At 37.5% G+C, this 117,010-nt stretch overlaps 3 protein-coding genes across 3 annotated transcripts in view; 2 read left to right on the forward strand and 1 right to left on the reverse strand.

The window, feature by feature from the left end:
• Positions 1–12,771, forward strand: part of LOC140232766 (cytosolic beta-glucosidase-like) — a 14,565-nt gene extending 1,794 nt beyond the window's left edge. Inside the window, exons 2-4 of the mRNA XM_072312884.1 lie at positions 10,506–10,980; positions 11,400–11,964; positions 12,356–12,771. Coding sequence (XP_072168985.1) covers positions 10,506–10,980; positions 11,400–11,964; positions 12,356–12,771 — 1,456 coding nt within the window. The remainder of the gene's footprint in view (positions 1–10,505; positions 10,981–11,399; positions 11,965–12,355) is intronic.
• Positions 12,772–33,627: 20,856 nt separating this feature from the next.
• On the forward strand, positions 33,628–69,521 carry LOC140233133 (glycogen phosphorylase, brain form-like). The gene is made up of 20 exons (XM_072313251.1): positions 33,628–33,916; positions 45,959–46,060; positions 51,391–51,469; positions 52,624–52,727; positions 56,017–56,148; positions 56,852–56,963; positions 57,466–57,548; positions 58,110–58,253; positions 58,861–58,953; positions 60,343–60,489; positions 60,934–61,097; positions 61,633–61,747; positions 62,247–62,348; positions 63,390–63,537; positions 63,981–64,181; positions 64,884–64,963; positions 65,431–65,555; positions 66,720–66,854; positions 67,217–67,283; positions 67,693–69,521. The coding sequence occupies exons 1-20, from the start codon at positions 33,680–33,682 to the stop codon at positions 67,852–67,854; spliced, it is 2,532 nt and encodes an 843-aa protein (XP_072169352.1). The 5' UTR covers positions 33,628–33,679; the 3' UTR covers positions 67,855–69,521.
• Positions 69,522–71,594: 2,073 nt separating this feature from the next.
• LOC140233143 (hypoxia-inducible factor 1-alpha-like) lies at positions 71,595–109,366 on the reverse strand. Its single transcript, XM_072313262.1, has 15 exons — positions 109,161–109,366; positions 104,879–105,066; positions 103,354–103,517; positions 100,913–101,119; positions 98,856–99,052; positions 98,246–98,352; positions 97,657–97,804; positions 84,111–84,259; positions 83,778–83,846; positions 82,520–82,680; positions 81,866–81,973; positions 81,198–81,352; positions 79,833–80,431; positions 79,231–79,370; positions 71,595–78,631 (listed from the first exon to the last, which is right to left on the reverse strand). The coding sequence occupies exons 1-15, from the start codon at positions 109,187–109,189 to the stop codon at positions 78,362–78,364; spliced, it is 2,691 nt and encodes an 896-aa protein (XP_072169363.1). The 5' UTR covers positions 109,190–109,366; the 3' UTR covers positions 71,595–78,361.
• Between the last annotated feature and the right edge of the window lie 7,644 nt (positions 109,367–117,010).

Below are 117,010 nucleotides of genomic sequence, written 5' to 3' on the forward strand. Positions count from 1 at the left end.
ATATTATCTAGACATAAAATCTCACCCTCTCCCATTCACTGAAAAGGGAGAACTTTATGGGTCCTCGCTGACAGTAATCCCTATACCCCTCTCTATTCCTTGAAAGGTACAGGGTACGGACTTCAGGTTTGTTCCTTTCATATACATGTACATGAAAAAGACATATTTCGGAGGGTCAGCGTAGCTATACTGGCTATAATATTCCTTTAGGTAAATATCTCATTCTTATAATAGCCGTATCTATAATGCCACAAGCTAATTTGGTTGCATACAAGTCATGTGTAAAACACTTTACTTTCTTGGGACTTGTTGGGAACGCTCTAAAAAAAAAATCTAGTTATTTTGGGTATCACATCACAAGTGGAAAATAACGTGAAAACAATAAACACCTGTCTTGACGATACTAGATTACAGAGTTCCAAAGTCTATGAGAACAAGCCAGACTGATGGACACTTTGAATTTGTATTACCGACAAACACTCAAAGTGGTACGTAAAATGGATAAGATTAAGCAATTGGGCATTTGGACGTAAGATAAGAAAGTTTTTAAAATGTGAATTTTCAAAATGTTTCTACACAACAATGAGATGATTACATTTCCATAACTGATTATGCAAATGGGATAAGGAGATACCAGCTACAACCCTTTCACTTTATTCATAGGACAAATAACTTTCATGACTTTGTTGTTTGCTTGTTGTTGTTGTTGGGTTGTTTGGTTGGTTTTTTTTTTTTTGGCTTGAATTTAGCACCTTTAATTTTCCCTTGAAAACATTCACCGTAGCAAAAAATTAACCCTAGCTCTTTACTGCAATGATGATTAACATTCTTGAAATGGAAATTTGTTAAGATTGTGGAAAAAATGACGGGGATTCGTAAGGCGGAGTATGACTTTATGTCGAAGATGTAATAATAAAGATTGTTGATAGCTTAAATAGCAAAAAAAAAGTTCGGGATATGATGGAATCACAATTTTTTGGTAAAAAATGTGATTCATGAAATAATTTCGCCTCTTTTATTTTCAATCAATCTTTATCTACTGGTAAAGTTCCTCATAAAATGAAAGTAGCCAGAGTTGTTCCCATTTTCAAAAAAGGACGAAAAGACCTTGTTAATAATCATCGCCCCATTTCTCTTTTAACTTCCTTTTCAAAGATACTCGAAAGACTTGTGTTTAAACGTACCCTAAATTTTCTTCTTCAGGCAAAAATATTTACTGAATCTCACTTTGGATTTCGGAAAAAACATAGTACAACTCACGCATTACTTAAGTTTATTGATAAGATAGCTCATGCTATAGATGATGTTTCTCATACTGTCGGTGTTTCCTTATTGACTTCTCCAAGGCGTTTGATACAATAGATCATAACATTTTACTTTACAAGTTAAACCATTACGGAATTCGGGGAAGGGCGCTAGAATGGTTCACTGATTATTTAACAAATAGAAAACAATTTGTAAGTATCCACGGTCACGACTCCCAACCAAAACTGATTTCTTGTGGTGTTCCACAGGGTTCCTTGTTAGGCCCACTTCTCTTTATTTTATATATTAACGGTATCCAGAACTCCTCTAAGATTCTTTCCTTCGTTTGTTTTGCAGATGACACAAATTTGTTCTTTTCTCATCAAAATCCTGATGCGCTTATAAACATAATAAATAAAGAACTTGGTTCTGTTCAATCTTGGATTTTTGCAAACAAATTATCCTTAAACACTGATAAAACTCAGTATACGTTATTTAGTAATTCGCCACCTGTGTTCCCTCTCTCTGTCAAAATATACAACATTGATTTGTCACAGGTCAACAGCACAAATTTTTTGGGTCTTTATATCGATAGTGATTTATCTTGGAGAACCCATGTTAATTATGTAAGTAGAATTACTGCTAGAAATACCGGGGTTCTTAACAAACTTAGCTATTATTTTCCATGTAATATTCTACAGAGCATATATTCAACTTTGATATCTCCCTATCTCAATTATGGGATTCTGGCGTGGGGAAATGCTTCTAAAAACCTTATCGATTCGCTATTTCTTGTACAAAAACGCGCTGTTAGAATTGATAACCACACTGGATATCTATCCCACACGAATTGACTTTTTGTTAGTAACAACATTTTGAAAATTCCCGAGTTATTTTATTACAACGTTGGCCTGTTTATGTTTCAATTTTCAACTGGCCAATTACCAGATGTATTTTCCCAATTGTTTACAATAAATTATATAGTTCATGATTATCCAAATCGTCAACGTTAATATCACCTTCCACAAACCCGAACAATTTTCGCAAAAAAACTACTATGTTTACTGGACCCAAGTATTGGAACGAACTCCCTACGGAACTTATAAGTTGTCAGTGGCGTATCTAGGGGGGGGGGGGGGGGGGGGGTCAAGTGTCAAGTGTTTTTTGTGCTATGGAAAAGTGAAAAAAATTCTGAACGTTCTCTATATTTTCTTCATAGTCGCTGTCCATGCATGACGCCATAAAAAATGTTGAAGCTTGGCCTTCTCATCCAGCGATGGCCAGCCGAAACTTTAAAAAACACGGAACTTTTGAACAGATTGTCTAATTTCCCTAAAACTTCGCCAGTGTGTTCTACAAATATTGCTGCATTCCCTCAGTCCACATAATGGATAGTCGGCCTTATGCCAAAAGGGCCTTAAAGAACTTCCCCTGTTATGCCAAAAGGGCGCTAATAGTGTACAAAGTCTTTAGTGTTCAGGTCCTTTTGGCATAACAGTGGAAGAGGTTTAAGGCCCTTTTGGCAGACCGACTACTACTTGCCTATAACGGCCAGTACGCAGGTGACGAAAATTCTTTGTTCCTTTATGTTACCTAGCACTCTTCTATGTTTCCATCCACGGCTGCACTATCAATAATACAGTTCACATAATTTTCCGCTGCAGGACCCTGTTTCGTAAAAAAATGTTATATTAGCAACTCTAGCCGGAAGAGCAACTTCCCGTGGCGACAGCCACTCAGGGAGCTGGATTCTTGTCGTTACCATGACAATTACCATTCCAGCAACTTTCACCAACTCCGCAACTCCGCATTTCAGCAACTTCAACTTTTTAATGAAATGGGGCCCATGCAGATCTATATCATGCCTTATGGAATATTATTTAGACATAAAATCTCACCCTCTCCCATTCACTGAAAAGGGAGAACTTTATGGGTCCTCGCTGACAGTAATCCTTATACCCCTCTCTATTCCTTGAAAGGCATCTAAGGCTACGGACTTCAGGTTTGTTACCTTCAGTACATGTACATGAAAAAGACATGTTTCGGAGGGTCAGCGTAGCTATACTGGCTATAATAGTCCTTTAGGTAAATATCTCATTCTTATAGCCGTATCTATAATGCCACAAGCTAATTTGGTTGCATGGTCATGTGTAAAACACTTTACTTTCTTGGAACTTGTTGGGAACGCTCTAAAAAAAAATCTAGTTATTTTGGGTATCACATCACAAGTGGAAAATAACGTGAGAACAATAAACACCTTTCTTGACAATACTACATTTCAGAGTTCCAAAGTCTATGGCCCGAATTCACGAAGGTGGTACAAATGAAACCATGGTTTAAACCATGGACAAAAACCATGGAGCGCCAAGTCTCGCACGGAATATTTCGTTACAAAATATTCGTCGACAAAGTGACCGTTTTGTTAAACAAAATAATCATTTCGTGGACGAAATGTTCATTTAGTTACAAAATGTTGTCATTTTGTTACAAAATAATCATTTCATCGACGAAATTACGAAATATTCCATGCGACACTTGGCACTCCATGGTTTTTGTCCATGGTTTAAACCATGGTTTCATTTGTACCATACCTTCGTGAATTCGGGCCTATGAGAACAAGCCAGACTGATGGACACTTTGAATTTGTATTACCGACAAACACTCAAAGTAGTACGTAAAATGAATAAGATTTAGCAATTGGGCATTTGGAGTAAGATAAGAAAGTTTTTAAAATGTGAATTTTCAAAAGTTTCTACACAACAATGAGATGATTACATTTCCATAATTGATTAAGCAAATGGGATAAGGAGATACCAGCTACAACCCTTTCACTTTATTCATAGGACACTTTCATGACTTTGTTGTTTGCTTGTTGTTGTTGTTGTTGTTGATTTTTTTGGCTTGAATTTAGCACCTTTAATTTTCCCTTGAAATCATTCACCGTAGCAAAAAATTAACCCTAGCTCTTTACTGCAATGATGATTAACATTCTTGAAATGGAAATTTGTTAAGATTTGTGAAAAAAAATGACGGGGATTCGTAAGACGGAGTATGACTTTATGTAAAAAAAGGGTGAGCGTTTATTCCATAATTCTCTCTCTCTCTCTCTCCGTGTGAAGCTTTTATGAAGCTGCCTCTGATTTAGCAGTTTAAAATGTAAAGTCAACAAAGAATCGGATCCCCTGCATACTCAGTTAGATTTGATACCAAGAGAGTTTGGTTAACATATTGTTTTATCTAAAAACTATTGTGCTCATTATTTATGGGGGTAAGAGTTGGCAGTATCGTGTTGAGTTAACAGTCAAGTGCCTTAAAAAAAAAAAAGAAAGTTTGTCACTGTGACGTGGTGTGATGGAATAACATTCATGTAACCGTTTAGCGAACAGCGTTATATTGCAGTCAGTAGGGCACCGAAACAACGGGATGTCAATGAACTGAATCATGTCTTGTCGTATAGGTCTATAGATAAAAGGCGGAAAGGGTCCTCATAGGACAGTATAATAAGAAATTTATGATCCAATCTATACGATTATTACGTTTATCAATCAGTAAACATTAGGTCTAATTACTTTATGGATGTGGGCTATTTATAGCTTCAACAAGCAAATGACATGAAGAAAGTGGATATTCCAGGATAAGCAGGAAAATATAATAACTTTATGTGAATGCAAAATAACAATCGATGTCTTTGTTCATTGTCTTGGTTGATTAAAGATGAATATTTTGACAGTAAACGCGGGGATGAATATCATTTAAAAATGTTTAGAACGATAGTTACATTAGAGAAAGATGAAACATCAGATTGAGACTGTAACTTGTGGATGAATGAAGACTATAGTTGACAGGATAAGTCCAGTTGCTCGCAGCTTATAGAAAGATAATACATAGTGGAAAACCCAATAAACATACAAATATAATAAATAATCCCTATCAGTCTTTAATTCATGTCGTCTATCATAGTCAGTCATGACGTTGATATAAATGTGTTGACGTGAACGGTTCCTCTTCTTCGCTGGCATGCTATAACCCTCACCATTGAAGCTTGTATATGGGCCACTATTATCCTCGTTTATATCAATGACATTCACATATCCTCAAACATATTGCACTTTATAATATTCGCTGATGATTCCAATATATTTCACCCCCATTTCAACCCTTCTGAACTTTTTACAAATAAACAATAAACTTACTCATGTAAGTGATTGGATGAAAGATAACAACTTATCCTCAGTTTGAGAGACTAATTACATGTTTTAGTAATACCTTGATTGTCCTTCCCAGTCCAATATTATTAGATGATATTCCAATAACGAAAGTTACTTCAACTATATTCCTCGGCGTCTCTGTAGACAATAAACTTTCTTGAAATGTTCGTATTGATAAAATTTGTAAAACGGTTTCCGTAATAGCCTATACATGAAATATAGCTAAACTCAAATATGTTTTACCAAGAGTAAAGTTCTTAATGCTTTATTGTACGTCAATCTATCGATATCTAAATCATGGTATTTCAACATTACTCAACAATCTCTCATCACTTCAGAAAAAGATTCTTGGAATACTAAACCATACTACCCATGAGCGTCACCAGGGGAGGGGGGGGGGGGTGCGTTGGGTGCGAACGCACCCCCCTGCAGACCAAAAAAAAAAAAAAAAAAAATCAGTCTCCGAGCGACCTCAACGCCGAACGCTAAATAATTTTCTTTTTTATTATATTTTTTATTATTTTATTTTCATTTTACACCAGGGACAAGAAATTCGCACCCCGGGCTCTGGCAGCACTGATTTTATATATATCTATTTTGCAGTGTTCACTATTATTTTATCGACCGTACAGTATACGGTACGGAGCACGTACACGTTTGCATGTATGTGTACGTGTGCTGCAAGGATGTAGGGTCTACGGATAGAACTTTATTTCTGACCAATCAAAATTTAAAATGCGAGCCCAAGTGCGAGCCTTAGCCTTTTTAAAATTTTGGAGGGGCAAGCATATTATGATTTTGCCCCCTCCCATAATTCCCGAGATGAGAAGATTTTCTTGCTCTTTGACAGAAAAAAGTTCCCCCATAAAATATTGCAAGGGTAAGCATATCATTTGCCCCTCCCCCCCCCCCACACACATATTCATAATTCCCGAGATGAGAAGATTTTCTTGCTTTTTGATAGATATCTGTCCAAATATTTCACCCAAAGTGTGCACCAGGTTGCTGAATTTCAATTCTAAAAATGAAAAGTCTCTCTCGTGTGGGAGGGGGATACCCCTTCCCACACCCTCTCCTGTTTGGTCTATTTCCATGGACTTAATGCACCTTTAGATTGATAGATTTACAAATGTTTTATCGCAAGTGTGCAGAAGACCTGTCACTTCACTTAAAAAAAAAAAATGCAAAAGTTCCGTCGTATGGAAGGGGATAATCATCTCCTTTCAATATTAACCCTTTGCCCGCTTGGTTTCCCTTCATATTATTATTAGTGCACTGAAAGTCTTGGGGGATTGAGAGCTTCCTAAATTCCGAATGTACTCTTTATGAGCTATTTTCATTTGAATTCTAAAAATGCAACAGCTTTCTCGTATGCAGTGCATCAATCCCGGAGGAGTAGGGGCAAACGTCACCGTATAATTCTCGAAATTATGAAAACTTTCTTCCTTTTTTAATAGAAAACTGTCCAAATTTTCATTCATTCTGCAACGGATTGTTTGAATTTCAATTCTGAAAATGCAAAATCTCCGTCGCGTTGGAGGGGCTACCCCTCCCACACCCTCTGCCGTTAGGTCTCCAACCATACACTTCGAAAACTTGGGGGGATTGACAATACGTTCAGAATAGCTCATCAAAAAGCATGTTTGATATATCTGTCACTTGAATTCAAATATCATTTTCAAAAGTTCCCTCATCCTCTTTGATTTATGTTTCCCCCGCTCGGTTCCTACCCACAGATTAAGATTCGATACACTTGGGGACTGACAATTTTCGGAGTATTTCATAGAAGTGTGCATCAGGGGACAAAACGAGTTTTTGCCCCCCCCCCCCCCCCCCGTGCCCCCTGTAACAAATAATTGATCAATTATTGAAAGACCAAAATGAGCAATAAAGGCACTTTTCTCGTCTAAAATTTGTCAATTTCATAACTAAAAATGCAAAATTTTTCGTCAATAACTGAAATGAATAGTTTTCAGAAGTTATGATCATAATCCTTCGCAGTGTTTGTTTGTTTGGGTTTTTTTTTTTGTTTTTTTTTTCTGTTTATTACCCTAGAAATTTGCTTTTAAAATGCTCTACAAATGCGACTTTTGTACTCTGCTTTTACAAAAAGCCCCTACCGTGGGAGCCGCGGGTATCCCCTTCCCACACCCTCCCCCGCTCGACCGCTTCGCTCCCTCCCTCGCCGAGGATCTCACACCGTCACATAATGTACCCCCGTATGTTATAATCATAGTCCTTTACAGAGAATTTTCCACTATTTTTAATTTTAAAAAAAAGTTGCTTTTAGATGTCTACAAACGCGACTTTTGTACTCTGCTTTTACAAAAAGTCCCTACCGTGGGAGGGGGTGTCCCCCTCCCACGCCCTCGCCGAGCATCTCACACTGTCACATAATGTACCCCCGTAAGTTATAATCATAGTCCTTCACAGTGATTTTTTACGATGTTTAATTCCCTAGAAATTTGATTTAAAATGCCCTATAAACGCGACTTTTATACTCTGTTTTTACAAAAAGTCCCTATCGTGGGAGGGGATATCCCCCTCCCACCCCCCCCCCGGTCACTTCGCTCCCTCGCCGAGGATCTCACACCGTCACCCCCCCCCCGTATGTTATAATCATAATCCTTTACAGTATTTTCCCACTATGTTTAACTTATGCTTATTAATACGTACCACTAACAATGTATGTATATACATGTATAATGTACAGTGTATTATGTAAATGTACATGATGATACAGGCACCAATAAATCCAATAAAACAAAAGAATCTCGCAGGTTACATTTAGTGTCAAAACGCACCCCCCTTGAAAAAAGCTGGTGACGCCCCTGCTACCACTCATTCTCACACTAATGATTTGTTAATTGATTACTGATAAGCCCTATATACCAGATGCAACTCTGTCAATTCATGTACAACCCCCATGACAATAATCTTCAGCATTCAACTCAGTAAAAAAGACACAAGACAGTCCAGTTGCATCCACCTATCCTTGTAGCGAACACATTCTTTTTTTGTGTGTGCCAAAAACACTTTCGTTTACCGTGGACCCAAACTGTAGAACTCCCTTTTGGCCGAAATAAAATGTTCAGTAAGTCTTGGCACATATAGATTCCAGTTGATATAAGTGCACTATTAAAACATTGAATACAACGGACTTCCTTGAATTCGAGACCAACGACTTCCTACATTCGTCTTTTGTGAATTCATTTTTGATAGATAAAGATATTGTACTTAAATGTTGAATTCCATGTCGGTTGTCTCGTCACATAACCCATTTCATTTTTGTCTTGCGATGTTGGCTTTATTTCCTCGGGTTTGTAAGAATGATTCTGTATATTTGTGTTCGTGTATACTCTGTGTGTGTGTGTGTGTGTGTGTGTGCGTGTTGGATGTGTCATTTCGTCCCATTGCTTTATTTGGATCTCTTTTCACTCCTGAATCTGAGTGTCCATTCGTTTACTTAGATAAGTATGGACATGCTTCTTATTTCATAGATTATCAGTACACACATTTATATACACTCAGCAAAAAAAGAAAGTAAACACTTTTTCGAGGTCATATTTTTCATAGAAAATTTTTATGACAATCAATGTATTATATACCATATTGAAGGGAATCTAATTGGCTATTAAGCTAATAGGTTAATTAAAAAGAAAACTTTACGCATGAGTGAGCACATTCGTTTTTGTCCTCCAAGGCACAAAATTAAAAATTGCAAAAATTGACATGTTCTCTTTCATTTGCAAATGCCCTTCACGATAACATTGATAACAAAAGACCAATTTAACACAATAAGAGACATAAATGAAAAAGCAAAAATAAGTTTTTGTTCTCTTTATCTCTTTATAACCTCTAAGAAAAGCAAAGTGGGAAATTAAAGGGGAAAAATAAGAATTTTCTGTCAAGTCAAACCCCTAATGACATACAGAACAATAAGCATAAAGATGATTAAATGAGCAGAATTTTTTTATTAAATATTTTTTCTTTCTTTTAATCTAGTGATTTAAGAATCTATGTGACAATTTCAAGAACCAAACATTATTTACAATTTCCTAATTTGAAAAAAAAGCTCAAATTTGTACCATTTTTTGTTAATTATTACTTCCTTTCTTATTTCATTTGAATTTTGATTTGACATAAGATGCTTTATTTTGTTCCATTATTTTTAGCCTTCATTGATCTTTTGGGCTTTAAAGATATCACAGAGATGAAAGGTTTAGTTTTCAGCTTAATTCATGTTTCTTTTTGTGTGAAATTTGTTGTTTGTTCTTATTGTTCTATGGAAGAGCACATACGCATGAATGACAATTTGTTAAGTTTTGCAATTTTTACTTTTGTGTCCTGGAAGAAAAAAACAATGGTGTTCACTCATGCGTAAACTTTCCCTTTATGTTGACCTACCAGGTTGATAGCCAATTAAATTACCTTCATGATATATAATACATTAGCTTTCAGTCAAATGTTCTTTGAGAAATCTAAACTTGAAAAAGCGTTTACTTTCTTTTTTTGCTGAGTGTATATACGTTTATGCATATTTCTCTTTTTGCCAAGGGAACTTTCTAATTCTACAAGTTTTGCTTTCCTTTTTTTTCTACCAGTTTCCTCCATTCCTTAAGATTTAGTAATGTTTCAATTCGCATTAATTTCTCGAAGATCAAAATAGTTGAAGGTCTATATATTATATGTATTTATTGCATGGATGTGCGGAGGTGTATTGTACGTACATCATTAATTCATAATGCTTGTTTGACATTCAATTCATGTACATATTTGTATTCAGTTATCGTACTATCTCAATATGACTTTTTGCCTGCTTGTACAAATGATTTTTGTTACTTTGTAATAATCTGTATCATTTAGAAATGGAATATGAATGAATCTTATGAAATGAATTAAACTCATATTCAACTGACGGTTAAAACGCACCATTTATAAATCACATAAGACGAAGAAAGTTGATGCTGGAAATGAAAGATTCATGTAAGCCTGCCAGTCACATGGTCGGAGTAAGCACTTCAGTACTTTATCACACACGTTGCATTACAGGTATGCAGAGGACGTAGCTGCTATGACAGCGATGGGACTCAAATACTATCGATTCTCGATCTCCTGGGCGAGAATCTTGCCCGATGGAACCATCGACAACATCAACGAAATAGGCATCACGTATTACAACAACGTCATCAACGAACTCGACCTACACGGGATCACACCAATGGTGACGCTCTACCACTGGGATCTCCCTCAGGCCCTGCAAGACCACGGAGGATGGGACAATGAGACTATCATTGACCACTTCAACGATTACGCCAACCTGTGCTTCGAGAGGTTCGGTGACCGAGTGAAATTCTGGATCACCTTCAACGAGCCGTGGATCGTCTCGCTGCTGGGTTACGGCGAGGGTACGAACGCCCCTGGAATCAAAGACATGGCTTCCACCGTCTACAGGGTGTCTCATAATCTCATCAAGTCTCATGCTAAAGCCTATCACACCTACAACGACACATATAGGAGCTCGCAGGTTAGATTTCAATTCTGCTTTGATCAGTCACTGATCCATCCTGCATCAGAAAATAACAAGTTATATCACAACCAGTGGTATAGAATAACAAGTTGACAAATAAAGTCTTCAGGTGCGAGTTTCTTCACTTTTGTCTCAACGAATTAAATTTGATCTTAACATATTTAATTTGTAGAAGGAGACAAAGTGAAGAAACTCGCACCTTCACCTTCACCCCTCTGAATAATATATTTCTTTCAAATAAAGTCTAATTCGTTTGTTTGTTTGTTTCTTAAATCGGGCCACAATACTGACTGCAATAATTACCAGCCATATCAAGCCTGTGACATTCCTCAAAAAGCTTGATATCCACTTTGTGCATGTATAATAACCACGTATATTACGTTTCTTAGAGCTAATTATCTATTTTCTTTTTACAGAATGGTTCAATAGGCATTACCCTGAATTCCAACCATGCCGAGCCGTTCAATAAAAGCAACCCGTCCGATGTCGAGGCCGCTGATCGCAACCTCCAGTTCAACCTCGGCTGGTATGCTCATCCGATATTCATCAACGGGGATTACCCCGAGGTGATGAAGGACAAGATTGGTCGAAAGAGTACCGCCCAGGGCTACAACCAGTCCCGCTTACCTGAATTCACCGAAGATGAGAAGGCCCAAATCAAGGGTACTAGCGACTTCTTTGGTCTCAATCACTACACATCTAATTATGCCGTGGACAACGGAGAAAACCTCAATAGCAATCCGAGCTATTGGGAGGACTCGGACGTCGGGACGTGGCAAGATGATGCTTGGCCCTCGTCGGGTTCGTCATGGCTTGCGGTGTGTCCCTGGGGAATTCGCAACCTGCTGAAATGGATCCACGACGAATACCATATGCCCATCTACGTCACCGAGAATGGCGTGTCGACCGCCGACGTCTACGAGCTGGACGACGTGAGCAGACAGAAGTTCTTCCGTGCCTACATCAACGAGGTCTTGAAAGGTTTGTTCAATGATAACAAAGTCAATGTTAGTAAATACATTTACATAAATGTATTTCTGAATTCGAATGTTTTATGATGTATTACATAATAAGATCTGTAGTCTTGCACAGCCATGATAACTGGCCGGGCCAATAATTCGAAGGAGTGAAGTGATCTACCAGTTTTCCTCCAAATACGGACATAGCTCGCTTGACCGCGCATCAAAATTCCATAGAATGGCTTTCGCTGTCACAGTCACAGAAAAACGACAAATCAAAGCAAAGCGAAAAAACAACCAACAAAGACAGACGTAGCCACATCAAGGCCATTAGGAAAAATGCATATGATATAAGGTATTGTGAAACAAAGTTATTTTCTAAACCCTCCCTTGATATCATAATTATCTTTTAGCCATCAATATTGATGGAGCTGACGTCAGGGGGTACACTGCCTGGTCACTTCTGGATAACTTTGAGTGGGCAGCGGGTTACAGCGAACGTTTCGGAATGCACTACATCAATTTCTCCGATCCGGACCTCACCAGGCAAGCCAAACAGTCGGCAATCATGTACAGTGAGATCGTCGCTCAGAACGGATTCGTTCCCGAAAACCAGGGCTCGACTCCGTCCATGGAGACTGTTATCATGACTTCATCAGGGGGCGGGACTCCGCCCACGGAGCCTCCCGTCACTACCGTGGTCACGACTACACCAGGGGACGCGACTTCACCCATGGAAACCACTGATGTCATGACTACATCAGGGGCCGTGACCGTCAGGGCGTCACTTTTCTGTAGTGTACTATTACTACTTCTTGCGCTCTTTTGAGTCGCATTCAAACTACTGATAAGAGGGACTGTTGATAGTAGATGCTGTAGTAGCACTGTAGAGATATTACCCCTTTTAATAGATGTTTTGTAAAAGCATGGATCCAGTATATCCACGGTCAAAGAATGACAGGTGTACAGGCTTTGGCAACGGTTATATACAGTCATTAAAATCGGCAATTAAAATCTGACCAGTGATCGTGACTTAAATCATGACTTGAATTTGGATGTACATGAGCAAGTTGTTTAGACTCGTCTGGTGCGAAATAAATAAATATCTATAGATTTACTGTGTGTTAAACACAAACTAAGGCAAGGAAATTCAAGGACACTTTTGAGGTACCAAAACTTTTTATTATCTTTAAGCAATAACAAATAGAAAATAATCTATAATAATAATAATACATACATACATACATACATACAATTTCTATAGCGCCGTTCTCCACTTTGATTAGATGCTCAAGGCGCTTTACATCAAGCAAACAGACTGAATATACAAATACACCACCGTAATAGAAGAAGATGAAGAAGAAGAAGAAGAAGAAGAAGAAGAAGAAGAAGAAGAAAAAAAAAATGAATTGCCTGAAAAAAAAAAATGATGAGTTAGTCGTGAGTTCATGGGTATATGAATAAAATAGACAGTAGACATTCATCATTAGTATATAAACATGTATAATAATAGCATAATGTAGGTCTTTAATACACGTGTATATTTTATTGAAATGATTGACAATAAAAGCAGAGCGATATAACTTTGAATAATGTCAGGTGAAAAGAAACTACAACTCTTTCGACAAAAAACTAACTATGGGAAAAGATCCCTAAGGTATAGAGGAGCTAAACTATGGAATGATTTAAATTATCAGGATATAAATTCTATCCTATCCTTCAAACGATTCCTCCTGACATGTAATAACAATACATCTTGCGGTGAGTGGCAGTTAATAACTATTTTTGGGTTTTGGATTTATCAGGGCACAAAGTCAAGGACACAGGACTTAAATCATAATAATAGTAAATTAATAAATTCATTATTATAATAACTCAAATAGAATTATGTCTTCTCTGAAGCTGAACTGATCTGGATTAAGGGTCAAGGGGTAAAAGGTCATGGAACTCATTACATATAAAAACAGAAAAAATGCCTAGCGATGGATGCATCCTTTCTTCTGTGTGAATAATGTTTTGTTTTTTTATAATGTAATGCATATTATATTGTAATGTATTGTGTGTATTTCTAAGCATATTGCATATATTGTACATATATTTTTTTCTATCTCTTTCTTATTCCTTTTACGTGTGTTTCAATGTTTGTACATTTTAATGATTGTATGTTTGTTTGTTTGTTTGTTTGTTTGTTTTTTGTAATATATGGTCGGACCCCTCCAGGGCTATCCGTCCCATGAGTGGAGAATAAATAAATAAAAAATAAGAAATAATACCAGGCAGACGAATTTAAGTTATAGATGTGAGACAACAGAATGTCATGTTTTTATTTCTGTGTCATACAGAACTATATTGATTTTGTGCTTTTCCATTCATGACCATGCAAATTAGGAGTTATTGCAAGATAAAGGCAAAACCTACATAATAGTTAATAATATAGTCCCAGAATCTGGACTAAAGCTAATAATGAAATAAAGAAGAGAATCGGAGCGGAGGAATCATGGATACTTTCAGATGTGACTATAAATTTGGATCAGTAATTGCTTTTGCACACTTGTTATTGAAAATGTCACATCAATACCAACTTTCGCTTCTTGGCCGATTCTTTTTATCGATTTCACTCAAGTCAATTTCCTATCTACAGTAATTCCTTCCTGAGAATGGCAGCAGATAATACAAAAGAAATAAATGTATCAGACAACGCAGAGGTGCGCGGATAACAGCTGCGAACCATGTTTTGCGTGATTTCCTTTTCTCTTTTCGTTGAAGATATGCGATTATTGTATGGTAAAGACGAACCCTACATAATTCTCACTTCTGTAAATAAATGAAACCAAAGGCCAAATATAAAAATGTGGATTGAGTAAAAGAATCAATATCTTAGAACACATCAATTAGAATTTGAGGACAATTGGACGAAAGTTTAGGAATAATTGTTGAAGTTTCGGTGCCATCATCGAATAGATACTGGAAGTATAGGCCTTGTTCATTTCATGACGTCATTCAAACAAGATTAAAGAAAACATAAGGTGAAAAGCGATGACGGCACCGAATAAACTTGAAAACATCATAACTTTTAAATGAATTGCTTTTACTCAGATCACATATATATATATATATTTTTTTGCTTTGGTTTGTTATTAGATCCGCAAACTGTATGATATGAAAGCATTACGCGCAATGTCTTGTTCGTTATCCTGATGTATGTATGTGTGTATGCGTGTGTGTGTGTGTGTGTGTGTGTGTGTGTGTGTGTGAACAGCTCAGCGCAATTCAGTTTTGTGAGGATGAATGCAATAGTCAAATAGAGTGAGTGTGTGTGTTTTTTTTTTTTTTTTTTTTTTTTTTTTTTAGGGGGGTTGAGAGGATGGAGGGCTAACACATATCACTATTATAGTGGCAAAAAAAAAAATAAATAAATAAATAAATAAATAAGAGCAATTACTGGTACTGCAGGAACAAGACCGGAGTATCACATGAACAAGTCCGGATATTTTCGCATGACTATCAAGTTGTGATAAGATCCTAGAAATGTCTTAAACCACGCGTGTTTTCCCGTATGCCTTGCACCTATCGAAGAGACCTCTACATTTTCATCATAGGGGCCTAACCACGAGCTTGTAACAAACCAGAAGCATCCACATCGTCGTCAACCAAACGAACCGACGAATCAGGTGATATAAGGCTAAAATTATCGAAATTGGGATTTTTGTTGCACATTGCATTGGACTGCTGGACTCCGAAACCCCTGACAAATTTTCAGACCCAAATTCGATCTCAATTCCGAGAAAATCGGGTTTTTTCTTTGGCAAAAGTAAACAAACAAAAACCAACAACAAAACACCGATACGTCCAATATTATTCATCGATCGAACGAACCAGTGACCAAGCGCCTTTCCCCGCCCCTGCCCGCGTCCTGCCGACCGAACTGATGAATAGTATCAGTGTCGTCAGTACGAACTGTGTACGAAGTCTGGAAGGTAAAATCATATGCATGCGTCTTTCTATATCATTTTGATTTCATGTTGGGCCTACGGTAGTTATAGTCTGGGTGCCAAAGCCACTTTTTGGGCCTAACCTTGTTTTACCGTCCACCCATTGTTTTTTGATGGTTCTACCCTATTTCGGGGGTGATGATTCCGAATCTGGATGATGCAACTCTTGCATCCTTGAGGGTTTTGAGATATTCAAGATGGCCGCCAAAATGGCCGCCCAAACCGGAAATTCCCATGTATTTCCTTCTAGATGGTGAGAAATTGAAAACAATTGATGGTTTTATCCTATTTCGAGGGTGCCGAATCCGAATCTGGATGATGCAACTGTTGCATCCTTGAAGATTTTGAGATATTCAAGATGGCCGCCAAAATGGCTGCCAAAACCGGAAATTCCTATATATTTCCTTCTAAATGGTGAGAAATTGAAAACAATTAATGGTTTTACCCTAGCTCGGTGGTGCTGAATCCGAATCAGGATGATGTAACTCCTGCATCCTTGAGGGTTGTGAGATATTCAAGATGGCCGCCAAAATGACCGTCAAAACCGGAATTCCCATGTATTTCCTTCTAAATGGTGAGAAATTGAAAACAATTGATGGTTCTACCCTATTTCAAGGGTGCTGAATCCGAATCTGGATGATGCAACCCTTGCATCCTTGAGAGTATTAAGATATTCAAGATGGCCGCCAAAATGGCAGCCAAAATGGCCGCCAATTAAAAACGGAAATTTCTATGAATTAGCTTTTAAATGATGAGAAATCGAAAACAATTGATGGTTTTACCCTGTTTCGAGGATGATGAATCTGAATCTGGATGATTCACCTTGAGATATTCAAGATGGCTGCCAAAATGGCCGCCAAAACGGAAATTCTTATGTATTTCCTTCTTATAAATGGTGAGAAATTGATAACAATTGATGGTTTTACCCTATCTTAGTTTTGACTGAAAGATTTCAGGTTTTCGTCAATGGAACAGTTTGAAATTGCTGTATAATACAGTGAAACCAGCTCTACCGGATATCTTTGAATTGGTACGATACAAGTGTGCAAGCGGTTCATCTAAATCATATTGTGATAGTGATGTAGAGAAGTTTACTGAAATTACCCAACATTACCTGTCTTAATCCATGAGCAGTTCAAATCTCTTCATCCATGAACACTCAAATTGGTTGATTGGTTTATATTGGTGGTCTTGATGACATTATTGGAGACACGAGTTGGACATTTTTATAGTTATGCTTCATTATTTTTTTCGGCAATATGATGTTACATTATATATATATATATATATATATATATATATATATATATATATATGTGTGTGTGTGTGTGTGTATACACATATATGTATGTATATATATATATATATATATATATATATATATATATATATACATATAATACAAACACACAAGAGGGGATGGACAAATCACAGGTAACGCATTGTTTAAAGAACTGAATAAAAAACCAAACAACAACATGTAAGGTAATAGTTGATAATCCAGGTTATACTTACGAATATCATAATCGCGCAGAGTGCTTTTGAAATTACCCTTTTTGATATCTACTATAGTGGTCATGGATGCAACCATTTCCAATGACGTAATCAAAATATGAGACAAGTTTCATAAAAATACGAGGCGAGACTCGTCAGAATACAAGACAAGTTTCAATACCAAATACCAGCATGCTATTCAATTTTATATTGATAGCCGAAAAGGATTAATTTCACATCTGTTAAGCCATATTGGCGACCACAAGCATTATTTTACAACAATTATGCATAAAGGAATTTTCAGTCGTATCTTTGTGTTTGTACGTTTCAGTATGATGTCAATATCACTTTTTTTTTCCAGTACGTGTTAAAGTTCCGTTTGAGACATATCGGAATATCTCAGTATATCACAATATCATTGTGACAGTCATTTTGGATGCCAAAAACTTTTGGCTGATTTGACAAATCCGCTCAACTGAGTTGAATGTAAGAATACGATTTTTTTTTTGTTTTTCACCCCTGGGTTTAATCCCCCGCTTCGCGTTAGAGCACAAGACTTCACCATTTAATTATAAGAAAATGTTAAGGAGTTTCCGCTTATACAGGACATTTATAGATGTCTCAAAACCTACAAAGACCTTCAGCACCCTCGAAATAGGGTAAAACCATCAATTTATTTTAAAATTTTAACCATTAAGAAAAAATATATTAACATTGGAATTTCTGCCACTTATTTTGGCTGTCATCTTGGACGTCTAAAAACCGTAAAGAATGGAAAAATTTAAACAACCAAGTTTCGAGGGTCACGGTGCGGAATAGGGTCTAAAATTTTCCAATTTTTGACAGTTATTTTGGTGGTCATCTTGGACATCTCAAAACCCTAAAAAAGAACACAAAGTTGCATCAACCAGGTTCGGATTCAGCACCTTCAAAATAGAGTAAAACCGTCAATTGTTTTCAATTTTACACCATTTAGAAGGTAATATAGGGCTTACATGGAAAATTTCGTTTTTTGACGGCCATTTGGGGGGGGGGGGCATTCTGGCGGCCACCTTTATTATCTCGAAACCCTCAAGGAAGCAAGAGCTGTATCCTGGAGCTTCAAATTCAGCAAACTCAAAATAGGGTAAAACCACCAACTATTTTATATTTTACACCATTTAGAAAGACATAGGGGGTCTACCTATGAATTTCCGTTTTTGGCGGTCATTTTTGGCGACCATCTTTACCATCTCTAAACCGTTAAGGATGCAAAAGTTGTATTATGCAGCTTCGGATTCAGCACACTCAAAATAAGATAAAAACCACCAATTGCTTTCAAATTGTCACCATTTAGAAGGAAATACATGGGAACTTCCGTTTTGGGCGACCATTTTAACGGCCATCTTGAATATCTCAAAATCTTCAACAATGCAGGAGTTGCATCGTCCAGATTCGGATTCAGCACCCTCGAACCATTAGGGTTGAACCATTAATTGTTTTCAATTTCTCACCATTTAGAAGGAAATACATGTGAATTTCCGGTTTTAATTGGTGGCCATTTTGGCGGCCATCTTGAATATCTCAAAATCTTCAACATTGCAGGAGTTGCATCATGCAGATTCGGATTCAGCACCCTCGAAATAGGGTGGAACCATAAATTGTTTCCAATTTCTCCCCATTTGGAAGGAAATACATGGGAATTTCCGGTTTTAATTGGCGGCCATTTTGGCGGCCATCTTGAATATCTCAAAAACTTCATGGATGCAAGATTTGCATCATCCAGATTCGGATTCAGCACCCTGGAAATAGGGTAGAACCGTAAATTGTTTCCAATTTCTCACCATTTAGAAGGAAATAGATGGGAATTTCCGGTTTTAATTTGCGGCCATTTTGGCGGCCATCTTGAATATCTCAAAAACTTCATGGATGCAAGAGTTGCATCATCCATATTCGGATTCAGCACCCTCGAAATAGGGTAGAATCATCATTCATTTTCAATTTCACACCATTTAGAAGAAAATACGTGGGAATTTTCGGTTTTGGCGGCCATTTTGGGGGCCATCTTGAATATCTCAAAATCATCAAGGATGCAAGAGTTGCATCATCCAGATTCGGATTCAGCACCCTTGAAATAGGATAAAACCATCAATTGTTTTCAATTTCTCACCATTTAGAAGGAAATACGTGGGAATTTCCGGTTTGGGCGGCCATATTGGCGGCCATCTTGAATATCTTAAAACCCTCAAGGATGCAAGAGTTGCATCATCCAGATTCGGATTCAGCACCCCCAAAATAGGTTAAAACCATCAAAAAACATTGGGTGGACGGTAAAACAAGGTTCAGCCTCTGGCACCCAGACTATTAGAAGTAACTGTTTTCAAGGAATGATATGTAATATTCTGTAACGATTTAGCTTTAGGAATATAAATTGCTAATACACGTGTATAGTAGGATATGTTGAGCAGCTCATTTGGACTTTATTTTGTCACATTTCATGTCTCATTTCATTTGCAAAATCTATAGCTCATAAACTAATCACACTGACACAAAGATTTTCTGCATTTATCAATTAAGTCCATCACCACATATTTCGTTTTGTTTTCGACAGGGGTGTAATCAGCACGGTAATCATGTTACCAAAACTTTGACCTTTAAACAATACTATTCGATACCGTTATCTCACTCATTCCAAAATTTGCAGTGGCGGATCCAGAGGGGGGCGCAACCGACGCACGCCCCCCCCCCTTATTTTTTGTTAAAAACAACTTAGAAATAAAAAGAAAAAAAATGAAATGAAACCCGGAAGTGGCACCAAAAATATTAGTTGCGCCCCACCCCCCCCCCCCCCTTTACACACTCTAAAAAATCCCGGGTCAGAGCTGACCCGGAACTGGGTCCGTTGGGGTCACACACCGTTCCTGGTCAAAATTGAATTGGAATCTGGTCATGAAGACCCGGAATGGGGTCACCCTGACCCAATACATGACTCTGGATGAAGTCATATCTGACCCCATTCCTTGTCATTTCTGACCTGGAAACGGTGTGTAACCCCAATGGACCCATAGTTCCGGGTCAGTTCTGACCCGGGATTTTTTAAAGTGCAGAATTCCTGGATCCTCCTCTGAATTTGTGTTTGTTAATGTTATTGATTGATACAAGATACTTCCCCTTAGCATAAGGGCAAGAATGGACGTTCACGTTACCTTAGAAAACAAAGAAATCTGCTATTTCTTCGAGTCTCTTACGTAGATGTTAAAAGATTACGTTTGATGTGTTTTTACCAGTCGTTACTGGGAATGTTTTGTCAATTAAACACTATTATTTCGTTTGAATATTGTACATGTCCATGTATATTGATGTTTACTTAAAAGAATATAATTCACCTTAAAAAAAAAGTATAGGTGTTTTGTTTTGAAAAAAGGTGCGACTTGAAATGTCCTTTATCTTAGATTGTATAGGCATTAGAAGCCGCCAACAATGAGAGAGAGAGAGGAAGAGAGAGAGAGAAAGAGGGAGAGAGAAAAGGGGGGGGGGGGATGACATAACAAACCTTGTAAATAAAGCCACCAAAGTTTGGATTAAAACGAACCATGTTTCAGTTTAGTGAAAGAACATCTTACTATAGGTATAGGAAATTGCTATGAGAGTAGGAATAATAATACAATACAGTACAATATAATACATTACAATACAATACAATACAATACAATACAAAATGCTTAAACAGTCTTCACACGAGGTTCAAAGCGCTTACAGAATTGCACATTACAATGTGTAATACGGAACATTTTACAGAATTCGGAATAATAAATTAAACAGAAGTGTGACCAACCCTGAATCCATTAAGGACGCCACACAGTAAGGGCTCACACCTGTAAATAAAATGGACTGTCCCAGACCCCTTCACAAATTCGTACCAAAGATACCAAAATAAATGAAGAAAAAAAAATTATTTTAAAATCAATGATGTAGTTTGGCAAAAAAGTGAATAGCTGTAGATATTGAGTATGAATTCCTCTACAAACTGCATTTTGGTTGGAAGATGAAAGCTTTTCTGATGGAATTTGAGGGGACTATATTTCATTGGGTACGTGTACAGAAAAAAGATGATTTTTTGAGTGCCAAGAACTCGTAGTCTGGCTTTGCGGACCCCTGGACAGAATTAGAGCAGAACAACCCACCCTGGCAATCTGATGGATGAAAGGTAATATCTCACTTATTCAGGTTAGTGAAGATGAAACACCTCATTTCTCCCAGCTATTTTACAGAATTTTTTGAAATTTGAATTTTAACACACGTCTCTATGGGGAATTATTTACCCGTGTGAGCCCTAAAGGGCTCACACCTGTAAATAAAATGGACTGTCCCATACCCCTTCACAAATTCGTACCAAAGATACCAAAATAAATGAAGAAAAAAATTATTTAAAAATCAATGATGTAGTTTGGCAAAAAAGTGAATAGCTGTAGATATTGAGTATGAATTCCTCTACAAACTGCATTTTGGTTGGAAGATGAAAGCTTTTCTGATGGAATTTGAGGGGACTATATTTCATTGGGTACGTGTACAGAAAAAAGATGATTTTTTGAGTGCCAAGAACTCGTAGTCTGGCTTTGCGGACCCCTGGACAGAATTAGAGCAGAACAACCCACCCTGGCAATCTGATGGATGAAAGGTAATATCTCACTTATTCAGGTTAGTGAAGATGAAACACCTCATTTCTCCCAGCTATTTTACAGAATTTTTTGAAATTTGAATTTTAACACACGTCTCTATGGGGAATTATTTACCCGTGTGAGCCCCTAATAGGGTGGGATTTCACGGAGCACGCGAACGATTTGCGAATGACGCGAATTGCAAAATCCAGCATTCGCATTTTAGTCTGCAAAAGATCGCCAAACAAACGTGAGGGTTCGGAAGCGTCGTCAATTGTTCGCGAATGTCGTTTTTACTTCGGCGAGAATTTCAAAAAAGTTTGAAATTTTTCGCGAACCTTTTCCGCACACTTAGTCGGGATTTGCTCGTGAATTGTTCTCGAAAGTGTCTTTAAAGCTTCGTCATATGCGCAAGACCTTCGCAAGACACGCGCGATGTTCGCAAAATGTTCGTGAAACCCCAAACAGACTCCGAAACTTCTGAGAATGTCTCGCGTATGTTTCGCGAAATCTGCGAAGTTTTTCCGATCATTTTACGACGTAATCGCAAACTGTTCGCGTACCTTTTGAGACATTCTCGCGAACGTTTAGCGCACGTTTGGGGGATGTATGCCCTGTACGTTTTCTGCAAATAGAAATCGTAGCATACATCTAAACATCAAACAATTATTAACAACTATAGTAACAAAAGAAATTATAGACTAGCAAAGAGAAAGAATATTTGATATACAAAAAATATCGCAGAATATACTTAAAATCAATCTGAAGTATGTAAATTTCATTTGAACTATAGAGATTATGTGTTGGAGGAACTGCAAAAAAAAAAAAAAGATCAAATGCTTTACTAGTGGAGATACGTCCTAGGGGAAAAAAAATGTAGGCAAACACACGATAGAGAAATGAGAGAAAACGAAAAGAGAAATAGAGGAAAGAAAAAAAAAATCAACTCAAGAAAGCTGATTTGAGTTGATTTTTTTTTTTATTGCTTCCACCTCTCCTTGCTACATTTTCTCCCATGGTTATTGAAAATTTTTCGTTGTTCGCATTTCCGTCGCGTGTTCTTCGTGTACGTAACATGCTGTACTTTAGCAATGATACACACGACAATCGCACATACGTCGTGGGAACTTCGCACAAATTGCGCAAGAATGGTTTCCGGCTTCATTGTCGGAAAACATTCGGAGAAAAACTTTTCCGAATGTTGGATTTTGTCATTCGCGTCCTTCGCAAATCGTTCGCGTGCTCCGTGAAATCCCAACCTAACTGTCAATGATAATCAAGTTCTAAATGGCCAAAAGTAGATGGCGCTGTTACTGTAAGTGAACCAGTAGAAGAATGGATTTCCGCTTTATAGAAACTTAAGGGAGAGCTCTGCACGTTAGAGCTGTCATTCAAAGGCATTGACCTTGTTTATTTGTTTATGTTTGTTTGTTTGGATTCTGAATTTACCTAACGTCATTAGAATGACATTTAATATTCAATGACAGAAGTTCTGAGGTGCATTTCCACAAAGACAATAATGTCCAAGTTGATTATAGTCAAACGAACAGATAGAAGTTCCAACGAAGTGTATGAAATGAGAATTATACATAATTTCAAGTTTCACGTTGACATCATTAGTCGTAAACATTTTTAATCTTATATACAATGTACCAACAATATAGAGATAATGATGTCATAGCGTCATAGACTCCCACTGACATGCCGACAAATCTTTAATGTTTCCTTTCTGAAAGCGAAATCAACAAGAAAAGCCTTTTGTATTTTTGGCATGAAATCACTTAATACGTTGTACGATAACATCCTGTCATGGTGACTTATGGGGGGGGGGGGGGGAGATCAGGGACCGATCCAGGAATTCCGTAAAAAGGGGGGGGGGGACGGAAGCTTATAAGTGCCAACCACATGACGCGATAAGAAGACGAGAAGACAAGATGAATACCGAGAAGCCGAGTTATTGGAACTCGGCAAGTCGACTTGCTTGGGTCATGAAGACAAGAAGCCGAGTTGTTGAGTCGATTTGTTTGGGACGAGAAGACAAGATGATGAGTTGTCGAAACTCAGCAAGTCGACTTGCTTGGGACAAGAAGACAATATTACTATAGTTGTCGAAACTCAGCAAGTCGATTTGTTGGGGACAATATAATATGACGGGTTGTTGGGTCTCGGAAAGTCGACTAGTTTTCGACATGGTTAAGACAAGATGACGAGTTTTTAGAACTCGACTAGTCTACTTGTTTGGGACAAGAAGACAAGATGATGAGTTGCCGAAACTTGGCAAGTCAATTTATTTTGGACAAGAAGACAAGACGACGAGTTGTTGAAACTCGGCTAGTCTACATGTTTTGGACAAGAAGACAAGAAAATGAGTTGTAGGAACGCAGCAAGTCGACTTTTTTGAGATAAGATGTAAAAAAAAAAGTTCCTTAAACGTTCGTTAACTTTCATTGTACTTTCGCGGTGAATTAAAAAAAAATGCTCCGTTCTGGTGATTCTTTAATGCTTAATCTGTGTGTGATTCTAAGCTTTTCTTGTAATCATTGCCGCCTTCTTTTTTTTTTCTTTTCTTTTTTTTGGCAAGGAAGGAATGATGGAATTATTATGGGTGCGGAGCAAAATGATATGTTTGTCGGTTATTGATGTTTTGGCCTTTTCCGTGCAAAGCCCTTGTCGAAATTATCCTGTTTTAGTTGTGTTTTAATGCTAGATTAGTTTTAATCTTTTTGTATTCTAAGCATTGCTTTGTAAATATTGCTATGATAATCATTTTGTAGGTAATTACTGGGGGCCGGGGGACAATATTTTCCCTAATTTTTCATTGCCAACTGCCCCGATCCCTCCCCCCACCCTTCACGATTCATGACTGAGCGACTCTGATTTCCATATCGGAAGAGGAGGGAGGTTAGGAGAGGATGAATTTTGTGACATGACAACAATCGTGAAGAAAACCTCTGCTTTTGAAGATACTGTCAGTTTCATTTATTAACGTATTAGCATAATGATGTTTTTTTTCAAGAACCAGAATAGATATAGAACCAGAAATGTGTGTGTGTGTGTGGGGGGGGGGGGGGATGAACCACAAGTGAGTCACGAAGGACAGCATAAAGAGTAAACACTGCACGATCGAACGTTTTGAATATTAAATAGGCTAAGCACAACTTGTGTATATCATTCTGTTACTTTTATGCATTTTCCAGTCGATTGCAATTATTCGCTTTGTATTAATGCGAGGTAGCAACGCCACCGAGCGCCCAAAAATTTTGGCATTTTTGCCTATCTATAAACGTCATTTCCACCGTAAATTAAATTAACATTAATGCACACTGAAATTCACATTAAATTCTTAACAAATTGAAAATAGTTTTAACTATTAAAATCAGGCGATTTATCATGATCACCTGCGGGGGATGATTGTACATACCACACCCCCCCCCCCCCTGCTTTATCTACGCCCCTGCTTGGTGGGGAGGGGTGCTCTGGGAGATGGGAACAATAATTGCGAAATATGATATTGCTGTAGAAAGTAAAGGAACGACCATAATATACATGATATAAGTGACAGGTTTATGAACTGGGCTGCCTTCTCCCCTCCACCTCCGTAAATCGATCTATAAGCTTTCGGCAACTCTTAAACAAATGCCGATGGTAACGTCATGGTCCATATGTTGTCCTCCTTTAAAATATGGATGAATTTAATCCATGTTTACATAAAAATGTCCAGTGTCGATATTATTTGCCTGACGAGTTCAATTCAGAATGTATCAATAATGAGCGTTCTGTCAGTTTATTACATGTCAATGCCCGCAGTCTGTTAAGAAATTATGAAAATATGCAATTATTATTGTCTACGATAAATATGAAATTTTCCACTATTGGCGTCACGGAAACATGGCTTAACGACAAATCTCCCCCTTTATATAACATTGATGGGTATTCTGTTGTCCGTTCTGATAGAAAATGCGGACGAGGAGGCGGAGTCGCCCTGTTCCTATCACACATTATCATATAAAGATAGGCCTGATTTGATATACAATGGAAATGAGTTTGATTGCACATGTGTTGAAATTAATATGTATAATAGAAAAAATATAATACTTTGTGTAATTTACAGGCCCCCTCATACAGATAGTAATTCATTTTTGGATAATTTTGATGTTTTATTAGAGCTGATTAATCAAGAAAACAAAGATGTATACATTATGGGTGATTTTAACATTGATCTCTTGAAAGAAGAGCACATTCTTAGAAATAAATTTCGTAATATTTTGCAAGCAAATTTTTGTAATATTACAATTGATAAGCCTTCGAGAATTACTGTCAATTCATCAACGTTTTTGGAGACCCTTAATTCTGTTTAAGTTCCATAAGCATGTATGTTTGTATTGTCTTGTATAATTGTACTAAAAACTATGTGTCGATATACTGTTTGTCATAAATGACATGTACATGATCCTATCTGATGTAACGGAATTAAGCAGAAATAAATTAAATCAAATCAAAATCAAATCAAGAAGAAGCGGAAATTCACACTAGAAAATATATCATTACTCAACGATGATTTAATCACGGAAACGTGGGATGATGTATTGATTTCTGCAGACCCAAATATTGCTTATGACACCTTCTGGAATATATTCCTTTCTTATTTTAACAAACATATCCCCACAATTGAAAAGAAAAATAATAAGAAAATCAAAAATCCGTGGATAACAAAGGGAATTTTTCGTTCCATTAAGAAAAGAAATGTTTTATATAAAAATAGTTTACGGCATCATGATAATGATAATGTTAATCGATATAAATTATATAGAAATAAACTTACACAGATTATCAGGCTTTCCCGCAGAATGTATTATACGGAAGCTTTTTAAAATGCTACTGGAAATATGTCAGCCACTTGGAAGGTTATTAATGACGTCATTGGTAAGCAAAAGAAGGTGTCAACATCTCAAATTACGAATAATGGACAAACGTTTTGTGATCCTAAAGATGTAGCATGTTGTTTTAATGAGTACTTTGTTAATGTAGGTCCTAGTCAAGCTTCTAGGATTGATCATACACAGACAGATTTCTCGCAGTACTTGGGCACGTCAAACGATAATTCATTATTTTTCAAACCAACAGATTTTAATGAGATCCTTGATATTGTGCATTCTATAAAATCTAGTCATACATGTGGTCATGATGAAATGAGCACGTCTTTTTTAAAACAGATTATTGGGAGTATATTGACACCTTTAGTACATATTTGTAATTTGTCGTTGTCAACTGGTGTATTTCCGAACGCATGTAAAATTGCAAAAGTTATTCCAATATACAAAAAAGATGACTCTTCTTTTGTTTCGAATTACCGACCTATCTCTATTCTTCCTAGTCTTTCTAAAGTCATAGAAAGACTTGTTTATAACAGACTGATTTTTTGTTACAAAATGATATACTGAACCAAGACCAATATGGTTTCAGGAAATTTCACTCTACTGATATGGCACTAGCCCAGTTGTATGACAGAGTGTCGACTGCCTTAGCAGAACAAAAACATGTCATTGGTGTGTTTATGGACCTAAGCAAGGCATTCGACACTCTTGACCACACTATCCTTTTACGCAAATTACATTGTTATGGAGTTCGTGGAATTCCACTGGAATGGTTTGAAGATTATTTATCAAATAGACAGCAATACGTATCCTATGAATCGGTAAACTCTGAAGTTTTACCTATAAATTGTGGCGTCCCACAAGGATCCATATTGGGACCACTACTATTTCTAGTGTATAATGATATTACAAATTCCTCCAAGTTACTGCAATATATTCTGTTGCCGATGACACCAATGTATTTTGTTCCAATTCTGATTCTCAGTCGCTTTTAAGAACTCTTAATACTGAATTGCCGAAATTATCTACATGGCTTAAGAGCAATAGATTGTCACTCAACCTAAAAAAGACAAATTTTATTTATTTTCATAATAAGAAGCATAAAAATGAAATGCGCCATTTGAATATAATGGTGGATGGTATATTATTGGAGCAAAAAGAAAGTGTCAAATTTCTTGGAATATATATCAGTGAAAATATGAAATGGAATGCTCATGTGCAATACATCTCAGATAAAGTGTCTCGTAACGTTGGTATACTCTGTAAGCTTAAGTATTATGTCCCAAAGAATATTTTATTTATGCTTTATAATTCGTTGATATTGCCGAATATCTCATATTGTAACATTGTTTGGGCAACTGCGAAAAGTCACATTGACAGTATATTGCTTCTACAAAAGAAAGCTATACGTATATGTACCAATTCAGGTCATCGAGACCATTCAGATCCTTTGTTCGTAGAATTGAAAACACCAAAGGTAAATGATATCAATTTTTTGCAAAATTCACTTTTCATGTTTCGTTTGTATAACGGTCAGTTGCCATCTTCTTTCTTCTCATTATTTCAGTTAAACAAGGATATACATTCGTATCCCACAAGGCAATCTGATAAATTTCATCTACAAAATCCTAAAACGGTGATGGCTCTGAAATCTATCAGACACACTGGACCTGATATTTGGAACTCTCTTCCTTCAGAAATTCGAATTTTAAAGTCTATGTATTCTTTCAAGAAAGCTGTAAAGACAATGCTACTCTCTGGATATCAGTGATCTTATAATGTCATTGCAATTGTATTGTATATGAAATTCCCTCGTAGAATTATCGCTGTTCAGAATTTATTGCGTAATGTTATGTAACCGATCATGACCTGTAACTGTTCACCTGTACCTCGGTGAGAAAATACTTTGCCACGCTTAACTATTCAGTGATCCAGGTGATCTAACTTTGTGTATTAGCGAAAGCAGACAGACCTTTCCTCTCTCCTTTCTCCTATCCTATCTCTATGCAAGTCATCCCTCCCCTTATTTTCTTATAATAATGTTATGTATTATGTACGAGGGCTGCATGCAAATCAAGCAATGCTTAAGCTGTAGCCCTTCTGCGTTTCTCATTGCATCACTGATTATGTTCTGTTGTACATTGTAAAGGCAATGACGAAACTGTATTGCTGTACATTCTAAAGGTAATGAAGAAACTTACCTTGTTAGCAATTAATGTTTATGTATATCCATTTATATGTATGGTACCATCAATGTATATGATATATATGTATGTATCTGCATGAGCAATGATATAATGCAGGAACCAATAAATTCAAATCAAATTCAAATTCAAACTCTGTTATCTTTTCTTTTTCTTGCAGCTTGTCAAAAAGTTAGTGCTAGTGGCCACAGATAGATATGCCCTCTCCGAAGTCCGCCCTTAAATCCATACATGCTATGTGTTAATATCATGCACATTTTGTTGAGAAATGCTTATGATATTACTTTTGTCATTGTTGTTTGTAGGTTGAATAACGCACAGACGCTTATTTAATGATTCTATTTCAAATTTCCAAAGTAAATGGCTAAATAGTGCAAGTCTTTGATTTGGTTTTATTCCCAATTAGTTACCTAATTTATTTTCAGTTTTTTTCCCAAAATTACAAAATCTCAAATGAACAGGCTTAAAGAGAAAGGCATATAGGTACGTATTATTTACTGTTACAATTTATTCATAGTTTAATATAATTTCAGATAGTTTCAGATGCTTTAAAGAGCAAGTTGCTGCCTTCCCTCTGGCAAATACGTATTCAAGCACTATTCTTTTCCATGATAACAATTTGTGGAATATGGCAAATAGCTTAAAAATCAGGAAGGATATCAATTTTCACATAGATTGCTGTTGTGTGGAAGAGAAACTCAGAATGCAAATCCACGACGCAATGAGGTTGCAAATGTCGCAAAGAAATCTGCATATTGAGTTGCCGAGTTTCAACAACACGGCTTCTTGTCCCTTGTCCAAACAACTTGTCATCTTGATTTCTTGTCCTAAGCATGTTGACTTGGACAGTTCCAACAGGTCATCATCTTGTCTTCTTATCCCCCAAAAGTCAATTTCCGAGTTTCAACAACTCGTTATCTTGTCTTTATGTACCAAACAAGTCGACTTGCCGATATTCAACTCGGCCTCTTGTCCCAAACAACTTGTCATCTTGAATTCTTGTCCCTAACAAGTCTACTTGCTGAGTTCTATAACAGCTCGTCATCTTGACCCAAACAAGTCGACTTGCCGAGTTTCAATAACTCGTCATCTTGTCTTTTTGTCCCAGACAAGTCGACTTGCCGAGTTCCAACAACTCGACTTCTTGTCTTCTTGACCAAAACAAGTCGACTTGCCAAGTTCCAACAACCCGTCATCTTGTATTATTGTCCAAAGCAACTCGACTTGCTGAGTTTCGACAGTTCATCATCTTGTCTTCTCGTCCCAAACAAATCGACTCAACAACTCGGCTTCTTGTCTTCTTGACCCAAACAAGTCGACTTGCCGAGTTCCAAGAACTCGTCTTCTCGGTATTAAACTTGCCTTCTCGTCTTCTTATCGCGAGCTTTGGTGCAACCGTCGCAACACCTCAGTGAAAACAATAAAACTTCACCATACTTTTATGTCCGAGTTACGTTAATTCTTTCAAAAAGGGCAGAAGTATTGGATGAGGTAATTTTAGGTGACTTAAACCAACTTTTACGTTGGTCTGAAGAAGGTAAAAGTATATAGGAAAAAGGGGAGGCAATTTGGAGTCAGAGATGACATGAATTTTCATACTGATTTTCATTACTTTCTTAGTTTTCTCTGGGCATTTGATTTGATAAAGCATGCATCTGACTGGGTTTCACACCATTTTCTGTCGGAAATTCGTTTTTTTTTTTTTTTTTTTTATTTGGTCCTTTATCAATCATGTCAATAATTATTATCATTTTAAGTCGTGTCTCAATGACCAGAATAGAAATGTAGAAAAGGGAGCCCGACAAGGAGACTCGCTTTCTTCATATATATTATGCTTAAGTTGAATAGAAGCACGGTCATGAAGGATAACTTCATAAAAGGGATTTGTTTCGACTACAAGGAGGTAAAAGAAGTATTACATGCGGATGGCATGACTATTCTTGTTCTTTAGAAGTGTTCTAATACAGAGGTCATTTAGGGGAGTTTAAAGTAATTCTGGTTTAAGGGTTGAATAAAAGAAAAACTATAAAATATCATGTTTAGGATCATGTCAATGTTGGCGTGACATTACTTTTTGTTTTGACCATGTTTATATAGTTTAATTTGTTTTACAGACATTAATGATTTTTATTTTCAATAGATGAAGTTATAAAAGAAACATGTATATACTGCAAAGAAAGCTTAAGAGATAATAATGAAAAAAAAGAAGAAGATTAGAGTGGTGGAAACAAAAAAGATATAAGACATTAAAGGGGAATCCCAGACCAATTAAACGTGAGTCTGAAAAGAAAGAGTGAAATATTTATCACAATCACAACTGTGAAAATTTGGTTTGCTTTTATGCTGTTGACACAATAATTTGGGCAGAAAGCCCGGCTGAATGCCCCTACGAATTTCCAGTTTGATATAGCTCTGAATGCAGTCAACGCAAGTGATAAAGATGAACATTTAAATGGACTTTACCTCCTCTTAATTCATACGAAAGATGAACATTCGAAGATATCAAGCTGGTCTATCTAATGTTTGGCTATTATGACAAGACATAATGAAAACACTTGGAGTGGGCTTAATCTCTGCTAAAATTAGGACTGAATTTTATTTCTTGTCAGGGATGAAGAGTTGCAGGACTATATTAATGGTCAAATTGTGTTTGTGCAAATTTAATAGAATATCTGAAGGCAACCATGAATTTGAAAACTACTCAATCACCCTAAATAAATCTGATGCATTTACTTTAAGCAAGCTGCGGCGTAAATCACATAAATTACCTGTAAACAAAATTCCGAAAATGTCGATTAAACGCGAACACATTACACTGAGATATGCAGTGCACACGCTGCTTGTCTTTTATAGGTGATATATTTTTGTTTGCCTTTATTTTCAAAGGAAGAGGCATGTGTATTTTCATAAAGAGCCTGTGTTAAATAAAGTTTCCAAGTATACTTTACACAATTATGACAAAACTTTTTGATACTATATAGAAGCACTCCTCAGTTGAAGAACTGAACAAGATTTACTCGCCTTATAATGTTGCAATTTTTCTCAAAATTCTGAGAAAGAAAATTGTAAAAGCGCTATAGATGGCATAGAGTTGGACATATTATTATAATTATACACGTATATAAGCCTACTCGTTATAGCGGTAGGATAGTGGGACAGCCCGCTTTGTTGACCTTGTAAAAGACTATAAACATCATGCCATGTAGATTTTCTATTATGTCCTATGTATATATAGGTTCTAGTTGTTTACAACTTGGAGTTTGTTCCGTGTATAGGCGTCAATTTTTTAAAACTTTTTGTTTGATTATTTTTCTCTTTTCTTAGTGCATTTACTCTCATTTACTATTATCTTTCATATCTTTGTGTCATATGTAATGTATGAGTTACTAGAACTGTATTCACAAGTCTATTATAGGCCTACATGTACTGTAATTTATAGCCTATTCCATGTTTGTACTCTCATACTCGAGAGGGGGTCGAAAGAAACGATAAAATTCTACTCGTAGAATTTACTTTTACGTTTCTCATATCGTAGGCCCAATATACATTATCATAATGATATAGGCCCTATTTTTTTTTTTGGAGGGGGGGGGGGGGAGACGGGGGGAGGGGAGAAGCAATTTGGATTTGGGAGTAGAAAGTGGATGTGAAGTGAGTTATGTTTATACCTTGTAAAATAAGAGATAAATAAATCTCCTAATATTTTGTATTTTACTGAAATATTATAAGAATTTAGATATCAAAAAATACTAATACACACTGTATAAAAAGTAGGATAGGCCCACATCTCACCTCATGAAACACTTTGGACATAGGGACCTAGTTCTTGTTATACTAAATGTCAAAATGTTACCATTCACTGTGGGGGGAAATGTACCATCGGCTGGTCTCTCTGATCCTCCGTGTAACTTTAAAACAACTATGTTCCCTTGCTATATATGAAACTTTATAAAACAAACAGTACTGTCCTTCCTGTATAACTGATTGATAAATTGCCCATCTACGCAAATATGTAATTTCCGTCGTTAAAAAAAGGGGAAACTCCATAAGGTCAATAGATATCAAATAGTCTGTTGCCCCTATATCTCGATTCCATGAAATGAAAACCCTTGGACAAAGTGACTGAATTTCAATAGCAAGTTTATGTGCTTTTTGCGAGCGTGTTTGAAGTGGCCCTCCATAGGACCTCGTATTTATTCTACAGCTGTATGTAATGCAAATTATCGGTCCGAGCAGCGTGATTTCCAGGGACCTACGACGTGCTCAATGCATGTGTGATAATAGCAGCGCCATAGCCTAGTGCTGAACTATGGTGGTGTGGGTGTGTGAATACGGCCTGTACGCATTGCCCGTGATGATCCGTTTGCCTTTCCTTGCTTTCTACGCTATACGACGTACGACGTGCGTAGCGTTTTAGCGCTAGACGATTATAATTTTGTTCTCTGCATGCGGGTAGTGTGAGGAAGTCGGGGGTTGAAGTACCGGTAAATAAATGTATTGATTTCTTCGCTAGTTGTACAGCTGCAGTGTTCCAAAATGGCTCAGACTGACCAGGAAAAGCGAAAGCAGATCAGCGTTCGCGGTATTGCTGGAATCGAAGACGTTTCCAACTTCAAGAAGAGCTTTAATCGCCATCTTCATTACACCCTTGTGAAGGACCGGAATGTGGCAACGCAACGCGACTACTACATTGCCCTGGCCCACTCCGTGCGTGATCACTTGGTCGGGCGCTGGATTCGCACTCAGCAGTATTACTATGAAACGGATCCCAAGGTATTTTAGTAGCTTACAGACCTTTTATATCATGAGAATCTTGAAAAAGAAAACCTTTTTAGTGGTAGAATAGTACATGTTTTACGAAGGAAGGCTTTCGAGTGAAATTGGCACAGCCACTCACTCCAGGGTCAACTGAACTGGTCAAGGAGGTTAGGCCTACAAGTTGCAGTGTCGTTTGCGAGTCACATAACTGAGTCGTGGTGAGCAGTGGTGTAACGTTAGAATAGTAAATTAAAGTCATTAAATTTCTCCAAATATGCAAAATTGAATCAGATCTAGTTCTGCAAATGCATGATCAGGTCATATGACTGTGTGCTACTATTGAGTATTGTTTAACTTGAACTTGATCATGTTGATGTCAGTTCGGGAAACCCACTCACAAGGGGGGCCCCTCCTTATAAGTAACCCGTCCCCCTTATAAGTAACCCCGTCCCCCTTATAAGTAACCCCCGGGGCACCCCTTATAAGGAGTCTCCACGCTTTTTTGCAATGCAACGCGAAAATGAAAGGACTGCGGCAATTCGCTTGATTATGTCCATAAAGCTTCACAAGTTTCCTAGTTACTCACGAAATTTGAGCAAAATCGGTTTGAGGCATCATATCTAAAATCATGGATTTAAATGCGATGTCAAACGACCCATGCGAATGCTGAAATGCGAGCGATTACTGGCGTGAGTGTCGCCAGGCGCGGCGGCGCGGCAATGCTTGAGTGCAGACGTGGCGACTGAGTACGGAGGTCAATCGACAAACATTGCCGCGCCGCCGCGCCTGGCGACACTCACGCCAGTAATCGCTCGCATTTCAGCATTCGCATGGGTCGTTTGACATCGCATTTAAATCCATGATTTTAGATATGATGCCTCAAACCGATTTTGCTCAAATTTCGTGAGTAACTAGGAAACTTGTGAAGCTTTATGGACATAATCAAGCGAATTGCCGCAGTCCTTTCATTTTCGCGTTGCATTGCAAAAAAGCGTGGAGACTCCTTATAAGGGGTGCCCCGGGGGTTACTTATAAGGGGGACGGGGTTACTTATAAGGGGGACGGGTTACTTATAAGGAGGGGCCCCCCTTGTGAGTGGGTTTCCCGAACTGATGTAGTGCCAACAGTAATAACAGCCTCTGACTCTGAAGCCAAGTTCTGATTAACTGTAACGTCAATTACCGTATGGTCGCCACTTGTGTGTAATTCTTGTGCACGTCGGGCTGGCGAACTAATATCGGCACTGAATTAGTTCGTCGCCCCTAGCCGGGCCGGCCACATATTATTAGCGTGTGTGTTATACATACGCTTCAATGAAGGAGGCATTGTCGGTCACAGCGTTTGAAAATCTCCCCTGCCACCTGAAATCCATTCTAAATCAAAAACATCCTCGCATTAAAAATGGTTTTATCACCTGTTACATATGGTGAAATATATTTTGATTAAAATTATTTGTGTTTTTACGGAGGAAAAAGGTGAATTACGAATGTATTTTGAGAGTGATGAAAATCCGTCGCCCAACCTGATCTCCGATCGCGGCGCGCGTTACATGCGATGTGAATGTCTGGCGACCTTACCGCAGTGGCGACCATACCGTAATTGACGTTAGAATTCTACACAGCCCAGTCGCTGTATAAATTTGACTATTAGTATAAATAGCGACAGGGCTGTACCGAAACGGCCCACAACACAAAGAGAGCTCAGCGATCGCTTTACGATCACTTTGAGTTTTGATACTTGACATCATTTTTTGACACCTCAAACTCATTAAATGTAATCTTCATTTATGACACTACATGTCATAGCTATGTTATCGATATTGACATACATTTCACAACTTACCGAAAATGAAGATTATATGCAGCATGTGCGAACGGTACATCTGATGATCGGGAGTTCATGCGATCGGACCGTGCTTGCTGCTACCAAAGAGCGCACGCACACAGTAGATCGCTGCTCTTCCAGCCACGCACACGCACGCATAATTTGCATTTGCTGAGTGGTCAACGCGCCATTTTGAATTCTGTACCGTCCACTTAACGATGAACCCCGACGGTTGGGGATTGCGCTAGAAAGTGCCATTTTTTTGTTTAATGAACTTATTGTGAGGGCTTAGGCCGACTTATGTAACTTCTGTAATGTAAGCATGCACTTTATGTGAGTAACGTACAACGAAAATGTCTATGAGTAATGTATAAATTGTTATTAGTTGTGTTGTGGTTCCCCACTTTGATGGTGAGGCACCGTCTGTCTGACGGTCGGGCTAAATATTGATGGGCATGTTTGATGGACAATCATGTACAGAGGCCCACAGTAGGTTAGTTATATTAGCGGTAGCTAAATTCGCGTATGCCAAAGTGGTATCCCATGAACCACCACACAGTGAGTACATGTAGCTGGCGAGCTTGTATTGATGTGTTCCACTCTGTGATGATTCTAACTTCTTGGTATACATGGGTGTATGCAAGGGCGGGGGGGGGGGGGGGGGGTCTTGAGGGTCGTACGACCCCCTTCCCCCCCCCCCCCAAAAAAAAAAAAATAAATAAATAAATAAAAATAAAATAAAAAAAAAAAAATCAGAAGGTCCGCATTTTTGCAAAATACAATTTTTTTTTCTTAGGGCCTGTCCACAATGACCTAAATGAAAAAAAAAAAAATTCAGAAGGTCCGCATTTTTGCAAAATACAATTTTTTTTTCTTAGGGCCTGTCCACAATGACCTAAATGAAAAAAAAAAAAAAAAACCAACATTGACCAGGTACCAGCAAAGAGTCCAAACACCTTTGCCAATTGTGTGACATAATTCTAACCAAATTCCAGTCATTTTGACACTTGAGTCTGCCATCCGCTTCAAGCTGCGCTGCAATAGATTTTTGTGTCTCCCAGCAACTTATCGCAACTGGCTGAAAGTTACTCGCGCTTTAACCTGTGCCGGTTGTTTGCTGGAGCAACAGTTGAACACATGATTATTGTTTGCGCGCGCCGCCTTTACATAGGCTAGGCCTACTTTGTGATGAACAGCAACACAAACCTAGACGTGTCACTTCAGCAGGTGAACTGCACGCCAGTCACCAGGTCAGTGCCTAAGTTCTGTTTGAACTTACATAGGCTACCTTACAGCTTGGTTACTGTCAGTGAGCCCTAGCACTATGCACCTCCGTAGACTACAAAGGCACACACGTGGAAAAAGACGCGACGGATTCCATGTTTTAGCCATTCAGATTGTCCGTCAGTATTCATCTTCTTACCTTTTTTTATTTAAATGTTTCTCAAAATTCCACCAAAAGTGTGCACCAGACCGTTGAATTACAATTGTAAATTTTTATTTATTTTTTTTTTTTTCTGAGGACCTTTCCACAATGACCTAAATGAAAAAAAAAAACATTGACCAGGTACCAGCAAAGAGTCCAAAAACCTTCGCCAATTGTGTTACATAATTCTAACCAAATTCCAGTCATTCTGACATCGAGTGTGCCATCTGCTTCAAGCCACGCTGCAATAGATTTTAGTGTCTCCCAGCAACTTATCGCAACTGGCTGAAAGTTACTCAAGCTTCGCCCTGTGTCAGTTGTTTGCCGGAGCAACAGTTGAACACATGATTATTGTTTGCGCGTGTTACCTTTATACAGGCTAGGCCTACTTTGTGATGAACAGCAACACAAACCTAGACATGTCACTTAAGCAGTTGAACTGCACGCCAGTCAGGTCAGCTGTTTGAACTTACAAAGGCTACCTTGCAGCTTCGTTACTGTCAGTGAGCTCTAGTGCTATGCACCTCCATAGAATACAAAGACACACACGTGGAAAAAGATGTGACAGATTCCATGTTTTAGCCATTCAGATTGTCCCTCAATATTCATCTTCTTACCTTTTTTTATTAAAATGTTTCTCAAAATTCCACCAGACCATTGTAAAAATGCAGAAGATCCAATTTAAAAGATTAAATTGTAAAAATGCAGATTCAGAAGATTACAATTCAGAAGTATTCAGAAGATTACAAAGATACAAAATTCAGAAGATTACAATTGTAAAAATGCAGAAGATCCCTCGTGAGAGGGGGACCCCTCCCATCTCCTCCCTGCTCTTTCCACCTCTGTATACAATGACAGCTAGTGACTGGAAAAAACAACAACACACAATTCAGGCACTCTCATTGTGCTGAATATTTGTTTTTCACCTTTTTTATCGAAAAATAACAATATTCTTAATATTCCCCCAGAAAGTGTGCAGCAGATAGTTGAATTCAAGTCTAAATAATATATGTAAAAGCTCCCTCATGTGGAAGGGGGTGGGGGAATAACACCATCCCCCCGGTCTGTCCATCTCCACAGACTTGGTACACAGTGAAGACGCAGACACAGAAAAAGAGGTGAAAGATACCATATATTGTAGATTAGTCTTGAACATTCCATAAAGTTTCTACCTTATTGATTGACAATTATACAAAGATTCCACCAAAGTGTGCACCAGATCATTCAATTTCAGTCCTAAATATATGAAAGAGCCCTCATGTGGGAGGGAATTACCCCTTTCCACCCCCCATTTGGTCTATCTCCACTGAAAAAGTGCAGACACACATGCAGAAAACGAGGTGACATAGACATCATTCACATTGTTCTTGAACATTCAGTTTTCTAACTTTTTGATTGATAATTAATTTTCACAAAACATATTCCACCACAAGTGTACACTGGATCGTTCAATTTTAGTTAACAAATTGCAAAAATTTTCTCATGTGGGAGGGAGATTTCCCCTCTCACACCCTCCCTCTTCGGTCCATCTCCATAGACTTTGATAGTACACAGTGAAAGGACGCAGACGCGGTGTAAAGGAAATTGTGTCAGACACCACAATTTAGCCCTTCACATTGTTCTTGTAAATATTAATTTTTCTTACTGTTTGATTGAATGTTAACCCCAAAAGTATGCCCCAGATCGTTGAACTCCAGTTCTAAAAATGCAAAGCTCCCTGTGTGGGAGGGGGACACTCCCTCCCACACCCTCCTCTTCTGTCTATCTCCCCTGACTTATTAGCACACAGTGAAGATGCACGCAGATTGGAAAAAATGGTGACAGACCCCTCAATTTATCCATTCTGATTATCTTTGAACATCTATATTTCTTGCTTTTTGATTAACAATTTTCCAAATATTTTCCCCCAAAAAGTGAACCAGTTTGTTGAATTTCAGTTCTAAAAATGAAAAATATCCTTTGTGTGGGCCCACACTTTCATCCTGCCCCCCCCCCCCCCCCCCCCCCGGAAAATATTCCTGTGTACGGCATAGCTAGTATGATGGGGGACATTCGAATGCGCGCGCATGCGCCTTACCGTATTTTATTTTCTTCACATACTATCTTTCATTGCAAAAAGGTAAAAAAAATCCAGGATACACCCCTGGTATAAATGAATACTTGAAGCAGTTTTCATGCCTCTGCCACGAAGTGACGCCGGAGGCATTATGTTTTCGGGTTGTCCGTCCGTTCGTAATCAGTTTTGTGGACAGCATAACTAAAAATCTGTTTGAGGTATCCTAATGAAACTTGGCAGGTATATGTATGAGGGGGTGAAGTTGTGCCTATCAACTTATGGGCAAACATGCTGAAGGTCAAAGGTCAAGGTCAAATGCACAAAATTTCACTATTTCCTCTATATCTATGGAATGCCTGAAGGTATTTTCTTGAAACTTAATGTATACATGTAGTGACATGTATTACCCAATCACAATTCTCAAGTGAGAGTTTTGGGTCATGAGGTCAAAGTTCAAAGGTCAAGTGAAAATGTAAAAATTTAATTTTTTTTTCCATATCTTGGAAAGCATTCCAGGTATCTTCATGGGACATTGACTGGCAGGGATTATCTAGGGAATTTTTGGGTCATGAGATCAAGATCAGGGGGTACTATGTCCCATGAAGATACCTGGAATGCTTTCCAAGATATGGAGAAAAAGGTCAACTCATTATTAAAATTTCACTTTTTCCATCATATTCATGCAATATGTGCAAGATTTTTCTTGAAACTCGGTATATACATGTAATACCCAGTAGAGATTCTCTGGGAAGTTTTTGGCCAAGGAGGTCAAAGGAGATAGTGAGATAGTGCACTACTAGCCCAACCAGATGCCATACAAAGCACGGTGTCCCAGTGCGCCGGCTGTGTATAGTTAGTGCACTACGAAATGGAAGCATACGGACTGCAGTGTGACTGGGACCGAGCAAATTTTTTCTATGATTGAGGAATGTTCCTCCAACGAAAAAAAGAATCAATATTGATATGAAAAATCACCAAATACAGGCCATTTTGTGACGCGAACTTTGTGATCTTTCACCAAATTTTCACAAATTCAGAAGGACTAGTCCCTCAAATAAACATAAATTTTGGAATTCTTACGAACATTTGAGCAGCAAAGTCTGTTTTTGTATGGTAGCCTAGCGGAAAATTGCAAAGTAGAAGAAATAGGAAAATGTTTGAAGTGGTCACCCATCATACTATACTGTGGGGTCAAAACTACAAGGTCACACAGAATTTGCAGGGGTCAACCGATTATCACCAAATTCTAATTGATTCTTTCCTGTCACTATCCAAAGATTCCCTGAACATGTGGTGCAAATTCATTCACCTGTTCTCTTGTTATCTTGTACACACAAACCCCCCCCCCCCAAAAAAAAAACAAACAAAAACAAACAAACAAACAAACATATATATGGAACCCTTTACATAACCCCCTGCCGATTTTCAACGGCGTGGGTAATTATATATCATAAAATACATATTCAAATATACACATGAATAATGCATCTCACACCCCCCCCCCCATTACTAAAAAAAAAAAAGAAAAAAAAAGCTAAGGATTATGACAAGCATCTAGTCTTGATTAATTTTTGTGTCAAATAGTAAGACCACAAGTATTTAAAAAGATTTCCTAATTTGGCACTGTTTTGACGCATTATGTAGAAAGGAAATGAAGACAGACGTACCGATGTGATCATGCCGTGACATCTTGTCAGTGTTAAGGATATCTTTCGTCTTGTAATGATAAAAGAATTAGATTATCGAGTTTTATTTTCATTTTCGATCTTAACAGAAATGTTACTTTGATGTTATCTGTAGAAAAGTCATGCTGTCCTAATCAGCTTTGTACAATAATCATCTTTTGAAATATATATTTTTTTATGTTTGAAATATTTAGAAATAGTGTAAAAGTGGATATTTTTGTGCGACTGATTTTTCGCGCTTGGCCGGGTGAGAAGAGTTTCACATGTTTTTAATTCCGCGGAATCAAGACATACAATAACTACTGGAACATATTGCATGCAAAAATATTCACATGCTTTTATTGTCACGCTAGCTTACCGCGAAAATTTCAACACTGTGAAAATGTCCACTTTTACAATACTATAAAAAAAAGGTATACTTGTCATTGACTATAGAGCATTGTGAAGGATTTCAAAACAACATGTCGGCAGAATACGTGTGAGCTGTTATTTCCATGCACAGGTATACAATTGTACATTGTATTTTTAGCTCACCTGAGCCGAAGGCTCAAGTGAGCTATTGCGATCGCTCTTCGTCCGTCGTCCGTCGTGCGTAAACTTTTACATTTTCATCTTCTTCTTGAGAACCCCTGGACCGATTTTCACCAAACTTGGCAGGTAGCATCCCTAGGGGGATAGGATCTCACTTTGTTCAAGTGGGCACCATACTCCACCTGGGGGGCCCCCAGAGGGGCCCAACCCCCCCCCCCCCAAAAAAAAAAAAAAAAAAAAAATTAAGGAATCTTAAAAAATCTTCTTCTCTAGAGCCAGAAGTGATAAAGCTTAGTTAATACTATGAATTAGTACATTGATGACTGTAGTTTCAGATTTGTTCATGGCGGAATCAGGGGTGCCCCCCTTGGGACCCAGGGGAGGGGGGTGGGGAGGGGTCCTAATGGGGCCCAAATTGTACATTTTCATCTTTTTCTTGAAAATGCCATTATGAATTTTCACCAAAGTTGGCAGGTAGCATCCCTAGGGGGAAAAAATTTCATTCCCATCAAATGGGCACCATGCTCCACCGGGTGGCCCCAGGGGGGCCTAAACTTGGTCCGAAATTGAAAATTTTCATATTTTTCTTGAAAACCCTATATTACCAGTTTTCACCAAACTAGGCAGGTAGCATCCCTAGGGGGATAGAATCTCAATTCCATCAAATGGGCACCATGCCCCACCTGGGGGCCCCAGGGTCCTACCCCCCCCCCCCCCCTCCTGTAAGGAATCTTTACAGATTTTCTCTAGAACTTGAAGTGATTGAGCTAAGTTAATACAATGAGTCAGTATATTGATGACTGTTGTTTCAAGTTTCTTCATGGGAGAATCAGGGGTGCCCTCCCCCCCCCCCCCCCCACCCCATTGGGACCCAAGGAAGTGGGATGGGATGGGGGGGGGGATGTCCAAATGCAGGCCTAAATTTTCATCTTCTTGCTGAAAACAACGTAATGGATTTTCACCAAATTTGTCAAGTAGCATTCGCATAGGGATAAGATCTCATAGTGTTTGAATGGACACCATGCTTTCCTTGGGGGCCCCAGGGGTCCAAACCTCCTAAATCAATGAATATTAAATAATATTTTTCTCTAGTTCTAATAAAAAATGATAGGGCTTTAAGTCTTTTTTCCCAAGCTGCATAATCCAATATTCTATAAAGTACAGTGTACTTGGCAGGTCTTTTTACCAGTGTGATGGAATATGTAATGCCCCCATTCTCAAAGCTACCCCCACCACAAGTTTCCAATGTTCTCAGGTAAGAGTCTGCAAGAATGCATGGAAGGTGAACTTGCGATACTCAGGTGAGCGCGTGACCTCCGGGTCTCTTGTTGGGAATAAGGAAGCCACAGACATCTTTACATAATCATCTTTTTTGGCATCGACCTAATGCCTATAAATCCATTTGTGATATTTTCACATGTTGTTAAATTGGCAGCTCAACAGTGATTCGCAAAAATTCTTGAAAATTAAGCCCTCGCGATAATAACAGCTTTTACAGTGTACCATTTATTATCATGCTTGATTTCATATTTGCAGCAGCTGCAGGATGCATACATGTAAAGCGAATCACACTAGGCATTAAAAAGATAGTTCTCATACTTGTCTGCAATGGAGTATTTGGGTGAGGGCCCTTCACTTCACTGGCCAATTGCTCATTCACTTCAATTTAACTCATCAGTCAATGTCAGTTGCCTTTTGAAAACAGGGAAGTTGGTTTGTAACAATAATACAATGAATGGCAATGACAAGAAAAAAACAAAACACCACATGTCCTGTTATTCATGGTTTTATTACTCATTGTATTGCTGTAGAGTAGAATCCAATATACCACTGCAGTATCAGATGCCTTCTTTAGACCAGAGTATTGTATGTGATCACCTTTGAATTAATTCATTCTGTAATTTTCACAGCTGTCTGCAGAATTAGAGTGACCACTTCATGTCTTCCTAGGCTGCTAATGACACTCTTGAATTTTCTGAAAAGTTAATCAAATGGGGAGTTTACATGTATACCTATAAGATATGCCATAAGTAGTGATGTAGTGGCAATCCAATCATGATGAAGTAGCAAACCCTACATAGCCTGTATTGTGACCCTTCGTGCCAAACTCATTACAATTACACCGTGCTCGGGTTACGTGTGGACGGTGGAGCACCAAATGGCAGCCGCCATCTGACGTCTCGTCGCTGCTTTCATTAATACCCTATTCAGGGGATGTATGGGAGCCATCACAGTGTATGATCCCAACACACATGCAACAGTGTGCATGAGATTGACTGAAGTGTGATATTTATGGGTTGATTGAAGCTGTCAGATGAAATTGATACCCAGGATGAAAATAAGGATGTACCCTATGGTGGTACTTATGTATTGTCAGTTTACCATTTTTGCATATCATTTTAAATACAAATTGCTTTTTCTATTTTCCAGGATACTGTATAAGCTGTTATTTTCGCAAGGGTTTAATTTTCACGAATTTCGAGAATCACAGTTGGATCGCGAATTTAACAACACGCGAAAATGTCTCCATGCGCCCTGTTAATAGTGCATTAACGTATTAATTAAAGCGTCGGCGTCAATTCGTGAAAACAACATCTCGCGAAAATATCTATGGCCTCGTCATTCGCGAAAATATCTGTACGCGAAAATAACAGTACTCTAAATATACAGTACTCTAAATTTTGTACCATTTACCAAATATCTGTACGCGAAAATAACAGTACTCTAAATATACAATACTCTAAATTTTGTACCATTTGCAAAAAAATTTTGTGCAAGAATAATGCCAAAAGGTGTCACCAAAGCAGCCATTATATTTCTTTGGAATAGATCTGTTTCAAATTCTGAGCAGGGCAAAGGTTTAACATGACGTGTTTCTTAACCCATTTTAACTTTTACAACGAAGTCAACAAAATTATGAAGCAAAGACATAGAGTCAGAAAGCTATCTTGTCTAGATCCAAATGACGTACAGGAGTAACGTAAATGCTCCTGGCTACAGTGTATCTGAGCATCAAGCAGCATGCAGTCATCAATATGATCAAGTGTTGATCAATGACTCACTGCTCTGTGTCTTTTTCATTGGGGGGTGGGGGATCAACTCTGAATGTTTTCTATGAAACGTCATTAGTATGCCTTTAAATCACATTGCTGAGAATTTTGTGTTGTGCTAGAAATGCCAGTATTACAAGTATGATGTTGAGGAAGTCTACACAATGTTGATACAGTAACATACAAATATGTAAGCCTTTTCAGTCCATTTAAAACCGTGATGTATGTGATCTAAGCTTTTCATTGGTTCAAGTCTTGTGTTGATACAAGCTTGTAATGTTAGACACCGTTTACAGGGCGAGGCGAGGCCGCGGCCGAGCCCACCTTCATTTAAGTGTAAACGCGCAAAAGGCCAAATGCGAGGCCAAAATTGGCCTCGCATTTGGCCACGCTCTGGAGGTGGTCTCGGCCGCGGCCGAGCCCGGCCTTTTCTCAGTGTAAACGCAAACTGGGCCAAATGCGCGGCCAATTTTAGTCTGGCTTCCAAACCCTCTGCCTGTACTATTTCGCTATTCAGGATATTAACCCCCTCAACGTCAAAAACTAGTATAGTTTAAGGTGGTTTTGTCCTGCAAATGATTTTTTCCTTCGGCAAAGGCCTTTGCCCGGATGGCGACTTCGTCGCCACGGAATCCAGTTGGCAAAGAGTCTGAAAACCGGACTATACCAAATTGCGTTTGTTTACAAGCAGAGTGCCACTACGACAAGATATTGAAAGGTTTGAATCAAAAGCGCAGCCGAGCCCGGCTGTGTAAACGGACAAAATTGCAGGGCTCGACCCCGCAATTGAGGCTGGGCTCGGCCGCGGCTAGGCCCAGCCCCGCACTGTAAACGGGGTCCTAGAAAATTTACCATCTCTTTAGTGAACTTTTCTGAAGATATTGAGCTATCAGTTGTCTAGAAATATGTATCCTTCATGTGTTATAAGTGCCCCCCCTTTTTTGTATGAGTGTAGTGGCTTAGATTTCTGTGAACAGATATTTTTGTGAATTGCTCCTTGTCAGTTTTGGCAAGCATTTTCACTTAGGTTGTTATGTATGTTTACATTTTATAATATTGAATATCCCAGGATAGTCCACAAGGGGTGTTAGCATGTTGCTGCTACATTGAATTCTTGTGCAGCATGCTCAAAAGCCAGCAACATGCTGTGCAGCAGGATTGGTGACATGTTCAAAATAAAATGTAATCAAACATGCATAAAAACACGCGCAAAACTTGAGAAACATCAAACTACAGTCTACTTGGATAAATTGTGCGCAAAACATGAGACAGAACATTGAATGTAGTATCTCTCGGCAGCTCAACAGGAAATAAATTACAGAATATTACAACATAATGATACATGTACATGTACTAGTTGCCAGGTGTTATCCATAGGTGCCGTGTTACAAACCTGAGGATTAATGAGTTGTGTAAATGAAGCAGGGAGTTCTATGACAAACACTACCAGGAGAATAACATTCATATTGTTTGTCTTTGTTTCAGCGTGTTTACTACCTCTCGCTGGAGTACTACATTGGCCGTACCTTGACCAACACCATGGTCAACCTGGACATTCAGAGTCAGTGTGACGAAGCCCTTTATCAGGTGTGTAATCTGTGGTCAAAATTCGTGCACATTTTTCATTTGAATGAAGATAGTCTTTGTGTGTTTGTGTTACATGCTTTGTTTATTTCTCATGGCATTATGGATGACAATCGTAGTGCAAACTCCTAATCACCTGCAGGGAGAAACCAAAAATTCAATACACACTAGGTTAGACTGGCATTTGATTTTGTAGATCTGTGCAAATTAATATAGTATAGGGCCTGATGTGTGTGCACTGCATGCATTGGATTAATGTGTATGCCAGATTTAAATATATTCGCATATAGCGGAGTTTAGACTTGCTACAAGGCATTTGATGATAAATAGCCGTGATTTTAAAGGCCCACCAATAGATTTTGCGTTGAAATTTTGAGGCAAACAGCAGAATTCAATTTGTTCTCTTTGGAAAGCTCAACCTGGTCTTTATTGTGTTGACCATCAAACTTAAAAGAGCTCAAAGACTGTGTTCAGTAAAAGATGCCATTTGGGATTAGTGTTGGAGACCAGAAGATTTCTGTTCATGCACCAATATAGTGTAGTGATTTTAGCATCAATACTGAGTCCTTTCAGAAACTTTTTTCGCAAAATGTGAACAGTATCATATTCTCTTTATCATTCAGAGGATTTATGTTACATTTTTCAAGAAGCATTAAAATTGTTTTCTAAACTTTAGTGTCTGGGCTTTAATAATGACAGATGTTGTAAAGTACCATCTTCACTCCACCAACTGTCCTAGATGATCATGTCTCCTTTGACCTTTCTCCAGATGTCAGCTACATTAATAATGATGCATGTTAACAGAGCTTGTCATCCACCACATACAATGTACCTCACTTCATGAACCCTGTGTCTCATTCTGACATTTTCAAACAAGAGCCGTAGCATTGTTAGAGAAGCTGTCTTACATGCAAGCAAGTGTCCATTTACCATTTTATAGGTTTTAAAAGTCCTTAAAGATAATAAAAAGTTTTGGTACCTCAAAAGTTTCCCTGAATTTCCCTGTCTTGGTTTGTGTTTCACGTTAAAGTACGTTGTCTGTGAGAATTACTCGCCCCAAAGTGCTCTCATGTCTTAGTAATCATGCAATAATGGTTTCGTACCAGAGCCGTCGCCGTACAGCGTCGATAAATATTGTACGAAACCACTGACTGCGACCAGCAGCGTGCAGCCCATTGTACGCATAGCTAACTGCGACCAGCAGCCCCATACGCATAGCGTAATGGGGCTTCGCATTGTAACATTCAGGATCATGGCAGAATTAGTATCGCGGGTAAATGTCAATTTAAAATCCCAAAATTTCTTCGAATTTGAAGACTTACCAATTAAGTTGAAGTATTGAAAACAGGCTTCGAACAACGTTTGGTTCTGCCAATAGTCCCTTTCTTTTCGAATTGATGACTGAATGTGACTCGGTCGAGAGGACCTTGGGAGAGCTACATACACCATGGACCGATGCATACACTGACTACTACGGCCAGCGCATGCGCACACAAACATCTTATCCGTTGATATAGGATTTGAAATTTGTGCGCATGTGATGTGTTTGCATGCACTGGCTGTAGTATTCAGTGTACATGGTGTATGTAGCTCTCCCAAGGTCCTCTCGGCCGAGTCACATTCAGTCATCAATTCGAACAGAAAGGGACTGTAGGCAGAACCAAACGTTGCCCGAAGCCTGTTTTCAATACTTCACCTTAATTGGTAAGTCTTCAAATTGAAGAATTTTTGGGATTTTAAGTTATTATTTACTCCGCGATACTAAATCTGTCATGATCCTGAATGCTACAATGCGAAGCCCGATTACGCTATGCGTATGGGGCTGCTGGTCGCAGTTAATTGCATGATTACTAAGACATGAGAGCACTTTGGGGCGAGTAAGTCTCACAGTGTTAGTTATATGAAAGGTACTTTAATCTGAAACACAAACTAAGACAAGGAAATTTTTGAGGTACCAAAACTTTTTATTATCTTTAATCTGCAAGGTTGGTTTGGTGGGTTATTATTATTATTATTATTATTTATTTTTTTTAAATAGGCAATGCATAAATGCAATGTTGGTCTGATTGTCCAACAAATATTTGCCAAAGACTGAAATGCACCTACCTGGTATTTCATTTTGGAACATGTCAAATCATCATGAGTTTTCAAAGTTTTCCAAGGAACAACGTGAATCACAGTCGACAGCGATATGACTGACAAGTTTTGATGGTATTGAACATTAATGACTTGCACACTGTTTCATACAGCATGATATCATGCCATATCTTAATTTTATGGTTGTTATGCTGAAAACCTGTAGACAAAGTTTGAAAATTAGTAGTACATGTATTTGAGCAGTGTGAAGAAGTCAGAAAAACAGGATGACAGCAGTTCTTCAAGTCGCATTTGAAATAAGAAAGTTATTGAATTTTAACATGCTAATATTTTTATTAAATAGTCATATTAGTAACAGCCGTACAAGCACAGTAGAACAGGGGATTGTATCATCAACTCACAATGCTCCCATTGGTTTGTAAACCTTTCCCAAATTAGAAAAATGTTGCTTTGGGTCAATAATTTAGCAGTTGTGACCTCTCTCTTCTATAGGCGTGTATTGTTGTCAAGTTAGACTACATTGGGATCTAATGTGATACAAAGGACACAACTGATTTGTTTTTATTTCAGTAAAGAAGATAGGATTGAGTGAAACACCAACAGGTACACCTGAGAGATGTGTGAACAATCATCACATTTTGTAATGTTTGTGTGTGGTTGCTACAATGTACTAATGTCAGTGTTAAGTGAATGCCTGGTATATATTTTGTAAAAACATGCGAAACTTTCTTCCATGTAATTCCATATCTTTTGTATAGGTCTGATTATGATAATTGACCTTGACCATTTTCTTTTTGTTTGATTTTACTCTAGATGTTATAGCCAATTAAGATATAATGTAGAATTTGCCCTGTAAATCTAGGTACATTTTACCTAGAAGTGATTAATGATGTTTGAATGCAACTGAATTTGAGATGGTTCATTAAGTTCTGAAAATATGTACAGTTGTAGCTTATTTAGGTGATGTGCAAATACATTGTACTTTGGCTGGTACATGTATATAGCCTTTTTGTAATACAACCTATACAGTAAATAGCTTTGTGCTGGCTGGGGTGTTAATTTTATGCTGAAAATATTAGAATTGTTTGGCCATGAAATTCTAGAAGTTTCAAGAAAAAAAAAATTGTGTGTTGCCATTACCTCATGCACTGACTTCAAATCGTCAAAAACTGATTGAATCTGGGCCAATAATTGTTTAGATGTAAACAGATAGTAACCTACTGTGTGAAAGTAAATCCCTAAATGAAAAACAAACAAACAAAGAAAGCTTCAGTTGTTTTTGACAAAAAGGTACAATTGTAAATCAAAGGGCTTAAAATTATTGTAGTTCGTAGCATTAAGCAACTGTGATCATGGTATTAACTGTACAGTATTATCTGCTTTCAGCAGCTGGGAAATGTATGGAGGTGTGCTGTGGCGTTTGATACAATCACTAAGGCCAGCTCAGCTTCCCTGGATAGGGAATTTAGGGTCGGGTGTTGCTGTTTGCTCTGCCAATATGTATGGGGCAGGCCTTCTCTCAAGTTATTTCCTTGTGGGCACACACACATACACACAGATTGCAAGGAGGCATTGATCTAGTTTTTGTGTGTAGGCAAGAGGATGTAGTGCATATCACTTTCAAATTGAGGTTTGAGATCCTTGTAGAAGCAGGTCAACGTCTGTCCTTTGCTTTGCTGCTGAATGAAGGCATTCCTCCCAATTAACATCCAGCTGTCATCATAATGTCTTATAGATACATTGTACATGAACATACATGTAAATGCAACGTTTCTACAGCAGTAACATTTCTTCATTGTATGGCTGTGTTAGAATATAAGTCAGTAGAGATCTGCTTTTTACCAGGAGAATTTATGACTTTGTTTACTGTATACACAGAATATTTCACAAGGGTTTTATTTTTGCAAATTTTGCAAGTCAGCACTGTGCTATTTGCAAATTTTAAGGACACGCAAAAATATTCACTCTGATCTAGATGTGAATATGACTCGCACGCATGCATTCTTTCACTCAGTACTGTACTCCATGATTACAAATTTAACCACTCACAATGTTATCAGAAGTCCCCGATTCCCAAAAAAATTAGACTTGCTAATATTTATGGCATATGTAGTATTCCAGTATGGAGGTTAGAAATGGCAAAAAAAAAAGCGCAGTTGATTCAAATCTCTTCACAGAGCATCTCCTAATGTAGCCATGAAATACACTTTACAGCCAACACAGCCAAAAGTATGTATACAGCAGTTCTACAGCATGTATCGTCAGGGTGGATTGTCATTTACATGTTCTTGGGCAAATGCTGTATAATGTGTGTGCAGATGATGGCTGATATACTTTTAAGGGGAAGACGTGGAAGTTACAGTAGGAAACAAGTTATGACCAAGGAAGTGTTGTATGTAAAGCCAAACAAATGATTTGAAAGTAACCTGACATTGCATTCCCTTATTTTTTTTTTTTTCATTCTCACTCCTGCAGCAATTTTGTTTAGCCATTCATTTCCAGAATGTTTTACTCAATCAAGAAACTTTTTCAAATTACTAGTAGTAAGGCTGGCTACTACAGTATACAATTATACATTGTCATTACCGGCAGAGTGATTGCAAACAAATATTAACTAATATCATTTTCCATTATTTTTAAAATGATACATCAAATATAATTTGATATATTATTTTGAGATGTACACTCTCTCGATGTTGTAGGTTAGAGTGAATGTTTGGATTCTGGAATCATTAGGCTTTTACTGGTGACGTGTTCTTGCTGCATAGGCGTAGGGTTCGAACGTGAATTTTTTGTGATGATTAGGCTTACATCCTTGTATATTCATAGGTTGATGTGAATATACTAGATACTGAAAAACGAATGTTTGTGTGCATTTTAATTTCGCGAATTTCAGGAGAGCCAAGATTCACGAAATGAAAATGCATACAAAAGTTCTTGTCTACACTATATAATGCATTGAATGTTAGAGGCAACTCGCGAAAATTTCATGCTGCGAAAAAGGCATTCGGCTGCAATTCGCAAATATGTGTAAAATTTCTGTGATGATCAATCCTATAGTCTGATTTGTTATTTTCTTGTGTTTGTCAACTGGTCTAAAGTGATTCTTGTTTTGATATGGCATTGATTTTTATTTATGTGTGCATGTACAGCCTGTAGGTTGGTGTGAATATACAATGTAAACATTTTCCTGTTTTATAGTAATGCTCATATTTGAATATGTTTATCGTCTTTAGGTTGGTCTGAACATTGAGGAGCTGGAAGAGATAGAGGAGGATGCTGGCCTGGGAAACGGTGGTCTGGGCAGATTGGCAGGTAACCAGGCAGTCCTTGCCCCTAACAGCATCCTGAGAACAGATCAAATCAAATCTGTGTATCATGAAACCCTTTGAGACTGCACACTCTGCCCATCATACTCTTGTGAGGCACATGAGTGGGAAGGGGTGAAATAACAGTGAGCTGTAGTTCATAGATTTTCTGTCTGTCACATAGATATTTCATTCCAATGTAGCAGGTTGATTCATTTGTAGAGTCTTGTCTTGATTTTCTCTCTGAAAGCCATGCTCTCAATAATGCGGTGGTGGAATTCTGCAGTGTTTTCTGTATTGGTTGGCGCATTCGCATTGACAATGAAATACCCTGGTATTTCACATTATAGTAATGTCATTGCAAATAAACCACAAAAATGATAATGGTATTTAGAATGGTAATTCCAACTTCATGCAAAATTCGGATGTGAGATTTGAGTATGAGTTGTTTCATGATATATATACCAGTGACTGCACAGCAGTGTATTTCGATGTGATGTGACACACTGCTTGTCCATTTAATACCTATAGTTGATAAGCACATTTGCTGTGCTTACCAGAAGTACTGTGTACCATAGTGTTACATGAATGAGAAAGGTACCACTTGAATTACTGCAATATCTATTATGGTCATATTTCGCCAATGGTACCAACAAATTACTGTGGTATTTGATATCATGTTACTTTTTCATAGTGTGAGTGCACCTGCTGTTGATGTCAATTTTTTAATGGGAATATTTGGCTGAAAAAAAAAAAAACCAACAAAAACTATAATGGCTAGAACTTCATTTTTCTGCCTCATCTTGGCTATTCTGTTATTGTTTTCCATGGCCATGTCATGGTACGTACATTTTGTTAATGAGAAAGCAATGATATCCATGATGACTAGGTGCAAATAACTTGAGATAATTTTTTGAAACTTGGAGGCTAATTGTCTCACACTCAGTCATGCTTAAACTTTTGCAGCAGAGTGGAAGTCTGCATAGTTACTCTCTGGTATTTTCTGCTGATGTGTTGTCTAAATATCTACATGCAGCACATGAAAGGTGAATCCCAGTGTTTGTCCCTGGCTTTATTTTGTTTTCAGAAATATCATTGATTATAATTTAAAGATAATGTACAGATTTTGTGATGTTTATCGGCTGATTTTTTTCTCTGCAGCTTGTTTCCTGGACTCCATGGCGACGCTTGGCCTGGCAGCCTATGGATATGGTATACGCTATGACTATGGTATCTTTACCCAGAAAATCCAAGACGGAAAACAGGTAGGCTGGCAGTTTCATGATTGCCATGTTGGGATGGGATGAATCTTTGCTTCTTCTGCAACCTGTGGTGAAATATTCTAACAGTGAATTCTTATTTAGATGATAAATAGATCCATTTCAATGTTTTTGCTCTGTTAAGATTATAAGTTATGATATGTCAATTCTAGTAAGCAATGTGATTGTTACACAGTAAGTTCCTGTTTGTTATCAATTTAGGTAGACACACTAAGCACAAATATCCACCAGAGTTCTAAAGTGTACATAAAGTATAGTAAAATATTTGAAAGTAATTATTTGCAGTCATTAACCTGCATAGCGAAGTGATGATATTTTTTTTTAAAACTTTTTATTGGATGTAAACCAACAGGTAAACAACATATTTACAATATTTACAAAAGGTACACATAAAGTCAATATCAGCAAAGGTCAACAAATCACATGCTAAGTATACAGAATATTAATTATACCGAAGTTTAAGCTGTCAATATCTTGTGGGAATTGGTGTTATTTGTAAAATTATCAAATATTACCAAATATCATCACATAAAACGGGCATACAATTAAAAAAAAACAAAACAACAACATTATAGAGGGTTAAGTTGGATTGTCCATTTATTCAAATGGTTCGGTAATTTGTCTTTCTTTTCGGCAATCTTCTTTTCAATATTTTGTTTCATTTTTGCAAAAACCAGAAATGCCTCAAAAATTGGATGGCGATCTTGAAATTTGCACACATATATGAAATACTTCAAACATAAAAACAAAAAATTGATACATGTTTTATGTTTTGTTTCCTCATCAATACCAAACATTAGATGAAATGGTGAAAAATCCTCATTCCTTCCGGTTTCTTTTGAAATCAAAGAAATCAAATTATGCCAAAGCGGTTTAACTTTATGGCAATTAACAAACAAATGATCCAAAGTTTCAGGATGTTCATTGCAAAAAGAGCAATTTGGTGAATTCTTCTTTTTAATCTTAAAAAGAAAACTATTGATCCCTATGGCATTATGAAACATTTTAAAGTAAAATGCTCGTAGCTGAGTCTCGATTGTACATCTGAAATTGTTGGTATGATAAATAGTCCAATCTACCTCCTTTAAGTCCTCTCCTTCCTCTTGAAATACATCATTCCATTTATTTTCTGCCTTGCATGAATTCATAAAGCATCCCAACACACTATATGAATGACGTGGAACTTTTTTTACCCTCAGTAATTGTGAGACAATTGTATCATACAAATTTCCATTATCCTCATTCTGTTGGGGGAAGTCAAACCACTGTAAAAAGATTCCATTCATGAGGGAGTCATATTTCCTTCGATCTCTGATTGGAATATCATATTCGATGACTAATTCTTCAAAGAGCTTGACCCTAGATCCAGTGTATAACCGAGAAAGTTCAACTAAACCCTTTTCTAGCCAAATCGGATAATAAAAATATGATTTGATGATACTGAAGTAATTTCTCGAAATGACATACATGTAGTATACACTGTGTATGTATGATGTGCTTGTATACAGTGACTCAGCAAAGCTGTATTGAGTGGATTCTAAACAGAGTCGTGAAAATGCAAGATTACTGTTTCTTTTCAATTTATTGAATAATGCTCCATTGAAATACAAGGTGTAGACCAATGACTCTGCAGTTAACATTCATACATGTACCTATTGGACTATCCCAAGTGAAAACAGTCCTTATTGATCCCTGTCATGTGTGTCTGTCATGTGTGTGAAGCATGTATGGAGTGGAGTATATTCATATACGTATGTAATGTACAAGAGAAAAGAGAATGATTTTTGTCGTCGTTTATGATGATAAAGACAGAATCAACACAGAGCAATATTAAATGAATGTGAAATGATATTTGTCTGTGACATCAGTATGTCAACAGATAATGGTGTTCAAAAAGAACATCTAGGCTGAGACACAGTGTCCACAAGTCAGCACACAGAGTTAAAAGTCCATGTACACATTTTTTGCTGTTTGGTTTTCTGAATGAAACTTATGGTTAAAGGGATAGTATAGTATCGATGGAGATGAGAATTTGGGTTTTAACTTCTTGTGAGATACCAAGAAACCACTTATGAAATAGTACAGACCATACCATTCTTAAAGGAATTCAAGGTTTATTTGATGAGAATCGGTTATGGAATGACTGAGACATCCAAAACAAAGTAAAACAAAGCGATTGTAATAAAAGGTGGGTCCCACCTATCATTAGGATTGCTCTTTTTTGGATATCTCAGCCATATCAAAACCAATTTTCATCAAATAAATGTTGAATGCCTCTTGGAATTATATGTTCTTTCATAATTTCATAAAAGATTTCTCATTATCTCACCAAAAATGTTAGAAACCTCAAGTTAGATCTCAACCAAAACTATACAATCCCTTTAAAGAGAGTATTCACAGTAAACAAGTGGATGCTTCTTGAGATTGTTTGTGGCGTGTGCAGATTACTGATATGATTCATGAGTTAGGTTTAAACAGTGATGATATATTTGATCTGTAAATCGGTCAACAAAGCTTTTCAAAAAGTGGAAGAGAGATACATGTATGATGTATGGGCTCTAACTTCCATATATCTAGCAATGGCAATCTAGAAAAGAAGGAACGACTACCGAAAGCCTTTTAATCATGTTCTAATGTGTTTTTTGTTCTGATATTGTCATGAACATTGCATTTCAGTATTGATGTTATGTTAATGATGAAATTTGAGGGGTTTTTTTTTATTATCAGTAGTAATGATAATATTTTTTTTCACTGTTATTATTGTTACTACAGGTATTATTAATGTAGTTATTATTGTCATTACTATTATAATTATTATTATTATTATTATTATTATTATTATTATTATTATTATTATTATTATGCTGCTACTACTACTGTGATTATGATTATTATTATCGTTTTCATTATAATAATGATAATAATAAGTAGAAGTAGTAGTAGTAGTACTACTAGTAGTTGCATTGTTATAGTTGCATTGTTAATATTGTTGTCATTACTATATGTTATCATCATTATCTTTATATTACTGTTTTTGTTATAATCATTACTATCATCACAGTCGCAAGTATTGTTTGTGTGGTGTTTTATTGTGTTTTCATCACTATCACTGTGTGAAACTTTATGTGATATTGCATATCAATTAGTTTATTTTGATACATGATATACCCAAGTGTGTGTGTCTACAGAAGGTATTTAATGCTTGCCCCATGCATACCTCCAATCTAGATGCCAGTCTCTCAAATCTTGCCTCACTTCCTGCATCTTTGTGTAGGTTGAGGAACCAGATGACTGGCTGAGGTTTGGAAACCCATGGGAGAAAGCTCGCCCTGAGTACACCATCCCGGTCAACTTCTACGGACACACTGAAAACAAGGATGGAAAGGTCAAGTGGGTTGATACGAAGGTCAGTAGCATATAGATTGACCACAAGCAGTGCCCCCCCCCCCCCCCCCTTACTCAGGAATTGACCAAAGAACTTTCCTTCCCTGCCAACCAGCAGCATGCACCTGGAATCACCACAATCTTTCATGTAATATGATTTTCTGTTTGTATTCTATGTCCGCTTGTATTGTATGTTGAATCACCGAATAAATGATAGTAAAAATGATAGTCCGAAAGGGCTACAGTTGTAATTGAAAGAAAGGAAAAGGAAGTTCGGAATAAGATTTCTCAGAGACTCATTGTTATGTCATCAGCTGAATTCACTTTGTATTATGCTAGTTGGCTTCTATGAACCATTCTCAAGTGAAGTGTGTTGGAAATTATGAGTATTTGCAAGTCTGTGCCCCTACCACATGGCATATAGGGAGAAAAACCTTGTGCTGTTTGTAGAATATGAAGAGGAAAATAGATATAGGGAAGCATTCTCACTATTTGATCTTTCCAGTCCAACTTTCTTTAACATAGCGAAGCTGAGACATTATGTGAAAGAAACATGTGTACCTTTATTTAGGTATGAAATTGCAAATAAGCAAACCATTGTTCTAAGTCAAACATAGAAGTTTAATTATTTGCAGGAGTATTTGTGAAAAGCTTATATATGTACAAATGTGAAAAGTATAGTATATTTGATGAATATTGTTTCCCTGTGTACAATATTTGTTTAGGTTGTCTTTGCCATGCCGTATGACAGCCCCATCCCAGGCTACAAGAACAACACGGTGAACACCATGAGACTGTGGTCGGCCAAGTCCAAGAATAGCTTTGATCTCACTTTCTGTGAGTTGATTCATCCTTTAACCAGTCAGCTCTTTCATGCCATGCTTTCATAGCTATTGACCTCAATAAACACCCTACCATTTTGGTGATATGGAAATATAAACAATGACAAACTTGTTTTAGAGCAAAAGGCCTTCTAGTTATCACTATTAACACAGACAAATTTGTGAAATATTTAGATCCTGAGTGAAAACCACAACTACTAGACTTACATTACCTGCAGATTGTGCCCAAAGTAAATGAGGTTTGCATTGCTTTGAAGTAGCAAGAAATGTGTGAATAGCATATGTATATCATTCCTTAAGCAAATATTAACCCGTTGAGGATGGCTGATTTTGCTACAACATGAATTTCCCATAGACCCCTGCCCGAGTATACTCGGGACTTGTCCTCAACGGGTTAAGATAATGACATGATATTGAATTGTACGGACTGAAGCATCAGAATTGTATCATTTCCCCAAATTTTATGCCTAAACATTAATATGACTTTAATTTTACAGTCAATGATGGAGACTATGTACAAGCTGTGTTGGATAGGAACAGTGCTGAGAACATCACAAGGGTCCTGTACCCCAACGACAATGTAAGCGTTCATGAATTCTCTCTTTTATCTACACCAGAACCAGTAGACAAGAGAGTTTACAGAGTGATTAATCCTTGTAGTAAAAAAGAAAAAAAAGGAAGAAACCACTCCAGCTTTCTATCAATACTCTTCATAATTGTGAGTCTTATCATTGTAAATGATGTATTTCTAACTGCATTCTAGGACCAGAAGGAATAAAAAGCTGCATTGAATTAATAATGTATTTTTATCTCTGCATTACCTTGAGATAAATGAAATACTTTCACCCTGTAACTGTACATTTTATCAGTTTGAACATAGATGCTTGTAGTGAAAAAGAAAATACCAGGTACTTTCTATTAACATTTTACATTCTTACCACCAGGTAAAGTAACTTCTTGCATTGTAAATGATTTTTGATACACTTGTAGTCAGTATTTTTGATAAGTTGTTGTAGTGTAACATAAGTATGACTCTAGAGACACTTCTCTGTCAAAGGTACGTCCTCAAAACAGATGGATTCATGCAAAGCAAGAGTGAAAGATAGTGGTTGACATATTTTGCTCACTGTTTGTGCCCAAGGTTGTTGAGGGTAAGGAGCTTCGTCTGAAGCAGGAGTACTTCATGGTGACAGCGTCTCTCCAAGACATCATCCGACGCTTCAAATCCTCCAAGTTTGGCTGCAGAGACCCAGTCCGAACCTCCTTTGACAGCTTCCCAGAGAAGGTGTGTTTAGACAGTTCAACCCCTTCCAATGACCATAGATAGGTTTCTTTGATAAAGTGGTCAGCATTTATATTGAGGATTCCATTATCTCTCCATTGGTGTATTTTAATCTGTCGTCTGATTAAACTCCCCATAACAAATAGTTTAAGCTTGTTCTATAGTTCCATACTGCCTATAATATGTATGTTTGTACTAATGTATGTGTGTATGTATGTACAATGTATGTATGTGTATGTGTATGGCAGTGAATTGTTTTAACAAGGAGCCATGTTCTGCTGCGTGCTAAGAGATAAGGTTAGCTTGATTCGTCATGAGTTGAGTGTGATATCTGGAGCACAAACCACAATTGTTGGCCTGGTCTATGATTTGTACCTTGCCATCTCCACATATAGGCAGTTTCTAAGGAAGTTGGGCTCTGTCCTGTGGTATGTGATGCTCTCAGCTCTCAGCTAACTTGTTATAAAAATGTAGTTTTGCAATTACTGTAATGTGCCTAATTATACCGCCTAGAGTCACATAGTGTATAACACACCTTGTTGAAGTCTGGTTAACTGTCAGTATTATATCCAGCCATCTGATGTACCTGTGTCCACTGTGTCCATAACAGGTGGCCATCCAGCTGAATGATACCCACCCCGGCCTGGCCATCCCAGAACTGATGAGGATTCTACTCGACATTGAGGGACTTCCATGGGAGAAGGTAAGAAATCACAGGTTGAATCATTTAGTACACTCAGTTACAGGTCAGAGAACAGAAGTAGTTCCGTCATAGGGAAGACAAGTCTGTCACAGATGTAATTCCCTGGATGATATTCGTAAATTCATGAAATGTGTGCATCATGAATTGATATAAAATCTTTGCCATAAAAAAAAAAAAAAAGATTTAACCCTAACTTACCTGGGGGGGGGGGGGCCATAATGGCCCCCCCCCTCGACAAATTCCGCGACCATTCCGCCGCGCAAAATTTTTTGACCACGCCGCTCACTGACTTTTTACTTTCAAGTCTCGCGCAACTTTTGAGACCAAATTTGTCGCGACCGGGCATACCGTTCCGAAGCCACGCCCCTTCAAAAAATGTTCGTCCACCCCAAAATTGCTCAAAAACGTGATTTTGTGTACAAAGTCAATACAAATTGTGTTTTTTCAATTAATTCATATAAAGATTCATATTTTTAATTTTAATGGCTGAAATAAATGTATTTTAGTATAGCTATGCTTCTAAAGATGTGTATGACAAATTCTGCTGAAAAAAACAACAAAAACAAAAGTTCGAAAAAACAAAGAAATACATTAAAAAATGATAAAACAATAGAAAACATAGGAAATTAATTTTGATACTGATTTTCTTTTTACGTACAAATGTTCGGAATGTCACTAGGAAAATTTAAAACAAAAATCAGCATTCCATAAGCTTTTATAAGCCAATTATAGACGAAAATGAGTTTTTTTGCATATATTTGCATAATTAATTAATTTAAAATAAAAACTGCAAATTTTTTGAAAATTGAACTTAACAGTCTTGTAGATTACATCCGGCTTTATGTTCATGCAAAATTTTGCGGCGATCGCGCGATCAACGGCCGAGATCTGAAGGGGGGGCCATAATGGCCCCCCCCCAGGAATTCAAGCTTGCTAAATAGCCCAGGTAAGTTAGGGTTAAGAATGTAAGAGAAAGTGTTGGACTTGATCCGCACTATTTTGTCTTTGATTTTATAAGCAGATGATTTCATATGAGAAATGATACTGTGGGATAATTGCAATAGTGGATATTGATATATTGATATTCATTTTTACCATCAATATCTTTTCCCACTTTTCATTTAGTGCAGTGTAAGATTTACTGTTGTAGTTGTCAGTTTAATTTTTAATTCCTTTAAGAATAAAATCAGTCAGTCACTGATCTACAAAGTTTCACTTTTTTGTGACATCCGGGTATATTCAGATATGATTCTTGATAACAAATCTCCTTCAATAATAAGTCTTTGAATAATATGTGGGGCACTTTGTACCAGATTCCTTTTGTGATGAATGTTGATGGTAGAAGGGGCCTACTCATTTTATACTAGTATTTCACCTTCTCATCCCCAGGCCTGGCCCGTAGTGGTGAATACCTTTGCCTACACCAACCACACCATCCTGCCAGAGGCCCTAGAGAGATGGCCGGTGGGTCTACTGGAGTACGTCCTTCCTCGCCATCTACAGATCATCTATGAGATCAACATGCACCATCTGGAGGTCAGTCCCACACAAAGATATCGATGTGTGTCTTTCTTTGGGATCGTAATGGTCAACTGACTTTTCACTTGCTGTCTAAAGAGATTGTATCCTGAAATTAGAGGAAAACTGGACTGAAATTCAGTCTGTAGACTGTAAACTCAGTTGCTTTTGATATTCAGGCATATAACAAAACTTTTGTATACTAAAAAGACATGTAAACTAGTTACATTACATTTTTTGGAGAGAAGTTGTCGCAATCGTCAAAATATTTAGCTCTTAAATACGCAAATCATTGATGACAAATATGAAAATGCACATAATGATAGTTATGTTAATTACCAGGCAAGGTAAAAATTCTTGGAATTCGTTGTTTCTCATCATTAAGATATTAAGCTCAATGAACCTTGGGTGATAATGTTTGAAAGTGTCCACATTAATAGTTGATAAATATGTCTCTTGCAGGAAGTTCGACGGCTTTACCCGGATGACCCGGATCGTATGCGCCGCATGTCTATCGTTGAGGAGGGTGACCACAAGCGTATCAACATGGCCCACCTTTCTATCGTGGGTTCTCATGCTGTCAATGGTGTGGCTGCCATCCACTCCAACCTTCTCACAACCAGCGTGTAAGATGAACTTCCTTTTGCTGTCAGCTCAAAGTACACCTTCTAAGATCTGTAGTGTAAGACTGGGAAGTTTTGATATTGTACTTCATATATGTAGCAGTAAAACTACATTTCCAGATAAAGTTTCAGTTTGTGAAAGTTTTCATTCTAAATTTCTTGTCTGTAGTTGCAATGAAACTTTTTGTAAATGTGTTACTCATTACAGGCAGATTGAAATGTTTCTAATGTTCTTGGATAGTCTGCTATTTTAATGTAAGTTTAAATTCAGTAGTGAGGGAAGTATGGGAATTTGATACCATTTATAGTTAGTGGTCATGTGCTAGGCTACTATGCTGATGACAAGCATGGCTTTTCATGATGTGCCAATTTCCTCCATTGATGGCAATTTTACATTGTCTTAAAATGATTTTGATGATGATGATGATGAAGATGATGGTTGTGATTTTGGTGATGATGATGATGATGATGGTGATAAATGATGAGGATGATGATGATGATGATGATGACAGTCAATTTGATTTGTTTTGGTATGAAGCTTCAAGGACTTCTATGAGATGATGCCAGACAAGTTTCAGAACAAGACAAATGGCATCACCCCACGTCGCTGGCTGCTGCTGTGCAATCCTGGCCTGTCTGATGCCATCGCTGACGTGAGTCGACAAAAACGTCTCTTTTCACTAACTACCATCTCATGTCACATTGCTGTTATCAGCTATGGGAGGATCACTACTAGAAGTACTTTTGACATTCTATGTAGGATATTTGCTGTTGGTAGAAAAATCCCCTTTTCTTCCAAGATTTTATTTCATACTTCAGTTATTTAATCAGCAGTAAGGTGCAAATCTGATCCTGTTGATGTTCATATTGGTTGCATATTTATTGAGTTTGTAACCGACAAGTTATCAAGAGCATCATTTCAGTTATAAAGATTTTGGTAAACAGTCTACTCTGATTTAAATTGGATCATATTGATTACTCTGTGTTAAAAGACAGGCCTGCCTTGGTCATGAATTATTGTACCTGTTAATTATAAATGATGTTAAGACACAACTCTTTAAAGCTGAAAATAAGCATGTTATCATTATGGAGCTGGTGTGTGGAGTCATTGATGATGAGACGATGATACTCGGCTTCCTGTCTCTACTGCAGAAAATTGGTGAGAAGTGGACGACGGACTTGTTCCAGCTGAGAAAGCTGGAGCAGTACGTAGCAGACAGAGCTTTCCTCATGTCTGTGCAGCAAGTCAAGCAGGTGAGTGTCATCACTCAGTCACAAAGTGTTTCACAAAGAATTTAAGTCCATCTTGAATTATAAGATCATCTTAAAAACATAGTAGTCTGTGTGTGACTTCAATTGATATATTCTAACTTTCTTATAGAATGAAAATTTGGGGAGGCTTTTTTTTTTTTTTTACATACAGGCATTAATGAACAAAATACAGTAAGGGACATTTTTTTTCTTCTGTAAATTTTGATAACAATTTGAAGTGGATTCTGAAAACATTAGACAAATTGAAACGAGAAACTAATGGCCTACCATAATTCTAAGTTGATCTTGACTTTCAAGTTTGACTTAAATTCTTTGTGAAAATTTCTGAAATTTTTGAAAGCATTTCAGTCAGCATACTCATTGAGCTTATGCAATATTATGTTGCTTTTGGGTTTTAGTACACAAACCCACAACAGCTAGACAGGTCTTGTGGAACTACACCTCAGATAGTATGATGTTCATTGCTTTGTGGGAAAAAAAAAAGAAATCTTCCAGGGTAGAGAGTATGGTAGGAAAAGATGTGGAATCGCATTGTATAAAACCGTCTTGCTATTATGAGCAGATATACCTGTTGATATCAAGGTGCATACCATTAGATATTGTTATGCTTCTCTCAGCCAACTGTCTCATTATTGATGACATCACAAAAGACAGATAATTGAGGGATGGGCCTTTAGTTGGTGCAGACAAAAATAAAACCTTAAATGATTAAGAACATTATATATGTATTTCAGTAAAACAATTCCTGAATTTGTGATATGAAGACCTGTTCACATCGGCAGAAGACGTCGCACACAAAGGACTGAAATTTGATATCAAGAGACCTTGACAAAATTCATATGTTTAGTCGATTAAGAAAGAGTGCTGTGCAAATATTTCTCAGTATTTTATTTTCATGAAGCACAATGATGGGATGTTGTGGACTTCTTGTTTGTTCGTTTGTTTGTTTTTTGTTGTCTTTTAAAAATGATACAAAGGGGGAAACCAGAGTTTCATTGCTCAATTTTCTTGTCCTTCTAACAGGAGAACAAGATGAAGCTTGCCCAATATTTGGAGAAGCAGAATGGAATCCGGATCAACGTCAACTCCATGTTCGATGTGCAGGTGAAGCGTATCCATGAGTACAAACGTCAGCTGCTCAATGCTCTGCACATGATCACATTGTACAACAGTAAGTCAGCAGAACCTTCTTCCCTCAAACATGCCGATTGTATTCATACAGATTGCTGGTTACAACAGTCTTCATATCATACCCAATTCCGTGACAATTAAATGCAGTTGATTTATGCTTTACTAAGACTTTTGCTAAAAGATGATACTATCCAGACAAGTTTTTAATTTCTAAATGATTAACTTTAGCTGCTTATTAGATAATCTCTGGTTTTATGAAGCTCTGCATGGATGTAGGTTGCAGAGTGACTCATTTGAAATCAATCTTGTAAGTGCTGCAAGCTGTTAAACAGTGCTAATTCACCACCGAGAACCAGCATGGTATGCAAAGCAGTGCAGTGTATATGAAAATGCTCTGTTTTATTTACTAAATTTTGAATAAGAATTAAGGTATTGTGATGATTAGTGGTGACCTCTATGGCTGTCTTCCATTGTACACTCCAGGGATCAAGAAGGACCCCAGTGCCGATTTTGTCCCTCGGACCATCATGATTGGAGGCAAGGCAGCCCCAGGATACTACATGGCCAAACTCATCATCCACCTCATCACCAGCATTGGCCGCGTCATCAACAGCGATCCCATCGTGGGAGACAAACTCAAGGTGGTCTTCCTGGAGAACTACCGCGTGTCACTGGCAGAGAAGGGTGAGTGGGATGGATGAAGAATTAGAAGGGTTTCGTTGGGGAGACCCAAAAGTCATTGTCAGTCATAGTTTTCAGGGAAATTGGCTCTGATTGATGGCTACTGATGTTTCACTTGGGTCAGAAATGTATTGAGATAATGAGATATTAGAGTGAACATACCTTTATCTGTGACTTCCCAGTTAGGCGTTGCCAGTGCAATAACTGAAATACAGACAAGTAGCAACTTCAAGCAATACATTGTTGGAAGGATTGTATTTTTTTGTGGTATTTGTTTATATGTTTCATATTGACTTGTGTAGTAAGCAGACATGATGCATGAGTTTTACAAAGCTTAAGTGAATGTGTTGAAAAATGTACGTAGAATGAAAGATAGGGGTATTCCTTTTACTGTTCATTCTTTTATCTTCTTATCCATGTATGCCACTTTCCTTCCATCCGTCCCCATTTTCTCCATCCTTCACTTTTCCTTCTCATCTATCCTCTCTTACCTTCTATCAATCAATACATACTTCATGTACCCTTCTCCTCCTATCTCTCCATTCTCCTCCTTTCTCCCACTTCCCTCCATCTTATCTTCTCCATCCATTCTTCTCTGGTATCCATCCTTCCCTCCGTCCCCCTTCTCCCACCTGTCGTCTCTTCCTTCTCCCCTCCCTCCCTCCCTCCTCCTCCCTCCTCTGTCTTCCCCTGTTCTCCCTGCAGTGATCCCTGCCTGTGACCTGTCTGAGCAGATCTCTCTGGCAGGCACTGAGGCTTCGGGCACTGGCAATATGAAGTTCATGGTAAGATTCACAAAGTTTCACATTTCTGCTTCATCTAATGATCAATGCAAACAGCAAAAGAAGATAATTTCAAATTGTCACATGTTAGAAAGTACATGTGGCTCTTATTCTCTGGCTTTGAAGTTTGTGGTGTGAATAAATGTAATATCTATTTTCTGCCTGTTTACTGCGAATCACTGTGTTTTGATGTTTTCCCGTGGAAGAAGCATTTTACTTATTGACATTCAAGTGCAAGCAACATCCTTGTGGTAGCATGGATGTGGAAATTTGATTTCATATCAACGTTGGCTAAGCATTAAAGCTGAAGGTGAGGTCAGCATTGCTCATGAGAGATACATCAAAATCATAGAATTGTGTTGTGTGTTGTAAGTGATGTTGGCAGGAAAAATATCACAACTTGTGTCCATTTTCGGTCAGAAAAAGTTGTTAATGGATAGTACTGTCTCTTTGAAACCTTAATTATGCAGTTGAACGGAGCTCTGACGATTGGTACCCTGGATGGAGCTAACGTGGAGATGAAGGAGGAGATGGGAGATGATAACATTTTCATCTTTGGGATGACGGTGGAGGAGGTGACTCAGAGGAGACCAGGGTGAGAATGGTTTGAAGCTTTTATCACCAGTCAGTGAAGAACATGGGAGCAAGATAATACAAGTCATCAAGTGTTAGATGCAACATCTAATGGTCCTGGGGGATGGTTGCCTCTTCCACTTTTTTGAAATGTATTCACAGCATTTGAAGGTAAAACATAGTTTTGGTACGCCAGTGAGAACTGTCAAATTTTGCTCCAAAATGTACATGTATGCCTAAGAAATGTATGGACCAACGCTGTAATAACAAGATATTTGTTGGGTAATGACGAAAATGTGAAATATTAACCAAAAGGTTCACTGGAGTGACAATCTCAGAACTTACCCAATCAGGGTCAGGCTAACTCAGACTCAGGGACAACTTGGCTTCGCTTTGAAATGTCCCTCTGGAATGTACAGTGTTGTACTATGGAAGAGCTTCATGTTCTGGCTTGTTGCACTTTTGGTTCGAGTTGATAAAACAGCGCGCATCAAAGAACCTCTTTGGCGCGCATCCAAATGAACTTGCGCCTGTGTATAAAATATGGCATTCACAAACTGCATATAAATTGTCTGAAATAGGGCTGAGATGTACCCGAGACCAAGTTAGTCTGTACCCTTCCTGAATAAAAGATGGTATACAGACTTTTGTTTTGATCTCAAAATACTCCAAAACAAGTCATCATCCGGACCAATTGTGTCAGCCAGGTAAGTTTCTTGCTCGACTCTTTTGATATACTGCAAGCAAATATGAAATGGTGCAAGACAATGTTTTCACTTTAATGGGCTGTAGAAGTGCAGGTGTGCTGCTGCACGAAGCCTTTTAAACAAAGCCCCATTTTACCGCTTGGTACACATAGTTGTAACATAAATGAAACTTTAATATTTGTCATTAGGATGGGACGCCATTAGACCTGTCAAGAACTGGATCAGAAGTGAGGTCATATTATTGGAGTGACCTCACAAGCTTTGGTCAAGAGGCCAAAAGTGAAGTGTATATGATAGGCACAATATATTTCAAATGATATCTATTAGGTATGATGGGTAATGACCCCCCCCCCCCCCCAAAAAAAAAAAAAAAGAAAAAAGAAAAAGATATACACAAGTCAACAGCTTACCAAACTTAACTCGAAGGATACTAATTATTAATCAATTGATTTGTCTGTTGCAATTCTTTCTGGTTGTAGGTACAACCCACGTGAGTATTATGAGAAGAATGCTGAGCTGAAGCAGGCCATTGACCAGATCCAGGGCAACTTCTTCTCGCCCAACAACCCCGGCACCTTCCAAGACATTGTTAACTCCCTGCTTCACCACGACACGTAAGTCAGATGAACCGTCTTGCTGTCATTGTGGAAAATTGCAAGAAGCGTGATGATGCTGCTGCTCAGATAACTGATTTCTGTCAGGGAAATTTGTCTTTGAATATATTGATATTATGAGAGTAATGGACTCACTCACTATGGAGCATGATTTAAAAGTGAATAGTCCTTTTCCAAGCAGTAGATCATGTTCTTTATCTGTTGAAAATTTATGAGATGATAATATGAAATTTTACATGTTGCATTTGATTTGGAAAACTCATCCCCCTCCCCACCCACACACAAAACATTACATGAATAGCTTCCAATGATGTAGCCCTCCTAACTGATCTCTGTGAATATATGAATTGTCTGTATTCCAGGTACATGCTCCTGGCCGACTATGAGTCTTACATCGCTGCTCAGGAGAGGGTCAGTGAACTGTTCTTGGTGAGTGTACAATGCCTTCATGTCAGTCTTTATAATGCAAACATTGTTTTAGCAGAGCAGATCTTCCTTCTCACTACAAGAATCACTTCACCCCCTGCCATCTTTAGTTTTCTCTCAATCTAAACAAATAAAGTAGTATCTGTATTGATGGCAGTGAAAGTGATGTCTGATGAAACGAAAACCTGAATGTTGTTACACAAACAAGTTGTAGATGATGCAACCAGACAGTAAAAGCAGTGGGTTCTAGTTGTTTTTTCCCCAACAAAATTATTGTCCCTTTATAACATTGCTTTACTAAATGTACTGGAAAGGTACATTTTGAAACTCGGGCTGTTCCACAACAGTCCTTTTTATGTGAATTATTGTGTGTCCTTAATTCTGACCTTTCTTCCTTTTGTTTTGTCATCAGAAACCCAAGGAGTGGGCAATCAAGTGTGTGCGTAACATCGCCGCCTCGGGCAAGTTTTCCAGCGACCGTACCATCGGTGAGTATGCACGAGAAATCTGGGGGGTGGAGCCCAACTCCATCAAGCTCCCGGACCCACATGAGCCCCCTGTGGGACGCGAGTAGCTTGGTGAATCCAGAGACGGCTTCCACTCACGGCAATCTCCACAACTCACTTGATTTGACATCCACAGGAGTCATCAGACTCAACATCACATCGACTTGAATCTGTTTTGTTTTATTTTATCTCCCGTTCAGGAAGTTATATCTTATATTCAGTGTGATTCAGTAATCATGTTAGTGATATAAATGGTATTTATTTCAGAGAATCCATACCACCTCACATTGTCTGTGTACATCTTAAAGCATTATGACTAACTAAAGAATAAGCTATATACCTTGGTATACAAGAGTAGGTACAAATCAGTAGGTTCTGCTAACTGATAGAAAAACTCTGTGAGTTCATAAGTAATGGCACTGTGGCTTGTAACTGTGATCCCTTGTACTTGTATAACCAATATCTCTGAAAACGGCAATGCTCAGGCAGAACTGTGTAATCAACCATGATATAATGGCACATATGTACGGCTTACTACACTCAGTGGAGCTCTAGTCATTTGATAGTGAATATACTTGCATGCAGGTTGTCTGCTCACTGGTATAATATCAGTGGGAAACATTGTAGTAGGTTTTTCTTGATATAATGAAGCGTTGTGGGGCATCCTTAAAATTTGAATTCAGTCAGTGGACATGATGAAGCTTTGTAACCCCATGTGACTAGAGCAGGTACTCCTTAATGTGAAGTCATTTACACTGCCACTGTCAAACTCTGCACATTTTGACACATAAAAGCAGAAAAGGCTGACGCACTGACATATATCATTAGAAATTAATGTGTGTAGATGATACAAGTTGACCTTTGACCTGATTGATAGAAGAGAGCATGTTTTGTACAAAGAAGAGCATATCTGAAGGAAAATTATTTTGTAGGAACCTGGAAGACAGAGGGACAGATGAAAGAAATTATAGTGTCATTGGACGAGTGAGGACCACTTGAATATCAACATGTCATCTGACATGATGCTCGGTAGAGCCAGTTTTGAGGTGCATAGATAATGTTAAAACATGTCAGAACAAATCTAAGCTGCTGTACCTTTATGGAGACTTTCACTGATCTCTTGTTGTGGTTATCCACACTTTGCTTTTAAGCACTTTTCTGTTAAAAATAACTTTCCTTGATTCTGATTGTGCCTGAAATAGTACATGTAGTATCCTGCTTTAAATAGATGAATGATTTTGTGTAATGTCCTTTGATAGAAATTTACAACAGAATTAAATGTTGCTAACTTCCAAAGTTCTCAGCCATGCTAGGTATTATTGATTTGTTTTTCTTCCTTTGATAGGACCTCTGTGTGCCAAGCAATGTTTTTATGCTGTGTCTGTTAATTCAGAATTTCTTCACACCTTAGTGAGTCGTTCTGATGTTGTTTGTGGTTTAGTCTGAGTGAATCTGCCTCTCAGTGAATAGTCTTAGGAGAAATGAAATATTTTGTGAGAGTAGTCAGTATTTTCAATGCCAGTTGATATACATTTGTAAAAGAATGATAGTAAGACGACTGTGTGCTTTATTTGTGTTAAATGCATAGATCTTATATGGAGTTGCCAAAGCTGCTGCAAGTTGGTGAGGATAATTGTGATTGTGTGAAACACAACGTGTCAGACAGCATAGTTGATTTTTGTTACCATGGCAATGAAAAAAAAAGAGAAATATACTACTATTTTGTCTAAATGAACAGTAAGCCAACAATGTCCCAGTATGTGGTCTCTATGAATCTCAACTAATTCTGCATGTGCTTCCAAGACATTTTCTACTGTAGGTGTAAGTCGATGACAGCACAGTTATGAGATATACCAGCATTGAACTGCTGCTGGTTGTTGTCTCTTTTTTTTTTGGGGGGGGGGTGATTCATAAGTTTAGATGTAATCATGGCTAGCAGTGGAGCTCATAAATTCACCAAATGGAAAGAGATAGAAAGTTGGCCAGCCAAAATACCACTAATGCCAAAGAGCTGCGCAAATTTAGCATCATCTCTAACATTCAGAAGTCTAGCTGTATTGAGTTGATGTAAAGCAGGCTACTGTGCAGCGTCACTCCAGCAGCCAGTTTTTCGTGGTCACCATTTGTCAAAGTAAATCTACAATACCCCTTTCTCTGCTAGGGACTTTGGACAGTGTGTATAACGCTGTGGGGTTTTCTGTGCCAAACAACACTCAAAGCACACAATGGGTTAAATGTAGCTAGAAAACTTATGTGTAGTTGATATCTGTTTTGGACTAGCTCACATGTATACTAATGAAGGCTGATGTAATTAAATGTATTCCCCTCCTTTTGAATGAGGGCTTAATCACCAACGATATGTGATCAGTGGTGCTGTGGGGTAGATGGGTTAATGAAAGCAATGTCTACAAAGGAATGTTACAATTTGTTTTTAGTAGAGACTGCATTTGATGTTTGTATTTTCATGATTTTTAAAATACATGGAGTTTTGGTGGATATTTGCTTTCAGAATAGAAATAATTATGAACAATTTTCTTTAGATGCATTGTTGACAGCGCATGTTTTTTATGACAGAAGCTTCAAATGTCGAAATCATGCATTTGATGTTGAATTTTATTTTATTGATATGCATGGAAAATCATGTCTATTTCATTATCCAGTACTTGACTGTGTCCCAACATGCAGAACAATTATATTAAAGGAATTCAGACTAATTTGCCCTGTTGGCTAGTTGTGAAGTGTGTATGAAGAGAGAATAATTAAAGCACATCCTAACTAGACAGGAAAGAGTTTTAGAGTCATTTCTTGGAGGGGATTCAAAGATAACACTGGTTTTTAAATAGGAAAAGTTCCCTAGTGCAAGCATTTTCTCATCATTTTTGTTTGTTTTGTCGTTTTCTGTGAGGATTCATAGACACAGTGTGAATTTCTATAATCCTTCATCTTACTAGGTTAAAAAAAAACACGTTTTCCCTCTTACTTTATGCACTCTGATACCCAACATCAGTAGATTATGCAGGAAATGCAGAACTAAGAAACCAGCGTGGAGTTTTTGTGAACAAATTGTCTTGCAAAATGACTTTAGGCAGGAGTTTCACCTACTACATTTACAAACAAGATATCAAATCTCATTCAAATGCTTTCTAAACGAAATCCTATCATGTGCATTATACATCACAGTCTGTTGGAAACACACAGCTTCCCTTACAAATCAAACACAATCAACAACTAGAAAAGCACTCTGAGAGCGCAGACCTCCGCCAAGCATGCAGCTCATTTCCACCACTGATCTTGTTCTTCCATAGAGATATCAGTGATTTCCACCCATAGACACTTATAGTATTGTGTGCTGAAAGTCGCCCAATTTCCCAATATAGAAGCCTTTGTTACATCATAAACCCTCAGCTGCACGGAGCACCTCGCCCTACCATGCAAACCTCAATACGCACAGCCTGAACTCCCAAGTTCATTGACCCTACCTGCCAAAATGTCAAGAATCCTTCATAAATTCCCCCAAAATTCTTGGATCACTACCAAAAGTTAATCATTTGTTACTTGTGTCATTCTCAACCTTTCCTGCGAGTTTCATCCAAATCCGTTAACTACTTTTTGAGTTATTTTGCACACGGACAAACTAACTAACTAACTAACTAACAAACCAACGGTGATGAAAACGTAACCTCCTCCCTTGGCGGAGGTAATAACAACAATAAGTCACATCAATGAACAGTTTTCCAAAGTAGTCTATTCAAGTGGATACAACAACATACAGATCACAAATGGCAACATTTTTTTTTTTTTTTTTTTTTGCATTTATTTCATGGGATCAACATTAAAGCACCAGCACATATAACTGTGTATGGGTTAAAAGGGCTGAAGCAGCATTAACGCTTAATCAATATGCAATCAATCAATATGCATTATTTTTTTTTTACCATTGTGTAGGGTGGAAATCAATTATAACCAATTCTACAGGAGTCCAACTACATTCCCAGTTCATGAGTTGTTACATCTGCTCCTCTCATGACCAAAAAAAAAAAAAAAATAATAATAATAATATTAATAATAAATGAAAAAAAGATAAAAAAAAAAGAATAACTTCCTCCTCAATGTTCTTTCTCAGCATTGATGAAAAATCCAACAGTCTTGAACTATCAAACTATTTGACCATTCATAGTGAGCATCACTCCCTTCAGTGATAAAGGCAAACAAACTTGAAAGAAAAAAAAAAACAAATCCAACTGTACAACAATAAAACAACAGAAAATGCTATCTTGACACTCAAAACAGTCATGAAAATGAGCAGCTAGTTTGTGAAGATCTATAATATGTCCATGATATTCTTAAAGGGCTGGTATAGTATTGGTTGAGGTGAGGATTCGGCTTTTTAACTTTTTGAGAGATAGAGTACTTAGAAACCATGGGTGCGTTCGAGCGCTCTAAAGCGAACCAAAGCGAAGCGAACCAAAGCGAACTGAACTAAAGCGTACCGTACCGTACCGTACCATGCCAATTTTGGTGCGTTCGAGCGCTCTGTGGAGAAAGCGTACCTCACGAGTTATTTTTAGAAAAGGTCACGCTTGTTTACAGCAAGAATGTCATTCACCTCTCGCTTGAACTACTTACAGCTGTCCCGAACAAAGAGAATGATGTTTTTGCATTGTGACGTATGCGCTTGATACGCGCATGCTTTACAACAAACTTTTGGTACGCTTTGGTACGCTTTTGGAGCACATCGGGAAGTGGTCCACTTTTGGCTCGGTACAGTACGGTACAGTACACTTTAGGAGCGTTCGAACGCTCCTCTGGCGTGGGTACGGTACGGTACAGTTCGCTTTAGGAGAGCGCTCGAACGCACCCCATGTGATGGAATACTAAGGAGCATGTGATTCTAAGAGGAACTCAGTAAGTTTATTTGATGAAAATTGGTTTTTTGAAATGGTTGAGATATCCAAAAACAAAGTAAAACAAAGCAATCCTAATAAAAGGAGGGTCCCACCATTTATTAGGATCACTTTGTTTTGGATATCTCAGCCATTTTAAAGCTAATTTTCACAAAATAAACTTTGGATCCCTCAGAATTATATGCTCTTTCTTATTTCATAAAAGATTTCTCATTAACTCACCACAAAAAGAGTTAAAAAACTGTAGTCCCATCTCAACCAAACCTATACCATCCCTTTAGGAGTTGGTCTAAAGAAAATTAAAGTTAAACTGGTGACTAACTTTATTATGGATTAGTGGCATGATTAATTCACTACTTCATTATCTTGCGGGAAGCTGACTGCTACATGATGTTTGCAGTATTTGATGCAATGGCCCATCAGCATTTGACATACAAGTCAGAAGAAGCCACGGAAGGGAACTCTATTTAACTCCATTTCAAACTTTCACTACCAGCACATCATGCTGATATCCATTTCGATACAAAAATAGACAAGTGTATTTATACCAGAATAAGGCCATGCAAATAATGATAAAAAATATAGTAACTGGTATCGTGATAGTTGTATCACCAGAATTTAACATTCTTGTATTTATGCTTGTGGCATCGCTCCTATATTTCAAAAGTTGTCACATACCATTGGTAACATTCAGTAATCATAGGATTTTTTTCTCTTTCTTATCTTTTATTCTTAAAGGGCAACATTTTCATTACTAATCAAATTCACATGACACAAATAAATGACATACATGTACGTCTGAAATAAACACTTCTCCTAGAGGAGCATACGCTTGTTAATTCCATGGCACATATTAAAACCTAGACTACTACAGATACAGTCATACATCTTGTACATTACATACCAGAGTAAGAGTGTAAGCCTTACGCTTTAGTGTCTATTTTTTGTTTTAATTCAAAACTGGAAACAAAAGGAATTTGTGTGTAATTTCACTGTATCAAAACCAGTCTTTGTTAAAATAATGGATTATACTGATGTCATTTAATCAGTTCATCTCAAAAAGTTGCACTCCAGAAGTAGGAGTTTCTAAATTTCTGTACCTTCTCTCTCTCTCAGTACAATAAAAAGGAATCAAGAGTACATGTAAAAAATAATGCCTCCGGCACCCTTCGGTGCGGAGGCATAAAAAAAGAAGAAGTAATGTAGTAATGTAGAGCTTTCTAGAATGCCCACAGACCACAACATTTTTTTCTAACCCTGTACTAAAATGCGATATTCAATCAATGCAACATTACATCAAAATGTTGAATTTTCTCCTACAATCTGTCAAAAAGAGGCTCTATTTTCATGATTTCTACAATAATGATAATAATAATAATAATAATAATCTAAAAAAAAAAAGACTGATAGAAACCAATGCAACCCCCTCACCTAAAGATGATAATAACTTCCACCAAATTCAAAGAATTTGTTACCAGAACTTGCTCTTTGTCTACAAGAACATCACACAAAATATTGAGAGTATGCAGCTGAACTGGAGAATACCTGGTATATTTCGGCTACATCCCGTACACACGATGTTTTACAGGTGTTTCCAAGACAATTATGATAACCTAACTTGGGACTGGTAAACCAGGATATAGGCAATGGAGCTTGTGCTTACCAGGTACTCATCTTTCAGAAGGATGTGCATTTAATATTTACACTGTCATTCTAACACTCAAACATTAGACAAAGACACAGCTTAATCTATGCAATTTTCCACATTCTACAGCTGAAGGTTTGCAATGTTTGCAAACTGGAGAAACAACACCTAGAAAAAAGATATGAAGGTAACAAAACATGGGTTTTTTTTTTTTCATGATCGACAAGAAGTCAAATGTACACACACGCTACTCCAAAACTAACAACACAGCAACAACTCGGGTTACTTTCTCATAAACATCTGTGCTTAAAATGCAAATCTTTCCTAGTATATGTATAGTCCCATAAGCATGATACAGAAAGCTGTTTACAGCACATTGATTTCATACAGCAGATAAAATATTTTTTTTCCTTTGCATTGATTCCCACCACAACCATTTTATTTCAGATACGAAAGCACTAAAAATACATCCTAATCACTTGAGATACCTATGCTACCACACACACTACTTTTACAGTGATATAGATTACATCCAATCTGATACACATCTGCAAGATAGCTACAGACAGCTACTTTATGTGATTTTTAAACATGACAAAATCATTGCTGGAATAGAGCATAAACTGTATGTCAGAGAATTAAACATTTTTGTCCCCTTTCTCTGTGTTGGCACTCATTTGTGGCGGGGGACTTGGGCAGATTTCAGAAATCAAGGCATAAAAACACATTCACAGTGTAAGTACTTGGCAAGATATTTTATATTTAACTGACATCACATTGCAGACTTGGGACAAGAGAGCTGTGTGACTTGACAGCATAAAAATTGAGTTGGACAAGAAGATCAAAAAGGATTTGGCACTGGTTTGTGGCACACTGCTGGGAATACCTCAATAGCAATTACAGTATTGATGACATGTTCGATGTACGCACTGGACTTATGACTATTAACTACAGCTGTCGTTTGCCAGTGAAATGTTGGTGCTATGGTTTATTACGGAGGATGAGGCAAACAACGATAATTCTTCCTCCTAAAATTTGACTCTTCCTGCAATACTATCCAAAGTTTAATATCAGAGAGGAGTCCAATATCTTTGAGGCGGTGCAGAGTACTATTCAGTCTTAACGCACTATCAAAGCAGAGATATACCAAACAGCATAAGGGGCAAAAATGTGTTGTCGGTTAGCTTAGGAACTGTGCAAGTGTACACATCAACATGAATTCATGAGATTGAAGCTATTGTATAAGCAAAAGAAAAAAGAAGAGTAACCTGCACAATATTGGCAAAATTTTGTGATTCTGCAGCAGATTAATGAAAGCATAGTTTTACAATTACGCATATGCATACAAGATTGTGAGAATGCCCTTCTCGGCAAAGAGGTTGATTTAGTGCCATGGATGAGCTGGGGGAAAGAGGAAGTTAAGTTTTTGTGACCTGCAACTTGAATTCCTAGTTTCAGACATGTCAATGAGTTTGAAAATCTTGCTGCAAATCTCAACAGTCATGTGGAACGCAAGCAATACTGCTTATGGCATATTACACTGAAAGTACAGCTCAAGGGGGGAGGGGCAGCATAATAGGCATTCTACAAAGTACCCAACATCTTGTCAATTTCAAGACTTCTAAATACAATGATATAGTGAGTACCATGCTACTATACCCACTATAGTACTATAGAGGGTATTCAAGTGTTCAGTAATTTCACATTAACACCTACAATGATCAAACACAGGGCAAAGTGCCAGTTCTCTGGTCATCACAGCAATTTGCATTGGATATGACACCTCAAAACCTTTCTGTACACATGAAGGATTATATCTCGCGCTGTTGTTGTTCTTTCCAGGTACAATGCAATTTTATGCTCTGATTATACATTTAGTACACATACAGTGATTAAAGTGCATAAATAGCCAGACAGAAAAGCTGTAGATAATGTCCCACATGCAGATGAGGAAATACTTGCAAATTGTACATCCATTTAATCAGTTTCGAGCATCGACGGGGGTAGTAAAGCGTTCCTAGAATTACTACTTCAAGTCTCTTCCTCCACAAAGATACACAAATAGGGATGCAGCTCTAAGAAGCTTCCATATGCAATTGAAACAAAATATACCGCAGCAATATCTCCACCCACACAACAAGATTCACTATCAGTAAGGATACTACATTCTCTGTATGCAACATGGTGTACATGTACAACGGAACTGTTCACAAAGAGACTTGATTCAGCACAGAAACTCCTCCACATCTCAACTCAAGTCTCCTTGCTGTGATCCACTTTTTCTTCAGACCTTGGCGAAGCACATTATTAAATGGATCTTCCATCTGTTTCCTCTCTACACAACCCAACCCTGTACATTATAACAGTACAGTAGACACTACACTGGAGTCACTCTATAAGAGCCATGTCTTTTCCTCCCAGTTTCATCTCTCAAAATCTCACAGAGCAATGCCCCCATCTTTCTAAATAAATCTGCACATTGTACTCTTTCATGTCTTACAGGAGTTGACAGAACTCCTTGGCCATTATATCAGCAAACATTAATGTTTCCTAAGATCAATACTAGTAATTGATACAATTGCCTACAAAGCATTTACTGTACATTAGACTGCTTCTGAATGCTATCACATTGAGTGATTCTAAGATTAAAAGTACACCAAAGAAAAGAATATATACAGAACAAAACAAATACAATCATCACAGAGTATTAAGAGAAAAGCAAACCTAAAAAGTAAGTCATTATAAAAGATGAAAACAAAATATGCATTGTAACAGCTAGAAGCATCTGCCTCCAATACATCGGGTGCAGCATCATGTACAAGTTTATGGCTTTCTGCAAGTAAAGTTTGAGAGAAGTCCCCCTTTTCGGTAGGGTTCAAGGCACCCAAGACAAAAGTGATTTAACCTTGCACCCTACTATCTTCACAGTCTGGATTTCTTCATTTCTTTCATGTTTGCTCTGGAATCCACAGACACTTCCTTGACTACTGCTAAAAACTTAGCTAACTTAGTATACATCTTTGACATCATCAAAAATCCATCTCAAATAAATTTATATTCAAGAATAAAGCTTTATATATTCATTTGTCACTTTTCTCTTTCAGGGACACACACAACATATCTTACATCATATTAAATATATTTCATCATATCAAATGCTTTGCTTTGTCTTTTTTTTCCTCAAGAAAATACTTACTTTAATTGACTATATACAGCACATAAAGGATTGAATCCCCAAAATAAAAGTATTCATTCATTATTTGTGATCACAGCCTAGGAAAACTGAAAAACTAAGTTTTTCTAAAATATAAATACAATTACTTACAGATGAATGATCACTGACATGTGGGAGGTATGAAACATATTTTGTGCTTCATTCCAAATTTGTCAAGAGAAAAGTTTGTATCAATCCATGCAACTGTCCAAAGCCTAATTCACATTGTATCTCTACAGTACAAACATGTATTGGAATACTTGGAAGGTCTTACCCTAACAGTGGTAGGTCAAATTTATCTACTGCTAGCATGCGACTAAACTCACCTATACTTTCACGATGAATTTCTTTTGGTCATGCAATTGACATGATTGAGCATTATCAGACAGCATTATCCGCTATGCTATCAGAACTACATTGTAATTACCTGTGTCCAGTAACACTATATTGATTGGGAGGCAAAAACCTTTGCTCTTGATGATATATTTACATGATTATAATTATCCTACACGACAGTACACAATCACATTTGTACACACCAACACACCCACCCACACACACACACACACACACACACAGGTAAGAATCAATACCCTTGTAAAAATACTATTTTACATACAGTACAGACTTAAAGTGCACTGCCAACCCTTCAGTCAATACTTTTTCAAGGAATTATAAACACTTCTGCATCTTTGTACGGTAACTTTGCAGTGACAACAATAAACTTGAGCTTAGGAGAGGCCAGAGTTGGCTACATACCACCACTGCTCTTTTCTTCTACTCTCTATCACCGTTGATGTGGTCACCACTGGTCAGTAGGTGGCTGTAGTTGGGTCCAGTGCCTGTAGGAGAGCCTCGCCTTGCAGCAGACCATAGGTGTTTTGCAGCGGGGCATTGACCTCTGCATCCATGTTGTTGATGAGTGGCAGCGCAGCATCCAGGGACAAGCCATCCCTGCCCAGGAGTTGGGTGATGCTACGTTTGCGCTGCATTCCACTTTGCTGGTCACTTCCCTCAGCAGTGGCTGACTGCTGTGAAGTCTGGAAGCTGGTATTGCCGCTGTTGGTGTTGGTAGCAATAACCTGACAGGATTCACAACACAAAGGAAGAGGTTCAGCTTATAACACACAGACAGAAAATGTACTTTTCGGCTTTGACCTTTAACTGTTCCCTTCGTCATGAACTGCCTTTTTGAATTGTGAACATGAACAAAGCCTGTTATACTGAATTATTATCACTGAATGCAGTGAAAGTTTAAATACTGATCATCACTGGGACATGTATTCCCCCCCCCCCCCCCAACACACACACTCTCTCATCACACTCCTTCAATGCACCATCATACCCTCATGAAGTTTTGTTCAAAATCAGACACACATTTGCTTACATTTTTGCCAAGACATCACAGGGCATTCTACAATGGATGGCTAAAACATGCCTACAACAATAACTCCACTTCTCTTGGTGTTGATGCACTATGGCTAAGACAACAGCTACACACCAATTATGGTCATAAATCTCACTTCCTTTTGCTAGAACATAAAACATATGAAAGAACTTTGTCAAGCCACAAAACAAAACAAACAACAACAAATATCCATCCGCAATCACCAAACATGCATGACATTTTTTCAAGGGTTGACACACGATGTTTCCTGCAGGACTGAAAAGTCTGACTCACCTTCTGTGCCATTTGCTGGAGGTACTGAGAATGGATGAACGGGTTCACATCTTCCTTGTCCATCCTCTGTAACAGAGCTGTCAAGAGATCCATACTGCTCCCACCACCCTGTGTGCGTGTGTCTCGGTAAGCATCATTCACTGTCACAGGAATCATAACAAAATGTCCATAGTAGATGTGCTTTGACAGAAAGATATTATTCAGACGGGTGAAGGTTCAGGTGTAAATTTCTTCAATTTGTCTCCCTCCACAAATTAAATTTGTTAAGATCACAACTGCTGATCTGTAAGTTAACAAACATGTCGGAAAAAAGGAACCAGTGGGACTCGAACCTGTCATCTACTGATTTCCGGGCAGCGACACTACCACCAGGCTGTCCCTGGTTGCCAGCAGTGACACGATTATCATGGAACAACTGCCCAAGCTCCGAAATTCCGACATTGTTATGTTAAGGGCATATTAAATGAAAGAAAGATGTGATTTATTTTTACCACAGATCTACCAATGTAAGACATCAGAAAAACTAGACAGACTATCTACTTCCTTTCCATAAATCATATGATTGTCATGGCATTAGTGATATCTCAGATTTAAGCATGTACCTGCGAAGTATTTGTTCTTCTCCTGCTCTGGTTCTCTCTTGACAGCTATCACCCGCTCTGCCTCTATACCAGTCTTCATCTTGGGTATCAGCATCACACCATCCCGACAGGCCAGCTTACGTCTTGGCACATAGTCCCCACAGTCTGGAGGTTCCTGCTTTCTCTTCAGGGGTGGGGAGAGCAGTGCTGGCTGGCACCCTAGGAGTGGAGGGGACATCATTGGGGGATTCATCGGCATGTTTTGGTGCGGGATGACCAGTCCCAAGGCCTGTGTGGGAGGGGCTGGAGATGGGTTGGGTGAGGCAAAGAGCTGTTGTTCCGAGGAGTGACTACAGGGTGACATGAGGCTAGGGTTGTGGGGTGACATGAGGGGGGACTGAAGGAGGGGCGGCTGGGGTGTGGGCGGGGCTGAGTTAGGGAAGCAGAGGCTGGGCATGCTGCCACTCAGACTGCTGCATCTGGTCATTGGAGTGGGTGGAGAACTGCCCTCCATGCCAGGGGTGAGAGAAGGGCTGAAGGGAGAAGTCCCACAGCTGCTGGCCTGGCTTGGAGACAAGTAGTCCACCGCGGAGCTGGCAGGTGAGGTCATGCTTTTATCACTGCCAAAAAATAACAGAACATAAGAAAAATGTCATCAGAAAAGCAATGCTTTTATCGTAATTGTAAGTATCAGGGACAACACTATTCCACTATCTAGGAGATTGAATGAGACATGCTATGCCATACTTCTCCACTGTCCTACCCAGTGTGATGCTGACCATCATTCACCTCACTTGTCTCACAAAGGATGAAAAATGTCTGATAAAAACCCATTTCTAGTTCCTCAAATAGTTATGTCAATATCAAAAAGAAAAATCCAATCAAATGTCTGTCTCTAAAACTAGTTCAACAAGAAAACATGTATACCATAATCAGGGTTCAACATCAGTGGTGGCCAGGAGCAACTAAAAACTGATATAGGGCCACCTGATTTCCAAAATGGCTTTCTTTTGGTAGCCCAATTGGGCAGCTAAAATTAAAATGAATTTTTTAAACTCCTTTTATTTTGGGCCACAACATTCCTTTTCCTGGCCACCAGAGAAAAACGTTGGTGTCGAGCCCTGCAATAATGATCAACATAAAAAATTAGCATACCTCTGTCTATACTGCCAGTGAAATGCATATGATGGTGAAATGTCTGAATGATATTTAGCAAGGTAAACAGTATACATTCTGATCAGAGATGGACTTTTACACCTGCTTCCATAACTTTATTTGTGGAGGTGTTTTACACTAAGACATGATGACGAACATGTCCTGAGCCTGAACGAACACTGCTACTTCACCCTACCAGATGCTGCTCATTTCACTCTTATCAAGACTTACATGGCAGTGCCAAAAGGGTCCACAGGCATCCAAGTGTCGCTGGTCAAGTCATCCATCTCACCCAGCAGGGAGTCACATGACAGGTCAAAGTCCTCTCCCATCGGAATGTATGGCGCCCTCATTGCCAGCTCATCTGGGGTCATCTGCTGTGTGACCTGTAACATTCAGATTAAAGAAACCAACCAAACAAAATAGCCCATATTAATCAAAAGATATTTACATTTATACATGATGCTGTCAAGCCCTTTTGATGAGAGTAACATTTAATAATATGAAAAATTACACAGGGATATTCAGTACAGTTTGTTATTCAAAATTGCCATTTCTATATAATGACTTGGTAACAGATGTTTTTTGGGTTTACTGAAGTCTGATTATTGGTACCTACCTGGTAATGGCTACTGTTTCCTAATTACAACGTCTGATGCACATATCATGTGCTTCACTAGTCACAAAGAGACTGCATAAATGAACACTACAGGCTTGCATAGCGCATCAGACTGCAAATTCATATTTCTAGTCTTGACTCTCAGTAATGCAATACTATCTTAAAGCCACCTAACAATTCTAAGACGTGACACTTTTTATCAAATCATTTTGCCATGCATGTGCAAAGTACGAGAGTAGTGAGCATGTTAATCTAATGCTGGGAAGGTATAACTTCTCACCAGCTCAGCGTTCTTGTCCTTCTCCCTTGCCATGGTGCCTCTGTTCCCGTCCATCATGAGTGGATCATTGTTCGTGCACATGAAGCTGTTTTTCATCACACTCGGGTCCTACGACAGTCACATGAAAGGACACCAACAAAGGCATCAATGTCAAGTTCAACCCAATCACTTTACTTCCAGATGGTAAATCTACTCTAATTACAATCAGGTGGTGGTCCCTGGATGTGTTCTTTGAGGTGCATGACGGACAAAGTTGTTCTATGCTCTCAGGTACACCATGGATGTGGGTAAATGACTTAGGTTGACTCATCTCAAATCATTCAATATTCACCTCTCTTTCAAGAATTTGCATTATATCCAAGTCTATTTCACTTGAGAAGTAAATGTTTGATATTTCACAACTGACTAACTACAGCCAATTCTATCCATATCTGAATGTACTTCAATATAAGCTTTACAATCTATATGGAGGTTTTGCACCTTTTCAATGCAAGCAATCCTTGAAATCAACTGACCTAAAAGGAAGTTCCCAAACTATATATGACAATTATTTACCTTCTTCTCAATTACAACTTTTTCAGAACAAATTAGTCAGTTAGGACTCTATCTATCTTTCTTCAGACTTGAGAAATGAACCTACTGCTGGGTCATTACCTGTGCAGGAATGGCAGGTTCCACCTGGACATTATTCTGCTGGTAGGTTTTCTCCTCTTCCTGATCAGGCAGGGGGGCAAAGGGGTCAAAGGGCACGAAGGAGTCCGAGTCGCCAATCCCCTTGAAGTCACACAGGTCCATCCTCTGAGAGTCATTGGGATCTAGCACGGAACCAGACACAATGTGGAGTTTACAGTTTCTATTTACAATAAGGAACCCAGATGCTTTCACGAGGTTGCATACAATAAGCTAATTAAGTGTCATTTACTGATAATACATACATGGTACACTCGAATTTGTTTTTAATCTGTCAACACAAAACTGCACGCAGCATGTTCACCGAAAAGGGAAATCTACTTTGAAGTGTAGTTTCACTTTCTATGAATCAGTGCCATACACTCTTAGCGCTGACTGACACAGTGTTGAATTGATTTTGAGCACACTGACACTGAACTCAAAACAGATTGGAGCTAAACCAGCTTGAAGAAAAAAAATGCATATCTACAAACAATGTGTGGACAGAGGAAAATTATTGTGTAGTGTAGTGTTTAATAGCGTACACAAGATGATCTCTCTGCTTGTGATCAGACAATAAAATAACATACTCCACTGACTGTCAATTCCGTATTGTTCTATCTACATACATTTAATTTTGTTCCATGAAGCCTTAAAGGTGAAAATCACTGATCATTATATTTTTCTGGGTATCGCTTGTTTGTAGGACATTATCTTTTGTTCAAATGGTAATAACAATAATAATATGAAAAATCTATATAGCACTTATGACTAAAATGTTCCTAAGTGCTTTACAATTAACAAGTGAAACAAACATAAATCAACTCTGAGTACACAACCATCGATACTGTTCTTCAAATAGGTGGGTCTTGAGTTTCTCCTTGAATATATCAATGGAGGGAGAGTACTGGATATAAGTGGGGAGGTTGCTCCAGAGAAGGGGGGGGGGGGGGCACAAATGGAGAAAGCATGATCACCATAATGGTTGTGGGTGTGTGGACCAAGTGTAAGCTGTGCTCCACAAGATGATCTGAGATTCATACATGTAGATGTCATGATTTCTAAAAAAAAAAATGTCATAAATGTAATGGGAGGTCATTTTACAGACTGCCACGTTGCCACTGATAGTGCAAGTAAATGAAAAATCTACATATATCTCCTCAATGGGATAGCCATGCTACAAATAAACACATACAAGTACTCACAAGGGTCAAATGGATCTGCTTTACCATGAAGAACTTACCAAGTTCAATCATGACATCTCCTGCTGTCGGTGCCAGGTAAGCCAACTTTTCTTCCACTGCTTGAGATGCTGCAAATATACACAGATATTGAGCAATAGTTTTTTTTTTTTTTTTATTAGATCATTGCATACACAAATCAGGTTTAGAGTAGGAATGTCATTTCAAGATTAGAGTCTTCATATGAAAATGGATATAGTTTTGGAATATTGTTTACAAACATTCTCCATAAAAAGACTGCTGGTACGCATCATTCTGAAATCTGAAATTTGCTGTTTGTGATATCACAGTGGGACATGAAGTCTTGTGGTATTACAGACTTTATGACAACTTACAGCAGTTGCATCCAGCCAGGTAGAGAGGGAAGTCATTGGTGATGTGAGGTGGGCGTGGCACAAAGATCTTCTCTTCAGTCATCTCCACATCCTTGTTCTCCTGGTCTTGCTGGTCAACCGACAGCACCTCTCCCTTGGCCTCCACTCCACTGGACAGAATGAGAACAGATTGAGACGACATTTATTAGCTGCATTCAAGTCAACTTGAAACCTTGACCTCTCTGCTCTATAATAGTTCTACCTGATGACACATCTTAGCATGCATGCCAAAAAGGGAGTATGAATCCCACATTTCTAAAAATTCTTGGTTTTGGTGCATGAATTCACATTTAACAGCTCAGAAAGTTCAATGCACACACTCAGTTTTTTTTTTTTTTTGGTCTTTTTTTTGTAATCCTACTTAGAGTCTTCCTTAAATGTCTGTGAAGAAGATGTGAAAACTGTGTATTGAAATTGAAAAACCAGCAATACACTTGTGTGACAAATGTGAACATGTTTATTGAAAGTGCATCTTGTGAAATGTAAAGATGGCAGTGTACAGAACATAATCATGTTATATAGGTATATGGGTGTATGTTCTTATATCATGTACATGTACTTAGCATCCTGCAATGATACCAAGTACAAACATAACATACATGGGTGTTACTAGAATGTTTGAATGTCCTTGGAGCAAAAGGGGGAGGGGAGACAATAGCATATAGCAGACCAAAAAAAAAACAAAAAAACAAAAAAACAAACCAAATCAAACCCTAGCATATTGGCATGATCAATGATATATTCTTATTGCATCCCATATACACTGTAAGGCCAGCCACAACCACTTTCCTCCCAACATCTGTTACATGAAAGCTGGCTGTGGCTGCTGGCAGAACCTTACCCCATACAAAGAAAACAGTTCCCTGGAAACATGCAACACTCCCTGGGGAAATGCATTCATGTTCACATTCCATGACCTGGTAATGTTTGTGTTTCAAGGTGAAAACTAACCCATGCAAGGTAGGCAAACTTACTGGCGCTCACTTGATTTGCTTCATTACACGGCAGTGTTATATGATAGCACGTACATGGATTAGGTTATTCACCCGATTCCAATGTGAACCTTGTGATTCTTGTGTAGGTGACTATGGGAATTTCAGAATCTCACTGACAATGGGTAAACTTCACACACCTATTTCCTTTGACATCAAACACTGTTATTGTCAAGTTAGAAAATATTAAACCAATCTATTCAGATACCTCAAAAACTTACTGACAACTTAACCTCTCCATCACACTCTAAAATCCAATAACACAAAATGGAGACACAAGAAATCTGAAATGATGCTGCTTTCTACCATCTAAATTACAAAAACATCTTCATTAGTGCAGCTGTGAGATATCTATTTTGCAATTCAAACATCTGGTTCTTGAAAGAGATGCAATTCAAACAGAAACAACCAAATGTACTACTGCAATACATGTACAAATCTAGAACACTTGCAACATCCTAACATTAAAAATTGTGTTTTTAGTCAAGCTATTATTGATTTTCTCTGTTTCGGCATTGCATCTCATGTCAATTACAGAAGAGGAAATTATGATTTCAATGATATTGAGCTTTCACAGGTATCACTTCACTGTTCTAACAGTTTTTCATTCATTTTTTTTTTTTTTTAAATCAACCAAGGACAAACAACAAGTGTTTGGATATGTCAAAAATGCAGTGCAGTAGTTGTAGATTTTTGTTTCATTTTGAATGATAAAGCAATGAATAAGCCAATTTTGAAAGTAGGAAAACACTTCCGAGAAAGAACCCAGTCAATACGAATAAACACACACAGCAGCACAACTGAACTTTGTTCGTTTTGAGTTCACTGTGTATATTTAACATTCATGTAGAATACACAACACATCAAACTGCTCCCTCTTCCAATGGATGGCCATATTTGAGTTTGAGGAACAGTATGTCCTTCAGTCAATATGGGTTGATATTGACCTGTGAAGCATTAGGGAGAGGGCTGATGAAGTGCACAATACCAAAAAGCATTTTGCAAATTTAACTCACAAATATTTACTTTGAAAAAAATATACAGTGAACAAAGAACATTAGTAATAATGAGAGAATACAGATCTCAAAGAAAGCTTGAACTCCTTGAATGGTAATGAGTCCTCTACTTTCCACCTTCATATTAAAGCCTATAGACAGCTTAAATCAATTAAAGGTCTGATTTCAGTGAGTTTAGTATGAGCAGGTTATAACTGTCTTGATTCAGACTATGGATATAATGTCTACCACTGCAGACTACTATGGGCAATCTAATCATGGTTGTCTATAAGCAAATAAGCCAAACCCAGCGACTTCACAAGCTTGTGTGTGGGGGGAAAAGTGAGACATAGTTAAATGTTCTCTGATGGCATACCAGGAAATGATAGATACATGAATTTGGCATGCATTTTTTTTTTTAAACCTATACTTCACTTTCCTTCATGCCCTGCCAAATCTGATAGGCATCCGATGAGCATCTGACCATTTCATTTTCATTAGTGGGAAGCTGAGATCAAATCTATTACGGAGCAGTAATGAAAACTGCATGGACAACCCACTGGTTAAAAATGAGATCCATGGAAGGAACACTGACTCATATGTCAGAGGTCTGACAGTAACATACCATGTGAAAAACAAGGCAGTCATTACTTATCACAGTTCCTGTGAATAACAGTGGACCCTTTGCTCCCTTTGTTTTTTCTTGGGAAGGGGGGGGGGGGTCATATACTCCCTGTTAGTAGTCTGTTGTGATGAGTGATGGTTCGGGGGCTGGTGAATTAATGAATGCACAGATATTCTGAGAAATCATCATTTATAACACTTCTGCCTACAAGATGAACAGTGACCACACAGGATCAACTTGGGATTATTTTTTATTTTGGTCTACTAAATATACTTTCTTATTTCATTTGACTCATATTTTAGTTCACTGAACGATTGCCACAAAGTTTCTATTCCCACACTTTTTGTTTTATCAGGGAATGTCCTGTAATGTGGAATTGACATCAGAAGTTGTTACCATAACAGAATCATAATATTTCTCCCAAAGCTAACAGCCATTCATCTAATTGCAATCATCCATATTGAAAATAGCAGTAGTGTGTGTGAATGCCGCAAACTTAATGACAGCAAAATCAATCAAATAACCTGCATCTGGGAGCTGGGACACAGCAGAGATATAGTTCTCTCATCACACCGATGTCGCTGCACTTTCTCTCTGTTCAAGCCTTGATACAAAAGCTGAACTTTGAGAGAAAAAGATCAGCTTGATGATATCAATACTTCAGACAGGACAGGAGGGGAGAGCCTTGGTTCCTAAAGGAGTTCTGCTCCAGATACCAAATTCTCTTGATACCCTCATCATCCTCCTCTTCAATGTCACAGACCTTCAAGAATAAACTTGAGCCTCACTGAAAGAAGTACATGCTCCTCTCTCTATTATGTAGCTAGTGATAACAGTCACAAATTCTAGGCCAAACATCTCTTTGATGAATGAGCTGCTGTAAGAAGTATGAGTTTAATGCTCAACATACTATTGCGCTTTTAGAAAGTACACGAGGTATAGAGTTGGGAGTAGTCTCATGTCAGACTTCATCTTGATAGTATCAAAGCCTTTGCATTTTGAATGATGCATTTTGGGGCATTCATGCACCAGGAAACTAGCAAAAAAACCAAAGTGCACATTTTCTGCTTGTTATATTTTACATCTTGAGATGCTCAAGCTCGCAGCTTTGAGGCGATTTCTGCAAAATCTCTCACTCTTTTTGTTTTGAGTTTGAATTTCTCTTGCTCTCTCTGTGTGTCTTACAATTAAGCCGTATTTTCTCCAGCTAAAACTCAGCTCCTCCCACAACTACTTTGCTACAGTAAAAAAAAAAAAAAAAAATGAGGCTGAGTTAGCACCTGAGAGCATCTATAATTCTCGAGCTTCCAGGGCTCTGAGCCAACCCTGGAACCTGGCCGCAAGGGATACCATAATGATATGCATAATATTGTGCGCACGTTCACATGATCAGAGTCTTCACTTTGCTAAGGGGTCCACACAGGAGATTCTCCAATCTGAGAGATGTTTGGAATTGGAGTCTCTGTATCTCTGATCTCAAGATACATGTAGGGGAATAACTGATTATATTTGAAGTATTCTTCACGTTGGTTAGTCCTGTAGTGCGAACAAATTTGCTGTCATAATGCGGACTGGATACTTTTCCTGTATTATGGACTGTATCGACAAAGCTTTTAGCCGATGTGGCAACGGTGAGCCGTTTGAAATGCTTGGCCATCCGTGAATACAAAAAAACATGCTAAATTCACCTTAGCCAGCCAAGCGCAACAAATTACTTGCACGAATATTCCCGCTTTTGTAGTACAAACCTTGTACTTGCCCACTGCATTCCCATAGAATGTATTAAAACTTGATTATTTGCAGTAACTCAAGTATGATTCTGCCAAGTTCTCAGTGTCAATGCCTTCTTTCAAAGTCAGGCCCAATGGAAAAGTACCAAAAATTGCCACAGGCCCTCTAGCATATTACAGCTTGTTGATGCATCAAACAGAGCTGAAAGAGAAATGCACTCAGCATGATCTCCAGGAAACACCTCATCACCTTGCCTTCACCTGGTGTAGATATCTGGGTCACCAGGCAACAAAAACCCGCTACACGATTGTCAACTAGAAAGTAGAAAGACCTTGTTGATGAGCCATTTGATTTGATTCTGATTTTTTTGATCTTAAAGTCTGCAGAACTTTACCATCACTAAAGCTTACCAAGGAATATGTGATTAATCAAATACTTCAAAACATCAGTTTTCACATCTTTCAATACCCTCTTTCCCCCATCCGTCCCTAACGTAGAGAGTAAAGAGGCATTGTGATCACATTACAAGGAAGAGCAAGCAAAAAAACATAAATTAAGAATTGCATTAATTATTCTATAAAGCAATAATCACAGGAAATATCACTGCATACTCCCTTCATGACAGCACTGTACCTTAACTGCCTTTAATCTTGACCACAGTCGCTTGTGAATCAGAATGACTTCCTACACTAGTCATTATCTGATGGGTATCCACTATTTACTAAAGGGAAAGTATTCATCATGAATTCGGGTGAAACGTCCTCATACATCTTTTTCGCTCTAGAAGGAACAACAGACCAGTTTGCAGAATGGTTCAAATGACTGTGAATTTTATACCATTCAAACATAAGTCGTAAAGATAGATGATCATCCACTTCCATTCAATCTAATATGCTTTTATGTTTACGAGCTCCCTACAATGTTTAGAATATTCTTTCACTGCAGTGTAAAGAAATAATTCATGCACTGTCTAGTGTCTATGACATAGCTTATTACTACTCTGTGTCTCAAGTTGTCATTCTCATTTGACCTTTATCTGCTAATGGGCAAAGAGTCCTGTGAACTAGCTTACTGCAAGTGACTCTCTTTTCTTTCTTATGACAGATACACACTATAGAACTGGGGGATGTTTCATCAACGTTTGTCGGCGCTGACAACTTGAATCACTATAGTAACAGTCAGTGACCAGAGCATCTCAGCCAATCAAAATCAAGGATTTTGCTGAAATTGGTCAGTGCCGACAGTTGTCGGCGCTGACAAGCGTTGATGAAACACCCCCCTGTTTGGACATAAAACACTGTGCTTGTGACTTTCAACAGTCAAACCAACAGTAAAGTTCTGGTCAATTCAGCAAATTGACACACACACACAAACACATACAAAGAAAATGATAAAGGAATTCAGTTTCCAAACATGCTTGCTCAAACTGCCATTCCTAAACTTTTTGATGTGGATCGTCAGCTATGATCAGACATGGTCCAATGAGAAATTATTACATACATTGTAAGTATGTATGATCTTTAGAATAATCCCCTGCAAAGCATAGCTGATATGGAATTAGGCTGTAAAGGAGGGGTGTGTTTGGTCTATATCTTTTATCTCTGAGATGTGTGCAGATGGCCGAGGTTCACACCTCCCATATTGGCTAATGCTACCCAGCCCTGACAGGTGTTATGAAGTGCATCAACAGAGCAGGAATTCACAGAAATGACAAATGGTAACGACAAATCAATACTTCACATATGCGCACATGCTGTGAACATGAATGTTCATATCCTTCTGGTATGCAGAGGCAAGAATAGGGGAGTGAGATGAGTAGTCTTCAAAAGCAGACTCTTTCCCCAAGCAATAGTCTTACACAGCAGGAAGCTAATGAAAAACACTTCTTAGCTGTCATTGGGAGGGATGTGTGTACGGGTGAAAATGAGCTGCTCGGCGAAGGTCTGCACTCTCCCGAGTGCTTTTCTAGTTCAGACTTGACTTGTAAAGAAGACAACTAAGCAGTGTGAGCAGCTCTAGTGAGGGCTCCTTGAAACCATCTCAACAAGGTTGGAAAGCGGACAAAACCAAGTTTGGCACAGCCAACTACCAGTGATGCAACATGACTACCTCCATGTTGCACTCAGTAACAGGATTCAAATGTATTCTGTTGAAAGAAACTGCAGCTCTATGGCTCATACCCATCAACTGCACATCCAAGCACACTGTAATGAGACACTGATCTTCAAGGAAGGTTGAATGTTCAAGGGCAATCAAAGGGTGAACTGAAAACCTTAGTAGTGCAGACTTTCTCATGGCAGTCACAATGTGATCTCCTTAAGAAAAACCTTTATGTCACTCATCAGACCATATCTCTCATCTGTCGAGAGGCATGCTGGTATGGTTATCTCTAGCCTGCTCTATCAAGCTGCGCAATACCAAAGTATATTACACCAAACATACAGTGCATTGTACCATGATTATATGAATATTGTTAACCTATTTCCTTTAAAAAAAAAATCCAACTGGCTTAAGTATGATTGGATTTGAAAGTAACAACTAAAGGAAAGACTATCATACACAAAATGCGTCCTTTTATCACAAGAAATTTCATTTACTTTCAATTTTGAGGGACTAGTTTACTGACAAAAGTTTAAGTTTCGATGACTGCACACATCAACTTTATCTCCTTTGTTACACAAAGTGAGTATTTATATGAATTACTAATTGCTATATCGCTAACATTCAACAATACACAAGTACAATTATGGCTGATAATTTCTTCCCACAAGGTCCAGTTACATGATGAAAAGAATAATTTCCCTTTAATCCGAAATGTTCTCTTTTCTCACATCAAAGCAATATCTTCCCTTGACGTATGCAGTACGACTTGCGGTTCATCTATTTCCAAAGCAACAAATGACACTAAAAGCTTGGCCTGTTCCTAGTAATGCACTTCCCATATCGTGACACACATGGCTGTGAAGTATTACCAGTCCAGACTTGGCATCTGTAACATCACAATCTCACAGATGATGAGTCAGTCAACAACATTCATGCTCCCTACTTCCCAATCTGCATTGACCTTCCTTCACCATCCATGAAAGGCATTGTGTGATATCTGACTGCAGTGAGAGTGATGTTTTGAGGTTTGTGACTCATCGTACTGTATTAGTAGGAGGGATCACCGTATCCCTGCAAAACAACTACCACAACTTTGTTTTCATAATTCATACCCATCATGTGGATATCAAGTGATAAACAGTGTACTTTGACAGCATTATCTTTATGTTAACATGCAAATTAGTTGATCTGGGTAATATCTTGTGTAACATGTGTAAAATAATCTCACATGGTTGTTTTGGTCTGTTTATTCACACACTGCCTGGCAGCTGTACATTTTGTAAATCTTCCCGAATTTTAAGATTTAACTGACAGACATCCTCGCCACCATGAAATCTTAGGATTACTTTGTACAGACAACTGACAGTGATTGACATCATAAAACTTTTTTTCTTTCAGTCTGCCTGGACTTCCTTCAGAATGCTAAGCTCCTAATTGGATGCATCTACAATTTATACAATCACAAATTCAAACAAAGATAAAAACACTCTTTTCTTTTCACACAGAGCAGCGTAATTATTGTTCCTGACTATAACATAGAAGTTCACGATTAAAAAAGCATTAATGCACAGCAGACTGGTATTTCTCTTTAAGAAAAGAAATAAGCACACGGAAATACTGTAAAATTTCATATGTCGCCAAAATAGCAAAAGAATAAGAGCCGAGCATAATCAAAACTCAATCATATTCGATCATTGTTTCACATTACGACTAAAAAATTTTCAAGGTAGTATGGATTCTCTTCATCTACTCTTTAGATGGACTTGTCCCATCATGATGCCTGCTGTGAATTCCCAGGTTTCTACTGATTTAGGTACTGTAACATGAGTCCCCGGGGCTGCATGAGAGAGGAGAGAAGCCGGTACTAATCCCCTCCCACGGGTCCCGGTGTCACGGCTTAAGCATGTGAACCTTCCCAATGAAGTGCAAATGTAATTTAATATCAGCCAACTGCACTTGTCTAATAACAATGCATTTGAGCAAGCTGTAGTCCCTAGGATCCCACATACCACAACCATAGGAGTCAGTCATGCCTAATTGGAATCCATCAATCACAAACAACATGAAGAAGAAAGCGCCATACAATACCTGTATCTCAGCATGGGTTATGACTACACTTATTGTGACAGAATACAATCTGTAGCTTGAAATCAACATTGTAAGAATGCGAACCATCAGAGTGGCAAAGAGCTCTTTTCTCTTTGACTATAATCCCAACAAACCCACAGACCCTGTGTAGCTTAGCACACAGTATGATGCATGATCTGTTTAATCCCTTTTCACCATGAGAAAGAGACAGAGTGGAAATACATTTGAAACACAAATACAAGGACAAAATATCCTGAGCTTCATGCTACTTTTAGCTGTTATAATGTTACTTCATCTGCAGATGTAATCATTTTTCTGCTCAGTTTGAAACTACAATTGCCCCAATAATCCCCAATATCCGCGGGAGGCATGGGAACCCTGAAACATTACACAAGTCATGTGTTGTCGTATCTGCCAAATGTCAGAGCTCTGCGCTATAACTCGTTGATTCAGCCAACGAATTTAGGTGCGAATCCAGTCTCTCAGCACCTCCCTTTCTAGTCCACCATATTTGTAGGGATGTTTCTCTCTCCTCTCCAAAGATCAGGTGGCTACCAGGCTCGCATCCCTAGCCCTGAGTCCCACCCATTCTTGGTGTTGTTGCTGCGGCACTGTTGCCAGGTGAGCATCAGGGTTGGATCACAATCAGGAGTCACTCAACACCTTAACCTTCATGACATCACATTGGAGAAGCCAGGCTCATGTCGCAGTCTGACCTCATGTAAAGGTCAACCTACTGAGTGGCAAGGGGGGTAACAGCAAGTGCCAACGTGAAGCTTGTTTATCCCTCATTACATCACCTAGTCTAACAAATGCTCAGGCACGTTTAAAACTTGAGTGATGCCAGTTAAAACCTTTATATCCCCATTGTGTCATATTGTTTATCTGAGGGTTGGTGTTTAGTCTGAAAAGGTATTTGATTGTTTCCAGATATGGGGCTGGGCAGTCTGAAGTAGAGCTTTGATGTCACACTGGTGATGCACTACGCCCATCAACACTGTGATGTGAATGAGTGACTTCGCTGGTCAAATAAATAGGTCAAATCAAACTAAATGAGTTACAACTCTTGTCATGACATTTAACACTGTCATACATTTGTAGTACCCAGGCTCTTGTATAGGATGTTTCATGATACTAATATACAGAAACTATCATACATAGGCCCTACATACTATGTACATGTGAACACACCCCCCCCCCCAAAAAAAAAAAACAACAACAACAACAACAACAACAACAAACAAACAAACAAAAAACAAAAAAAAGACAAAAAAATATCATTATAAAGAAGTATTGACAGAATGTACATAAAACAAAAAACTTTATATAAAATATCTCAAATCATACCTACAATATGATTATAACTAGAAACTTCACTTGAATTTACAAAGCTGCAATGTATCAAGCACAATTCAATACCATCGTACTCTCAGATCCTGAAATACTCTGTGATTTGGTCTAACCTATCAAAATTGGCACAATGATAATCTCTCATCCTCCATAGACTCACAGCAGGTCCCCTTGCCTTGATTCAATTTCCATCATTGATTCACAAATAGTTTATGAACATGAGCTCCTTCCTACAGAGAGGAGTATCTTTGCTGGATGTATCTTTGAAATTGACTCTAACCTCAGGCAACGCTGCACACAGGCACTGGTCCGACGGTCTCTGACCAGTTAAAATCACTGCTACAAAAGTAACTTTTTGAGGAATGGACCAGTAAAAAATGGGGAAAAAAAACTGGGTACCTACTGGTCCGACAGACAGGTCAGACCAGTAGAAAAAATGGGTTAGTGTGCAGCCCTGCCTTAAGCTAATGACAAATTCTCCATTTATACTCTGTGGCACTTTGGGTCTCTGCATCACAACTACTCATATCAATGGAAAGCTATGCCACAACAACAATGCACCCACCATCAAAGTCTATCACTGAGCCCCAATACCAGGCATTATCCACCCGTGAGCTCATAAATGCTTCAGGTTACAAGTGTGCTATGGTATGAAACAGCCTAATAATACACAACCCAGCATCATTGTTTAATGCCTAAGACAAAACAGTTTAATATATGTAATGAAATAAAAGGCTATCATATCAACAACGATGACATGGCCAAAACTGTCTTGTGAACAACATATGAACAGTATAACTAAATTATACATATGGCTGTAAACCAATATGATATTGATCCAATATGTTGAGTTGTACACATACATACATATGTACGATTGTAGAGGAAATCCATTTCCTTAGAAGAAAAATTCTATAATATTTTTTCTCATTTACTCCTTAAATTAAAAAATAACATATCTGAGCATCTAATATACAGTATGTACAATGTATATCATTGTGAAGTACAAGGTCACTTTGAAACAGAAGTCAAAAGGGGAAGACAGCCAAATAGATGGAGAAAATATTGAGATCTCATTATGAGCTAAGTAACTCATACCGTACTAAATAACAGAGCATGAATGCAGGGAAATTACACCGGCTCAAGTGATAGTTTCAGTGGATATCACACAAATATAGATAACAAAGTTATTACATCCCAAAGATAGGAAAGTACTCTGACATACTAATAGCATTCACTATGCACCCCTAAATCCCAGCTTGGTTATGTGAATGACACATTGCTAACACTCAAGCTGCTCACTTGTATACATAACAAAAATATCAATAAATGCACATTTGCTCAAAATAATGTTATTCATACTGTATGTGTTCTCAAGATTTATTAATAACACTTCTTATGCTTCAAACTCTAAGTATTTGCACTTTAAACCTCTTAGCACACTTGGAATGACAGAAGTGCACAAAATACCCCCCCCCCCCCACCCAAAAAAAAAAAAAAAAAAAAAAGAAAGAAAGAAAAAAGTTCTCTTCAAAAATACTTTCTCTTTCAAAATTGAAAGACAGCAATGTTCCTTTCTTTATTCTCGGATACCAAGGGACTTTCCTTGAATAAATGAAAGCTTACTATGTATGAAGCCTTTGCTTTCTTATATGTGACAATTTGATGCATTTCCCCCATTTTTTAATGGCAATAGCCCACAGGTCTCTCCTCTTCATTCTTAATGCAATTTAAACCCCAAGTATTAATATGACATTATGGCTGCATGCCATAGCATGTTTCAATAGAGATTACATCTGTCTCAGCTGTTATTGAATACCAGACACTTGACATTTAGGTAAACAGAATGCAAATGTGAGGCACAATGTATCTTGCATAATAAGAAATTGTCTGGTCTCTAGACAGTGATAAAAGAGTGTGGGTCATATGTTAAGCCAGTAGATTTCATTGGCACGCAGCTTGCGCACAATCCCAACGGCACTGTATCCATAAGCTGACAGTCTCTGTAACATGTTATTCAGCTTATTGACAGGTACAGTTGAATGAGCAAATTGTTCTATTTTCCCTGTAATATTCCAGTTTGACTCTCAAGTCAAGTAAAGACCATGTCTGTTTGTGATACATGTGGGGGTATTGTGGGCAATCAATCATTGTACAACAGCAGTAAATACCCAGTGAGCTTGTCATGGTGTAGCAATGAAATCATGATTCTTCATCATAATCCTTACAGAAAACCTTGGCCATTGCTCTTTTGAGGTTTGCCATCAAATTGAATCATATCTCTTCTTCATCATCACATATATACATCACAATCCTTTATTGGAGTGAGGCTCCCACTACAGCCGGCCAAACTTACGGTTGAATAATCCTATGTATTCATCTCTATTAACCATTCCTGTTTGATACTACGGACAAAAGAATTTTCAAATGCATAGACACTGTTTAGAGGTCAAAATGTAGGTCAAAGTGTCATGCTGAATGCACCATTGCCGACTTGCACAATGAATTGAACCAACCTACAGAATGGAAACTTAACAGATACAAGCATCCATTTTGATTCCAAATTCCTACAATGCTCTTCAATGTAAGAACTGCTTGCACGTCAACTCTGACGCATTCTATTAAAAAAGTTTGTAGTATTCTAAGAGTGAAACAAAATACATCCCACAGTTTCATCACACGTGAAAGGAAATATGATAGATGAGAATCCAATAAAACAGTGTTTCCCAGTAGCTGAAGTGGATTGACTAGATAAACACTAAATACGGGAGAATGGTAACACTACTTTCACACATAAGTTCATAAGTTTCAATCCATTGCAGATTAAGAGAAAGATAATGGTCTCTCCTTCAACTTTATTTCTCTCCAGAAATCACTAGTTTTGAAGAGGAATGTAACCCCAAGTAAAATGTGCATTGAGTGAATGCAGAAATGATAGTAGAGCATGTCAGTGAACTTTGAAGTAAAAACAGACAATCCTTTCACAAGTTATGAATTTACGTTTTGGTGCTGTCACTGCTGGATAGAGAAGTCTACGACATTTTGCAAAGTCATGCATGGACAATACAAAGAAAACAAATTCAACATATTTTCATTTTTCTAGCATAATGAAAAAGCACTTGACTTACCTCTTCCAGAAAACTGGGTATCATATTACCCTGAACATATGTCAGTATTAAGGAGGGAATGCATACTTCTTTTTTTTTTTTTAAAAGAAGAAATTTTTAAGGAATTTTCTTGATATTCTCTTCATGTCATTGCGCATGCATGATGTCACATACCTTTGTAGTCTTCTCCGACAGTGATGGCCACATTGACATTTTAAACATTCATAACTTTTGAATGGATTTTCTGATTATTCCTCAAACTACACTGATGTGTTCTACTAATGATTGCATTCATTCACTCCATGCATATATCTGGGTTTCATTCCTCTTCAAATCTTATAAATAAAAACATATTATCAATGGGAAGATAGCTTCCTTAATAGGGGTATTTACTGTCTACAAGTGTGCTTAATTCTACTCTGTGATTTCTTTGACACATTTACACTTTTGACTTCTGACTGATTTGTAATTATGAATATAATAACAAGTATGTATTAAGCATGCAGTAAGACTAACCTTATGGTGTAATTGACACAAACAATGCATTGTGGCTTGTTGGTCTTGTTGTTGTAGATTATGGTTGCCTGTGTTTCCAGCCACATGTAGCCACCACTCTTTGCAAGAAAGCGATACCGGCCTGTCGATGTCTGCCCCTTGGCAAACACTGCAAGTGAAATGTCAACATGAATAGTTAAATAGAGCACTGATCTATTTTACACAAGACATTTACAGTCTATTGAAGAGTTTAAACTATAAGTATGCAATATCTAGTAGATCTTTGCATTTACATAGATAACTTTCTTTTTTTATTTATTTACTGTCACAGTCCTTTGGACTTACACCATTTGTTTTATTAAAGGTTATCTATAGAGTATTTGGAAAGCTAAGATAATTAACGAGATACATTGAGTTTTCCTCCCTCACATCAGACAGGGAAATTTTGTCTTTCGCTTAGTTCTCTTTATGTCCATGTACCAAGTGTACCATGTATTAGGAAAAAGACCTAGAATAGCATTTGAAAAAGTATACATCGTGCAAATGAGCTTTTAGATGTAAAGCAACTAGGAGGTGAAAAGTGGACAAACACAAACGACAAGCAACTTACGATCTCTGTGACTCTTGTCAATGAGTTGTCCGTCCAGAGCGTGGTAGTAGTCATAGAAAGATTTGCCTACCAGTTCATTGGGTTTGTATCCCATCAACTCCTCAATCCTACGTAAAAAGAAATAATATAGAAAAAAAAATAGAAATACAGCTTCAGTCAAATTATGTCAACAGTAAGAGCTCTATAGACCTGACATTGCTTTGTAACATATTTCAAATATTAATTGTACAGTGACACAGACATTTCTACTCTGGTGTTATGCCTATGTGAAAAAGCAAGCATTTTCAAAGGATGAAATTCTTGCACATTAAACCTTAATAATAACAATTTCAAGTGAAGGACAAAAAAAAAAAATGCAAGTAAAAGACAAAAGGAAAAGGGTAAAAGACACAGTAAAATGAAAGATGTGCACATGTGACAATGAAGTACAAATTTATCAAAAGAAAGTTATTTTTTTCTCTTTTCTCTTGTAAAGCTTCAAACTTGAATCTCCAGCACTTGTATATTCTGTCCACTACTCGAGTTTGTTCTTTGAAAAAGACAGTAAAAATATAGTACTGAATGGGTTCTAACACATGTGAAGCTCATTCTGGTGAGAGAGATGCCTTACTTTTCATCACAGTAAGTGAACTTCATGTCCATGCTGTGTCTTGTGAGAAATGCACTGCAGTCCAGGGGGATCTCAATGTTTGAGGGGTGTGGGATGGGACTGGCGATCAGGACCAAACAGGGAGATGAGGGTATGCGGTACCCCATGGCAGCTGCTTCTGAGACAGAAAGTTTCATGTGGCCTTGGCAGTGGACAACCTACAAACATGAAAGGAAAATCACAACCATAAGGCAGGGTACCAAAAATCCACTTGGCTGCTTGGCCCGGACAACCAAAGCTCATTGACAAATGAAATGAACGGGCACTTGTTTATTCAAAGTATGGAGGTTATATTAACGTATCATTAACGTTTTACTATTATTGTATCTTAAGTTGTATCAAGGAGCTTCAAACACATTGATTGTATTAACTTTGAAAGCAAGCAGGAGCAAAGGAAAAAAAAATTAAATGTCCATGTGTGTGTAATCTGCTATACAGACACCTGTAGATAAGCGACAATAAATGTTTTTGAATTTCTTAGACTTATGCATGTAGATTCTGACATGAAATTTTACAACCATTTGTGTAATGTTTACTTTGGGTGGCATTAGACATGTGACATGTTTTTCAACATCAAAACTGTCCTTGAAACTTACAGTACCATTTGCTTGCTTTGTTAGAAATTTTTATGTTTGCGAAATATCTAGCAGATTTTATATGAAACCTCCTCAAATTTACAGTCTCTCACAAACGGTTTGCAGATGTATAGACTGACGGGTAAACAGGCTGACATTTATAGAGGGTCAAATGGTTGATTCATGGAGACCCTGTATGCAATGCAACAGCAATCTTAACTTTACTGCTCCTGTATCTACCCTGTCACTGAAAATTACAGCTTAACAGCTGGCAGAAACTACATTTAGACTTTAGCACTAGACTGATATCCCCTCTGATCAGGTTACTTATAGCCGATTTATATCTACAGTGTGTACAGTACAAAAATGACTATGACAATGCAATCATACTGTACAGGATCTACAAATCCAACTGAATGTAAATTTGCACACCACGGTGAGTGATTTGTTTGTCTCTATCACAAACCTTAAAGTCGTGGAGATTAGCTAAGGTCAAGTAAGTCTTACACAATGCAGAGTTCAAAACAAACTTCCTTTAATAAGGGTGATGATCAGATCAGAAGCTTGTCTTTAAAATCACACAAAAAATATGTTTACTTTGAAGGTTCTTTTTATGATGTGTCTTACCATTGCTTTTTTTTAATGGCAAATGCTTGTAGGATTCAACAACAATTCTGACTATGTCGCTAACTACATGTACACATTTGGCCCATTTACAACAAACTGCAGCTATAGTCACAGCGGAAACAAAAAACCCTGGTCTATACCTTTTAGGTAATTACATGTACACTTGTAGTTGTCATCTTGCCCACAAACACAACTTTGTGTTACAACCTTGTACTTGGTCTCACTTGATATTGATGTATGAGACAAGTCTGATAACATGTGACTTTTGATTTGATTTGATTTGATTTATTCACAAAATGCATACGGGGCCTACATACATTATATACAAATACACTGTATACAGTTTGTACATATAATGGAATGTCATACGTTTTGTGTGGATTGTCTAAGCTAGGGATGTCCAAGAGATACAATTGTATGATATTCATGCATATATGCATTATTCATATACATACAGAAACATATTTACAAGAAATGTATTATGTATTACACTGATAATATGTGAAGAATAACACAAATATTGATTCCTTCTAATTCATCTTCTGCTGTCATTACTGAAATACATTCACAATATCATAGCAATAACTATATCTACCTACAGTGTTGTACATTATAATGTAACAATAGAATATAAAGGTGATCTTTCTATTGTTAGTAAAGGTTAAAAAAAAAATAATTATAATAAGTTACGTGTACCGGTTGATGAAGGGCTGATTTTGCTAAAACATACATTTCCTATAGACACCTGCCCACGTATACTCGGGACTCGTCCTTAATGGGTTAATAGTTTCAGTACCTTACAAACGTGAAGTATACCTTATATGTGGCTGCCTTCAGGTTGACAATCTTCCCTTTTGGTGTCAGTGTACACTTCATTCTGATGAGGAAGCTGTGATGCTGCCTTTCGCTCGATGATGATAGTAATGAGGATGAAGATGATGGTCTGTCTGAGAGCTGTTCTCTGATCTCATCATGGTCACAGGGGTGAGTGTAGTCATAGATGCTGTGGCCCATGAGGTCCACCTTGGACAGGAGGCACATAGTAAACAGTTTCAATAAGTTGAACAATTTGACATGTCAATAATACCTATAAAGTTACAAGTTACAAAATGTAGACAGGACAAGTAATTAAATGTCTTTTTAAAATTCCCCAGAGGTAGTAACAAGCGCAAATTAAGAGTGAAAAGTGTGATTTGTTTTCTGTGTGTATGTGCATGCCTTTGTTCATGTGATTACACAATATGCATATTTGAGCACACATCTGGGGATGTCAGTGTGCATCTGTCTATCAGTGTCAGTCTTTGGTACAGGTTACTGTATGAATGCCATGTGGTCTTGTTTCAGATCAATGGTGTAACTTTGAAAATGACTACTTATTGAACTCTAAAAAATAAGTACAGAGTCGTATTGCCTTTTCCTTTGGTGGTTTGAAAGGGCGCCAAAAGTACTACCTCCCATAGCATAACAAATGTCTATGGTCAATCCATTTCCTCGCCAGGGAGGCATATGTGGTCCAAAATTGCCGTTCTTCAGGGACAAATTTTACAAGGTTTTAGGGTAATCAATATTATGCAATGAAGCTTTCCAAAATTAAAATCTTATTATTGCTGTTGTAGTAGAAGAGGAGTCATACTAAATATCTATCACCATTGGAACACTACAACATCTCACATGTACATGTGACACTATCTTTAGATTGGTGTTTCAGACGTGACATTTTACGTTAACAATTTAGGGTCTTGTAGAATCGGTGCTTGGAATAAGTAAATTCACAAAGAGAGCATCAAATCATTGTTGAATGCATGGCCAATGATGTGTAGATTTACATGTAGCAGTATGCAGGTATCACCCATGCTTGAAAAGAAAACATGCAAAAATACATTTTTGTTAACAATTTTCCGTTAACTTTTTGTCACGTCCGAACAAATTTCAAGTTGAGATAATTAATACTAAAAAATATAACTGAACAGTTTTTACCATTTCTAAATCACCAAGTGCTGTTACTCTCATAAGAGTCTGTGAAAATTAGGAAAGTATTTGTTTTTTAATAAAAATTTTCTGGGAATTTTACGTTTTCCATTAAAACATGTCATGTCAGACACAGCATGTCACAGAAACATACATGTGTATACATGATAACTTTCAAGTCAGGTTCTCCACTAACAGACTTACCAGGTAAATAGTTGCTTGTCTGACTTTCATAACAACACACTGGTTATATACACTGTATGTATGCACAAATTATGCAAGCTCAGGTTCATTTGGTGTACATTTTACAGTGATAAATGTAAACAATCTGTGTTTCGGATGTGACGTGTTAACAACCTATTTAGGCAAATGGACCAGATACAGTAATTTACAACATTCATTGTATTTGATGATCTTATTTTGTGTGTGCTCTCAGTTGTGCAGAAATACAGCTGTATGTCATTTGCATACCCATAGTACAGTGTATGTCACATACAGCTTATTGTTATACCACATCTGATATGATATGATATTAAGCGCTTTATAAATGTTATGTATTATCATTATTATTATTATTATATGCTATTGTTTAGTATCCTTTGCTCCTGTTTTGGTTTCAAAGGCTTACAGTGTATATTTATCTTTTCGAACAATATGTATTGATGATTTATGTGCAATGCACAAATAGTAAGCTACAGTATCAATCCCTTCATGAGGATTTCCTTTCACAGGTCATGGACTGTGGCACACAAAGATTGAGAATGGCTGTTTATTCATGCAACAACACAAAACGTGTAGAAATAATAACACTTTGGAGGGGAAGACATCTCAGACTGTAGTGGTAATTAAACTTGTCTCTTCTTCTCAACACATTGATGATGATGCAAGGCTCCTATATTTTGAATAACGCCGTTATTCAAACCTCATTCTTCCACACTGATGCATTTCATTCCTCTTTTGAACAAGCACATTATACATGTATTTCATCTGTTTTACCTCTGCTTTTGGAAAGATTAGAATAAAAAATAAATATTCTGGTATTTCAGCATCATATTAAAGTGTAGGAGCAATGTACTTTCTCATACACTGAGCTGTTTTTCAGTTTCAGTGATGCAAGGAGTTTGGTACATGTACTTTGCCATGTCAAATATCAAACAGCAATTTTGTCCTCTGGCTTAATATTCATCTCTGTATAAAAAAAAAAAAAGAAAAATGTGAAAATTATTATATTCTTTATGGTATACATTTACTCAAATTATGATGGAGACGGGCTAGCATCGCAGGGTTACCTGGTTGATTCCTACAAATTTTGAGACATTTTCTGAGATGAAGATCATGTCTCCCTCTTGTGACAAGATGAGGAGGAATCCATCCAAAGACTTCTGGTAGTGTGGGTCCATGATTTGATCCAGGGCTTTCACTTTGCTGTCTTCTTTCTCCTCCACTTTGATTTCTGCACCCAGAATAAAACAATTAATGCATGCTGATTAATACAAAACTCTTCATATACATGTACCTAATTGTTTTATTTCTTAGTCAATAATACTGTACAGTAGTACAATTTTAGCATAGCAATATGAAAAAAAAAAGGTCAATGTTTGAAGATTTCTTGATACATGTACATTGTAGCTGTCATATCACATGTTCTACATTGTAGATCAAAAGAAGAGATTAGAGTAGATTTGAAATTTTGATATCTGGATTTGTGTTTGCTATTTCTGCTTTTGGTTTTGTCTCACATGTAATTTGACACCATGTTCACATAGGCATTCTAAAGAGTAAAAACAGATGAACAAAATGGCAAAGCTTTCATCAATGGTACAAATTAGATTGATAATAATATACAGTATCTGTCACACTTTTAGATTTTTCATAGATCACTGATATTACTAGGCACATTGGACAAGGTGATGATACAAGTCTTCTACTCACCCGATCATAGATTTTCAAAATTTTTCCTTTCTTAACATCAAGCAGAAAATAATACATGGTATAAGTTGTACCATTTGATCTTGAATTACTGGTGTGTTTAAACAGGCAGTCCTTAAACCAATGGAAGAGGTGCATGTAGTGTACACAGTACATGTATGAGGGAATTATGTAATTGGCACTTCTAATTTGCATTTCAGTAGTTTGGACCTTATGTATCTGATGAAAGTTGGTGAAACTTTACCACAACATTCTTACTGTTCATACATTTGTACAATGTATGTCTAATTTTGATAAAACCTTTGTATTTTTGTTTCTCTTGACTGGATTCACTTAATTTCTACAATTCTATTCATGAATTTTATTCCAGATGTCTTTATCAGTACACCTGATCAATGGATGAAAATATATTTAAAGGCATTGTGTGATAATGTTTCAAATTTGACAAATCTGACACTCATGGTTATACGTTTATACCTCACAAATGTATCATCTGCTGCCTGGCTATCTGATAATGTGTAGAGATGAAGCTATGAAATAAAGGGTTGAATTAAACACTAAAACCTTCCACAAGTAAAAATGTTTGAATGACTGAGTTAATCAATACATAAACCCATTTGTATGCAGTTCCTAAAGACAATACATGCAATGTTTGTACTGTAAATGTTGTGATTAACCACTCAGTAAACAGTTAAAATATCTACAATTTGTACATCATACATTGGAAGGTAATTAAGTTTGTGATATAAACAACTCAAGTCTAAGATCATATGAAACATATTGGGCTTTGGAAAATCTGAACTCATTTTGAATCAAACTGACCTATCATATCAACCAACACATAAATCAACATAATGACAAGTCATTGGACAAGTTGTACATTACCTTTAGGGAGAATCTTGCCAATTTTGAGGAAACTGAGTACAAGTCGCATGATTCCTGCCTTGTCCAGCTGTGCACAAACATTGTGTGCTAGTGGTAATGTGTGTGCTAGTTCATAAAATATCTCTGTCTCTTTCCCTCTCCGACATCTTGCAGCATTTCTTGATTTTTCTTTCCTCTTCTCTGAGTTTCTGCAACAAATAATAAAGACAAGTGACAGATTGAATACAACTCTGATGAACATATTATTTCCTCTCAATTTGTGACAAGTCTTGAACATCCCAACAGTGCAACCAATGTTACAAGCAATTTTTGTTGAACATCAGAAGCAAGTAAATTCAAATGTTCATTTCCTTTTCAATTCCATGCTCCTAAAAGTAAAACACATCATTCAGTGTACCAATGTCACAATCTGTCTTAAAATTTTAATTCAACACTGACAAAGAACTTCTACATTTTGTTTCAGGTGGCAAATCTTCCCTGAAGAAGTGAAAACTGACATTTAACTTGATAACATATTGAATGCTGCCCAAAATAACAAAAGTGGCAACTTAAAATTAATTCCAAATACAATGACGTATTCTCAGCTGGTACATGTACATGTCCACATTCGATTGGTCATCGGCAATTAAGAAACTTGTTCTACTGTACACTTTGAATAACAAATCATTGCAACAACAATGCGCAAATACAGCTAACAAAAATGGCTAGCAGGCACTGGTGTGTTACCAGTACTTGATTTATTCCATGACATGTATTGTAATTGTACCCTGTTTGGCAACAAGTTCAATGCAGCATACATGTACTGCCAAGAAATGAAGCTTTGAATAAGTGCTTAATTACTGCAAAATCGGAAAATAGCATTCAACACAGACATACTAAAGCTTTTCGACATGCACTCATCAGAGTAAAGCCAGAAAGGAAAGCCAGAAACGAAACAATATACCGGTAAAGGAAGCGAAGGAAAGCATACGGGAGAAATGGCGAGCAGTGATTGGCTGTCAAGGTAAACAAAATTAGCCTTGCTGCCAGCCGTTTGGTTGATTAATGCTAAAATAATGCAAGCGTTCTTACGAACTCTTTCTGACGACACAGATTATAATTGTTTCGTTTCTGGCTTTCTGTTCATTCACGCGATTTTACTCTGATGAGTGCATGTCGAAAAGCTTTAGTATGTCTGTGTTGAATGCTATTTTCCGAAATGAAGCTTTACTTGCATACCATGGTAATAAAGAAAGAAAACGAAGAGCTCTATCATTGACCAAACATTTATGTTGTACATGCAGAATGTCCTCTGTTGGTGAAACTGATGAGAATTACAATGTAAATTCATACGCATATTCCTCTAGAGATCATCTACACATACGGGTTTTCGTATCTTCATCAAGTTCAGTAAAATTTGCACATTTGGTCATTCATTTCTTGGATGGACCAAATGAGAAGTTGAAATATGAAGTTTCATAGATTACATGTAGCTAAAAGAAAGAATCACAAGTACAACCACTGTACATGCTGTAGAACTGCACACTAAAATAATGTAACAAACCTAACATAAACCTTCATAAAGCCTTTATCTTCAATCTAAACCTATCTTCCATCCCCCTCCTACCACAAAAACCCACAACAATCAGTGTTATGATTAAATAGCATTGGTCATGTGAACAAACAAAAACAAATCTTCATCTGTACTTAGAACTGCCCTACATACTGACATTTTTCTTTTCTTTTCTTTTCTTTTTTTGATACAGGGGTGGTGCATAACCACACCATGTATGCAGACTACATTGTACAGCACACAACATTCTTTAATCACCTCTTCATAAACATGCTACAATGTACAAATGTATATGACATGTAATGTACTGATGGTCCCACCAAAAATTGGGAAATTCCCATGCAAAACACCAGTGCAAAAAATGTCTACAGTTCAAGTATGTACAAGAAGATGTGTATTGTGTATATATTACTTAGTTGCAGATAAATGCCATTTACTGTGTAAATGCATAGTACCAAATTCACTAATCCAATTTCATATACAGGTGTATTTCATTAATTTGACAATCTGAAGTCTAAAAAACTCTTCACTTACCCCATCCTAGACAACTATTCCAATTTCTCTGTGGTATCTATAATGGGTACTTTTATCAATTACAGCTGTAACTCTCTATATCAATAACACTGTAGCATATGATTGTTTTAACAAAACCTATATTTTGTGATTTCATTAATGATTTTGTGTTTATGTTGGCACTCAATGGCAGTGTAAAATACACTGTATGTGTGTATAAATATGAGGGTATAGGTGTGTATATGAGGAAAAACAAGAAAAAAAAATGTATTCCGTTCTTTCCTTTCCCAACTACAGTGTATAGACCAATTCAATATTTTAAAGGGATGGTACAGTATTGGTGGAGATGAGAATATTGGGCTTTTAATTTTTTTGTGAGATACCAAGAAAACACTTATGATATAGTACAGAGCATACCATTTTAAGAGGAATTCAAAGTTTATTTGATGAAAATCGGGTTTGGAATGACTGAAACATCCAAAAACAAAGTAAAACAAAGCGATCGTAATAAAGTGTGGGTCCCACACTTCATTAGAATCGCTCTTTTGTAGATATCTCAGCCATTTCAAAACCAATTTTCATCAAATAAACGTTGAATTCCTCATAGAATTACATGCTCTTTCATATTTCATAAGAGGTTTCTCATTATTACACCAAAAAATGTTAGAAACCTGAAATTAGATCTCAACCAAAACTGTACGATCCCTTTTTAAACAAAAGTTGATATTCATAATAAATTTTGAATATCAGAAATGCATGGCATCAATAAATTGTACATGTATTTGTACTCATATGTAAATAATTTGTATAGTATAAATAGATCTACACTGTATGTAATTCAGTATAATAGCCATTTATACAACTCATCGATTTAATGATTTGCTTCCAAATGCTTAACATACAAACAATGAATTACCAGTGTACATGTGCAAGAGTACCAGTTATAAAACCATTGTACTGAACTTATCCTTATTACCATCAATACACTAATAATATAACACATACATGTCTACAATGTACAGTGTACATGTGTGTAGATGTAAAAGCCAGTCATACAACATACAGTGTACAAACTTGCACATCATCTAGACATTCTAGTTTCTACATGTACATCATCGATTTTGGAGTCTATTCTTTAATATTTCCACAGTTTGGCACTGTCAAATATATACTGAGAGGCTACAGCACAATTTGAGAGAACAAGAAAGAAAAGACTCTACTATACTGATTATTTATAGTGGGCTTAGTTCTGCTACGTAGGCTACTGACCACTGTATACACTGTTATTTTTGCGTACTGGTAAGATATTTTTGCAAATGGGGAGGTCACGGACATTTTCGCGAGATGTTGTTTTTGTGAATTGACACACAGGCCTTTGTAAGTGCTATTCTACCTTAGCGCATAGTGATATTTTCACACGTTAAAATTGTGGTCCAAATATGAACTGCAAAATTTGCGGAAATTAGAACCCTCACGAAAATACTAACGTTAGATCTAACGTTAGTGTTCTAGAGATCTAGATCTAGAGTCTATTTCCTCTATTTGTTATTATGTTAATATTAAAAATTGTCTCGAAAATGTATGTCGGAATATATAAACCATGGACATGGTGATATTGAAGGTAACCATGGTCATAATGTCCTAACCGTTACTGTCATTTTGTTGGTTTTTGACTGTTCAAAATTTATATCAACACCACACTGTTCTGAAAAATATTCCCAATGAGACACCCCTGCCTGCCAGCAAACGCGCAAGCCGACATCCAATCACACACTACACAATTTACAGTAAATCTACTTCGTCCCCATAAAGCATTGAGCATGCATCTGTATGTACCCCAAGTCTGTACGTCCACCCATCAGAAATTAAATTACACATTGACTGACTGAGTAGGAAGTATTCGCACGGGTTTTATTGCGTTGGAGAGATTTCTGTCCGATAATGTGGTGCGAAATACTCGTGTAAAACTGAAATACTTCGTCTACTAATAACTAGATTAATGTCTTCGGTCAACACTACAACAACACACACATTATTTCAGATTGCTTTGAAATCATTAATAGGGTGAAATAACATAGTCTAACTAGACCTCTCCGTCAGTTGCGATGCAAGAAGCCGGTCGCGGTCACTGTTGTTATCTTACTCCGAAACATTCAGCTCATCCATTCTTTCTAAGTCATGTGTGCTCGCAAAATTCCATGAACAAATTGAACTTACCTCCTCTTTTCTCTGGGTACAGTCGCCATCTTTCACTTTTAGTACGCGTTTCACAGTTTGTATAGTATGTACATCCAAGTTAAATATATCCACTGTAAATATCCAGTCTTGATTCGCAATTAATCCACTGTGCAAGAATTATTAGTCACATGTGTAGCTCAATCACAGGATTCGATTCGTTACATCCTGCATGTGGCACACAGTATGGGTACGTATATCAGGGTACGGTTCACCCCGCTGTGTATCGCGTCGATATCTCTTTTCGATCCCTATGCAGTCTCGATACACTGTCGAGGATTGCATAGAGAGGCAGCTAAACTCGTGTGTTCTATCTGCGCGCTTGCTTCCGCTCAAATAATCCACTTCTGCACTCACTAGTTCGAGGTCGATATGTTGGGAGTACTAGATGGCGCAGGACGGCTACGGAACGATCGCCTATTTCGCATGAAAAATTACGTCAACTCCTTGCTGGTGGGACTGTTCAAAGTTCTCGTACATTCTAGTCCCCCCTCGCTCCGTGATGGTATCGCCCGACAGTGGCTAACAAATGAACTCCCATTAAAAAGTAGGTCAACGTATGGCTAGGGTATTTTCTCCAGGATAGAGCATGTATTTTGAACAACACGAACGTGACTCCTGTGTTTTTTTTTTTTTTTTTTTTTTTTTGTCTTTTGCTTCCCTAAGAGCTTTTTGGGTAAAATATATTGATGGATTTTAATGTGGTAACCTTCACGTATCTTCTCTACCTACAGCATTATTATTAGACTTGTCTTTTCGCCCAATATTGGAATTTTTGTAATTTGTTATTCTTGGTGGAATTGAACAAATAAATTGAAATTGAAATTGAAAATTGAATTGAATTGACTTGACTTCCATTCAAGATGATGTTTGAAATGAAAACTCGTCTCTGATGTGTGATTTTATAACAAAGACAGAACAAAATAGGCCTATAGTTCTTTCTCTTTCTCACCATATCTCTTCCTTGACTTCACCGATATGGTAAAAGGTGAGAGTACATCAATGCCAAAGGGGAACAAATATTTTCTTTAAAAAGTCTCTCAACTTTGTCATGTTGGACAATATGTGCAGTGGGTCATATTTTACTGAATATCTTCTGACAAATTAATTCAGTTCCCCCTGACAAGGACATCGTTCTGGTCATCCATCATACATTAATTGTAGTATGAAATTGTACATTAAAAAATTTGGCTATCAATTCACCCAAGGTAGAATCTGCATGTGTATGTATTTCAATATTACTCTTTCACTGTTTTTATGACAATAGGTGGGTGTTGAGAAGAAATGAGTTCCAAGTGGTGACTGTGAGATTGATTTTATTTGATTTTTTTTTCCTCTCAGTTAGTTTTTATAGTTTAGTTTCAGGGGTCATTTACACTATTCATGAAGAAATGCCAAGAAGAAAGTAAAATGTGTGACCTAGCTGATGTAGAAAATTACTGCAGAAAATGTATAGGCCTATATTGTCCCCCAAGTGTGTGTATCATGTATATACATGCATATGTGTGTGTGTGTGTGTGTGCGATGTCTGAAATCTCCCTCTTTGGAATAATTGTTATGTTAACTTGAAATAGAGGTGCACCATATTCAGTTCCACAGTAGTGTATTATAGTGAAAGAAACTGGTGAATGTTTCATTATTACTAAAATTACATTGTAAATAGACTACAGGAAAAATAGAATGTTAATTTTGCATGTCTTTATAAAAAAAAGTGATGTTCATCCTGATTCCACAGGTACAAATTGAATGGGGTGATGTCATCACATAAAATCTTGCACCATATATGGAAATATATATGTTGATAAGGTAGTCCACGTGTTGGCAAGATAAAAAGATAAGTAACAAAGCTGCAACAAAGTTCATGCTGTATTCACCAACGGTTTATTTCTTCACACAAATTTTCGAGCGTTTCGCCGCCCTTTCTCAAGTGTTGATACTGAGAGAACAATAACAAAATTAAGCCATAACAATATATTGCAACCGTGTTATCAAGGATGCGCGCTTTAACGCATCAATGCTAGGCATCCTAACACCCAGCGCGCATCCTGGCAACAGTGCAATCTATCATGGCTCACGAACTACAATTTTTACAAGTAGGTGCGCCGCTTACTGTTGTATGTTCTCCCGTTTACCCCGCTGCAATAGGTCTTATCATTATATTGCTTGAGTGATATAATGCTGACGCTCCTTTTAACCATTTCTTGGAACCAGTCTTTTTTTCCACTCCGAGACGTATTGTGACGTATCTATTTAAAGGGAAGGTAAACCCAAAAAGCAATGTGGATTGAGTGAAAGCAGCAACATTAGTAGAACACATCAGTGAAAGTTTGAGGAAAATCGGACAATCGATGCAAAAGTTATGAATTTTTAAAGTTTTGGTGTTGAAACCGCTGGATGAGGAGACTACTAGAGGATATGACGTATGAGTGGACAACAATACAAAGAAAATATAAAGGAAATTCAACACTTTTCATTCACTTTTCACTTTTCTAGAATTATGAAAGAGCAATGGACCAACCTCTTTCAGAAAGCAGGGGGAATAATTGCTACCCCTAACATATGTCACTATTAAGTTGATGGAATTTGTAATTTTCATGAAAAATGGATTTTTGTAGAATTTTCTTTATATTTTCTTGGTATTCTTGTCCACTCATACGTCATAACCTCTAGTAGTCTCCTCGTCCAGCGGTTCCAACACCAAAACTTTAAAAATTTATAACTTTTGCATCGATTGTCCGATTTTCTTCAAACTTTCACTGATGTGTTCTACTAATGTTGCTGCTTTCACTCAATAAACATTGCTCTTGGGGTTTATCTTCCCTTTAATCAAAAGATGAAAAATATGATTTTTCACATATTTCATATTCATGCTTTAGTCTCAGATTATTTAAAGACTATCTACTCACCAGAATTTGGAAGTTAATGTATGTGTATGCTGTTCAGTTTGAAAGGAATAGTAAACTGCTTGCACATATTTTGCATAACCATCAGTGTGAAGATTCAGTTTGATTTTAAAAAATCGAATGTTTATATTAATCATGATAATTTCAGATTATGTAAAGATTATCTATACACTAGAATTAAAGTTGATTTATGTGTATGTTGAATTTTGAAAGAAATAATGCACTGCTTTTACATTACCACCGCAGCTGCGTATTCAGAGGAATTACTTCTGTAACAGTTGTGCCAAGTTTTTTCATGTATGCTTTATACTCATTGTCATTTCATTATGACGTAACATTGCACTGTTGCCAGGATGCGCGCTGGGTGTTAGGATGCCTAGCATTGATGCGTTAAAGCGCGCATCCTTGGTAACACGGTTGCAATATATTGTTATGGCTTAATTTTGTTATTGTTCTCTCAGTATCAACACTTGAGAAAGGGCGGCGAGATGCTCGAAAATCTGTGTGAAGAAATAAACCATTGGTGAATACAGCATGAACTTTGTTGCAGCTTTGTTACTTATATATATATATATATATATATATATATATATATATATATATATATATATATATATATATATATCTTTTAAAGAAAAAAAAAATGTGGTCAATGATTTAGGCAGTATAAGCCCTCACTGTCAGGTCACTATGACTACAGAATAATCTGATATGAAGGACAGTTCTGATCCTTATGTAACAAAAATAAGAATAAAAATAAATTAGAAAATTTGTGTGCAAGTCAATAGGAAACTTGCGAGCCAATTGCCTTATCACTTCTGCTAATCTAAAAAATTGATTGCGACTGTCATCTCTGTTTTTGAACAAAATGTGAAACTCTGTAATGCCATAACTTTCTCACTTTTTGTCAGATTTTTGAAGACTTGTCATCATTCTGTATAATTTCACTCTTTGCACTGAAGTCAACTGGAACTTGGAGTGACATTTCACTTCTATTTCAGATTTCTTTCATCACTGGAATTTTTCCTTTGTCTTTCCATTTCCCTCTCCTCTTTTCCTCTCATATCACCACCACCACCACATCATCATTATTATCAACATCACCATCACCATCACCACCATCACCATCATCACCATCACCACCATCACCACCATCACCATCACCATCATCATCATCATCATCATCACCATCACTACCACCATCATCACCATCATCACCATCATCACCATCACCACCATCACCATCATCACTATCATCACCATCACCATCATCATCACCATCACCATCATCACCATCACCATCATCATCATCACCATCACCATCACTACCACCATCATCACCATCATCACCATCATCACCATCACCATCACCATCATCACCATCATCACCATCACCATCATCACCATCACCATCACCATCACCATCACCATCACCATCATCATCATCATCACCATCACCATCATCACCATCATCATCATCATCATTATCATCATCACTTTGTCACCAGGTGTCCCAGTCTTGTTGTACCTTTAGTCATCATGTTTCCTTTCAGAGGTTGACATGAAAGTTTGTCTGCATGATTATATACTTTGTCGCATACATTTTAGTATCCCAAATCTCACGAGAGCCAAGATTCGCAAAATCAAAATGCATGCAAAATTTCTTGTCTACACTGCTATGATTTCACTGCCAGTGGTAATTAACAAAAAATAAAAAAATAAAAATGCCATGTCGCGAATATGCATAGTATGTACTCTCGGCAAATTTCAGGACATACAATTCCCTGCTTTGTAAAAACCCACTTAAACCAAACTCTTTAATCTGTGCAAATAAAACAAAATGGAAATCCCATAACATTCATATATAGTTGTTAAGCAAATTAATTACTGTAGATAATTTGTTGAAGCTCAAGGTGTATTTTAACAAAAACTTGGCAAAGTAGGCCGCAAAACAAATTTCTCAGACATTCACACTTCTCCACATCGATCCACTCAATTACACTCAAATATATGTGAGTTGAAGGAATTCAGCAATACTATAGAATACATCAACAAAGTTTGAGGAAAATCAGATAATCTGTTCAAAAGTTAAGAATTTTTAAAGTTTTGATGCAGCCATTGCTAACTGAGAAGACCACAACACTTTGTGACATCATGTACGGAAAACAATATAAAGAAAGTATAAAGAAATTCAACATATTTTCACTTCTCTAGTATAATGGAAGAGAACTTGACATATCTCTTTCAGAAAGCTGGGGGAATAATATTACTCTTAACATTATTATGTTGCAATAAGTTGAGGGAATATCTACTTTTCTTTGAAAATTTTAATTTTGTGGAATTTTCTTTATTTTTACCTTACAATGTTGTATATATGGGGACATAAAAAACTGTAGTAGTCCTCTCATCCAGTGGTGGCTGCACCATGACTTCTAAAAAAAAAGAAAAAAAAAGTTCAGAGCTTCTCAATGAATTCCCCATTTTTCCTAAAACTTTGCTGATGTGTTCTACTACTGTTACTGAATTCACTCAATCCAAATGTATAATTTGGGTTTCATTCCCCCTTACAAGATTTGGGACACAAAGAAAATCAGCAGACATCTTGTTTCAGTCTATGCTTTTATGTAAGGACATAATCAACATTTTCAGGATTTATGTACATATGTTCTTACAATCAAAATACATCAGAATCATTCTTAACATAGAATTCTTCGATTCAAAAAATCATATTCATTGATTTAAGGTGATACAACTGTAACATGTAAAAGCAATCAGTATTTGCACCAAGTGTGAACATATTCAGATTCAACATTTACAGAGAGATAATACAACAAGGAGATTACACATATCAGGTCAATCAAGTCCTGTGACACTATAAACTTGATCAGCACACATATTCGTAAGACAAGCTTGACTCAGAAGTAGAAACACAGAAGGGTAATTTAATTGAAGTCAAATCAATTAATGTCTGACTGAATGATTCCAATCAACATGAAAAAAAAAAAAATCAATTTTAGCCCCAAAGTGTTGCACAAGAGATCATTTGAAGTTAAAATATGGTGTTCCACAGTGAACTCAAGTGATATGTCTTGCACAGCTTGGTCAGCTGCAATAAATCAGTTGAGGTCAGTAGTGCATGCCTGTGTCCATCTGGTGTATAATGACCACTTCAAAGTTTTGGAGAGAGACAATTAATGTCTCCTGCATATCAACAGCACTATCTCAAGACCAATCCTGACTCAGAACATTATACATATCTACTGAACAACAGGCTGTAATAAAAAGAAAGAAAGTTGCTGTTTGCAGATACTTAGAGACAGGATCATGCCCAAGTCATCAACACAGAGAAAATTCTGATTTTCTAAGATCGCTTTATAAAACATAGCTCAGTTAGGAATTAGAAGGAGACCTAATACATACAATCGATGTTGCAAATACAATCACAAAGATAAAATTTCCAGCTGAGGTTTCCAACTTTATTTCCAGCTAAAGACTCATTTGCATGAGTCTTTAACATAGCAGACATTTAACAACAAGACATCATATTGACACCCCCCTCCCCCCCCCCAAAAAAAAAAACCACAACACACACACACACACACACACACACACACACACACACACACACACACACACACACACACACACACAACTGACAAGCAGAATCTCTGTTCAAATATTGCATTTTACCATTGTTTTTACACCATACAAGGATAATGTGCCCTCTGGTAAAATGCATCCTCCCAACTGTTTGCTGTATTATGTACTAGGCCCTAATACATGGGCAGACTATGTTATCAAGTATGAAAATTGATAACCAGCAATGTGGTCATTATGTTTAGTATATAAGACTGTGACTGATGGGATATAACAGACTATGTTTAGAAAGAAAAACATGAGAAAATTCAAAAATATGAAAGCTCTTAAATAGCAGTAATACAGATTTTTGTCTTGTTTGAAGCCCTTCCAAATAATGACAAATAAATTTTGTGAATTGCTTGAAACAAACAAGTATATATATAATGGTATTTACCATAGATGCCAATCTCCCCCACTCATTATAGAACTACAATTGCACTGGTATGATTGAGACTGCTCTTGGTTATATAGCTGAAGGGGAGAAAACATTCTTGACAAGCAAAGTAATAGAAGCATATGGTTATACAATATTTGTCTACTTTATACTACGCGAGGATAATACAGAATGCTTAAATGAAGTCTTTTTTTTTCTTCTTTAAACCAAGGACCACTATCTCACCATGCAAATGACTTCAAATATACAGATTACCCCTGGTACTGATAGTTTATTACTGTCAAACACCCTGCAAGGATCTGCAGTCAATCAAACAGCTGACCTAACTCCCGTTATTTTCAACTCATCCTTCAACCGTTACTGCCATGATCATAGCTTATACACAACCCCCTACCACTAGTAGTGAACACTCACAGTTTACTGTCAAATATTCTGAATAACACAGGCTCTTTAGGGTTATGCTTCAATGGTAAAGACGACATAGATGTCTCTTTGTTTACAAACTATATTCTAGCACATGATAATATTTGCCTATCTGAGTTTACAAAAGAACAGGGCATGCATCAAGACAGTGAACCTCAAGCCAATAACAGGAATGACATCATAAGGTAGGAATTCAATTCATATTTACATTAAGGACAAACAAAGGATTGATCAGTCATTTCTGCAGTAGCAAGCATAAGTGTCTGCAATAATGTGGTAAAATCATCAAAACCTACATTTGGCATTTTGCTTTTTCGTATCATGAATTACACCCATTAAAATATATGTCGTAACAACATAAGTAAACCAAACCAGTATGTAAGCAATTACCTGAATCAATAAATGATATATATATATATATATATTACATTTGTGAATAAATTTGTAATATTTACATGTTAGATTTGATAATA

This window comes from Diadema setosum, chromosome 1 (genome assembly GCF_964275005.1).
Source record: "Diadema setosum chromosome 1, eeDiaSeto1, whole genome shotgun sequence".
Classification (NCBI taxonomy): Eukaryota; Metazoa; Echinodermata; class Echinoidea; order Diadematoida; family Diadematidae; genus Diadema; species Diadema setosum.

Coding starts and splice junctions, on each gene's coding strand:
- LOC140233133 (XM_072313251.1), top strand. CDS start 33,680: ATGGCTCAGACTGACCAGGAAAAGCGAAAGCAGATCAGCGTTCGCGGT. Junction 51,470..52,623: donor TGGTCTGGGCAGATTGGCAG/GTAACCAGGCAG, acceptor TTTTCTCTGCAG/CTTGTTTCCTGGACTCCATG. Junction 52,728..56,016: donor AAATCCAAGACGGAAAACAG/GTAGGCTGGCAG, acceptor ATCTTTGTGTAG/GTTGAGGAACCAGATGACTG.
- LOC140233143 (XM_072313262.1), bottom strand. CDS start 109,189: ATGGCGACTGTACCCAGAGAAAAGAGGAG. Junction 99,053..100,912: donor TGAAGGCAGCCACATATAAG/GTATACTTCACG, acceptor TCATGTTTGTAG/GTTGTCCACTGCCAAGGCCA. Junction 83,847..84,110: donor CCTGGCTGGATGCAACTGCT/GTAAGTTGTCAT, acceptor GTATATTTGCAG/CATCTCAAGCAGTGGAAGAA.